This window comes from Tyto alba, unplaced genomic scaffold (genome assembly GCF_018691265.1).
Source record: "Tyto alba isolate M040663 unplaced genomic scaffold, T.alba_DEE_v4.0 Super-Scaffold_21, whole genome shotgun sequence".
NCBI classification, from domain to species: Eukaryota; Metazoa; Chordata; class Aves; order Strigiformes; family Tytonidae; genus Tyto; species Tyto alba.
Genome location: NW_024881295.1, coordinates 1106849 through 1251027, shown reverse-complemented (window position 1 = coordinate 1251027; position 144179 = coordinate 1106849). Strand labels below are relative to the sequence as shown.

Genomic DNA, 144179 nt, shown 5'->3' with positions numbered 1-144179 from the left:
GATATTTTAATGCACTATTTCTTTAATAAGCAATTTAGCAGATGCTGGGATAGCAGCAAGCTGTACATCTCATTCAGACCTGTTATGGATCTAAGCAGTGACTTGATACATGGAAAAGGAAGTAAAGCTTCTGCTGGCTGTTGTGGACTTTTATCCCAGCCTATGGAAACCAGGCAGGGCTAAAATATGACTGGATATCTTTTTTTACACCAGTTCCAAATATACCTCGTGTCTGGGGAGTGATTTATAAAAAGAAAGAGGAAAACATGAGCTGAGTAGGAGAGATCCTAACCAAATGCACTTTTTCAAGCAGTTGAGCATAGTAGTTTCAGCACAAATGACTCTCCCTGAACCATGGAGTATGGTGAGGCCAGACCCACAAAGGAAGGTTTGAAGGCCATCAGTCCTACTGTGGGAGAGATCCCAAAGCTATCACTGCCTGAGACACAAAACACATTGGCTTTCCATTTTGTTAGTGTTAGGGATGGTGACTTGAACTTGCTTCTCTCCTGAGCCCCTGAAAAGAAACCAGATTCTAGGATAAAGGTAAGAGGATGCCCATTAAAAAAAAAAAAAAAAAAAAAAATCTCTGAGGATAAATGCTAATACTAAGATTACCTGTACCACTTCCACAGGTGCTTTTTCAAGCTTTGCAATGTTGAAGAAAAGACCAGCTACATCACCCTCTAAGAAACTGAGTCATAGAAAGGGAAGAGACTCTCAGGGATGCACAGTGACTCAGAATCAGGTCCAAGGAGACATCCCCAGTGCTCAAGGCCAAGCAGATGTTTCCTCCAGAAATACTAAACTTTGACAGACTAGGGTGCTGGGTCCAAAGAAGCAGCACCCCCCAAACCACACCTAACAATTTAAGCTGGACTCAGCCAGTGGGGAACAGGTTCCCAGATCCAGGTGTCAAGGGGAAAACCAGCAGCTGTGTGACTCACTTTATCTGTGGATTCTCTGGGGAAAGCCATAGGTATATCTGGAAATGAGATTCACAAAAGCAGCTCAGCACTTAGAAGAAGTGCAGAGAGGTGGATAGAAGAGGGCATGGCAGAGCAGCCCCTTTGTCAGAGCTAGGCGTTAGGACGACTGCAGCTGTTAAGACAGTGGAAAGAGACTGTATAGATAGGAACAGCCATTCCTCCCAAAGAAAATAGAGCTCCTCATGATTAAATACACAGCCCACTGGCTTCTTTATCTTACCATTTGGCAGACTTTTCAGTTCCATGTACTCTTTGCATTAGAGATTTAAAAACCAAAACAGATATAACATTAGAAAATGAATTCTGCACTCCCTTACAATCTCTCTGCCTGGTATGTCACTACAGCCATTCCCCCAGTTTTCTTTGTCACCCTCCATCTCCTCTCCCCTTCTTCCTACAGTCTTTCCTGAGTCTTTGCATACAACTCAAGGAAAATGAAGTGTAACAATTACTCCACGACATGGCTGATTGTCCCATCTGTCATCATCAGTGCCGAACCAGCCTGACTGCCTGGTCCAGCAGCACCTTGTGTTAGCAGCAGGGAGCAAGCCATAGGCACAAGGCTGTAAACCAAGCCTGATGATAAAATGACAGCTGAACTTTGAAAGATCTAGCTGAATCCTTGTTAGTGTTAGTTGTTTGTTTAACTTGGATAAAAACCCTACCAATTCCCAGATCTCTTTGCAACTGCAGGACTGGGGAAAAAAAAAAAAAAAAAAAGAAAAAAAAAAAAAAAGGCAAGCATGCAAACTTGCAGGCTCAAATTCAAACCTTAGGACCATTCCACTAAGTTCACTTACATTACTCTCTACTCTGCTCTCATGAGACCCCCAGCTGCAGCACTGCACCCACCTCCAGGGCTCCAGTACAAGAAAGATATTGACCTGCCTGAGCAGGTCCAGAGGAGGCCACAAAAATGATCAGAGGGCTGGAACACCTCTGATACGAAGAAAGGCTGAGAGGGTTGGGGTTGTTCAGCCTGGAGAAGAGAAGGCTCTGGGGAGACCTTATAGAGGCCTCTCAATATAAAAAGAGAGCCAGTAAGAAAAATGGAGAGAGGCTTGTTACGAGACCTGTAGTGATGGAACAAGGGGCGACGGTTTAAACTGGAAGAGGGTAGATTTAGATTGGACATAATGAATAAATTCTTTATGATGAAGGTGGTGAGGCGCTGGCCCAGGGTGCCGAGAGCAGCTGTGGCTGCCCCCTCCCTGGGAGGGTTCAAGGCCAGGTTGGACGGGGCTGGGAGCCCCCTGGGCTGGGGGAAGCCCGTGGCAGGGGGGCTGGAACTAGACGATCTTTAAGGTCCCTTCCAACCCAAATCATTCTGATTCTGTGAAGAGCTTGTAGGAATCTATGTTTATAAAGCTGAAGAAGTCAGCTGGTTGATTAAACCACAAGGAAATATATCTTCTATATTCCAGGGGCAGAGTATCAATGACATGTATTGGAAATTACCTTACTCCTGATACAGAGCAGTCAATGTCCTCATTGATTTCATAGGGATAACCTCCATTTTTGGAGGAAAACATAGAATTCAACTACATAATCACACAAAAAGGCCAAGAAAACTGAACAAAAAGCTCACACTGCAGACAAAACCTGATAGATTGCTACTCAATCACCACCCCACAGCTTTGTCTTCCCATTCGTAAACATTTTAAATATCAACAACCCACCATGTACTGCAACCTCCAAAATCCAAATAGGTCATCCCTTAATCAAGATTATCCATTTCAAAAAGGTACAATTTTAGTGTTACCTAGTCACAATTCATCAGGTTTAAAGTCTGTGGAAAGCTAGAGTGTTTGCAACTTTTCTCTGAAATCAGTTTTTTAAACTATTAAAGAGAGACTAGATTTCATATCTCCCACTGAAGAGGAGTACGCTGTGCAAGATGGGTCGTGAACTGTGCTGTACAGCAGCTACATGGCCAGCCAGTCAATAGATGGGTATTGGTTAGTCAGAGAGCAAACAAATAGTTCTCAACCAGACAGAATATGCATTGCCTCTTGCCCTAGCCAGAACTGCAGAAACACAGGAAAATGGGGTTATAAGAGTTAAGAAGCTGGGAATACATGAACAACGCAAACAACAAAGGTTACCGTAAAGGAGAAAGATACAGACAAATAGGATACAAATCCCTAAGTAGTCAAGCTTTCTTAAATTTTGCTGTTTATTTAACAACTTGGCTTAAAAAAAAGCCTTCATAAAGGTCAGTTTAAAGTCATAACAGACACATGATGAGTTCTGAATATCCTTTTAGAATACAGCCAAGTAATTAAAGTAAAAAAATAATAAAGCCCTGTGTATTTCCTACAATGTTGCAAAGGTGGACTACTAAGCAAGTATAAGTCATTAGTGAATGTCCAGAAAACAGTTTACAGAGGTGTTTAGCCAGTTTTTGACAAGAGAGGTCTGTTCATGTTTCCACAGAATATTTTATTTTTTCCTGTTTATTCACCTGGCTCAAAGTAATGACTAGCTTACTCAGACTGAAAGAGCCTTTGGGGACCGCAAAAGCATGGAAATTGCTTTTGCCCTCCATATCTGCAAAGAGGAACTAGTTGTGAGGAACTAAGCTCTATGATTTCTGAAACACCGAGTAACACAGTGACCAGAAAAAAATAATAAAAAAAAAGAATCAATCTGTTAATTATTTTTTTGAGAGATAAATCTTGCTTAGTTTAAATTGAATCCATGTAAATATCAAATATGTTTAGACAAGCTTACTTTCTGTGAATCCAAAACATGTACGGTAGCTTTATTTAATGACAAATTTTAAGTGCTGAGGGATTTGTGCATTAGTTGAATTCCAGCTTCCATGAAGCTATACTAGAATGAATTGAGAAGCAAAACCCGATACTAAACTTGCTATATTCTTGTCATGAAAAACTGATAAACTGCCTCTAAAACATTAACTTGACAGGGCTGATTAAACATGCACATCCATAGCACACATTGCTGGATAGCAAAAATAGGTTTAAAAGGCAACGTAGGCAATATTTGCTCAGTTACTGGTTACCAGCCCAAAAGAAGATGAAATAGCTTAAATAAAGGCTTCATATTTGTTCATTTAAATGTATTTAAATAAACATTTTATAGCACTTCAATTCGCATCAGTTGATCTCAGAACCACTGCAGTTCTGACCCCAGCTCTTTTCCCAGCACAGGGACCTGCTGCTCATCCATCAGCTCAGCTCCTTCTACAACTCCACAGAGTTTTTCTCTTTCCTCCCTACCCTGCTGCTTCACTGCGTGCCGCAGCAAGTTGCACAGGCTGCTGTTGCAGAGCTGATGCTCTGGGCTCAGGAGCACCCCACAGAGCACACAGCCAGCTGGGAGCTGCTTCACCCTTGTGCCTGGCAGATCTTGCTGTTGGGAAACCCTGACGTGACCTACAGCAGCAGGCTCCGACAGGGAGAAAGTGGCCTGGAGCAAACAGAGTCAAAAAAAGAAGGCACTGGAAAGAGAAACCAGCGAGAGGACACTGGTAATGCCCTTGCTGTAGTTCTTCCACTGCTTCAGCAGAGCTCTCTGTGCAATGTAAGCTAGGTATTTCTCATTCTTTACTCCTCTTTCTGCACCTCTCTTACTCCCCCACTCTGCTTCAGTGTAAGACTCATCAATTTACTGAAGCACAGGGAAAACTTGAATTCTGCTGTCAGCAGCAAGGCTTCCACCAGGAGACATGGTGAGAGCCACCAGTGAGGGGCTGGGAGCAGAGTAGAAGGAGAGAGGGATAGAGAAAGAGACCTTCAGACCTCAGGAAAAAAGAGGAAGCGAGAGTCTGGTCAACCAGATCTAATGTTATTTCCTCCTACAGAGTCCTTCCCCAGCCCACCAAGACATGCCTTTCTCAGTTACCCTCTCTAATTCTGAGGTGTCCCTGCATTCAACAGGGTGCAGCCTCCTTTACTTCAGAAGTGAAACTCCATACTTGCAACATCCTTGAGGTCAATGAATTTCTGACCAACCACAGCAAACCTGGCATTCCCATCACCTGGAAAAGCAGCACAGCACATGTTCCGCTGAAAATTCCCCTGTCTGAAACTCTTACCCAGCCCTTCATACTCTACTAGTGCCAGGAAAGATACAGTGAGATCAGACTGCAAGAGGTAAAGCAGCAGAGAAAAGCACTTTGGGATATTTTAAAAATAAGTTCAAAAGTCACAGCAGGTTACTATGCCTGGAAGAAAAGAAGAACCAACAGTGGAAAGGGGTGGAGGGATGCTGCAAAACAGGAGAACAGTTGACTATACCTAAGAATTATCTCCAGGGCTGTCTGGGCTAAGCACAGAGCATGGAAGCTGCAGCAGTCAAGACCAGTTTACCATTACCCAAAGCATCTTGGCTTCAGCCACCACTGCCTCACTCCAACGCGCAGAGGTCTTCCACCCACTATGACCACAGGGTGCTCACAAAGAAGAGGTCCACAGGGTCAATCCTGCCATCCACCCAAACCTCCCACTGTTAGGCACAGGCCAGCACCCAATACAGGCCCCTGGCTTTAAGGTAGCTCTTGGTGGTGCTGTACTACGGCTGCATGCGCAAATAGCTTCTCTGGACTGACTGTCCCCAATTCATACACAGGATCCCCATTTGCAAATTTGTCTTGAAAAGGAAACAGACAGACACAGTTATTCAGACAGAGCTCCATGGTTTCAGGTGCAATGTGCACGCCCTCAGGCATTTGCTGAGTAGCACAAGCATGGCTCGGGCATGACACAGCACCTCTGATGCTGCTGACGTTGCCTTTCGGTGCAGTGGCAGTCCTGTGCTGAGGTGTACAGAGATCAGTTACTCCCCAAAGACCCCAGAGCACTATGAGACTCCAGTACAATACAGATCCTGAAGAAGTCAGACCACACTACCAGAGCATATAAAAGTCTGACATGAAAAGTAAGATTCATTTTGGCCATCTTTAAGCATCTGAGCTTATCCTTTAGGTTCCCTTTACAATTAGTGGGGAGAGACACACACAGAACATTTCTAGGGTAAGATGACTCAAGTCCGAAGATAACCCTCCAGATCCAGCGAGACACACAGCATCCAGTGGTGACTTATCTTTCACCATTAGAGTCGTGGTTTGAGCTCAGAGGGCAACTGAGCACCACACAGCCGCTCATTCCTCCCTTCCTCTCCCAGCAACGAGAGGGGAAAAATAAGCCAGGCTTGGGATTTGAGATAGGATAGGGAGAGGTAAATCACCCATTATGGCCACGGGAAAAAGGCAGACTTGTTGGGGGATGAAAAAAAAGAACGTAGACTTATTACAGACAATAACAACAACACATAACAGAGTAGGACAGTGAGAAGCATTGCCACATCTTGAGAACACCTTCCCCCCACCCCTCCCTTCTTCCCGGGCTCAGCTCTGCTCCCAATATCTCTACTTCCTCCCCCAGCGGCGCAGGGGCAGGGAATGGGGGGTGCAGTCAGTGCTGCCACTTCTTCCATCTTTGGTGGGGGGAGCTTCTGGAACTTGTTCCCCCTGCTCCATCGTGGTCCCCCTCTCACAGGAGACAGTCCTCCACAAACTTTCTCTGACGTGAGTCCCTCCCATGAGCTGCAGCACTTCCTTACACTGCTCCATCATGGGGCACCAACTTTCTCCGACTGGATTCCCTCCCACGGCTGCAGCCCTTCCCGAGCTCCTCCGGCGTGGGACACCACCGCATGCTGCAATCCTCCCAGCGCTGAATTACAGCAGCGGGGGCTGCTTCTTCCCACAAGACCCCGGCCTTCTTCGGGCACAGAACCTTGATCATCAAGGTGAAAAACACAGGCCACAAATCAGCGTCTGCCCCACCGTAGCTCTCCATGGGTGGCAGGGGGGGGCTGCCCTGCCGTCTCCCCACAGGATACAGGGGGGTCTCTGCTCCGGCACACCTCCCCCCTCCTTTCTTCCTCCATTCCTCCACTGACCTTGGTGTTCACGCAGCTGCCCCAACTCCTCCTCACCAGTCCCACTGCCCGTCACCACGTCCCTTCTTAAATACATTATCGCAGAGGCGCAGCTGATGGGCTCGGCCCTGGCCAGAGCCAGGTCTGACTTGGAGCTGAGGGAGCTTTGAGAAGCCTCTCACAGGGGGTCACCCCTATAGCCCCCTCCTCTGCCACCAAAAAACCCCACCACTCACTCAAACCCAGGACAATTAGCTCTACATGGAACACAGAGACTAGTCCAACTACAAATGCATATATTATATGCTTCTAAAATAGGTTAGATCTTTCATCCCTTAACATCTCATATTAATTATATGTTATATGTTATAAAATAATATCCTATAGCATATGCAACAACAGATAAAAATCTTCAGCACACAGGTACAAATTGTTTTCATGCTGACACTCTCAGCTGCTTTGAACTAGGAAGAAATGGTTCCTGAGAGGATTAATGCCTAGATGTCCCTTAGTTATTTTCTTTTCAATTTCTTCCACAGTTTGTGTTATGAAGCATTTTCAGAGGCAGCATACTACCATTGTTACAGACCAGCCAGATCTGAAAAGTCCTACACTCTGCATTCAGCTACATAAGTTACTAGCATACCAATATGAAAATTCAGCAGGCTGGGTTATGGGACACATAACACAAAGATATTAACAACTTCATGGGTACCTATTACTGCAAATGTTCAAGGAAGCAATTTCTTTCTAAACATTGGCAGCCTGAGAAATAGATTCTGGATTTACCCACAGATATGGCTGGAATCCAACAAGACCAGCTTGCTTTTTCAACTACACAGAGCCAATTCTTGTGTGATAAAACTTTAGCAGTCTGTGGATATGATCTGCAGAAAAAAAAGCCTAAGACCACCATGCACAAGTTCAACAAAGAAAATCCTGAGAGGAGACAACTACCCTCAGGGCTAAGCAATTTGTCTTTCCTGCCCACAGAGAAACTGGGACAAGGCTCCAAACAGGCAGAAAACATCTCCAGTGAGATGACTTCTCAAGTCTAGTTCATTCTCTCATGTATTTGTTCCTTCACAAGACAAGAGATGACCCTCCAGTAGATTCCTACTACACAATTCAAAAAAATCCTACTGTCCAGCAGACAGCTTGCCAGCCTGGATATGTCAGCCACTGCCCACTGATGACACACAAAAAAGCTCTACTTCATCCTCTAGTTTGGAGCAGGAATAACGCAAAACAAAGTCATCTCATACTTACCTGCAGCTCCACCTGTGAGTACTAGAAGAAAAAACAAGACAGATTTCTTATTAGCTCCTTGAAACCTTTTTTGCAAAACAGGGGTGGCATAAGGACTGGTTACTGTAGCAATCAAACCCCGATAGTCATGAGGATTCAGCTCACCATTCACAAATCTCGAGAGGATTAAAAACATCCAGTTAATGACCGTTTCCCCTAGATTTGCTGTCACTGCTGTTTATATCCCATCAGCCTGCAGAAGATACCCAACAGCCCCATCAAGATGGTCAGGTCAAACTGCTTTCTTTCCTTTTGCTGGCAGGGACTCCATGGATTTTTGTGCAGATCTCAAACTATTTTCTAGGGACCCACTTGATTTCCTGGAGTGGTTCTTTGGGTCAGAAGGAAGGAGTTGAGTCGGAGTGCAGGAGCCTAAGGTTAGGGGCTGGCAGTCCTTCAAAATCATCCAGCTCCAGGTTAGAATGGGGTCAGAGCTGGGTTATCTCCAGGGGTTCTGTGGAAAGGATCTGAGGCTATACCAGTGTTTGATTATGAATTGCTGCTGCTGCTCAGGAATTCTGGATTTGTAGTTCCTAAAAAATAAAATGCTCAAGGGCAATATCAAAACCAGAGCACTGCACCCCTGTGTAAATCCAATCTAGGTCTCCTGTTTACCTTTCCCCATACTGTCCTCCCCACATTTTTTTTTATATTCCTCACCTTGTCATTCAAAGGGATGAAAATGCTGTTCAGAGTGACAGTCTGAGACTGCACTGCAATGAAAAAAAGCAAACTAAATACTTGTGAGCATAACCTTCAGGCAGAGTCAGCTCATCCCATCCCCAACCCAGCTCAAACTCTAAAATTGGAGGTGCCCTTTCAGGGCATTCACATAGGCATCATGCTTTAGTCCTCAGAAGATCTGAGGGCCTAACAGTGCCTTGAGAATGCAGACTGAGAAGAAATATTAAAAAAGAATATAAGAATACGAGCATAAGAGAAATGCTGAAGGAGGAAAGAAGGTGCATATAGACCCTAAGACATTAATTTTTATTAAAAATCTGAAAGAGATGAGAGACTGGATTGTTTGCAGGAAGCAGCTGAAGTATCCTTTATTTCAAATTACCTTCAAAGCATGGTAATGATTCAACAAATAGTATCAATTTTGTCTTACAAAACACACAGAAGACATGGGGCCTTGCAAAAAGATATTAGTCAAATATTTATTTCCATAATTATATTTTTCCATCTTCATGGGAAAGAATGTGGGTGTGCCATTTTACAATAATTAAAAGTAAGCCATGCCTCCAGTGTAATTGGATTGTTTGTTACTGGAAAAGCTATTCTGAATAGGCCAGGCATTACCAATGCACCAGCCAATGTAAAAAAAACATTTAAAAAAAAAAAATCCCCACCCCAGTGATATACCACTTACAAACAGAAAAGCATAGTTTTCTGGGTTTGATGAAACAAGGAAGATGTCTTTCAGGCCAGGATTATTTGAACAGCTTGGATATAAATAACAAGATGATGGTCTCTGACAGATGACAGAGAGTTGCCAGGTGAGTTTCCACCATTTCTAAAACAGGGAAGGGTGTACCACTGCATCTGGAATCCAGGGCAACAAATATTCAGTAAAATTTTCTTGACCAGTCCTTGCTGGGCTTCATGTGGAGATACCCAGGATGACACTTTGTGGAGGCCACTTAAGACCGGTGATTATAAACCTAACAAGTCTGCATCAGGTTAACTGTCGAGTAAGTTGGTACAACTGGTTTAGAAACAAGCCTGAAGTAACAGTGTAAGTGTGAACTGCAAATCGAGTAGGATTTCTTTACTGAAGTCCAGGGCCAAGGTAATTAATATACCTGTGGGGCAATCGACATCAAAGACTATGTTGTTCTAGCGGGGACATACACTGACCTGCACACTGGAAGGGACATCCCCTCAACCCTCCCCACAGCTTACCTGTACGCATCCTCAGGCTTCCCCTGTTGTCCTGGCACGTAAGTGGGCTAGTCAGGTTACACAAAAGTACTACTCACAATATTCTGGATGAAGACCGCAGTTACTGCATCACTGCCCACGAGGAGGCAGGTGGTCGCAACGTCCTTGATGCCTGTTGCAGGTGGAGGGACTTGGGGACTACAAGAAAATATTCTAGGGTCACTCCTAAGAAATTCTTGTAGGAGAATTGGGCATAGCACTTCAGCCCACATTTAATCAGACAAGTGGTTAGTTTACAAAAGAAAGAAGGGGCTTACTGGTCTGCTTACTGCTAAACAAGTTGCTCCACATGGAAGAGACTGACATTCTTACAACCGCATATGATACTCGTGGAATTTATGCAACTTTATGTAGGTATCCTCAGCACAAGGACATGGAAAGCATTAAGAAGCAGGTAACAGTAGAAGCCAGACCTGTATCCCATGTTGGAATGGGCTGAATAATATTTATTAACAAAACGAGAACCCCTGTTTGGACTTCACCAAGTCAGAGAAACTAGGAGCAAGTGGATCTGACCATTTTCCGGACAGAAAGAGGAAAGAATTCCCAGTCCCCAGATGCTTCCTTTAACATCAAAATGATGAAACACTTGACTTCACTGTTTCTTCCTGCTTGAGAATGCTGGGAACCAGGCAGTCCAAAGAGGAAAGGGAACAGATGAACATAAACATAGTGAATTCTTAAGCATTAGTAATGGGTGCAAGAAATAAACTGCTGCCTTTTACTCTGTCAGCAAATGCCACAGTCCCTGACACTTCAGGGTGTTACTGATTGGGAGATCAGAGAATGAACAAGTGTGAGATAGGAGATCAGCCTCTCTCACCAGTAACTGGAACAGCACAGAGCTGTGTTCTGAACTTCTGCCAAGCACTGCTGTTACCCAGCCTTGTTTTGACAGGTGCTTTGCAATCATATTTCATTTCTTTTCATACATGCAGGATTAGGTACACTCCTCTACCGTAATCCACTACTTGTCATTGTCTAGAATTCTCATTAAATCCCTTGTGGAACGGAGGGAAGGGTTCATGGGCATACAGTTGAGCCTACACGCAGAGGGGAATTTTGGCTGCCACCTCAGAAAAAGGTCTTAAATGGGTGCCCCACTAGCCCTAGTATGAATTAAAATGAACAAGTCCATTAATAATAATGTATCAGCAACATAGCCATTAATATAACTCTTAATAATGTATTAATCCTTAACAGGAACAGCCATGTAATAGACTGATCACCAAATCACACACAGAGATCATGAGTATGTACATACATTCTGCCATTATCAAAACAAGCATCCCATAGCTCCAGGTCACAGTCTTCCAGAATGACCATCAGACCCCATAATTCTGCTCATTCCAGCGCTGATGACAAGGCTTCACACAGGACTGCAAGCAGGCTTCTGATACTGCATGTAATTGCTCTGCAGAACTGCTGCTCTTTCAAAAGGCAACACGGCAGCCCGCTAGCGTGCAGGTTTGTGAAGAGTCTCTTTGACACAGGAATTCAGAGTCAGCACTAATGCATCTCTGCACTCACCTGCAGGGAGCCTGGCATGAGGATGCTTCTCCTGGCAGCCCGTTTGGCCAATGAATGCAACACTTCAAGAACCCCTCCACCACCCCCCCATGGAGCAAAGCCCCAGTTGTAACACCCTGGTATTGAAGGCTGGCATTTGCCTTCACTGCTGAAGCAGCTCCAGCCTCAGCTTTGAGATCCCCACTGGGAAGCTGCAGCACTGGCAAGAGTCTTCTGATGGCCACCGAGCCGCATGCGGTTCTTGCCCTGTGCATCTTGTCTCCACCCTGGGGGTAAGCAGCAGGGCAGAAAGCCCGTGTGACATTCTCTGTAGCCTGGTCATGCTGGCAGCACCACCCACGGGTCTTGGCAAGGTGAGTCAAAACTGACACACAGAGGTTTAACAGCATTAGCGCTTTAAAAAGGGAAGCATCCATGTATAAAGAAAGGAGAGGGAAATTCAGAAGCGAACCGAGTTCTTCACTGAGTGGTAGCCTGGTGTCAAGGTAACCGCAGCAGCTTATCAGGGCCTGGGGGGCACCCACAGCTCTGTCTGTCCCTGGCCAGCCCTCCTGGGGCTCCTTCCACCTGCCCACAGCCCGGGACCCCACATCAGCCTCGCAAGTCCATCAGCCCCTGCCCCAGTGATGCTACAGGACGGGTCTCTAGCTCCCACAGCCCTGCCCTGACATGGCCCCTAGTGACTCCAACCACAGGTTTCTCACCCGAACCCTGGACCTGCCTCGTAATTTCTGAGGTGCCAAAGGGACCCAGCAAGGTTTGTGGACTCCAGCATTAGTATTCGGGAACACAGAGGAAGAGGGCCCAGGGAATTGCCTGGCGTGAGGCATGAAGTGCTTGGGGACCTGCCCTCCGGAGGTACGTGCAGCACACGGTGAGAGGAGCACACATTTGAAGTACCGCTTCTCTCAAAGAGAAGGGACCCTGCTCTTCCCTATGAATGTCAACCAGAAGAGGCCCTTGGCCACTCCCCATGACATCAGGATTGCTCCTCTGTCACCCAGTGACAATGCTGCAGAAACAAGAGTCTCCACAGACATACCATGTCTGTGTCACCCTTCTGCCTGTGCCACCACCCTTCCTCACCACTGTGCCTCCGAGCAGGGAGGACTGGAAAGAGACAGAGGCACTGGGGAGCTGGGTGAGAGGGCAAGAAGCATTCCCAAAGGGCATCTGTCCATATGCCCTATAGTCCTCGGCCTTCTGTGACACTATGGCAATGGCTACCTTGAAGAGAAAAAACAGCAGCAAGTGGAATGAGAGGAAACGGCTTTCAGTGTCTCTCTCCTCTATTTCTACCATCCAAAGAACAGGAAAGAGCATGAAATTGGAGGGGAATATTGTGGCTGCTCAACTAGCTTCATTAAAAGGTTCTCAGAGCACAACACTGCTGCTAGCTTTTCAAAACCCCTGCTACACCCCACCCCCCAAAAGTCACACTGAATCACAAAAATGTCCAGACTCTCCCTCCCTTAGTCCCTTTGGCTCCACTATCCATGGGAAAAACCTCACAACTGGTCCTTCTGGTTCCCTTATCACATTATAACCACCTCCCTATACCCACCAGGCACCTGTCCCATTCCCAACCTCCTCATTGGAAGACAATGCAAGATCACTCAAACCAAGCTGCTGTCCTCCTTCCCTGCCTCTTTCATGTGGTATTCCCCATGCTTTTGATACTTTTGTCATCAGACTCTTTGTCCAACGTCCATCTAAAGCTGTAAAGTAGTTAAGGTAGGAAAAATTCCAAAATCTTACTATGTAGGTGCTCACAGCAGACTAAGCTGTGTCTAAAACTCACCAGCCCAAACTCCATAAAACAGCTTCTGTGCTGTTGCTGCTATTTCCAGTAAGCCTACTGCAGGAGACGGCAGAAAATCACAGTTATCAGATTTGCTGGCTCGTTTATGCAAGATTTAACAGAGAGCTCAAAGGTACTGCATGCCTCACCTATGAAATACATTGTTAAAAGACACACACACGGCAGAAGGCCCTGAGATCTTTCCCAGATATCTTGATTTGAGGGAAATCGGATTGTCACAGGGAAATCAATTTGATCTGAACATACATCTGCAACTTTTCAAGTATGTCAGCTTGATCCCGGTGAAGTTAGGGGACAGTTTGCACTGTTGTTAGTAACGGGTATGTCCTGCATGGTACCTGTGAGACAGACTGACATCTTTTCAGATGGCAATCACTTCAGCAAAGACAGCAAGATAACAGAGGAAAAGAGTAAGATGCCCGCAGTTCAGCAGCTGGATGAACAACTCTTGTAGCCAGAGGAAAGCAGTTACTGGAATAAGGCAGTTCAAAGGGGAGACTGCAAAACAATTTGCAGTGAGTTGAGAGAGAACAATGGGAACAATTCTCCACTCTTCTGAGTGACCTTTTTCTGAAGATTATCTATAGAGTCAAATTTTGAAGGATCTACTGCTTGCTGAGGTTAAGAATTTAAAAGTCAAATGCTGTTTTATTGATGCATGCAGATTAATTCCCATTCAGCTGCAGGATGGGAGGTGTTCAAGTACCCTGGAAGCTCCAGGATTCCAACTGAAGTTGTTCATGTCCCTTGCTTTGCATGCTGAACGTACCTTATGCCTAGACCTATAATTTCTTCCAATTTTTTTTTCCTTAATGCTTCTTGCGTGTTTCCACAGCACTGTAACCATAAACTCCCACTTCTGCAGTTTTCTAGTCACAAACATTTGAAAATGAAGATGTTGTTGGAGTCATTAACCTGGAAGCTCCTCTTTCAACACACTTCATCCACACTTGATGAACAAAGGAATATAATTTTCCAAAATAAGCTCTATTTTTGTTTCAATCAGTCCATACCAGCAAGTTCTGCATTTTCCTGCCCATAGGTATAGGGGAGGTAATTTCTGGGAAGTATCCCAAGCACTGTGGGAAGAATTCAAGAAAGCTCTGAGCCCCACTGCAAGGCTGACAGACACCTGAAGTCCCCACCAGCTGTTGTATGGTCACAGTCACTTGAAGGAAGTAACGCATGATCATGTCAATATGCTCATTTTGAAATAATTATTTCCCCTCCCTGGGCATCTGAAAACACATGCTAGCCTGCCATCACCTGTTTGTCCTTTTTCTTGTAGACAAGCTTACATGGAAAAATGCTTGAGCTCACTTACTAATTTATGACATAACATGATGCAAATCTCATCCCAGATGAAGAAGCAAGAGTTTTCTGCCTCCAATTCACAGACAACTCCTGCTGTTGAAGAGCTCTTACAGTACAACAGGTCAGCCCTGCCAACCTTACTCCTCTGGGCAGTAAGTGACCATTTTCCTGCATGGGCTGCCAAAACCAGGGAAAAAGTGGTTGCCCTGATATCTTATGTCTCCATATATGCTGCAGATTTCACCAAACGTGCACAGAGCCATTAAGCTTACCATGTTCCATACCCTCTCTCTTCCCATCCCTTTCTATGCATGCCCACAAGTTTCTCCTTCCTGTGCTCTTTTGATCGAGAAATACAAGGTTTCCCTTGCTGGGAGGATGTTTAGCTTCACCATAAAGAAAAGTTTAGTTCTGTAGATACTAGTATCAGCTTGGGACACTGCCAGATCACTTGCAATTATGCATGGGATCCAGATAAAGTGGGAGCACAGAGTGCAATTATATTGAATACACCTAGGTGTTTCCCTGACCTGTGGGAATGTACATGATGACTGATCAGGCATAAAGCCTGATAGGAAAGTTTCCCCTATCAAAAAGAAAAGCACCTTGAACCTGCAGGACAAGTCTGTATGTGTTCCACTCTGTGTCACATGGCAACAAAGTTTATAATCTAATTATCCAGTACACAGGCTGTACTGTCATGTGGAGCAATCTGGTACCCAAGGGGAGCTTGGAAACTCTGCTTCTAAACCAGCATCCCAAATGGAAGAATTCCTTTTCCATGATCAAGACACGCAAATTTCAGCTTCCCACTGCTGGCCCTTAGAGGTCTGTGCATTCTGCTGTGGGGATTACTAAAGGTCACTGAAACACAGGGCTGCTGTTAGTGCACATGATGCAATATAAAAATTTTGCATTCTTGTTGGCAAGCTTGCAGGAAGAAAAAACTTTTAAAAATAATTTTTAAAAAGCTTACTAACAGCTATATGAGATTTTCTCTTCACTTGTCAACTACTCCCACCTGATCCTCTCAGCCAAACACAAACTGATGCTCTGAAAATGGTTGTGATCCCTCTTCACTGGCACGTTGTTCCATGCTACTCCCCCCGTGTACATTCTTGGCTCTGCTGTAAAACACCCGGGAAAGTCTCTCCAGCTTAAATGATCTCCTTTGTTTCAACCTGCATGCATGGATGTGGCATCCAGACTCCTAGGGACATTAGAGCTGCTATGAAGCCACATTCTACACTGTAATTTAACTGCTCTGGCAGAATTGCTTGAGGATTCCCAGTTTGAGGTGGGGCTGGACAGTGAGGAACACAGATAAAAGGCAGTCAGAAAGGCCAGAGAGGGGAAGATAAAGATTATGACTATTTACAATACACTTGGCTTTTATTTGCCTTGATATGATTTTACCTTCATAAAACGTGCCTGAGTTTCAAGGAAGGGGAGCAGAATCACAACCTAGACACTATACGAAAGTTGTGAAGATCAAGGCAGTCAGTAGAAAAATGTTTAGAGTGAAACTGGATAAGTAGAGAAGGTAAAGCCCAGGGATGATGGCAAATTCAGGCTGAATATCACTAAATCCTATTTAAGACTTCTTAGCAATAGAAATGCAATAAAAGAATGAGACATTAAGAAACAGCCACCTCATTCTTTGAGAAGTAGACCCTAGACTGAAGATTTTTAAAGATATTTGAGTCAATTTAATCTCTCACACACTTACAGGGGTGAAAACAAAGTCTGTTCTGCTCAAAGAAATGAGCGTGTTTCATGACAGACAGAAGTCCCCAAGCCCACACACGTAGAACAAAACAACATGTTTTGATTACAGAGTAATTATATAGTCTGCTCTTTACAAATCTTTTCCCCTCATCCTCATTTTCTCATTCTCTAATCTGCTTTACCCTTAACCTTGTCTATATTTCCTACCTTCTCTGCCTCCACTTCAGATCTTCTCAGCAGAATGGTGCAAGATCCAATTTCAAGCCCCTCAAGAGTCCGTACATGTTGCTGGCTTGCCACACTTTTGCCAACGATGCACACAAAACCATGTCCAGACTAGAGCTACACCACCAAAAAGCAATACTGAGGTTTCAAGCAGGTCATGATTGCTGTTGCCTTCACCACATGGTACATACTCTTGCCTCTTCCTTAGAGCTGCACCGAGATGGACAAAGTTATCAGCAGAGTTGATGTTAAGTTTAACTAGGTGAATGGATACTCCTAAGGGGTAAGTCTGGCTTTCAACAGAGCATCACTGATGAAGCAGAATTTACTATCTCCAGAGCATGCCTGAGTAAGAGCCTGAGCTGTTCTTAATCTTCTAGAGCATCTTCCCCATACATGACCTAGATGAATATTGCAATTAACTCTAGAGATATGCGAGGAAAGGTTCATAAATGCCCTCTCTAAGGTAGTAGTCCTCTTCCCACCACATCCCTGCCACATCCTCACAGCACTGTACATTGCCAGACTAACAGCTCACGTTGTCCCTGCTACCTGCCTCCCATGTTAACAGGTTAACTAGGGAAGTCTTAGCTTTGGTTACAGACTTCAAAAACCAAGTCCTCCCAAACCAAAGGTGATAACTTGAACATTATTATCTTCCCAAATGCTGGCTTATATGAAACTGTAAGGAAATAGAAGGCGCAGCAAGCTGTTTGACAATGTTTGAATTACGAGTATCAACACTCTCAAGACAGCAGAGAAACCTGACAGGCACAAGGTGGAATAACGTTTCTCACACACTGGGAATCCAAGAACCTCCCCAGAGGATCTGCCTCTTTTTTAAAAGTTCCAGAACTACTGCAAATAATTTCTGGGAACTTGGTGCTAATTTCCCAGGGCTTTCCCGTTACGTGCAGGGATAATTTGGCCCAGGGACAGACCTCGTCTTGCATGTTCAGTCCCCAGAATCTCCAGGTGGTCTTTGCCCTGAAACTGCTCACACCCACTGTAATGGCCACAGGAGAGAGTAGAAAATGTGTGACACCTAAAGATTGGCTACTTGTGTTTAATACCTCCACAAAGTAGGACACCCAAAAAGGGGAGGAAAAAGGAAGGACACACAGACCATTCTCAGAGAGCATTTGTATACACGTACCTGCCATCAGCTGTAAGTAAAAGACATAGAGTATCAGTACTGTAATATTTGTAACTGGCATCATTGTCACCCTTTTGATGTCTAAAAGCTGAATATCCCTAAGGACAAGTAATTTTTTTGAGTATTTTTCCTTCATTCAGAGAATCCAAGATCATTGCTTTTCATTCAAGACTTTGTCTGAAACTAACTATTGATAATTTTACAGTTTCATTTTTGTTAGAACTTAGTAACTACAAAGACATACTCAGATATTGCAGACAACAGCTTTGGAAGACAGACAAATATGAAGGCAAAGCACTTCTTCGCCTCATAGCAAAGTGAGATTGGCTGCAGAAAAGTAATGGTGATGCTGAATCAATTAACAAGACCAAAAGATGCCTTTGAAGGCAGGGAACCACATCGGGTAATAAAAACTAAGGGAGCATTCTACTACAGAAATTTTTACCAGGTTTTTATAATCCTCTTTCTCCTTGTCTACAGCCTAAGCAAAATATCTGGAACCTGGGATTTCCACCCAGAGCAAGCTCCACTAAAATTCTCAAATGTGGATAACCAGGAACCACTGGGCAGTTTGCTCTCCAAGAAACATCTGCTTTCTGGAGTGAAGAAATGTGACTAATATAGTTGTGCCCTACAGGCAAACACGCCCTCTTTACACAAGGGCTGAGTAGTTATTGTTTCAGAATGGATTACCTAGTGAGATCTAGTAATTGTGGCTGCAATTTCTGCTTCTGAGCAAACTTGGGGTTCAGTCTGCATGTATAACCACCATAGGGAGTGTTTACACACATGCAGACCATGCAAAACCTGTACCTTAAATAGGATACTGCAGGACAGAACTGACTTGTGAATCCAGGCAACTAAGCAAAACTGTAGTAAATCTTATTAAAGGTGGTAATTCTCACTATACCAAGCCATTTACAGTTACAGTTAGCAGTCCTGGATGAAATTTTCCGGGGCATACATCTTCCTTACATCAAAATTTTTTGACAGCTTCTGCCAAAAGGAGCACACTTTCCCAAGGATGAAGACAAGGAACTATAATGTTGAATTTTAACATCAAAATTTTCAGGTGATCCTTCCTTATAAGTCACTCACATTGGAACTGCAACTTGGAAACAAACACAGGCTCACAACGTGCTAGATCTTAACAGCTTGCTGAAGCCTCTCTGCTAGTGTTGACAAATCCACCATGTGTACCATCCCTATAAAACAGCTTAGAAAATTCCTTTTTAGTACTCCAAAAGCAAGGATAGATGTAGCTTCAATAGCACGAAGCAAATGCTTGTGCTGAGCAAGGTGTTGGCCATGTCTGCTCTGAATGTTCCCTCACCTCTCTACATCACCACGCAGCTAGTACATGAAAGGCAAATGTCGTACTCAGCTGCAGAAGTGTCAAAAGCACCACTCTGAGACGCACAAAGGGGATTACTGGAGGACAGCCTGCAAGCAGGGATTGCAAATGGCCAGACTAGGCCACGGAACTCAGTAACAACCAGAACCACTGGGACTGAAACTAAAGGGAAAGCAGGGAAACAAATATAAGAGATATATCCAGAAGCCAAGAAAGGGAAAACCATTCAAAGGTGGGGAACAAGGTAGGTTACGAGGGAGCACTCAGCCCAGAAACGAGTGGGAACAGGAAAATGATCACTCTAAGAGGAATTGCCTGAATGTTCAGCTACTACTTCATAAGCATCTGCAGATGCACAGGAGTCCCACACATAGTAGCTTGGAAAGATTTCTGCAGGTGTCTGCACACAATACACGCGAGTCTACTACTCCCAAGCAATAAGGAATAGAATAACCCCTTCTGTCTTAATTTCTTATTTCTCTAGAATCTTTATGCTAAAATAACAGTCTGAGAACAAGGAGATGTACCATGGGATCTTCACTTGCTGAAAAACAGTAAGAGATCAATGAGTCTTGGAGGACAGTAACAACCTTTTTTTCTGTAGATCCCACCTACGGTAATGAGCTAAACAGCCTGGTCTTGACAGTGGACTGAGTTGGGAGTTCATCTGAATACCACCCTCCATACAACTAGCTGGTAAAAGTTTGCAGCAGCTCTTTAAACTGATTTGGGGGCCATGCTGTGGAAGATTCAGCTTGTTTAGAGCATGGGACATTCCAACTGGATGTGCAACCCGTTTTGTTAGCCTCTAATGCAAATTTTCTATGCTGTCAAAAGAAGGCATAAACAAGGAAGTTGCTAGGGGATCTCATTCTGCTTCAGTCTTTGGGTTTAGAATATCTATTTACATTGATGGGAAGTTTTGTTTCATTTCAGGATGATTAGGCTCATTAGGAAAAAAAAAAATCAAATCACCTTAAAAACAAAGGCATTCCTAAGTCCTGATCATCATGGTAGTACCATTTTTTTAGATAAATGTGGGATGATGTTTCATGGCTCTGAATGGAGTACTTTAACTGGAAAGACTGACATGTAGCTTATCTCTGTAAGCTGAAATAACAGCCACTAAAAAGTCACCTTCATTGGTAAATAATACACTGAAGAAGAAAACAGTGGTTTAAGTCATGGTTTTGTCAAGTGTTGAAAGACCTGAAGTCCTACAGTGATGAAATCTTCCTGGCTAGACAGTATTCGGTCTGAGAAACTGAACTCGTACTGTATTGGCAAGCGGCAGGCAGGTATTGCTGTCGAATGTACCTCTCTCCTACTATAAAATAGGTTCTAACAATGACAAAACACTCCAGAGTAACTATGAGACACTTTATTTTCAGCATTAAAAAAAAATAATTCCACTTAACAGCGTAAGTTGTGGCACAGAAAAGCTTTGCAGCCGTGTTCTCTAGGTATCTGTAAAACAATCTGTTTCTGTAGATGTTGTTCAGATATGCTCCACAACCTCAGCCGAGGAATATCCATCCTGATGGTACAGTAATTCTAAATTTTGCAACATACCATCATTTGGGATAGTAGTACTGATTTCTGGTGACTGTGTAGACAAAGAATGTAGAAACCTGATCTACCAGGGTTAAACTGAAACTAATACCATTATCCGAGCACTGCCCTGTCTACTCTTTCCCTGAACTCCACGAATACTGAAAGATAGTGTGTACCAGCTGAGGAAACCTCTGAAGTATTTGCTATCAATATTGAACTATTCTGCTCCTGAGAACAAAAGGAAGAGAGTCTGCATTGTCTTTGGTCACAGGGAGGTCCACCTTAGAGACAGATATCTATGGAATGCTAGGGGTACTACAGGTAGCATTAGGATCCACTTTGAAAACCATCTTAAATTAATCTCAGGCTGTGCTATTGCTGAATTAAATAGAATCAACCCTTTCAACAGAGAGATGGTCTTCAATAGCCTTAAGCTGATGATCAAAATACACCTGCAGAGATCATTTGTGGGAAACACAGGCTCTCTTGCTCAGATGGTCTGCCAACTGCTTGCCCTCCCTGCAGAGAAGCATAGCCAGTGAATTTACTTGATTTATGATGTTCAATTCTCAAGACACGTTAGCTTCCTAACATAAATGGTTTCACTCCCCTTGCTTGCTTATCCTGTTAAGATAGTCCAGGCTCCGACACAAAATGTTTCTTTTCCAAATCCAAGACACATACAACTGTCATGACAGCTTTCAGACCTCAAACACCTATGCGAAGTCTGAAATTTGTTTTTGATCATACTCCATGTATCAGAAAATGATGTGACTGGGGGATTCACAGGATCTAGCACTCTTCCTAGGTAAACATCTTTCTGTTCTTTCCACCACAGAAAGGATAAGAAAGATTTCCAGACTCTTATCAGCAGACTAACACTGTTAATATTCTGACTTCACTAACATCTAAAACTGTCTGAAGCACGATCAAGCAAACTGTTGTAAATATGCAAGCTGCTAGATATCCCAAAGGACTGCTGTTTTCATTTCTGATAAACCTGGATCAGTTTGCAAGTTCTATTATCTGAAATCTTCCGGATGGCTGAGAGAAGGAAGGATCCTTATGATTCTGAAATCCAAGACCCCAAGGTCTTGAAGGGATTGTCTCTACAGTCTCTTCTCCCTAGAGCACAAGTGACAAGAAAAGTCACAGTGATTGCTCATTCAAGGACCTGGTTCATCCAATGAGTATGCACCATTTCTGATACCACCTCCCCGTTCTTAATTCAGAAAGCTTTCTATCGCTTTTTTGGCCATTAACTAGCAATAGATGACGTGGAGATGACTCTAATGGAAAAGGCAAAAGGAAATCTCCCACGAGCAATCAAGCCAAAGAGCCAACCTCCACACAGGTAATCAGCAAGCATGCAGCAACAAATGCAATATTCATTACACTGAAGGGATCTTGACTCTCCAACCTATTATGGACATTTTAAGAGGATTTCAGAAAAATTAATTTCACCACTCACACCAAGAAAGTATCGTCACCCTAGCACACAGAGTCAGAACTCCTCGTTTCCTTTTTCTCTGGCTCGAAGTCTTACACTTCCTCTCTCTATGCAGTTGTAAATTCAACAGAAAGCCTTCCACAAGTCTTGCCCACCCCGCTTGCCTATACCTTGATGCTACAGGCACTATAAAGAGTAAGAAATAGTGACGAAGGTTCTTAGCACCTTGAAGGGGAGTAACAACATTTCTTCTTCCTCCACCATCAGGCAACTTTGAAACGAGAGGCTGAGGCTACCACACTTAGTGCCAAGTTTAGTGTTGCTGAGCCACACAAGGGACTGTTGGCAAATCTTATACTCTAGTCCTGTTAACACAGACACCAGTTGTGAAGGTCCTGGACAGAAATACACCATGTCCACATTGTGGAACCAGGATAGGAAAAACATCGGGATTGACTGAACATCTAAGGAGAGTGCATGGGAGGAGAAAGATCTTGTTTCAGTGTGTTGCATGTGGAAGGACAAGTGAGAAACATCACAGTATTGCTTGCCACATCCCTAAATGTAAGGGAGCTATGGAAGCAACCCCACTAGAAGGATTGAAGTGGGAGGAATGTGGGAGAGTGTTTGAAACAAAAGTCAGCCTGGGTCAACATAAACACTTGGCTCACCCTGTCACTAGGAACACTGAGCAAATTCTGGCCACACGTCCTAAGGAGACTTCCACAACAGGGGTACATCAGAAGTATTGGACAGAAGAGGAGGTCGAGATATTGCAAAGGTTGGAGAAGCAGTATCAAGTGAGTAGAAACACCAATAACCTGATTGCGGAGGAAGTGCCGTTTAAGACAGCTAAGCAGATAGGTGGCAAAAGAAGAATGTTTAATAGAAGTCCAGTTAAGAAAAGGGAAGAAGATCCAAGAATGGAATAAACATCTAGAAGAAGGGGAACATCCAGTAAGCATTGAACCCCAAAGAGATGGGGGACTGAGTTCCCATTATCGAAGGATGATTTTAGACTAGGTAATATCTAAAAAGCTGTCCATTTTTCATGGAACATTCGAGAAGGTGATCGAAGATGAAAACATTTTGTCACCATTGACTGATGAAGCGATTGAGGACTGCTATGCATGCCTGTTCATGAGGTACACCGAGCTGCGAGCGAGTCAAGGACGGAAACACCAAAAGGCCCACAAGGCACGTCCTTCGGAACCACAAAGGCATGCCCTATCACTCCACAGCAAAGGGGGTTCGTAGGGTCTGCTGGATGTGTGGAAAATTTGAAATTATTACAACTGCTAATTTGGAATGCTAAGAAGGAGAAGCAACCCCTGGGGGTGATTTTTGTCAATCTAGCCAAGGCCTTCGATGTAGTGAGTTATATTACCACAGTGTTAAAGCAAAAGGGTGTAGACAATCATATAATTACTTTAATTTCCAACTTGTATAATAATATCAATACTCATACTGACATGAAGTCTGAGCAGTTGGATCCCATCAGGATTCAGATATAATGTCTCCTATTTTGTTTAACTTACCTGTTGACTCTCTACTGCGTATGTTGGAGGAGGAGGGGAGCGGGTACCAAAATTATTCGACAAATGTAACATCTACGGCTTTTGCAGATGACCTGGTATTGTTAAGTGGATCTCGGGAAGGAATGCAGAGGAATATTGAAATTGTTGAGGCTTTTTGTGATCTGACAGGTTTCAAAACACAGGGAGAAAAGTTCCATGGCTTTTACATACAGCTGACTAAAGACTTGTATACGATCAATAATTGTCCTGCACGCACCATTAAAGGCACCCCCCTCAACAAGATTGAACCTGGTAGTTCAGAGAAATATCTAGGTTTAAAAATTGACCCATGGATTGGAATAACCAAACCCGAACTACAAAAGATCAGCTACATTGGACAGGGCAGCCTCCTTTAAAACCAATGCAGAAAGTAGACAGCTTCAAAGGTTACACCATTCTGCACTTGACCTATTTGGTGGACCAGGCAGATGTTAGAGCCATGGACCTTGAGACATTAGACTTGACAATTATAATTGCTGTAAAGGAACAGGTACACTTATCACCAAGTACTTGTGATGTCATCCTATACTCTAGCATGCAGGATGGCAGTCCAGGGCTCACCAGGCTTTCAGGATTAATTCCCAGTGTGCAGGCCCAAAGACTGCACAGGTCTGCGCAGTGTTTGAATGAAGTAATTAAGGCTACTGTACGTAGAGAAGGTGTGCAGAAAGAGTATAAAAAATTGTAGTTGGCTGCAGGAGGAAAGAAGAAAAATATTCCAGCTATATGGGACCTGAATACAATTGTGGTGAGAGTGGAAGTGTTAGACTGGGAAGAACAAGGTTCAGAATGGGAAAGGTTCGTTCCTAAAATCCTATTTCCAAAACCTAGTGATTGGGGTAAACAGGAACTTATAAGTTGCACCAAGTTGGCTTTCCAGGGCCGTGGGATTCCTAACTTTGAGAGGGGCAAGTCCAGTAACAACTGGTTGGAACAATACAGAGGCATTCCTCAGAGAAAAATTGTCACCACTTTATAACTAAGAGCCAATGTCTACCCAACAAGGGAATTTCTATCAAGGGATAAACAAGGGACACAAATTAGATTGTGTCATCATTGTGGTGTGGAAACTGGAAGCTGTTCACACATTATTGGTTATTGCCCTGCAGTGCAAGATGCTAGAATAAAAAGACATCATCAAATATGTGAATTATTGATAGAAGAAGCAAAGAAAAAATAATAGCTTGTATTCCAAGAACCATTGACAAAAGACAAGAAAAATGATTTACAAAGACCTGATTTGGTATTTGTAAAAGAGGAAACAGCAATTGTAGTAGATGTTACCATTAGATATGAATGTAAAGCAACATCTTTGGGTGATGCAGCAAAAGAGAAAATTAAGAAATACCAGCATTTGAAAGATCAAACTCAAGAACTGACTAATGCTACAATTATTAAATATTGGGGGTTTCCATCAGGGGCATGTGGTAAGTGGTACCAAGGTAATTACAAACTGTTGACAGAATTGGGACTCCCTCACTCCCGACAGGAAAAGGTGGCATGGCATCTATCAAACTGTGCATTCTTTTCTTCTATTGACATTATTCATATGTTTAGTAGTAAAGTAAGAACTGCAGTGAAATCATAGCTATCATTTTGTGCTGTATTGTATTGTATGACTGTAATATGAATTGTAATGGCTTTTGTAATGAATTACCCCCAAAAAAGTTTGCCCTACCCATCAACCATGGGGTAAAGCTAACCCAGTCTTACGAGTAAGATCCAAGAGTTAGGCCCCGGGGAAAAGATTAGGAGCATTGAAAATCTATTATAATATGCAGGGATACATCTTGTTCTTTTATGACACATCTTTAAACTGGAAATTGACATTTATTATTGAATTGGACTAACATTTACCAGTTTGGACTGAGGTGGACAGGCCACCTTTACTTAACTCGGAAAAGAAACGTACATATAATTACATGCATCTGATAGTCCTATTAGGACAGATATCAAGATGCTCAACACAGCATGTACTGTTCATAACGTAACTTTAGGTGACAAGCACAGGCTTTCATCCCCTTAACTTCACCCCCTTGAACATCTCAGACATTAGGCATGACTCTTCCAGAGCCTCTGCTAGATGAAATTGAATAGTCTAAATCGAAGTCAAACACACAAATTGAATAAATCTTTTAGCATGGAAGCTGTAAAGGCTTAAACCTGGAGACTATACTTAAAACTGCTATGGTATTCGAGAAGTTTTGAAAAAGCTTTGTACAGATTTTTGCAGCTACACGTTTCCTCTTCTGAGTACAGTACAATCATGTGAAGAAAAGCAACAGCTTTTAAATTTGCATGTGCAAAGCAACTCGAAGAACTACTGCGACTATAGGCATGAAAAAATAAATAATAAAAACAAGGTAGGGAAAAAGTAAATTTAAAAATTTCTTGTGAGCAACTTGAAAAAAGATTTATGTGGCCTATCCAAACTACATAATCTAACAATTTCATATGGGGGGCATCATGGTTATTCACTATTGCTACTTGTAAGGAAGATCTGAAGTACAGGTTTAGCTTCTACTCATGTAAATATACATACATGTGCATTAACTACATTTGAGTTTCAGGAAGTCAGTACTGTTACTGACTTTCAAATCTATACACCTCAGTTTCTAAATGACTCAAGGCCTTAGTTTTCTGGTTTGGTTTGGTTTGTTTTTTTTTTTTTTTTAATCTATAGCAGTTTTACAAATGGAAACTGGTAAAGTGGACTTAAAACCAGTGCTACTTGTGATTTTTTTTTTTAATCTTAACACACAATGCAACCAATGTTCAGATGAATTTTATACATTTTCATGTAACTTAGATTAGCTAATCCTGCCAGACAGCAATATCAATTTTCAAAAATATTACTTTGAGCATTACTAAAGTATTACTAATTACCCTAGATGAATAAAAATAGGAGACTCTGAAAACAGTCATTTTGCCTCTTCAGTCTAACTCCGCCTCCCCAAAAAAAGGTAGCATGCCTATCACACTCAGAAAAATGGTCAAGTCATTCTAGTCCAATGCTTTATGTAAAGCAGAGCCAGCTTTACATCTAGACTGGGTCACTCATTAGCACTGTTGCTGTTCCTTTCTTATTTTTATTAATAGGCTGTATATGATCATTGAAGAAGACAGTTTAAATGTTTCTTGGGATTACAAGGATGCAGTAGCTTTGGAAGCTTGATTTTGAGGAGAAAAAATAAAGTCAGCAGTATTAACTACATGCCAGCAGAGGGAAACACAGCCTCAAGAAAACTAACTCTCTCAGAGCTGTTTTTTACCCATCACATCCATTGAAACTGTCTGATTTGCCCAGGCCAAAATTAAACCAAGTGAGATGTGGCAGGAAATGTTGTCTTGTGTCTTATATTTACTATGTACACAGACAGAAATAAGCAAAAGTGATGTCTGCTTTGAGGTGTATCTGTTAATGTACGACTCATACATCTTGGGCTTGTAAGTGTTGTGTTTCCCACTCTCCATGAAGTTAATGGGTCCAAAGTGCTCTTGGCAAAATATGATCCAAATCCAGCACAGTTAGAAATGACTTCTGGATGTTGGAATTCCCATGCTTCACTGTGGAAGACGTCATTCAAACACCAGTCCCTGCAGCACTAGGTGCTCATAACAAAACCATTCCTGGAAGAGAAACAGAATGAAGAGGCACGATCAGCCAGCTCTAAGAGCACTTCTCACACAGCGGTTCAATGCATCTGTCCCAAACACCGATGGCCCACAGCCTTTCTACACAAAAGAGAAGTGCAGTATTAGGCTAGGTTTTATCAGAAGTTCAACTACAGGGGAGCTTTGCTGCCTTAAGGAGGTGTGCTCAGATAGCATGTGTCGAAAACATTGGGAGGGCTTCCAAAACTAATGGGGAAGGTAGGAATTGTAGACAAAGCTTCCAAGAGTGGGACTGCACACAGACATGAATTTCACCTCTCTGAAAGCCCTTCACCACTCTGGGCTCACATCATCTGCTTCCAAAACCCTCCAAACCAGCCTGTTTCTCCTACTCGCTGTTCTACCTTCTAAGGGTTACATCTGTTAAAGGACACTTATGAAAACATGTAATTAAAAGATGCTGAACTCCTCCAGGCAACCAAAGCAAACACACATGCTATGACCTGCTTACCAGCTCTATACAAACAAAACAATGCACCATAGTGTGCTCCACTCCAAGGGACACTTAATGCAGTGTATTAAACATCAGTCATCTGGGCTAAGGGAGAGATGGAAAATTAAAAGTTGATGGCTATGACGACTAATTTTGTAAGTTTTGGCTGCCTTAAGAACACATTCTTTTCTTTCCCTCCCCCATGTTCCAAGTCAGATACAGCCTCATCCTAGAAGTTTTGCTCACCTCCTTTTTTCTCTGAAGTCAGGAGGCACTGATGAAATGAAGCACTCAAATCAATTCCCATGGAGCATCACAAATGCATCTCCCTGACTCTGAAGAGCTCAGTGCCATTGCACAGTGCCACATGACTTTGAGTGCTGGTCATCAAAACTGGGTCTGCAAAGCATCCTTTATATTAAATTCCTGTGACTGCATCTTCACTTTTGTTGCTGGCATATGCAGCTGCATGCAGCTCGCTGGGAGTTTCCTATGTGACAAAGAAAACACTGGCAGCTGAGCCTGGGAAGGTGGGTCACCACTACCCTTCCTGTCAGAATGCAGGCTAGGAAATACATTAGCTGCTCAGGAACAGACATCTAAAGTTTCTATCTGCAAATGCAGTATCACTCTGGCAGTAATTCCGTACATGAAGGTGAAAACCAGGATACATGCATAGTATAGTAGCCAGCCAACGTACTTAGTAGTTTTTCATCTCTTTCCAGCCAATGGACCCTACAGCAGAATGAGTAGCTGTGTCTGCATCACAAATGTGTTACAACTACTAATTACTGATATGCTGTCTCCCTGTCTCCTTCCACCTTGTCATCTGCTTTGACTGTATGCCTTCCAGAGTCGGCTCATCTTTTATACAGTCTAGAGTAACACACATTCAATGCTGCTTTCATCTCAAAAAAGTAACTAAACCTCCAAGGAAACATAGCTAACTCAGCTGGTGTAAAAATCAGCAGGAGCTCTGTGTCAGTGAAGACGCAAAACAGTCTTGCACAGAGACATTAACCACAGTCCGTTAAAACTGAGGAGAAAAATATAATTCAGTGCTCCTCCCACAAACCTTTTAGGGAAGGTGACAGACACACAGATTTTTTTAAATTAATGGCCAGTCTTGTAATAAGTGCCACAAGACCTTAGTTCGGCTGGAAAAAAGGAACCTGTAACAGGTAAGAACTGTTGACTGTTGAAATTAAAAGCAAAAAAGGCACCTACCAAATTACTCTGCAAAATGGTCTCTCAGGAGAGCAATGGGAAGAACAGAGTTTAGAAGAGAAAGCATCTTTAGGAGCCCCTCTTACCCTTCTGCTACTATGTCATCAATACACCAGTCAGCTGCACCTAACCAAGGCCATACTCCCTTAACATCTCCCATTCAAGCAAACCAATTTAATGTGAAAGCTCATGAAATCAGAACCAGTGGCGTTATAAGAGAAAGTTACACACACGCCTCCAACAAAACCTGGAACCTTAGATACTGAAAATACTCTTTCTTCCATTCCCTCTATCAGTCCTCTTCTCCCATTTCAGGGTTTGCTTGTTCCAGAGTGAAGTCTCATAACTGGGCTGCAATTTTGCATTTCCATTCCCCTGCTCACAAATTCAACTGTTTTCAAAGTATGTGAGCTATTAGTAAGATTGGGTTAAGATGAAAGCTCACCCATTCAAGCCATTAAAGGATTCAAGCTGAAGAGAATGCTTTGAATGATTTTGTGCAGTTCTTCCCTTGGAGTCTTACCTTGCAAATAGGACCACAGAAAGCTATATGGTGTGACGTTACAGGGAAGACTAAGGAAATACTCTTCCCTACAACACAGCACTGGCCACAAGGCTGGAAAGAAGGGACTAGAAAACTATACAGGTTGCTCCTTTATTTCTCCAAAAGCCCACACTCCCCACCCTGCCTCTCCCCCACCACAGATGTGACCACTGGTCAATTAGTGACCTATCACAACTGGAAGGGATTCTGCCCCTTCCTTCCCTGCTCCCTCCTGTCTCAATTTCACACTCTTACGGAGACAAGCCCTGTCACCACCAAGCAGCTGAACATGGATGCGTACCAGAGATGCTAGAAAGCAACATCCCATTCCTTTCTCTTGGAAGCTCATCGTTTTATCCTTCTGTATCACTTTGTCCTGGATCTTAAGGGCTGTGGGGAAGAAGCAGCAAGTAATACCACAGACAGCTCTGACAGCTTCTGTATGCTTTCTCTAGGATGATGGGCAGAACTAGAAGGATTTTTTCCTTCATTAGAAATCTTCAGAAGCAGTGTCACGAGAAAATCAAATAATTCTTTAATGAAAATGCTGAAGAAAAATACTGAGCAGTTGTAACTCCATCTCTGATAGAAACTCTTCCTAGTGTGTTTCACATGATTTTAGAGCCCAGTATTATCCATCTCCCTTCCATAAACTGGGAGAGTAGATCCAAAGCAGATGAGGACAAACATGCAGGTGACCAAAGAACCTGACTGAATCTCCGTACCAGGCATGTGCAGAGCAAGAAAGAGGACAGCAGTACTGACACAGTAATCACTGATCTCACCAACTGGCAGGGAGAAGTGCTGTTTATCCCAACCACTGAAGCATGCCAATGTCCAAGATAAAGTGCGTAAGCCAGAAACAGCGCAGGGCTTAGCTTAGTAGCCTGTGCTTTGCTTACTAGCCTGTGCACCAACAGCTAAATTATGGTGGGGGGGCGAAAGAAGCACAGTGCAGTAGCCTCTCCCCCATGGATTCCACCCTTGAGGCTTTTTGAGACAACTTCATCACTGCATTGCATGTTCTCCTTTCTCAACAACATTACCATCTCAGCAGAGGAAGCCCTTCAAAGTAGCATGTCTGGAAAAACACTGGAAGTGATGACAGCACGGGATGAGAGAGTCACAGAGAGGATGATGTGATGTCTGGTTCCAAGATGATACCTAGATCCTGCAGACCACCTAGAGGTAAACAAACAGTGAAAAACCAAGCTGTTCGGACAGGGAAAGAAAGGGTTGGAGAAGCAACCAAGGTGCTATGGCAAAAAATACTAAAAGTGACCCAGAAAAATAAAAAAGACAGTGGTCAAAACACAGCTGTCTGCTTACATCATGCACAACTGGGAATGCAGGCCAGCCAAGTTACAGAGGTTTTCCAGATATCATACTAAACAAAATTTCAACCCCTCTCCCAGTTTGGCCTTAATACAAATATACTCCACCCCAAGATCCCATTATACAAAGCAAAACCGAGTGTTACAAGTATTCCATTTCTGCAGCCAGCAAAAAAGCACAATTCCAATTAAGAGGAAATGTAGAAGTGCAAAAGGATCTGTTTATACCAGGTTTCCCTAATCATCACAGCACAGGTCAGCATTATCACTACAGACCTAATATTACTATGTTTTCACTGTACTGTACAAATAACAGTATAAAAATATTGTATTATGAATATCCATTTAGTATTTATTGATACCCTGTATTCATATTCAAGGGGCAAATTCAAAGGAACAAAAGACAAAGGAAAGTAAAACTCACAAGTGTTACTAACACATTCTTGACCTCAGCTCTTGAATTGGAGCTTTTAACTGAGGTACATGAGGAGATGGATTGCAAGGAGACCAATCCCTCTCAAGGATAGCTAAATAAGTGCAACAGCAAGGGACCTATTGATCTTCTCAGTATTGCAATTTGGAGACTCTCACTCACTGAGACACTACAGTGAAACTAGACATCTCTATTTTCATTAACTTCTTTTAATTTTTATTTAACTTCTGATGCATTTTGAGCTGTTAAAAAATAAATGCGTTGCAACAAAACCTGTCTTTCTCTCTGTAAAAAAAGAAAACACACTTGTAGGGTAATTCACATAAACATCAAAGAACAGTTATCTATAATAGGCACTGAGTAAGAAATACTCTTAAGCTACTATGAGTGTGCATGGGACAATGACAAGTAGGGCCAGTGGTTAAGAGCAGAAAAAACAGCAGGGGCTTTTCCTATCACAAGAAGGCAGGAGCATTTGGAAGCAAAAAATACCCAAACAAACAAAATGGAAAAAAAAAACCAAAACAAACAAACAAACAAAAAAAAAAAAAACCACAACAAACATTCTGTACTATGAAGGCAGGAGGAGCAAGAGGAACAAATCTGTGAACTTGAGGCTGTAGAACAGGGAGAACACTGCTGAACATCTGCAGAGAATGTAAGAGAACTGAAATACAGATAAGGGCTTGGAACTAGCTTAGCAAGGTGGGATATATGAAACTATGAAGGAACTTATAAGGTTCTCAGCTGGTCTACTTTTATTACATTAAATATTAAGGAAAATGACAGAAAAGCACTTATGGAAGTATTAGCACAAGCATCAGCATACTCCTAAGCACTGAGATAAAATGGCCACAAGTCTGCAGAGGCAGCCATTTAATCTGCTTCGAGGCAGGGTGCAACCAGAGGCGTGGTTTGACACTCACATTTGCAAACCACCAAACCACAAACTGCAGCTACTGGAGGAAAGGCATCGCTGCACAGTACCAGTCACACTCCTAGTTTCCACCAACTTGTAAATAACTATAACAAGCATACAGAAAATAGGAATGAAAATATCTATACTACACAATCTTCTTCAATAGCAGCCCTCACTCTTCAACAGGTTTCAGAAAACAAGTTCCTATACTGTTTGTTATAGTATTAGAGAATGTAGAACCTACTATCCTAGAAGACATGCCCCAGTTCCAAGAATTGCAAAGCTGAGCCATCAGAATTGTTTACAGCTTTAGAGGCGATGTCTGAGCTCGACTCTGCACAATAGCATTGAATATCTCCTCCCTCTCTGACCCAAATACCTCTCTAGAAACATCTGAACATTTTTGCTTTTCTCATTGCTACATTAGAGGTTCAGTCATCACGTAGACGACTGCTATGTAAGGGTTTATAAAAATAAAACAATTGCCTCACTCTTGCTAATAAACTCTTGGCCTAAAAAGCACCTTGAAACCAATTCCTTCATTCATCTTCTAACCTAAGGGCACTTTCTGCACAAAGTGTATTAAACTAATTTTACCCAAACTGTGCTAGCTTTCAGCCTGATGTGATGTAATCTAACTTAAAAATATGTTCAAGCTTTAAAGTCCAAGGGGATACTACCCTTTTATTGCCTTAAGCTCCCTCTTGCAATTGCCAGTTAGCTAAAGGTTTTACATTTGATTCCATTTTACACTTCAATTTCACCAAATCTGTTTTAAAATTCAATTTGGTCAAGCTTTATAATACATTATCACAGCCCTCTGAAATATTTAGCCTGGATTTCAAGGACAGAACGAAAAGATTACAAAGAAACTGAACATTCTACCTTGTCAAGAATAAGAGGTGTTTACTGATAATGTACCAACTCAGGATCTTGCGTCCCTTTTTGCTTCACTTTTATAATATAAATTTCAAATAGGCAGATTGTCACATAACATTACTATATGTCTAGCTCTTTACAGTGTCTCACTAACAACGAACCAAAAGAGCTATGTGCCAGATCTATAACCTGTGGTTTTAAAGATTATCTCTCTTCAGAAACAGTGTACAGTAAGAATTTACACAACCATCTCTGTAATAAGCCCTGCCCCTGTGGCCTCAGTATCCAGAGGTACATTATCTAATGTTTAAAGAATCTCTGACAGGTTAACAGAACTGCAGTTCTGCTTCTCTTTAGCAGTGACCAAAACTATCAGTACAGCATGATCAGTATAATATGATTTTCCTTTTAAAATTCAAGACTTGTATTCTCAATAACTTAGGTGAACTCATAACATAACTGATAAAACCAAAGGCATGATACTGAGGTTTCCAAGGCATTCAGGAAGCTTATTCATGTCAATATAAAGCATTTTTGAACTCTTAGGAATTAAATCACTGAAGAAAAAAAGGTTAATATAATGAAGAACATTCAACTGGTTTTACTTTTCTGGCTCAGCTGTATTAAAGCTGCAAGATCAATAGACTTCTGAAGTTAGACAGCACCTCAAGAAAGGGGAGCTGGTGCAGAAGATACCAAAAAGAACCTCACACTCTCATGATTTAGAGTTCAACTCTTTTATTCACTTCTCCATGTTAGTAGGACACTGATTGTTATGACTGTAAACCCCAAGTGTGGACATCGCCGCATTCCACATTGCTGCTGGTCCATCCTTCCTTCCCTTCATTGTGAAGGGGCATTACCAAGAGGTAAGTGTCCCCATAAGAGGGAAGAGAAGACCTCCTGCTGGTGTAGGAAAACCTAGAGAAACAAACCATTGAAGAAGTTAGTCGTTTTCCCCAAAATAATATCAGAAATTCAAGCAGACATCATAAAAAAAAAAAAATAAAAAACTCTGTAACTGGCATCTATCTGGCTTCCTTGATATCTGCATTACAGATGCTCCCAGGACTGAGCCATGGGTACTAACCTCCTCTTCCGACCTTGGAAGAGGCCTTTCCTGGTCAAGGAGTAAGATGCAGCAAAGGCTGTGTTCTAAAGGTAAAATCTAGTTCCTGTTACCTTTCCTGTGGGTAGAGGAGTTCAATCTCTGCAACTGTTGATCCAGCATCTTTCACAAGCATTACATTCCTGTGGAAATATTTCACGTGGAGGAAGAATTATGTAAAAGTTTAGCAAAGTCACACTGCAGCCTCTTTCTGCCTAGCTCTCTCGCTGATAAAGCTTCAGTATTTGCCATCCAGTAAACAAACATTTCCATTCGGGCATTTACAAGCATTCCTACATCACATTACATTTGTGCTACTCCTCCCATACACTGTTGTAAAGATGGGGAAAGAGAGTAGCCATATCATATGTATTGCTTCTGTTGATCTTGTGTTTGTTAGATGGATGGGAAAATATACAAGCATACCAGGTTTCCTCCTAAAACTCACAAAAGACTACACAAGTTTCAGGCTTAATACACAATACCACAGAACAGACAAAATCCCAGGGATAAATACTAGCAGACAGTGATTTGCACAGTAGTAGTGAGGAAGAGAAACTGCACATGCACCCTTGGGTAAACCACACTACTGGTAAAAACTAGATAGGAAATATTTACAATTGCACAGTCAATTTGACATTTTCATTCCTCATCACGGTAAAACTGAAACAGTCATCTCGACTCCTGGCCTCCCACTACATTGACAAGACAGAGTTGAAAGTATACCTGTGCATATGGCTACTGCTTAGTCTTCTCTCTGCTTCGTGGCACCTTCCTGCTTAGTCCACATAACACTGGGTACAGTTGTCACCTCTCCAGCTCCTTTCTCCAAAAAATGTAAGTATTTTACGACACAGATAAACTAAGCATCAAGGAAGCTCAGTAGTATCACTGCTTCCACCATAAACAGGAAATCTGCATAGAAAAAATGTATGACTGCCCAAAGTGGTAGCAACAACTGGGTTACTGGCTAATATAATATGGATTTTGCCTCCCTCTCTAACAACAAATGCTATTTTGTACAAGAAGGATCAACCCAATAAATTCTGGAAATTAACATATATCCATGAAAATTTATGAATGTGATAAATTATTTTTTTCTGATTACAATATTTTTTTTCAATAAAACACATCCAATGACCTTTAATAAAACTCCATTTCTTTTCCATTCTTGTAGTATGAAGTACCTCAGTTATACTGCAATTTGTCCAAGGCAAAAATTCGGTCCTGATTTGGAAAACTGTATATATCATATTACATTAAACCACAGATTAACATAATACAGTACCTATACTTGGGAAAAGACAAAGTATTACATAAGGGAAATTTTTACATTCACTGCTGATCAAAAGCATCTACACTTTCTAGTGACAGCTACACAGGATACTATTGACAAAGACTTCTGCTACTACTGCATGTATCACAATAAAAATACACAGCCCAGCAAAACCTATGTTAGACTTTAACTCTCTGTCTTCATCTGGTCAAGACCCAGATTAGCACATCTGACCGCTCCTGGTTAGAGAGAATTCCATGTCTGTTCCCCCTGTTCAACTGACATCAGCCCTAGGCACCAGAGACATTTCAGCAGCCAGTACTTTTTAAATGATACCTGTATAGAAGCACATCAAAGAGTTCTGAAAGCAAAAAGAAATGGCAACAGAAGATGTAATTCAATGTACACAACACTTTCAAATCATTCTGATATTTCTTGATATTCCTCCCAGATATTTCTTTGTCACCTCTTACTAAAAGATAGACCAAAAAGCAACAGCACCAAGTACTCAACTGACACCAGACTTTGGATATAACTAGTCGTGTAGTTCCTACGCATTTTGACAGCTTCCCTTAACCATTCTACTTCCTACTGAAATGGACAACAGAATGGCATATTTAACTCCCCAAACACATTTCCTCCCTTCCGAACAAACAAAAATGTATTCCACTAAGACAGGGTACTATATGCACTTACAGATAGCAAACTGCCTGCAAATAAAAAAGCGCATTTAGCAGACATGTAGCAATTCACATAAATGTTTTATGAGCCCCTCCCACATACACACTTGGCAGAGCTTAATACGCTGACATATTACTATGCAGACTCTGTATATTCTAGTAATATTTGTACTCTTTCTAAATGGAACAAAAGGAGGATGCAGAAATACCTTAAAAATGCCTTGCCTGAGTACGGTGTAAATGTCCATAATCCACTTGTCAGTCAGTGTGAGGAACTTATCTATTCTTCCTTTCACATACATACCACCTCTTGCCTGCCCATGGAATTCTATGGTAAGAATGAAAAATATTCTGCCTTCTTGAAAAGTCTACCACATCAAAGTTGCAGAACAGAATGCTTTGCTATGTCACACCTAGTAGAAAAAAAAAATACCCTTTTGTATTGATAGCCACATGTGAAAACATTGAGGATCTGGGAGTGTACTCTAAATACCTGCACATTTTATATCCAAAAATTCTTTCCTGAACAGTTCACTAACTCACCTAGAATGGTCCCCTATGTTCATTAAAGAGACTTACACACATTTCTATGCCTCTCTCCCTAACTATGCTGAAAAACAAAAAGTTATAGGTGTATCTGGGCAAATAAGCCCATGCTCGGGGCCAGATGACCACCATTGTTCCCAAGTATTACTGTCACCTAAACTCAGTGAAGTAACACTTTTAATCCACATCCTAGTAGACAAGTACTACAGTTAGTTTCCATATCAACAGTTCTATATACACTTCCAGCTCTCCTCCTTGATACCTGATCCTCAAGGGCTAGTATGCCTAGCATATATTATGTACTGAAAGCCTGGTGAGATCCCTCCTTACAACAAAAAAAGGGGAATGCTCAAGATCAGCAAAAGCTGTTTTACTGCCTCATCTCCCTCTTTGCTGACAGACTGACATATGCTTCAGACTCCTTTGCCTCTACTACCAGAATTCACTTTCTCTCTTTCACCTCTCCAATTGACTGGATTTAAAAAACTTTCTCAATGAGCTTCATCTCACACACAGACTTTGCTCATCATTATATTTAATAGAACTCTTCAGATCTCCATTCAAAGTATTTCTTACTTTGCAGTAACTCAGTTCTGGGATTTCCAGTCTGTGGTTAACATAATACTTTTAAAGGCTGTATGAAAAGTGAGAAGCTACTGAGAAAAGCACACCAGTTGTTCATAGTCCTAAGTGATACCTGATACGCAGTAGCAACTAGTTGCCTGAATATCAAAAACTCAGATCCAGCTTAGTTCCCTTTGGTAAGCATTGTTCCAATTTTTAGTGTGACCACCCCAGATAACAACAGGAAACAGAACTTGGAATTTACCAACTAATACTTAGCTGTAAGTGAACTAGTAACATTTATGAAAGTACAAAAGCTACTGCCATGTTCTGCATATTGGTATATATTCTGACCACATGTTTTTTACCCCACTTGGACATGTTTCTCCGCATTTTCAGCTGATCCAGATTCAAACCTCCCCTATGACAGACCATTCATCAATGCTTCCATATCCTGCTCTTGTCTCCTCTTTTACTTTCTTTTCAGAAAGAGAAGTCACCCTACTAGAGGTCAGCATTTTAATCTCTGGTAGGAGACTTACTTAAAATGGAGGTATTGTTATGATGGAATATACTAATGATGTGTACAACTAGAATTCTTTGATGATGTCTAGATCAGTGTTCTCCAAAGCAGAGTTCACGTTCCCCAGGGGGGTAGGCAAGACAATTCAAAATGCTGCAGGAAGAATGTATATTTTGCACCATTAATACACACAATGAAATAAATGTTTAAAAGAGTGTTCATTTCATCTTTATCTCATCCTTTTTTAATTTCCATTTCTGTGTATGTTTTATAATGTACATGGTAGTACATGTATGTAACATAAATAAACATAGATTGGGCTGCATGCTCAAAATGTTTTTTACTGGTAGGGATGTGCAATCAAAAGCTTTTAAAGACCATTGGTCTAGATAACTGAAGAGGTGTTTGAATCTACTAGCTGTTAGCCATTAAGTCAGAAACATATAGCTTATATATCTTATATATCATTTCCCACTTTCTCCCACTTTCAAAGAGGAGTTTAACTGCTGGTGCCTTGAATATTTTTTCTCTCTTGAGATATATGAAGTCTCCATGAAGAACACTGTCCTTTAGTACCATGACATTCCTAAGGCATCTATCATTTAATCTAAACAGTGTTCTACAAATACCATTACACAGTAATTAATATCTATGTAAGATTCACAGAAGAGAATAATGGATTTGGGTTTTGGCTTTTCCAGCTTCAGAGCTATTACTCAACATTTCCAAGTTTTTTTACTTTGTTACTGTATCAATGTCTTATCTCCTCCTTACATAGAAATCTTTTAACATATAGATACAAATTTTTCTTACATGTTATGTAGAGACATTTGAGCATGTCAATTATTAAGAAGGTCTTAAATCCTTTTCATTATACTGTAATGGGCTAATGACTGATACAAATCTAAGAAGCAATTTATCTTCTGTACTTACCAGCTTGGATTTCCAACTATGACTAGTTAAACTAATCAAAAAAAGGCCAGGACTCAGAAACAGAGGGGAAAGTCTCAAAGAAGCTTTTTATATATTGGAAAATTTATAACAGAATTTTGAAAAATTCATCTAGATTCATCTGAATAAATGTGCACCACTGCGCCCCACCAGACAAAATTAGAGTGATTTAAGGATACAATTTAGACTTAATGCCAAACATACTTATTTGTTAGAGGTAAATCCCTGCTATTGTCCCTAAGTGTCAAGTAGCCATCATGTACCACATGAAAATTCTGAGGTTTTTAAAGCATCATTACAGCATGAAGCTGGTTCCTTATTATATGCATTTGCAAACTATGGTTCTTGCACAGAAAGAATGCATGTTGACAACACTAGGATAGAAGTTCTTTACACCCAAAGGGGTACAATGCTTTAGATTCAAAGAAACCAACATTTCACATGAAATGTTAATATATGTATACACACATGTAATTTTGGTTATCACCAAGTAGCATTGTAATAAAATACTCAAGAACATTTCAAGAAGAGACCTATATGTACAAGAAGTACATAAGAGAATCATCCCACAGGTAGCATTAGATAGCAGATGGGCAAAAAATGAAGTAGCAAAAAAAGCTGATAGTCTCAGCCCATGAAGTTGACCACTGGCTGACAGTAAGGATGCTTTCTACCTTCATAAAATAAAATTACATCAGTAAAGATTGTAGAATCTTCCTCATTTATTACTTGGGGTTTAGACCAGGTTAAAACAAACATGTCACCAATGGCATAACCATGAACGATTTTCCTGTGGGGCAGAGAAATGGATGGACTAGATAAATTCCTTCCAGCTTTATTTTGCAGTACTCTTAAGATGTGGCAGTTTTGGTGAAGTTCAATTTTTTTTAAGGCATACACTGTGCCTTATAGAGACAGTGGGGAAACTGGAATGTTGAATCAAAGATCGGAATCAGGACATCAGGTAACCAAACACCAAATGAGACAGATCAATGTGACTACTGTACTACAGCTAGTCTTTTGATGGTTAGAATTCTGGAAATTAGACTCACCATTCAAAGGGACAGTTCAGGGACTCTGCCTCTCCATCGTTCCCCTTACTTCAGTTAATATTTTTCAATCCATTTCTCCCAGTACTGGAGGTTTCTCAGGTCACAGTCATGAGTTTCTTCTGCTGCTGCTGCTGCCACCTACCAGTTTTATTACTCTGTTGCAGCAGAAGGGCATACAGAAGAAGTTCTTGTTCAGCATGGACATAATCATCATCCTTTGTCTAAGATGTCATGGCTTATTCAAGTTCTACAACATTTCCCCATACACTAGGTAAAGCACTGGGCACAACCAAAATCAATACAAGGGCTTGAAAGTCATTCCATAAACGTAAGGAACATGATCTGTAAAACCATATTTCAAGCAACATTAAATATTAAGACATTAACTTCTGCAGAATGCAGTAAATTTTGATCACTGCAAAGAACTAGTACTGTCTGTCTTTCAAGAAAATCTTCATGTAACATATATATATATATATATATATATATATATATATATAAAATCAGGTTAGAAATGCAAAACTGTGAGCCAACATGAATTTGTTCAACAAATTTGAAGAACAGAAATTATTTTTTTAGACATTGTTACAAACCCACAAATCTCTCCCCCAAAAAGACACCCAACCACATGCCTGAAAGTGTTACACCCGTGTCCTATAGCAGCTGATGCACAAAAATATACACAAATAAAGGAATAGGCCTGCCCAGTGCTGAGACGCAAGAAGTGGGTGTGTCTGAAAGGAAAAAGCATTGGAAACATAAGTATAACAGGTCTGTAAAATTATCTTGCAAGTAAAATTAAAGACACAAATTATACACTCAATTATACCAGTGAAAGTGGATATCACTCCACTGACTTTCACAGAGCGATTCCAGCTTTATTTCAGTGTAATTGAGAGCAAAATTTGGCTCTAAAATTATTCCCTCCCACCTTAATTTGGAGCTGCAATTTTTGGTATTGCTGAGAAATTTGCCTTGTTTCAGGAAAAAATAAATTGAGAATACGAAAAGTAGACTATTTTATGATGATATAGAAGAGTTATTAATGTACACAGAAAAAAGTCTGAAACAAGTGCTAATTTTTTACAGATGTCATGGGAAATAAAATAATGCATCAGGAAATTTGGAAGCCTGTCTGAAGGCTCACGTTCTTCCACTTTGAATGGCGTTCCAATTGTCTGATATTTACCTCTGAATAAAATACAGATTTTCCTCCTTAGATGAAGTAAAAAAATTACTAAGTTCCCAGCACTTTTAAGTGGTTTGAGATTAAGGGAAGGAGTCACCAGAGAAGGATAAAGTGTACAAATACTTAGATATAGCTGTAATGGCAACATAAAATGCACCATCCCATCATCCACATACAGGAATAATCAGCCTCGCAGTCTTTTTCTTTAAACACACATATTCTCCCATCTGTCCTCTTTACAGGATCTTGCTCTAATGAGTTTTAACAGATTTAATTTAACATTCTTAGTAGTGGTTTTTCATACCTTTCAACTCATGATTGATGCACTTATACTTTACGTTCACCTGGCAAATGGAAAGCATCATACTTTCAAAAACCTAAGCTAAAATAGTACACTGGAAAGCAAACTACCTTGAAGTGATAAAGAGGAGGTGGAATTAACATATTCCAAAACTACCCCTCATATACTTACATGAGGGGACTCACTTTTGTCTCACCTGAGTAAAGTAAAGGACAATGACAGTTTTCTTAAAGGTTAACAGGTATAAGGAAGGGAAATAAAGAAGTAGGATTTTCTCTAAATATCACTGTTAAAGAAATTATTCAAGGAGTTTCATCAAAATGAACTGATGAAAAGAAAGGAAGGCACACAAGTTAGCAAACTTATGAAGGCTACAGTAAGAGCAGAAAAGAGTCAATTTACCTGACAACAGGTCGGTTTTGGATGTCACCAAACTGCTGCATTTACCATTTTACCCGCTTGCATTACTGGGGGGAAAAGTTTAGGAAGGAACATTCTCAAGGACTTTTCATAAGTTCTCACTCTTGCCATCGGAAAGGGGAGAAGGGAAGGTTTTCTCTGGATTGTTTGACTTTTTTGGCTCCTGAAAAGTTTTGCAAAGAACAGTAACAAAGTGTGAACTGTTAGAACACATTTCTGCAAAAGAAGGGAGAATAAGTCACATAAAATAGAGCAACAAAACCCACCCAAAATCCGAGTATCTAATTTGTGTCATCGGTTTAAACAAATAAACGAAACAAAAAAACTTTTCAACTCAAATTGGAAATATGTGAGGCTTGGAGACTTCCAACAGCAGGCCAAGATCCAACCATCAGAATGCCCCAAAAGTCACCCTCAAAGGTTAAGAAAGACTTAAAGAAATAAAACAAAGGGAAAGGCAGCAAACATCTGGTTATAAATCCTGCAGTGTTCAGTTTAAAACAATTCCTAGAGCAGTGAAAAACTTAAAAATGAAAAGAGACCGTAGCAACAGAAGTTACCTGTCCGAGCACCTACTATTCCATAGAGAGGAGTGGGTCGTGTGTCTCACACCAGCCATAAAGCCCATAAACCTTCTCAAAAAGAGTGAGCCATGAGAAAGACACTGTACATGCAATTTGTTTTCAAAGTCTCTCTAAGCCCTTAAGGTCCCTTATGTATTTAACTGACGGATTTTTGCAATAAGGGGGAGAAAAGATTTAGCAAACGTCACTGGTTTCATTTGTTGGATTTTGAAGTCCAATATAACATCTGAAGTAGTATCTCCTTTGCGTCTCGCATACACAGATGTTCCAGAGGTTATTTCCTGAGTAAGTATCACACATGAAAGATAGCACACGGAGTGGGAGAAAATGCTCCAAGAGTGACCATCAGCTCAGAACAAAAACGTTAACAGTCCACATAGGCATCAAGTACTGACATTGTGTTACGGATAAGGTGTTGGAACATTCCAAGAAAAGATTTTATAAAACATGTTAAAGCATTAAATACAAGGCTTAAGATACAATCCGTACATTGACATAGGAAGACATCAGTTATAAACATGGTAAATTGAACAGAAGAAAATCTCCAGTGTTACAAAGAACAAAGCTTCATCAAATGTAATTTAAGAAACTTCTTGCAAACAAGAATTTCTAACTGGCTTTTTCAAACATTCAAATATATAAAAATAGTTCTGTTACCATTAGCTGTATTAGCACTATTGTAATCCAGCACTACATTGACTGTTTTTTTCAGCACGTGCTTCCAAACCCAGATATGGAGGCAGTGTTAGTGCAACTGTATGAAAGTTTAGCATGTGTTTTCAGCATATGGAACTGAAGGAAATACGGTGTATAAAGCTGGCATCTGTGAAGTTCACCTTCAATGGGAAACACTGCCTGGGTACAACAGGCTAGATCTGTTGGCGGTTTTTCCCTTTAAATAAAAATAAGACACCCCCTCACACCCCCAACCCATTCTCTGGATTTCACTCCTTCAGAAGCCATGGATAAGTAGGGTGTAAATACATAAGACAGGTGTGCCCATTTGTACCAATGAAGCCTCAAGCAAGGGTTTCATGTCATATCAATACCCAGTGTCCAAACAAATGTACATGATGTCTCAAACCCCGTCTCCCTCCCTGACCACTATGCATAGACATATCTCCAAACTAGCAATGGAAGCACCAAGCACAGAGGAGCACTTTATCCCAAGGGAGCCAAACCGTTAATCTCTCAATCCACTGTTCATCTTTCAAAAAAATCCTATGTCTACTTCACAAATTTCACTACTGTGAGGTGTAACCTGGACATTCTGAAAGGGTGATAAAAATGTAAAGTTCCTGTGAGCCACAACATACTATGGAGACTCAAAAAACAGTCCAGAACGTTCTTTTACCAGCTCTTTCCTCTAAAAGATGTGTCCTGTGATAGAAATACAGAGGTCCCACTATACCAACTAACACATTTACTCCCTGATGTTATCACACATGTGCTCAACATGTGCCACAGCTGAAAAGGGAAGGATTGACCCTATCAGACTCTCATGGAGTGCTGGCATCTACCAGTAAAAAGAAAAAGGAAAATAAAATATAAATAAAATAAACCATAAAAACATCAAAAAAAAAACCCAAAACACCACACACCACCACCCAAATTCCCCTTAGAAAAACAAAAAAAGGGAGAAGAGCCTCTGGAAGAGAGAGTTTACTGCTTAGTGACTAGAAAATCAGGTTTCTTTTATGTTTTGTGATTCTGCAACTCTTCATGGAAGTTAAAGACCTTCACATTCTTCAGGTATAACCTGTGTGCTTGAAGGCTCAGGAGGAAAGATTTGAAAATACCTTTACTGCTCAAGTTCCTTCTGTTGCTGGACCAGCTGGTCCACTCTGCTGCTTAACACCAACAGTCAACCTTTCACTTGATTTTAATAATAATATTTAATTCTACAAAAAAAAAAAAAGCCATTTTATTACATTCCTTTCAAAATAATTAAAAAAAAAAAAAAACAAAAAAAAACCAAACTGTACAAAGAAGCATGATCAAACCTCCATAAAGCAGGTTAATACTGTTCTGTTTATTGCCTCTTGAAGACTCTCTGCATAGTGTCCGTGAGTTGTGTTTAAGGTCCAAGTGAAGATAAAACAGCAGAGCAGCAGAGAGGTGAGGAAGGGCCACAGAGGTGGGCAGTGCAGAGCCTCAGAGGGTACATGGGACATGCTCCATTAAAGTATCCAGAAAACAGCAGCATTGCACACACACAACCCCCCTCCAAACAAACCCTATTTTCACAAGATTATTTTTCAACTGTAAACATTTTACTTTTTGTTTTTTAAAAAAAAAAAAAAGAGGTGTTATTTATATATATATATATATATATATACACACACATACACACACACATATATACATATATATATATATAGCTCCAGGGCTTTATGAACCCAGAGAATGAGAAAGGAATGAAAAGGGAGGAGGGAGAAGGAAGAAGAAAAGGAGGGGGAATATAAGGACTGAAAACTGGATTCAGTAGCTGTTTTGGTTATCTGTTTTCCAAAACAGCTCAAGGCTAATGAGAAAATGCACAACCAGAAGGATTAAGGAAAATCAGGCAGCCTGGAAAAAAATCAGGAGCTAAAGAGCCAAAACCAAAAAAGAAATAAAGCAAAGTAAATGCACACACACAAACACACACGGGTGTGTGCACTCACACCACACACAGGTAAGGGTCCAGGATCGATTCGTTAATTGTTTGTGGACCTAGGTTGTATATTTTATTATCTTTTTTTAATTCTGACTGAGCTCTCTTTTTTTGTCCTTCTTTTTTCCTTTTTTTTTTTTTTTTATATTATTATTTTTCATTTTTAAATCAGCTGCATGTTTCCCAAAGCTAAGAATTGAGTATTTCTCCCCAGTCATACTCTTTGGATTTCTGCCAACATCAGCTTTTATGTTCAGTGGGGAAAAAGTAAGCCTGGTAAGTATTGTATGAACTGCAGCTTTATTCTAAAGTACCTCTAGATGTCTAATCACTTTTAACCAACTTTTCCCACCTCCATACCTTACCACATTTCCCCCTCAAAAAAAGCACAAAATAAAAACAAGAAAAAAACCCACCCCACCAATGTACAGGCTTTTAACTCAGTGTTTTCTTAACAAACAGTCTGCAGTGTTTTCACTTTGGCCACTGTTAAAGATGCAGGCATAGAGAAGGGAGTGTTGGACTAGCATGTATTAAAGAAAAAGGAACAGTAACATTGCAGATCTCTCTCAAAAAGACTAAAACACTAACAAATACAAGTCGATGCACGTTTGCTTTAAACTAGTGTAATTCTTTTTCACATTGGATTAAACATTATTTTGTATACCAAACACTACAGTGCTGTTTATCTCTTTCAATCATGCAAAAAATAGTTAAAACGTGCCACTTTTGCCACAAATAGAGTATGACCAATTCCCCTACATACCTTCCAAAAATGAGGATTTGAAATGAGAAAAAAAACACGTACTAAAATCCTCCTTCAAAAGCTTTATAAATAAACATAGATATAAAGCTGCCAATTAATACCAAGATGGCACAAATTACAGATTTATACAGAAAGCTCACGTTAAGTCAACTGACACTTCTCTTAGCCTCATCATTTGAAAGGCCATATCCTGCAAGGTCAGAAAGTGATGAGTTTACAAGTATCCTCAACTTACAGCTTCCATCTACAAGAGTAGGAACAGTAGGTGTCCAGGAACTTTGAAATACCTGGTATTTAACACCTTCAACTCACACCGAGAATTTGAGGCACATGGCAATTTACAGGATCAAGCTTTACGGAGGTAGAAGAGACTTAACTGGTGCAGTAATTCACATAAGTTTCTAGAGAGCTGACAGACAGCTTTCTGAAAATCTTCAAGTGTGAATTGTGCTTCAATGCTTGCCTGTGAACACACATGAACTGCAATACATCTGGGGACCAAAGTGGCATCCAAATATAATTCCCACTTAGGTTGTAAACTGCGCACCTTCATTAGAAAACTGATGCTGAAGAGTGAAAACAATTTTATGTTCTGCAAAAAAGTAGGGGCAGCAATCACAGCACATATGCCTTTTACTCTTGCTCTCTTGATTAACACCCCCCTCCCTCCCCGTCTCCTCATTCCTCTGAGCTTCTCTGATAAACAGCATTGCAAGTTGGTTTAAAAAAAAAAAAAAATTTACAAGAGAGAGTTCTGTTGGTCATCTATTTACATGTGGCATCACTCCACAAGAAGTTTGATCTCATTGGCTAATAGCTGGTTCATGTTGAACAGAGCCCCCGGGAGCTTGGTGAGCAACTCTCTCTCCGTGGTCTCAGGGTCGCTGTCGACAGAGCTGGAGCTAGCACTCATATTGTCGACAGCGGCACTAGCTGGAGGGCCCAGCTCTGGCTCGCTAGTCTCGCTTGCCGTGGACACCACAGAGAGCAAGGACATGCGCCGCGTCAAGCGACCGGGGGTAAGGAGAGAAGCGGCATAGTCCGCTATGATACCAGCTACATCTAGATTACAAGCCTTGTCAAAGGCAATGAAACCTACATTTGCATTGGCCTCGCAGACGTAGAATGAACCGTCGTCCTTCATCAGCAGGTCAATCCCGCACACGTCCATCCCCAGGATGTTTGACACTTGGACTGCCAACTGCTTGCCTTGTTCACTCAGTGAGCACATCATCCCTACACCACCTGGAAGAAGGGAAAAAAAAAACCTGCCGTCTGTAGTCTGGTCACAGGTGACTGACATCCTTCTCAACTGGCTGGTGCTTTTTGGTTGGGAAGCCCCAAAGCAAGCCTGCAAGCATACTGCTGGTGACTCAGAAAACCACCTCCTTTCCACAGTGACGGCTAAGGAACTTGAAGTCACAGCAGGACTCCTAAAGGCTATGACTTGTTTAAAAAACAGTTAAGTGTTGACTTCTTAGTTAAGAAGGATATCACACGTTTTTATGATCCTAGGATATTAAAAAGACAACCTAACAAACGACCCTTGCTCCTTCTAAGGTAGAGGCTTTCCATACATATTTGTAGGCTATCACAAGAAATCTTCCAGCAAAATTAAACCAAGTGTTCCTGATTAGACTACACCTGTAACAGACATAATTGAGGGCAACTGGGATTAAGACATTATCATCTATGCTCATGTCCCTCTCAGCTTGCTACGTTGGTTACTTTCTCTAAAGCAAGAATTAGGAAGCATTTGTGGCTGAACCGCAGCTGGTGCAGTTCACAGTCCATCATGCAAGTATTAACTGACTCAGACTTCATCTATCGCAACACTTAAATTTTAAAAAAAGCAGGCACTATGAAAGAAAAGAACATTTAGCAGAAAAATCCTTCAGGCTATATTTCTTCAGCATCAAGTAGCAACTAAAACCTCTCATGCATTTTGGACATTTTGACTAAAACTGTACTACACATGAACACATTTTACCCCATGCCTGCTCCCGTTCAGTACAGTTTCAGCCAGGCAACCTCAACACTTCTTCCTCCTTCTACCATCAGAAAACCCCATCCTACACCCAAAGCAATGCAGAAACTCAGTTCTGAATATGCTGCAATCAGTGCAATAACCTTCCTCTTCCTCCCAAACATGGTATTTGTGGGAAAAGGTTGCAGGGAGGATCCTGACAGACTTCAGGCAGCATAGCAGCTTCACAATGCAATCCAACTCTTTATTGCCTTCAACATTTTCCTCCCTTAACACTCTCTTCTACCCTCTTGCCAACTGGCTGTCTCCTTCACCTTCCTCAGTCTTGTCTTCTGTCTTCCTTCTCTTCCTGTTCCTCTTAAAAGGATGACATGAATGATAACGTGGCATTAGCATGACACTGCCACTACCTCATCAGTTGTTCCATTTGTGTTCCTAGAACTTTCCCCTTCTTTTCATCCATCCTATCCAGCTAATACTTTGGGCAGAGATTGTCTCTCCTGTGTTTGCTCAACACATATCTCATTTAATCCTCAATCTTGTGCTTCCTATGTAAACCCCAACAGTAAACACAATTAATAGAAAATAAAACCTGCAACTTATTTCAGATGGGTTTGTGATTTTTCAGCTGGATTGAAAAATTCTGATCAAAACTATGAACAATGCTTTTCCTACCAAGTGAGCAGTTACTCTGCATCCTCCCATCTGTTGAGCAGCGGAGCATGGTGCCCACCACACGGCCTCCTACTACGATGACACGTACATCCTTGCCATGGGACTCTTTCACGTATTTTTGGAATAAGTAAGGGGCATCATGACGGATCAAATGGCTTAGGTCTGCCAAATGGTGCTTGTCTCGTGCCAGGAACACAGCTTTACCTGTATGAAGAAAAGAACATTGGAAGATTGGACAAAGCTACCAATATGAGCTGTACCAATGATTCAGTACATAAAACTCTGACTAGTATGCTATCCATTCTCACAGGCCCCTTCTGTAGCTTATACCCATTTACAAATTCTTCTATGGACATCAGTGTTCCACTGCTTCAGTCCTTCTAAGTGTTCAAGTACTGACAGAGTTGAGGAGCCAAATGAGGAGTGTAAAAAAGAAAAAGAAAAGAAAACAGCTTCAGATAAAGGAGGCACTGTTGTAATTTCAACTGTTTTCGGTGTGAGTCCTTAATGAGATAAAAAAGGAAGAAATACTGAAAGAGCAGATGACATTTAATTAATGGCACAGTTTTGTTCATGCAAGAGGACTGGACTCACAGCCTATTGCTTTGACACAAGGGAACAGTGACATGAAACTGTTCAACACCAGGCAGCTAAGAACTCTGAAGTCGCTAGTGTGCGACTGCAGAACCAACCACTTCCCTTGTGGGAAGCTGCTGAGAGCTGCTCTTCTCAGTACTTACAAGAGCTCACAACTCCAGAATAAGGCTTTGCAGTGGAACAACTACATTCAGAAGAGAACACTAGGCTCCACAGTATTCGAGATAATTTAGCAGAAGATTCCACAGGACATAAAATGAATGGAATGTACTAAAATTAAAAAAAAAAAAAAAAAAAAACCAAACCTCTTTATAAACCACTAGCTTTTCTGCAAGCAAACATCTCACAGATTTGGGGGGTTTAACCTAAACATGTCATTTCATTCCCCTTAATTTCTAGAGCACACCAAAGACTTCTTTGTTCTGTTCCAATTTTAATACTGATGAAAGTCGCTCCTGAAACAGGCTCTACCACTTTCCATCTCATTTCTAGTCTCACAAGATGGCATCCCTTTCCATCTTCAGCTACATTTTCCAACTCCACTTCCCCTTCCTTAAGGACTCTTTTATGTGTCATTAGATTTATGTTTCCCAATAAGGCTGCACATTTTTTTTTTTTGTGGCAGAATTGTCACTCAATTATGTTATAATGTTAAACAGAATATAAAAATCAATTGATAAACTGGCTATCTTAACTAAGGTAACAGAAATGCAGCAGTAGCAGAACTAGGAGAAATAACATGTGAAGAATTCCAGCAAGTGCTCCAAAGCCCAAGTGGGGCAGCCTCTGATTTGTCAGGATTTAAGGTCTCCGTAACTCAGAACACTGATTTAGGAACATGGAATTTCTCATCACAGAGTATCAGAATGTAGGCTTAAAAATCATGACAAGAAAGCAAAAACTTCCATGTGCTTTCTCCCATTCCCAAATTTAGCTCCCCTACAGGCACTTAATCCAATCGTATTCCTAAAATGGGATAAGAAGAATGATGCCTTGGAGGGGAACTACTTAGTTCTTGCGAATTACGCAGCATCATGACATCTTGGCAAAAATAAGACTGGCACATTTGCTGCAGCAGCAAACTACATAGAAATTTGGCCTAGAAGAGTATGACTTTTATTCATCAGCCAGTACCTATTACCATGTTTGCCTGGTTTTGTTTATTTTTTTTTTTAATACAATTTGCAAATGGCTGCTCTACAGTTAATTCAAAAAAGTTTTCCCAACTATCTTAGTGTGAAAGAATATCTACTGTGCATAAATTTGCATTAAAATGCCTGGAATTTAAAGTGCTCCAAAGCAAAATTTGTAAACAGATTTACATGAATCCTGACTAAAAAAAAGAGAAGAAAGTCAATAGCTGCAAATTCTATAATTATTTAGTGGATCTTAACAAGAGGCAGTGCCAAGTCAAATCCACTGTCTCAGATACTCCACAGTTATCAAGTTCAGCTTTCTGCAAAGTCAAACTCCAACTCGGCTTCATAGCTCCACAAGCACTTTAAAACCATATAAACAGGTATTACTGCCAACAGAATCAGGTCTGCTCTTTCTCTGCCCCAGCCTTCTGTTCTCACTCTTCCATTACATCAACACAAGCATTTGTGCAAGTAAATGACAATTCATGTAAGGAATTAATCCAAGTAAAAATAATCCATCTAGATTCATCCAACATCAGTTCCTGAATCCATTTACTACATGGCTACAGAAACACACACAGTAGCAGAAGAGATGTACCAGAGCAGCACAGAGCGGGAACAAACTGAGAGACAGTAATAGGAAAAAGGGGTGTCTCTTTGTTATGCTTTTGTCTAAGGTAACTGCTGGCTTATGTGCTTAAACTTCAGTTTCAGGCTCTTTTTACTTCCAGTATTTATTAAATTGGTTTTAAAGTAAATTTAAAACAGTGCAACCGCCTGTGCAAATAACCTCTGAAATTGATTTTAAACCTGGTTTCCTTTAGTAGATCACTAACATTAAATGAAATTGATGCATTGTTTCATATTCAACACATAAAACAAAAGACTCATAACAATTTAATCTGAACCTGCTGTATTATCACCAGTAGTGCCAGAGATATATTTCTGAAAAACAAAGATCCAGTTTGACAAATGATACGTGAGATTTTACTCAAATCAGAACCTAAATTATAGACAAGGTAGAAAGTAGAAAAGAAGTCAAATTAAGACTGAATGAACTAAGATTTTATTTCTTATGCCTATGTAGAAACATCCCTAAAATCCATGTAGGCTTCTCTCTACTTCCCTAAGGCCAGACCTTCCATCATTCCAGTTCAAAGCTTTCCCTGCAGAAGTCACCAATGCACCAAAATTTTGAACACCTATTCCCCCCTGCAAGACTAGGGTCTACTAAAACTGCTTCCCAGTGTTGCAGCCTATTCAACGTTCAGAAGTCCAGGGGTAGTAGAATTTAGATGTACCGCAAAGAAGTCAAACACCTATTAGAAGACCTTCTTAACTGTTGTCCCTTGACGAGACACAATCTTAAAGAGTGCTGCTCAGAATACTCCTTGCCCTCACCCCTGACCTCACACCCACCTCGGTGACCCCGCGTGTTCTTCACCACCATAGGGAACTCCAGCACTTCCGCCTCATCAATCATTTTGGCAAAATTCTCATGACCACCTGGCAAAAAGAAAACCAACAACATTATGTGCCACCAATCTGGTGTGGCCAAATTGGGGATGTAATTGCCACACGTTCTTCCCACCCCTACATCTTAGATAATGCAGAAAAACTATCAGCTAAGAGGAACATGGTCATGGAGCATCATCAGACTTTGGAAGCGTTTGCGATCTGTGAGATACTAACTCCTACTTCCTTTGAAATGGAAGACACAAGTGGACAAAGGCCTCTTGATCACAACCCCAAAAGGCTCAATCCAATCTTCCAAATCTGAATGCCCCAATTCTACCATCTTGTTCCAGTTTATCTATTTTACTTTATCAACTCCCACCTTTTCAAATGTCTAGCAGGGAAACAGCACAGACGTAACACCAGTAACAGTTCCATCCAAACTACTAACCAGGAAAGCAACATGTAATACAAAGACAAGGCATAATCAAGAGAACAGCAAAAATCCAGGTCTTGTCACTCCACCTCCCCTCTTTCCAAGACTTAAGTCTCCTGCATTTCATTCTCCCTATTTCCTGAAGTAGTACTTCAACCTTTTCGTCTCATTGCATCTGTAAGGACCTTAGAGAGTAGCTTTTAATGACCATTCACATGATTATGGTTCATACTTCAAGGCTATTTGAGTTCAGTTCAATTCACAGAAGGCTGACCACAGCACAAGAAATACAGAAGAGAAAGTCAGCAGACAAGGGGATGAGATTCCTCTAACAGTATGTGCAGTAAAGCACAGAAGTCAAGCCAAGACACTGGTCACAAAGCCAGCAGCAGCCATCACTACCCTGCCATGGATTTTAATGCTTGTCATGGAGTAGCAGCACATCCGCGTTTTTCTTGGCAAAGCCAGCTCTCACTGATAACTTGATACTTGTGTTAAAAAAAAAAAAAAAAGGTCATACTTCTGTCAAGTTCCAGAGACAGGCATTAAAAGAAGTGGCAGGGAGTTATGAACAGAGATGTTCTGCAATTACCCCATCATTTGTAGTCCCCTTCCCCTCGAAAAAAAATTAAAAACTCATTCCTTTCTCAAAGAGCTAGAGCAACCACACCTAGAAAGACATAGCATGTTTCTTCTCAAATGTGTTTTCAGAGTTAATTGATGGAAACAGCAATTCATAATAATTGATGGAAACCCATGTTTGTGTTTTTGTCAAGTTCCCCTTACAAAAGCCTACTGGTGCAACCACACAAAGGGGAAGAAAGAAATGCTATTTCCCAAGAAGAAAAGGAAGGTTGATAATATCTTCAATTCTTTAATATATTGTAATTAAAATCAGAAACAGCACCAGAGTAACTCAAATGGTTCCTCTAATCTAGTACTCTGTCAGGAACCACAGACTCCAGCAACAGACACAAGAAACATTAATAATTAACTGTTCTTGTGGGAAACATAAGTTGAACACTATGGCCTGTAGTCTTTTTGTCCTTTCACAGTAATGGATATATTTGCAGACATTTTAATTCATATAGAAGTTTAATCTACTTTCAGATTTTATCAAAGTCTGTATCTTTGTAGTATCCTATGACATTTGGTTCCCCAAGTTCTTGTCTGTTGTTTCAGGCAACTGGAAAAGAGTTCATAACATTTTAGTAATAACAGCCAAAGTTAGTTGCTTGGGAGGCTGAGGTACAGTTAAAGTACTCCTCCCAAGGCATCACAGCTAATCAACAAAGCCAAAACCAGAATTTGAGTGTTGTGACTTTTTCTGGTTACTGAACACTTATCTGTGGAACTAGCCTCATGCTACTTAATTCTATGGATTTCCAAAACTTGACTGGTATCTTTTGCACTGCAAAAGCATAAATTATGGTAGGCAACCATGCTACCCCTTTGATCCAAAAGCCTTACCATATGAAAAAGTGTCTGGAAGAGGCACACCATGACCAGCAAGTTCTTGAAACGTCCAGAACTTGTTGACACAGTTGAGGATGGCTTGGGGACGATTCATCAATCGACAGCCCATCTTCTCTAGGTGGCGAAGGACTGTGATATCACTGTCACTCTGGACCCAAGGTGTTGGCACACGCACAACCACTACTTGCGGGTAAGCAGTAATGAGCTCCCCGTTCACCCGGAGACCTGAGGAAGGAAGAAAAAAAACATCCCAGTCAACTGCAAGGTCTTCAGGAGAAGGTAAACAGGCAAAGAAATACTGCACTATATGTGATCACACCAGTGGTACCAGACTTCCAACAGTGAGTGTTAAAACAGTACAAGTCTCCCTAAAATGCATCTTGTCAGTTGTGCTGTTTCATACATGTCACTCTTAACCCACTTAAAACTAGGAAAAGGCAAAGAACAGACGGTATTAGGGCACACAATCTTGGGCTCCTTCCCAGGGTGAAGGACTTTTTTTATAGGTTGACAAGTCATCCTTTCTATGGGTGTCAGCTACACACTACATTCACGTCAGTAGTATGTAGCTCAGGAGGTTCCCACCTCCCACCACTTGTCCTTGCCTACAGGATACAGTTCCTACCTTTCCCAGTCCCAGATGCATTGATCCCTCTGTTTGTGGCATCACGTTACACAACATATTGCCAAAGTAACAGAGATTAGTATGACCCTTACAAAAAACCAAACCAGCAGTATTTTTAACACAGATAATTTAAATCATCTGATTTATACTAAGTAAATACTTGGAAATAATTATATCAGCTAACAGAGCAGCACCTTGTGACATTAAGGCAGGAACTAGGAGAGCCAGCTTTGCCACCAAGACCAATGTATTACACTTAATCATGACCTATAGTTTTACAGACTATGTCTCTGAAAGGCAGACTGCAGGAATGGTAGTATGATAGGATTAGACAGGAAGGCATCAAAGTCAATGAAAACAGTCTGGCGGCATATGAGGATGGGAAAAGACAAATAGAATTTGATATTCACATTATTTGCTTTATGATCCAAGTAAAACTTTCTGACTTTGGATAAAATACACAGCACACACTGCTGTCACCTTAAGGATTAAAAAAGAAAGAAGATGAGTTGAGAAATCACAGTGCATCTACATCTCTGTGGCTATGGAAGGCCAGCTGTAACCATTCAGATCTAGCCCACGTTAACTACCTGATCAGCTCTATTCCAAAGATGTTACTTTTCAAATGCTGACTTGCGTCTACTCAACCTGAAGACACATATTGCCAGGCCATGTATTTAACTTCATAGTGCATTTGAATTAATGAGGGGAGGGGGGGGCGGGGTGAAGAGAGGGTATTCCCCTCTCCACTTCCCATTTTCTTTTCTTCTCCCAACCAGGATGCATTGTAGAGTTTGTCTTAAATATAATGAAGCAACTTAACTAACTAACAAAATGGAAATAGAATTACGCTGCCCAGTCCTAAGGTAGACACAGAACCACACTCTGGAAAGGCCAAAACAGAGCCATATCCCATACAAATCCCTTCCTCCAATCCCCATTGCCACAAGTGCACAGAGTTGAGAAAAATAAGCAGACGGCCGCTGTGGCTGCTCACCTCATTAGCACCAAGCACTGCCGCATTGCAGCTGACATGACTTGCGTCTTTAAGCAAGCAGGCTTCACGCACACACACACACTCTATTTTATAGAGGCATCTCAAGCAAGAGTAAAAACAAGACTCTGCTAAAAACCTAAGCAGATGTGAACATCAGGAAGTGGACTACTATCTCCTTTATCTAGAAAAGGAGTACAGATTCAGCAAGCAAAAGATATTTAACTTGTGAGTCAGATTCCACCTTACACATGTATTTTCATTTAGGTACATGCCCAATTACACCCACTTTTTGCCACTGTAACTGCATGCACGTCCTGATCCACATGCAAGCTGTATAACAATCATTTTAAAAAGAACTGCATTTTCTACAGAGCCCCAAAATTGCCACTGTATCTTTGCTGTGAATCAAAACTATGTAGTTTTCTAATTCATGATCTCTCGGAGTCTGTTTTGTTGTTTCACTTTAAAGTCACACCACATGCTGAAGTTTTGCACCATGGAGTCGGAAGAAGAAAAACAGCAATTTAAGGAGATGTATATGCCTCACCTGGAACTCTTGTGAATACCTGCATTATATTTGACTATCAGACATGTAAATTCAGCCAGGCCACCATCCCCCCCTGGAGTGACTTTGTAAGTACAATGATGTTATCAACAGAACAATCTGAGCTTTTTGTTCCAGATTCAGTCATTTTTCTCTGGTCTGGATACTGTTCTCAGCAGAAAAAAAAAAAAAAAAAAAAATCTCTCCCTTCATAGAAGACAGTTTACAAACAAAGAGAAGAGCTACTCAATGAAATGTATAATTTGATTCACTACTACTGACATGCGCCACAAAAATTAGCTGCAGTCTCCCAGCAACACAGTGCTGCAAACAGAAGCAGCTTTATTACAGTAGAAAGGAGAGCCAGATTCTGCCATTTTGGAACAAGCTTGTGTTCAGCATTCCATCCGACACCCAGCAGTTAACAATCAGGCTAACAGTCATTATTGCTGAGTGGGCTGATAAAATAGTATTTATTCACTATGATGTGTTAAAAGCAGTAACACAGAAGATATTAATGCATACAATTAATTTATTTTCCAAAGAACCAATTAATGAATGCAAAGAGGGAGAAAGGAAAAAAGATATGTTACTTAGAGAGTGGTTAAGAAGTAATCAAACTTTTTTTTGAAAATGGAGATGAAGTCTTTCCTTTGCAGTAGTAGTACCATCCTGGTCCCAGAACAGTAGTAGCCAGTTACATTCACAGCTGCCTGTGGACAACAAACCAGCCTCACAAACATATAGAAGGCAGATGTTCAGATCATACAGAAGTACCTTGACAAATAACAAGTTGGTCCATTTGTTGTCACGGGCATCCACTGAGAAAGCCATTGCAGACATGGAAAACGGACAGCTATACAGTCCTTTGAAGTACCAATACTGAGAGCCAGGAAAGGGAGACTTCATGTTTATCTAATACTACGAACTTTACCAACATATAAAAACCATTTTACCAGTGCCTGGGGAACAATTTCTTAGGTTATCATAAAACGTTTGGGTATTCTTTTGCCCTACACGACAAAGACTCCTGAGTTGGAATATCACACTATAAAAACATATATAAATCATAAATCCTGCACTTGAACATGTCCTGTTCTTTCACTCAGTACCAGCTTTATTTATTCTCTGCAAGATGGAACTCTACAAAATGGAATATGGTAGACATTTAACATTACACACCAAACATCACAGTATTCAGATGGTAGTGCAAAAGGAGTATTGGAAATGCGAATAATAATCACCTGGGACTGAATCTGACCAGTGACACTACGTCCCTCAAATAAAGCTGAAAAGACCCAAGTTTATCTCAAAAACAGCTCAAAACTGAGTGGGTAAACACATGATTCCTGACCAGTTGTCCCAACTGGTCCTGCTGCTTTTCATTCCCGAAGAACAGCAGTGAGCTTAAAGTGCAAAGTAGCTGGTCTCTGCTGAAAAGTCTTATTTTGACCCAAACAGATTGGAAGCCGTCACATGAACCCATAAGGTCAACAGAAAGTGGATACAACATTAAACTCAAGTGAAGAGAGAAGAAAGAGGCAGAAACTTCTACCACTGTTACCAGTGAGATCAGAAGACGTATCTATACCCTAAGAAAGTTCTCAAGACAGTACCATCTAACATGGTAGCGCCTATTTGCAGAACAAGACACTCAGGATGACAGCTGCCTCTCGACAACCTGATTTCACACAGTTTTAGGGCGGATGCACGTGCTTTGGACGGAACACAGAATTCTGCAACTTCCTAGCCCCCATTCACGCATGAGGGTTTGTTTTTTCTCTAGTACCTTCTGTCTTCTTCCCTAGGACAAATTTGTCTCACAATCACAATTTCTCAGTAAAAAAGCCTCACTCATGAGAGAGTTATCATTTAGGTGGCACACATTACAAATTAAATGCCTCAAAATGCAAACATACAAACCAATCTGAGTTATCCTGACTTAACAAGTTGCTGCCCATCAGCTAAGACTCCTAAACTATGTGTTTGTTACCACCTTACTGCAAAATACAAGGCAAAATGCTTGACCTTAAGGCTCAGTGAAGGGATTCTACAATGAGTCTCGTTACACAAGTGGGACAAGCTAAGTGCCCAAATCCAAGCGTTGTAACAATATCACATACAGCCTACAAGGCAAACACACTTCTGCAATCAGTCACTACCACAGCCAGAGTATGTAAATTCTTAAACTGCAGCCTCACACCTTTTGCAATCCATAAGCACTAGTGCTTCATCTACCCAGTTATCTTATTTTCTTGTGCTTTAGAAACTCGAAGAAGCACTCTGCATTGAGGGCATTATCGATGGCTAAAAAGGATCAAGTTTTCAAGAAACCGTATGCAGCTTCTGAACATCTTAATTCACACCCAAGCAGCATTTTAAACTGCAACACATTCTTGAAACTCATTCCATTGAATCATTCCAATCTGTACAAGAATCAGTTCATCAGCAGATTAGTAACTACAGCAATGCAATATCTCATGTCCAGTTTGCACGTTACAAACAAATGAACTTTCAACTGAAACAATGCAAATGTTTTCACAGAAGGAACATAGTTTCAGGAGATACATTTAAAATCTCAAAGATTTGCAAGGACATCAAAAATAATTACAGAGCTTTTATAGCTCTCATTATAGCAAACATCAGGCATTTTTAACAAAAAATAAATCTCAGTAATATCAAATAAATTTATAAAAGTATTTTCATTCTAAGTTATAATTTTGGAAAACATTAAAACTGAGTGACCAAGACCATAGACATAGTACTTCCAAGTACTTAGGACTCAAATTCAGGTCTTCAAATACAGCATGTGACCATAAGAACCACAGCCAAGTTCTTCAATAAAATGGTATGATGCAAAGCTAAATGCTCAAAGTATTTAATATGCAATCAGAAGGAGAACTGGGTAGGCTTACATGTAAATCAAATTACTGATATCAAGCTTCTATTTTTATATTGTATGAATCATCGGTATTAATTGATAGACTGTAATAGATGAAAAGGCTGAGGTAGCTGGCAATGTCAGGAGCTCTGGCCTGGGGAAGAAATGCAAAGGACACTGACATAAAAGTAATGAACAAGAAACTTTCTCAGGGAGAAATACTATATTTATGTTTACTTCTATATGTACATTAGAAAAACCTACATCAGTAAGTAGGCTTCCATGATGAAAACCAGCAAGCCTTTCAACCTGTACCTGAAGACTGATAACTGCCTTGACACCAGTGGAAGTTTATGACCTATCATATTATATTTCTGACCAAATGGATCAAAAGAGCAGGAATGATACACAAAAGCTGGGTTTGCAGCAGTTCCCTATGCAGTATTGCCATGAATCCAGAAACATAGAACATTCCAGTCATTAACCTGTCTTCTTTCAAACTGACTTCCAAATGTATGCATTTCACAGAATTTTTCTGAGAACTGTGTGACCATGCAAAGTGACCGAACGTGACAAGAAAGTTAAGTTATTCTTTGTAGAGCATGGATAGCTATGAAAGGAATCCTTACCTCTGCGACCACAGCTGCCACAAGCAACCACTTCTCAGAAGAAGAATCTAACTTCAGCAACTGACTCTGTCTCTGGTAAAACCCCTAATAAATCCCAACTGCTTTGAAATATATAAGTAAAACTAAGCAGGAAAAAAGTGTTTCAGTATTCAGACATATTCAGTATGTGGAATATACTTCTAACAGGCATACCATACAAGTAGAATAATGCATGGTCATCATGCATGCAGCATTCAAAAAACACAGAAAATTTAATTCAAATTTTCGAAAGCACTAAACATATACCAGCTCCCATCACGTTCCCAACAGGAATTAACAGGGACTGAGAACTTCTAAAAATATTACCCAGATTTCGCCTCAGAGATCTGTATGCTATCCTGAAAGTCTCCAGCTCTCTCAACTTCGTTATACCAATTTATTCATCCATCCATCCATGGAGTTGCTAACGTTTCCCAAATGAACAGTCACTCAGCAAGCAGGCTCTAATGAATTCAACCTACTCTGCTGGGAAAACCAGGCTAACCTTCCATCACACAACCCCTTCCTCGTATTTTGAGGACATCATATTCTGCTACCTGCTTTTCCCAATTAATTGGTTGTTCTAACAAAAATCACTGATTTTTTTTTTTTTCTACAAACCTAGACTCACTCCTGTGCTCAAAACAGTGCATTACTATTTCTGGTTCATTCTTCCTCCCGATATCGGTCAGCCACAAGATGCTGCATAATATTTGTGTTAAAGTTCTAAAGCGTCTAATAATTACTTACAGTTTACTTGCAGGGAATTAAATGTGTTACATCCTAATTGCCATATAAAAGCAAGTTTAAAGCTCAAAAGGGAAATGCCCCAAACTTTAACAGCAGATTACTGGCGATAACAAGATGTGTTCCCTCACTAAATAGAACTAGATCTCTAAAATTTTTAAAATCAGCATACTTTGAACATACATTCTGTCAAGAGAGTGGCAGAATCTAGGAATAATTAACAAAAGTAGAATTAACATTAGTAAAATACTATTGTATACCTCAAAAGCCTGCTGCAAAATACTAATTATCGTTACATATCTACCTATCTATCAAACAAATGTAAGCAACATGAATGTCCACAAATTGGGTGATATGTAGTGAAGTATACCACTTTAAACACAATTTTATTTAAACTAGAACGTAACCTTTGAAGAGCAGCTAACATGCTGAATTTTTACAAATCCACCAATGTATTAACACCAAACTAAACCTCCCCCTTGGGAGCTGCACAGGCATTTTCTCCTCTGCATCTCTTACCACCTGACAGCCACAGTTTATTAGTTTGAGCACTACGTTGCAACAATTTCTCCAAAAGTTCACTGTCATGTAAAAGATCCTTTGATATCTAGTATTACCAAGCTGTTTTTCACTCTATTGTACACAGAAACAGACTCCTACAGTAGTTCTGTGCTGGGCATTTTAAGTTCACATTCTCTCCCTTCCTATCCTACTTACTAGTTTTTCAAACCAAATTAGCAAGTGCTGGCATTTAACCCTATGGGTTCAACATGACCTCAATCTCCTTCTCCACACAAACTTAACCAAAACGGCTTTCTCGCCGAGGTACACTTCCACAGCACAGCAGTTCAAATGAAATCACACACAGCAGAGACAAAACTGATCCCTCTAGAACTGTTCTACACCATTCTAGTCTGAAACAGAGAAAAAGAAGAGCAACTTCAGCTTCAATTCATAAATTCCTAACAAAAGCATTGTGAAAACTTTCACAACAGGCCACGGGCTGCAGGTCCAAACAGAAAGCAAGCGGGCACTGGCCTTAAACCAGCTCTACTTCATGCCCCTTTCTGGGCTCGGCAGACCTCTTCCCCTCCCCAGGAAGAACTGGGAACCACTGTTGGAAATGCATAAGCTACTGAAAATGGTGAATAACTTGGGAAGGACAACGATGCTCAAACTGATTATGGCCACTCTGGATTCGGGGTTCTTTTCAGGCACAAGGGGGAACCAGACCAGATGCCTATATGCCTACCTCACTAAATCGACAGTAAGCAGACTGATTATGGCTAGGTCTGTTTCTGAGCTACATTTCTAGTCACGAGACACTTTGCTTCTAATCCCAAACCACAAGCACTTCTTCAGAGTCATGCATAAATGTGAACTGACCCAAATATAAAAATATATGTAAAAGGTATATTACAAATACAGTTTCATTCTAGACCACCATCTTGCTCTGAGAACTGATTTTATGCTAGGTAAACCTATACTGAAATCACGTTAAAGCCTCTGCTACCATTATTATATGTATATAAACACTCTCATAATTAAGAAACTTTACATCACTAACAAAAAAAATAAATTTCCAGAGACTACTTAGACATTCAAACAAGTATAGAAGGAAATATACCATATTTTAGCCCTATTTCCAAACACGGATGCTTTACTGGTATAGCTGTTAAAATGCATTTTAAATGGCACATTGCAAAAAAATGTAAATAAAAATGCCACAATAGGGGAATCAAAATATTCATTAGACAGAACAGTCTTGGAAAATGTGATTTCAAACACCTTGAAGACTCAGTTTCTGCTTTTCCCACTGAGTTTATTTAAAGTTCTCATTACACATCTGCTTTTCTAATTTGATCCTGGGCAAAGTTAGAAAATTTAAAATATTTTCCAGAGCATAAACTCAAAGAAAAAATATTCAGGGTGAGATCCATTTAAATGTTCTGAAATTAAAAATGAAGTGTAGCTGTTGATTAAAGTTTTAAATTATTTGAATTATAACAAAGCAAGCTCAAGCTAATGACTCTGAGTTCAAGGGAGGTAGTTCTGACTTGAATGTTACGAAAAGGTCCCCCGGTTGCTATAGAAGTATATGCATGCACACAGGCTATACAGCCACTGCATAAGCAGTGATTAAATTGTCTTTTGTCTATTAGATTTCCCATCAAAGCTCTCTAGGAATGTAACAATTCTTCATATCAAGAGAAAGCTCAGGCTCACAAACAGGATTTACGTATCTTGCCCTCACTCACTATGTGCCTTTAAAATGCATTTCTAGCAACTGCACTACAAATTCCTTTTTGTTTTTACATGTGAAAAAACAAAGAATTTTGGGTTTCATGATCAATTTAAGCTGATCTGATCTAAACCAGAGCTGACATACATGGGGACACAGTCTTGTCTTTTATCACACTTTTAATGTCTTGTAGCATTGTGATCCCACCATCTCTCCTTTGTCCAGTTGCTAGTGACCGAGAGGAAGTCAATTTGGGGGGGGGGGGGTGGGGGGGTGGTGAGGGACAGTATTAGCTTTTCAGTTTACCATAGCTTTGCAGTTGTTAATAACATTGTGGAAAAGCAAGGCATGATGAGAGGGAGAACACCACTGCTACTTTTAGCAATAGAAATGCATTAAATCAGCATAAGCCAAAAAAAAGTGAAACTTATCGCAAGGTATTTGAGAGAACCAACTTATCACTGACACCAAAGGTGGCCATACAGTCCTTTGCTCCATTTCTGGCACTTGTCTCATCCTCAGTGAGTTAGGTCAGACAGCTAGCATTTGCAGAGCACCACTCAGGGGTTTCTGCACTCAGTTACTTACCTGAGACGTTTGTGAGACAAGACCTCAGTCAAGCAGATCCCATACTGCAAGAGCAGAGTGGGTGTGCACAGACAAGGAGAGGTGAGGAGTTAGACAGACTGCCTTTTGGGCAGTGAAAGTCCAAGCAGCTCGAACATCTTCCAAACCACCACACTCAGACACAAACACTGAAAATCAGTGCAAGTCAGCACTGCCACCAACAGAAACAATCCTCTTTTGCTACTGCAAAGAGCAATTTGCTTCTAAATCCCACAGTGCCTCTCCACTTCACCTGCAAGAGCATTTGCACACCTACACGATGACCTGAATCTACAGGACAGAGCAGACAGCACAAAGACAAAGACGTGTAGGTAAGAAAAATAGGGAAGGCTTTCTTCTACTTCTTTCAGTGTCAGTGTAATCCTAAAATCTTTCAGATGATTTCTAAAGTAGACTAGGATTTAAGAGATTATTATCTGGATTAGCAACAACAGGTTCATCAGCCATTGCTACTACCAAGCTTACTGCAGCATGCTTAAAGCAACTTTAGCTTTCTTGAAGAAATCTCAGTCAAAAAGAAGAAAAAACCAAGACAGTCTAACCTTAGTAAGAAGAAAAAAAAATAAAATAAAATTTAAAAAGAATAAAAAAAAATTAAAGGCTTTTGGTTAACTTTTAGCTATTGGCTTCTTCCCTAAAAGGAAGGAAAAAAGAAGAGAACTACAAATGCAAGATACAAAAAGGTTAACAGGGGAAAAGCACATTTAAGAAACTCTCTATGAAAGGAAGCTCTCAAAATTAATATAGAAGAGGTTCTAACACAGGACTTTTCCTATTTGCTTTACCAGCTTCTTGTGTTCTTCTCATCAGTGACCAATGGTGTTAAAGGCTGCAAAGTAATTCCAACTTTTAAACTCAAAAGTTTGCTGGGAAAAAGGGTTTGGGTCATTTCATGCTATATTTAACCTGGTTCAACATGCTGCAGCAAAAAGAAGCCATCTCATCTCCTGTACCCCCATACTCCTAATTCTCACCTTGCACCAGACCTAGGGATCATACAACCATATAGGAAGTCAGATTAGCTTGCTGCTCTGAGAGGAGGGGAGGGAGGGGGAAAAAAAAAAAAAAAAAAAAAAAAAGAGGTAAGAAGAAAACCAGTTGTTATTCTTGCATTTGATAACTAGGTAACTCAGCTCACCGAGTAGTCGTGAAATCATTAGACTACAAGGGAAGCAATAGGAACGCTTAATGTTTGAGGGGACAGAAGGACCATTTGTTTCAGCAATGGTCTGCATTTATGTTAGGAAGCATTTTATCATGTTGTCTACTTAACACTGCAGTTGAAGAATTAAGACCTGAGTTTGCATTGTCATTCACAAAAAGTGTTCCTATTCTGCTCCTCGTACTCACAGTCTCCTCACACTGCTCCTTCCTTTGTGTTAGCAGCAATGTTCATGTGGCTGTAAAGTGAATCAGATGGGGCAATTACTCTGAAGTAATACCAACCAGAACCACTTTTTTTTTTTTGCTTTACCCAGAGCAATTTCTAAATTTGGTTTGTTACAGAGCCATTAAAAAAAAGTTTGAGCCAAGTGGGGATCTAGTGTGACAACTGAGCAGATACCTGTCTGTATCTACTGAGAATACATATCATGCAGAGCAGTATATCACTGAATAAGACTTGTCAGGAACCAACAAAAAGCACTGAGAATGGTCAGGAATGAATACAGCCCTATGTTTAAGGATTTCAATTATTTATTTATTTACAGAAGACACTGTACTACTTCCTTTAGATTATGTTTTATCTTTTGCATTATGATTTTTCAGTAATTTGTTTAGAAAGATACTCTGATAATCTTCAGTGAATGCCAAATTAGAATGATATCCTGACAACTGAACATTGCACGAACCAAAGATGTGTTGATACGTCTCTCATATCTAGTACTAACAAGTAGGGAAAACCCGAAACGCACACTGAAAACCAGAGCATTTCAAAATGGTACCAAAACTATTTCAAAGTTAGTATTTATGATTTGTATACAATTGTAATGATCTTAGAAACTCAATGTTTTAATCATCTGTTGAATACTCTGAAAACACAGATTAACACTCCCAAATGAAAAGCCAGTATCATATTAATACGTCAAAGGCAGCATGAACGAGGTCTAAGAAAAAAGTAGAGATGAGAAAAAGTGAAAGTCATCTATCTAGAAAACAGAGATGTCACTGGAATAGACCATGCAAAGCTTAGCCAGCAGTGAAGAACTGAAACTTTGAGGTTGCTTACTTGAGATCTGAACTAAAAGCTATCCTCTTCCCCCTATTTACCTGTCTCCCGCTTATCTGACCTGCTTTAATGGACAAAAACAGCAGAGACCTAACCCAACCAAACACCTGTGAGTTACAGTCACCAGAGCTAAGATAAAAGTGCACACACAGGAAACAAAACAAGAGAAACATGCTCTATCATCAAAAGAAGATATTCCTATACCCATCTCCCTACTGCTAGCACTTAGTTTTGGTACCCAGATGCTTGCACCACAGGCCACCTCAACAAACCAGAATGTCAGAAAATTGACAGGTGGAAACAGGTGGGGGTTTTCAGTGAACTTAATTAGCTTGTGATTAGAAGATGAGGGGAAATGCCTGCACGACGAAGAAATGGCATAACTGAGAACAGGGGTGACAGAGGGAAAGATGGGCCCCCCCCATTTTGGAAGCCTAGAGCTGTGAATTTAGCAAGGCCTTATGATGAAACCTTCACCTAAAGCCACTGATCAACACAGACCACATTTCAAAAGCAAAAACAAGACATCTGTTTATAATCCAGACATGATCTTTTAGTTTCTATGTGGCTGTAGGTGAAACCTCTTGTATCTCATTAGGATTTTTGAACAATGGTTCTCACTAGATCTCAGAACATTCCTGGGTCAAATAAGCATGCTTTACAGTGTTTTAAAAGTCTGAAGTGTCCTGAAATGACAGAACACCCACTTGCAGCAGATACCTGTCCTTTTACATCCTCTCTCCAGAGCCCACCAACATCAAGAGCCTTAGAAATAACAAGGTCTGGAATCCCCCGAACCTCAAATGCTTAAAGTCATAAGCATTACACAATCCCATCTTAAAATGCAAGTCTTAAATGTTACAGGACAAGAAGAGAGACTAAATATATGTAAACTAACCTTACTGCAAATTCAATCCACTCTTAGCAGTCCGTCTGCTCCATGTTTTAAATGTCCAATTTCTGTTCATTTTAAATAGCAGGTAAAGAAAAAAGTTAAGGACATTTGAAGAAAATGGATAATTTAAAAGGTCTTTCCAAAAGCAAAAAGAAATCCAGAGGAAGAATTCAAGTAGCCCAGAATGGCAGAGGGTTCTCCTTCCCTCTGAGATTAATCTAAAATTTTCCCTGCAATGTCAAAAATCTGCTAAATACCTTTAAAATGCACAACTTATGCACCTCATCTCTCTGATACCAAGCAATACCTTCTTTCATCCCAGAAATTCACCCTTTTATTACTTAAGCAAACTGCGGAATGGAGAAGCATCCCATATGAGTTTTCAATTCATAACAAAGACATGTATCCTTCATACCTGTCTCTCATAACAGACAAGACATCTACAGAAAAGACACTTCTACACTGTCAGACACTTTCAGTAAATAATATCCAACTACCTGCCCTTTCCAAGTCTTTCTAAACATATTTAACTGAGCCTGAATGGAAAGATCCCCTCAGCTTACTGTTTTGACCTGCCATTGCAGTCTAGGGACTTTCTAGTCAAAATTGCATTAAACTTATAAATTGGAGGCACTGATTTTGGAGACAAATGTGTTCTTCTTAAAGGCAGGAATTTAACTGTGATATTTCAGGACAGTGTTGAGTTAAAACTGATTCTAAAGCTCGCAGAGATAACATCAACTCCCATCTCCAGGGAGATCCTGTGTCTTTTTGTTGGTGGTAGTATGTCAGAGAAAAATCTTGATTTACTCAGACACACACTATACAACAGTATCAGGTCTCTTCATGAGTACACTATTTTCCCACACCACACACACAGAAAAAAAGTTCTAGATAAAAAGATCTAACCCAAAATTTCTTACTTTTGACAGACATTAACATAAAACCATACACAAAAAGCTAGAGAAGGAAGACTTCAGTATTTCCCCTGTAAGCTTGCTCACTGGCCTTGTTGCCTCTTCCCAGCTTTAGAGGGATAAAACTACCACTGCAGTAGCTGCACATGTGCTCCATGCCCATATGGTAATGAAAATACAAGTATAACACCACAGTATTATTTCTCACCTGTTCTGGATGCAGAAGCTTCCACCTAGTGCCAAAAAGATGTTAACTAATTAAGACACTTGCTTAGCATGTTCCCTAATGAAGACACTCCACACAATCTGTAATTATCTTCTTAAAAGAAAATGCTCCTCAGAATTGCACAGGTAATTACTGGTCCTTACAACTAGACCAGTCAAATAAAGAAATCATGCAGTGGTAGTATGGTACTCACAGACAGCACACTAAAGCAAGCTGAAGAGACATCCCCCACTGTCAGTTTGTTTCGACCTTTGAAGGCAATACATTTAAGAGATTAGTTATTTTACCACTAATCTCTAGATTGTAAATGTAGTCCTGCGTTTACCAATCCCAACAAACTGATAAATATCTTTGTATGCGTTTACTCTGTACTACAAGATCTAAAGCTCTCTTTGTCTTATATTTTCCAAAATAAGCATCTGTCCCATTTACAAAGAAACCAAAAGGACTAAGGGGCTACTGATGTCATCACAAATCAATGGCAAAGATGGGAAAGAGAAACTTTTTTACCAGCAACAGGTATGAGAAATCTCCTTAGCTCATTTATCCCACACCTCGATAGATTGCTCTAAGAATCTCCTTTCAATATTTGCAGATTACATATTTCTTCAAGTTCTTCCACTTTACAGCAACACAATCATGGAAATCACTACCAAAGGCCACTCTTGATCCGTGCTCAATAACAGAAGTTTAATTTATATTCATCCCTAGACTATGCCTCTAACAATTTAAAGATTAAAAATTCTTAGAGCACAAAGTTTAACTGTATACTATGCACCTTGGAAGACACAAGCAAGGAAGGGGAAGAAATAAGCACCTCTTCAGGAATCCCTGTGTTTGGACAAAACTCTCCCATAAGGTTGTGGTTCTAAGACAATTTAAGCCATTCTGTTGCTGCAACAGTTTTACTCTCCAGAACCACAAAATCCTACAGTGGCACATAGAACCACCCACCCCTTATCACTAGGTACTAGTGCTCATCAAACCCACTGGTGAGCAAGTAAGCTTCCTACACAAGCAAGAAACCATTCTGTTCTTTTGTGGAATTCGATTTTAGCAGGCATCACAAGCTGAACCAACTCACTGTAGGATCTGATCAATCCAGGTGTCAACTACAACAGAGGAGGCTGGATCATAGCAATGACAGCAATGGTCTGAATTGTCTAAAGTGAGATTTTTTTTTTTTTGCTTCTTACATTTACAACTCTGGTCACTATGCTAGCCCAGCTTCCAACCGTGTAAAAACCAACCTGTTAGACTGATTTAACTTTCTCCAGCTCTTGCTCCCCTGTCCTATGCAGGTAATACATTCTCCAGTGGCTCCCACTCCGCCAGGTAAGAAAAATTTGCAGCAAAATTGCTATAATGGCTCAGCCACCAGCCTTGTTTGAGCGTGACAAACAATTGCAAGCATTAAGACATGCAGTTTACACATACAGCATCCCTTCTGCCTGCAGCCACAGCCCTTATTCACCTCAAAGCATCCACAAAGGGCATGCACTTTCAGGATCCTGCCTCACCTTTAGTCCCAAGCATGTAAGGAGGAGTGTAAAGAACCATTTCAGTCTTAGGCCAGAATGATCCTGGGAAGATTGACAGAAAAACAAAAGAAAGCAGGATATGAACATGCAACAACTTCCACTCATTATTAAGTATCTTCTCTCTACCTTTCTACCTACACTTACACCACAACTCCACCTTGTGATCTCTCCTTGTTGGCAGCTAGATAGTTCACGTGCCTGGAGTACTGCAGTGAATAAATAAAGACTCTTTCAGAAGGACAGACTGTGAAAGAGAGGAGAAAGCTTTGTGCTCCACACAAAGGAGTGTATCACATAACTGCAGCTTTGCTTTGGAGTGCACAGAGCTAGTCACAGAAACTAGCAACAAATACAACTTGCAAACAAAATTGTGACCATATATTTGGATTTTTTTTCCCCCTCCATGAGGGTGGTCAAACTTTGTGACAGATTGCCCTGAGATGTTGTGGAGGCTTCTTCCTTGGAGATACTCAAAACCCAACTGGACATATCCCAAGCAATCTCATCTAACTACAGAGCTGGCTCTTGCTTTCAAGTTGGCCACTTTGAACAGAAGGCGACTTTTAAAGGTCCCTTCCAATCTCAATTATTCTATGATTTTCTGTAGCATTCTCCTGCAGTATGCCTCTTATATGGCTACAACAGAAGGATGCATGCTCCATAATGCACTTTTTCACAGCTTAAACTATATTTGTGGATTCACTGGGAAATGTCCTTTCTTGATTTTGCACAATCAAGATCATCTGACAAGTTTTTAGAGTCATTAAAAAAATAAAAATAAAGTTCTTTGTGCTGAAAGTGGAAAGTACCTCTATAGGTTTGACAGCTGGGGGTAGAACCACAGTCTCACTCCCTGACCACAATGAAACTTGGAAAGAGATTTAAGAAGAAATTCAGTATATGGTAAATGCAAACCCTGTCTAGAAAGCAAAGTATCAAAGGGGGAAAAAAGTTGTGAAGCTTTTATTGTTAAGCTATAAACAGACAACTGTAAACAGATCTTGTTTACCACCATGCCATCCTCCTGGCTGAAGCAGATGTACGTGTAGAAAGTTGTCAGGGGCACAAAGCGTAGTCCCCTTTAGGTCCTGAGTTGAGTTTAAACCTAGTTTTGTGGAACAAGTGAGATCTACTCCAAACTTTTAAAGAATTTTAAAGGTACAACTACCAAAACTCTGTCTCACTGGGAATAAGCAGAGATGGATTTCAACCCAGGCAAAGGAAAGCTAAACCTTTAATCTGAATCTACAGGATATTCACAAATATCATCTGAGTCAGGGGAACAGGGACACATAGTAACACTAGCAGGAGAACTTGATATGGCCTCTTTTGCTATTAATAAAAACCTTCTTCACTGAGAAGGAAAAGGCATGATAAAGGAATGAAAGCCACACCTCAACAACATGAAGAGTAAAATTTGGATGTCTCTGTTTTCCAGAACAGGGAGCTAAAAGATACATGTGGTTAGTGCAGGAAATCCTGGAACTCCTAAAAAATCATTTCAAGTTCATAACAACTGACTGCCTCTACCATGGCAGGCTCAGTCTGGTTCACTAGTGTTCCCTTCCTGCTTCATATTAAGTAAAAGCTCAACTCAAAGCACAGCATCCTGCCTGGCCACAGAACTAAGAATGTAGCTCACCCTGTGGGTCTGTTCCTTGTCCAGGAACAGAAGGTCTAATACGTCTTGTTGTTATCCAAAAGTAACATATTGCTTTTATGTATATATATGAAGATGTTCTTAACCATGAAAAACAGCCTGCAAGGCACCTCATAAAATATGAAATATAAACACTGAAAGCAGTGCTGTCAAAAGAACCCAAACAAAAAGAATTCCAGGAATGGAATAAGCTATTTTCCAAAGCAACTTAGAAGTAGAATAACAATGGGGTCATGCCAATTTACATATTCATGAAACAAGTATGAGGGAGAACAAGACATAAGCACAACAACTCCAGGTATTTAGGTGGGTAAAATAATTCCTCAGTCTCACTGACAGGATTCATATATGTATCTTGAATGTAAATATATCCATGGACTAGTATTCAAAGACAGAGTATTGGGTTACCTAAGTACTTGGTTATCACTGCATCACTCCTGTTTTTCCTGACATCTGCGTTTTCCAGAGCATCCAGCACAGTCCCTGTGTGACTGCACATACATTATTTACAAAGAATGTGTGCATACAATATTACATTAAAAAGCTACATTAAGAGAAAACTATTGAAGCCACAGTCAAGCACATAAAGGTTAGAAAAAGCCACAACTAAGGATATGTCTGTAGCATTGATCTGCAAGCCCACCCACATACTGTCTTCAATTACACAAACAAACATTATTTTTCCCCACTGTATTTATCTAATGTGCACAGGAGGTAGAGCACTCAATAAGCAGCTACTCAGCACTGTACTTTTATATTGTTCAGTGTGTAGTCCATGGATTGGTGTACTGAAATCCTTGCTTGAAATATACCACTACTAATTTCTTCTTGAGTTTTACTTATTGTGCTTATCACAGTAACACCTAGGTGCTTCACAATCTTAATTTATTTTGTCAGTGACACAAGAAACCAGTGAGCATTCTACTCGTTTCCCATATGGGGAAGGGAAACCCAGAGATAAGCGTTAAAGAAGGAATTATAGATGCCACATTTGGGAGACCATGATTTCTCAGTTGCTGATACTGCTCTGATTGATTTTATTTGTGGACACAAGTATTCAGCACTTTCACAAAGCTGATCCTAGTATCCATAGTTTGGGCACTCAGAAAACGCAAAAACATGCAATTAGAGGCAATTTCTGAGCAGTCCAATTTGAATCACCAGACTAGCACTTTTCTTCCAGCAATGTTCTGCTTCAATTGTCACAAATTCCTGTAACCACAAAGAAGGCATCCTACAAATTGTCCTCTCCTTCACTACACTACAAGTTACATTTCCAGAGCAAAACACCCTGTACTTTAAGGAGGCTGATGAAAAGTAGAATGTGATCAAGTAATTTAAAATGTAGTATCTGAAAACAAATAGACAACAAAGGAATAAAAAAATGCAAATTTGTTTTTGTCTATTTCTAATTTTGGGGTACTTGCTGTTGCTACTCGCATTAGTATTTGATCTTCATATTTGCAGCTGATTGAAAGCAAACTTCATCACTTGGCATCTAAGTAACACATGCATGACACTGGTAGAACAGCGCGTGAGGGTTAGAACAGTTTTATCTACCACAGAAACCTCTGACACTTGCACTGACAGCTATGTGTCAGCAGCACTGCGTCATCAGCCTCTATGTAGACAACTACTTAAGGCAAATGGGCTCCACTGCCACCAAATATTTGTGTAACCAACTGGCAGAGGAATGTTTCTCTGCAGGAGAGAAAAGCTCTGGAAGGCTTGATTACACTCCAGGTACTAGTAGTCAGCAACTGCTGAATGCAGCTTGCTTTGACCCAATTTTTCACTCCCCACTCACCCCCAGATTCATCCTTCTAGATGTAACACCTATGCTTCCACTTCCTTTCTGTTCCATCTTCATTCTGTTCTCACGATAGTTCCAGTTAATTTCCAAAATACAGATTTCTCCTACTGTCAAGTCGTTTCTTTGCCTGCAATTTTGAATACCGCTCTAACCACCCAGGTTTGGAGGCCTTGCCTCCAAACTTGTCTTCCATTTGAAGCTTCTTGTTCAGTTTGCACCTCTTCCCAGGGAAGGTTCAACACACAACCCATGTTCCCACTGGTTTCCAGCTCCAAATTCCTTCTTGAGGGAAGCAATTTCCTACCTAGAAAGACTTTCGCTGCATTCACTTCCTGTTACCGTTGCTTGTTCCATCGTGTTTGCAAAGCATACTGCCTTCACACCAGATTTTTCCCCACAGACACCAGAAGCAAACCAATTTCACTCTTCTCATCCCCAATGCATCTGAACTGAGTGATTTACTCCATTCAGTATCAGTGAGAGGAGGTAGAGCCAACATGACAGAATATCCCCATTTTAAGCGGTGTGCTCAGACCAAACTGCAGCCCATCCCACAGCAGACAAGGCCACAACACCAGAAGTCCTTTGTTTGCATAATACAGGGGTAAGTTTCAAACAGTTTAGCTGTGATGCTTAAACAACCCTCTAAGATGCTTAACAGACTATTTTTTGAATGGGTAACAATTTGGGACAAATTTCTGTCTACTTTCACAGGTATAACACACAAATGCCACTTCAGCCAAATTGAGTTCCTGTTCCAAGCTAGTTCTTCCAAAACCATCCTTACAATTTAGGGAAAAATAGAAAAAAGTATTCTTTTTCCCTTGAAGTGCCCTCCTTCCATTGAATCACTTTGTAGAAAATTTCCAAAACTTCCTCAAAAAGACATTTAAGACTTAAGGGGCAGGGAGATATTAGTAAGGAAGGACAAATTATTAGCAATAGAAATCTGGTTTATAAGGGAAAGTTTTGGTCCATTGTAATGTTAAGACGGGTGATATGAGACCCATCTGCAGTATCAAAAAACACCTCATATAATGTTTCATCAGATACAGTATATTGCTTAAGAACAGAATCAGTACTAAAACCCAAGATTTCCTCACCCAAAGTAAGCAAAGTACCAGTTTTGTACCAGTGTCACCTGCCTGGCCAACAGATGAAATCATGCTTTTGTTTTGTTTCAGGTGTAAGAGAAAGCAAGCAATACACTCTTCTTACTAGAAAGCATAGAAGGCGGCCCTACAGATTAGGACGTCTCATCCATTTACCATCTTGAGTGTCTGAACTTACACTCTTAAATAAATCCTGACTTTCACAGGAAGAAAACATAATGTCAGCACATCAGCAATTTCAGCAGTTAGGTCACCCATTCAAATGTCATAGGAAATAATGAGCAAATTAAGTTAGAAACACTGGTCTCAGTACATAGAAGCAAGCAATCTAGTCATAGGCATAAATCGAGTCTTCTACTTACTATGGTGCCTTAGACAAATCTCTTAACTTTCCTATATATTGTTTCTGCATTGGTAAACATGGTAAACCATTGCACTCATACTATTATAAGAATATAAGCATATTTCTGAGGATTTAATCTATGCTTTCAAAAAGCCCTAAAATTTTCAGATTAATATTATTTGGGGACTACTGAATAAAGAGTTATAAAACTGAAAAAAAAATCTGTGATCTCAATCTCCAAAAACTATCTACTACTGATAGACGACACTCTGCTGTATTGAAACAACATATACATTTATGTTCCATCATGATATATGGTACTCTCACTTCATAAAATACTGTTTGAGCAAATGGTCCCAATATAACAAAAACAAACTAACAAAAACACTAAAGGCCACAATTCCCTTGAGTGCCAAATTTAATTTGTTCTAATCTATTTAAATAATGTTTCTACCAAAAATTAAATCCTCAATTGGGTGATCTAAGCAGCCTCAAGAACTAATTCAAAAATGAAGTCAGTAATTTTCATTGGGAGTAGGGGAAAGCAAGATCATCGATTCATTAATTCAAGACCTTCACTGTACTATTTGGAGCATAAAAAGAAACTTGAAAGGAGCAGCTTGATTTCTCACACTAGGTTCACAAAGGGATTTTGGTACTTTTCACAGGAAGCATTTGGTGGTCGTGGAGGTAAGTCTTATCCCTCATTGTTCAAGGACAGTTACTTGCATATAGAATCCAAATATTGACACAGTCATTAGGCTACAGTGTCCTCCTAAGTTGGTCTCTCCCTGTTCCTATCAATCTGTTTTGTGTGACATAAAGCAAATAGCTACCAGATCAAAGGTGAAAATACTACATCTCTAAGGTCAGGGCATGAACCTGTGAAGAAATACACTTGTATTCTGCTACCTCCTCCACCCAAGACAGAAGTTGTAAGAGAAGTCTCTTACACCTAGGCAAATGCCCCGAACTCCATATCCTATATGCTGCCAGCTCTTCTCTCCATGTTACGGATCAGTAAAGTCCTGAGAAGGCTCAATGGAGATGGGCAAGGGCAATGTGCTTGGGAAGCTCTGGAAGCACGTGGGAAGTGAGTGACCACACCTGTGTCAAAGAAAGCTGACCTTATGCCAAAGGGGACCGGTAGGTGGATGTTAAAATAAAGGGCTGTAACAGTTAGGGGGATTGGCTGACTCTCAGCTGAGTGTATCAACTGGTGTAAATGTTTGCCCAGGAGAGCAGCAAGAGCATGAATGTCTTCCTGAGATAACTAGACCATCACGTACAGGGCTCAGCCCAACCTAGAGTATAAAAACTGAATGATTACTCAAATTAGCTTTGAAGAGAGCAGTGGGCTTGAGCTGGCTTAAACCCTCTTATGCCTTCCCAGTGACTGGTAATGCCCAGCGCTGAGATGGGGAGCATATCAGAGAGACCTGTAATGAGAATCACGTTTGCATTGTGACACAGCAATTCTGCCTACACTATTACTCCTGTTCCTAAACTACTTCTCAAGCAAATAGGTTTATATTCTTAACAACTAAAGGGAACACTTATACAGCTTTTTTAAAACAACTTCCTCTTCTGTCCTTGCAAAAACTTAATTAAAAAGAAATCCCCCCCCCAGAAGTTCCACAGCATTGTACCAACACAACAGGCTAGATACCTACAGGACACTTTCAAATCAAGTTCTTTGAACTCAAGGGAGATATTTATTGATCTTCTGACTGCTATGGTTCCCTAACAGATCTGATTCTTCTTTAGACAGAAGTGCCAAGAAACAGGATTTGATAGCATGGATTTTGAGCATATTACTTCAGTGATGTTACATTACAACTATTACTGAAAACAAAATCATCTACCCTATTTACTGTGTCAGTGCAGCCCACCCTCCTTCTCAGCTAAAAAAATCCAGGAGAGAACACTAGTGTATTTATTCTTTTTACCTCACACCTTGCCAAAATTGATCAAATCACTAGTCTGTCTCTTCCAATATCTGTTCTTCCACTATGCTAGTACTGGGCATGTTCAATTCTCCTTCTACCTATATCATGCAATGGGCACGCATGAAACAGAGAGAACTGTTTTCACATTAAGCACACTGTGCAAGTATTCCTCTGGATTACTTTTTCACTTCATCTTAGGAAGAAGCACATTCCACTCCACTTTGGAAGCCAAATTCTTCACTGAAGATAAATAAATAAATAAATAGAGACGCATGACTTCTCACAATAAAAAAAAGAAATTCCAGATGTTACTTGCAGATGTGTCAAGATGAGTAACAAGCACTGCAAGACAGTCCCCAGTTCAATACTTGCACTATATGGAAATACAGAACAAGAACGCTTTCCTGTATGATAGAAAAAGCCTCCTATCAGTTAAAGCAGTTAAGCAGGTAAAATAATTTTAACAGGGTTTTTCTGACAACATGAACAAAATAATACCTTTGTTTTCAGGTATTCTGCTCATGTTTTCTGAGCACATGTAACACATTCTGCTTACCAAAGCTTGCTTAAACTTTTGATAATTCCAAAGGCATTTCAAAAACCCATATCACACTTTTAATCCTAAAATGGACTGGACCTTTAAACAGATATAGAAAGCATGTAAGCTCTTCCATTCGAAGAGCAATCATTAAAAGGACACCATCACAGATTTTTGTGACATTGTAAATGTTAATTATTTACAATACAAGGAAATAAAAAATGAGTGATAGTTTCATTAGTGGCCCCCTTTTTTCTTTGGTTCTCCTTTTTACTCCGGTCTTTTCATGCAGCAAAGGGCAGATATAAAAGGGAAGTATAATTCTTGAAACTGGTGTTTCACCACATTTTATATACAGAGTTTATAAGAATAAGAAAACAAAGGGACTTGTCCATGGCCACTGGCACTCCTAGAAGTCCTTATCAGCTAAAATACAGGTCTGCACACTGGAAGACCCATCTCAACATTGAACAAAATTCAGCAGTACCAGTATCTCTCGTATTCACAGTCACTGAGGATCAGCCACCAACCCATCATTCACAAATAGGTAACAACCAGACTTTGAGAAAAGGTGGAGAAAACCAAAGCTACTGTCATTATTTAAAGAACAGGTCATACAGTCCTTCTCTGATCACAAATCCAGTAAAGCAATCACAGTTGTCAGTTTTGTAAGGTAAGTTTTTCACATCAATACTTGTGGTATCTCCTAATCTCACACCCCAACACACACACTTTGCCCTCCTGACAGAAGTGCTGCAGCACACTACTGTTTGTGCAGTCATGTTACCACCTGACTCGGAGGACTGATGCAGCATTAAAAAGCATATTCCATAAACGAGAGTCTGATTTGGTTTAAAACTATACCAGTAGGCAGAGCTGGTTCACAATGCAACTGCTCAGACACAGAATGATTTTGAAAAGATCAAATTCATTGTTAGCCTTTGTCATTTAGCATCAGCCTGAGATAACAGGCAATCATTAATATAAGAATAGTAATCCCTGATAGCAAGGAAGAAAACTGCAAGGATACACAGGGTCACAGAATATAAATCCTTTCTTCCTAGATGCATCATATGGGAAGTTGTGCTTGGTGTCACGGTTCTGAAAGAAAACAATTTTCTTGGGCTCCTAAAATATGTGGCAGCTGTTGAAATGCACTGTTTTTAAAATATACGATAACAAAGCAAACGTTTGAATTGCCTTTTTTTTTCTACTAGAGATGTGTTTGTCCAAAGTATCTGCTGTTGGGGTGGTCACATAGTTACCCACCTCTAAACAAAGCTACCATTCCAGAATCCCATCTATATAGTTCATAATTGCTACTAGTAATGCTTATAGCTTCATAAGGTTTAACAACAATCAGACTGGCAAGTAATCGGTTTCCACAGTGAAAGAAGTGGTTCTGAGCCCAGAACTTTCAACAACACAAAATTCACTTCACGTCTAACCACTTTCCAGTCCTCTGTACACAATGCAGTTTCTTCTCCAGCTCTCAATATTGAGTTACAAACCAATTTCCCAACTCTGCAGAGGAAGCAATGGCTGCTCTGACTTATTAGTAGCAGGAAACAGGCCAACTCTGCAGTGTTCAACAAGGCACCTTGCCAAGGCCACTTGCCTCTGCTCCCTCACTCCCAGAGACACTGCTGCACACCGCAGGGAAAGTTCTTACAGTAAGGTGTGCTGCTGAACTAACAAGTGCCCGGGGACTGCTGAAACAGCAGGAAGGGGAGGAGATTATGTTTTCTATTGTGTGAGAGAAGAGAGTCTCTAGGTGACTTAAAGAAGATTCAAAAATATTCCAGTTTTGGTATTTTGAAATAGCAACTGTTTTGTAGATGTAAAAGCCCTCTCTTATCATTGATCTAGATGATAGTGCTTTTCTTACCATTACACAGAAACCACATGAATTTTTATTCAACCTAACCCCTTTTTCCCCAGCTTTCTATACTTTACAGAAATCCTTCAACTGTCCCAATTCCTCCATGTTTATTTCCAATGCTACCTAACCCAGTGGGGGGGGGGGAGGAGGGGAATCAAAGATCACAATTATTTCTTACTCCTTCAAACCAAATCAGAAATGAAGGGCAGGTCATATGAAACAAAACCAGATTTTACAAGATTAAAGCTTAAATGAAATAGTAACTAATATTGCAAATTTCAGGCCCACACAGGAAACCTAGATGCCTAAACTAGCACACCAGCAACATTTACCAAGTTACAAGAATCTATCTTCTAAATACTTCCCCTGCAGAACAAATGAAGAGATCGGTTCCCAGATGTCATCCGACTTTGGAAAAGCCAGCTGACTATGCACAATACACTACTGTTTAAGAACAGATAACTATTATGTCCTTTTTATTCCTCACCTAGGCTGATCACTTGCTTTTACATTCCCAAAAGAAAAGTCAAGGAAGTCTTGGGAAAAGTTCACACTTTGTTTTTGCTTTAGGACACTCCAATTCTATTCACTCCAGAATCTCTAATAGTTGAAAGTTCACAAAAGCAACCTTCCTTAAAACTATCTTCCTTCACAGGACATTGTAAAAAAATATGGAAATTCTAAAAACCTACAGTAAAGGAACTGGTAAATGGCTAGCTCAGTGTTTTCCAACTTCTGCTGTTCTGGCAGCAAAGAACTGTAAATGAAGATAATTTTGTATCTAATTTTAACAAAGGAAAGATCCAAGTTTCCCTAATGCATTCTTCACCAAAAGTTTTTTGACTGTTTCCCTCCAGGTATGGTGAGTAGTCTGTGCGGAAAGTTACTGCTACGTCCTAGACAGGGGTGAGAAGAAAAAGAGTGTTCTTTTTAGAAAGAGGAGACAAACAATGTATTATCTTTTGCCTCTTGGATGCCAAGTCTCATAGCACACTTATTCCCTACGGCCTTCCTCCACCTACACCCCCATCCCACTCCACACACTCTGGTTCACAAGGTTTAATTTGTCTAGTTTTCAAATTCCCCAAGGCTGTTATATCACCGTGCTATCAAACTCAGACAAATAGCTTAAAATTACACATTTTAACAGGACTCACTGTTAAGACTTCAGATGTGTGTCTGAAAACATAATGCCGAGTTTTGTTAAATTACCTGCTATATGTTTCAAATGAATATAGGACTTGCCAAGCTAGATTAGGCAACTAGCCATTTAGTTTTGTAATCCAGTGCCTTCCTTACAGCAGTAAATACCAGATGCTTCAAAGAAACACACGCAAAAAAATCATAAGGCTGACACTATAAAGTGTCCCAACCATAAGAAAAATCCTGTTTTAAAGAATGCCTTGAAGCTACAACCAGATCAACATAAATAGAAGCCATTCCCTAAAAGAGCAACCTCATTTTCCCCTGCCCTCCTGTACCAGAGCTAGCAATTGTGTGAACACAAAGTGGGTTAATGCAGCAAGCTATTCCAAAAGAAAATTGTTAATTATTTGGGCAGAGTTAGTGTTCCATTGGATTAGCCAACTCAACTCACACAAATGCCAGATCCTTCAAGCAAGCAGAGAACATGGTCAACCTTTTTTTGAATTAGATTAGCATGAAAGCAATCCAAGAGAGACATAAATCCTTATACAAGGTAAGCAACAACAGCAAGGCTGGAAAGGGACAAGAAGAATATGGCTGCTCCATTCTACAGTAGATCATACTAGACTGGTTTAGCTTTAAGAATTTAACTCTTAAGAAACTCTGGCTACAGACACATCACAGCTTGAGTCGGTTTAAATCAGAACAGCTGCAATACCACCCTCGACTTTTTTTCCATACATGCATTCCTGTCTATTCCTGTGCACCAATGTTGTGCATGTCTGATTCAGTAACCATTTCAGCAGGTTCAGCCCACCAAAGAAGCAGAAAAATACTTATTGGTTTATGAAAATGGATTTTTCCACCTCTTTTAACTCCGTTTTTTCCCTTGGAGATCTAGAGTACTACTGCCAGTGTGCAAAGGAAACAGAAATGCCCAGCTCAGGTAAGCAGGCACTTATCCAAATAAGGCATGAACAGCAGTTACTTTCAAAAACTCTTTGTTGAACTTAAACTATTTCCAAAATAGTTTAAGCATAAATCAGTTTAAAAGTTTCCTTCTAAACTTAAAGGAAGAATTTTAATTCTACATCTCATAACTTGCATTTACAGTCATTTCTGGACTCACACTGTGTTGATGCACTTAACGTGGACCTTGAGCTGCATGCAGGCTCACTGTGTGGCCAGTAACACTGGGGCTGTGGGGAGTGCCTGGGATGCTGGGTCATCCCAAGTTTCAGCTGCGGAAGAAAAGGCACCAGCAGGCACTGCTGGGTCTACAGTGACAGCTTGCCTGGAAATCCAGCCACGCTTCCCATCCAGCCCTGAAGTACAGCAGAGCAATGCCCCAGAGAGTTACTACTGCAGTGTCCACTGACTGAAACAACCCCACCTCTCCCCCTCCCTTTGGCCACACCAGGTACACAGCAAATCTTATGATTCTCTGACATACACGGATTCTGTAAGACTCTCCATGTCATAGAAGTTTTCCACATCTGCCTTTGGCTGTGGGCTTCAGTGATATTTTCATCAATGTGCTCTACTGTCAAGGTACACACCATGTAACTGGTAGCAGGGCATATTTTCAGTTTTGGGACTTATCCCGCTGTTCTGCTCTATTTTCCTAAGTTTAGAAGAGTCTTTTCCACCCTATATCTGTGAGGTAAATAATTTCAAGCTTTTTTGATTTCTGAAGCCTTCAGCCATGTTCAATCAGCAAGTCCACAAAGAAGTATCACTGATTATTGTCACCTACAGAAATACCACATATTTAAAATTTTAAATAGCATCCTGTAATTTCCAACTTGACTTTGTAAAGTTAACATTCTTTTAACAATTTAAGAAATTGTCTAGGTTTTTTAAAGGACAAAAAAAAAGCTCTAATCACAAGTGTGAATATGTGAAAAATTCTTTCTTATTCCGATATCATGTATTATCATTGGCGTTTGAGCCCTGTATTGCTTTCAACACAAATAACAGTAGAACTGGAAGAAAAAGCACATTATTATCCACTGAAGATACATTCTCTTCATCAACTCCTTTATGTTGTACAAATTTTTACTCCACCTGGACCCCTCACACAACAGTAGGTAACAGGGTACAGAATGCATTACCTCCTGGATTCTGTTCCAAGACACTTTTTCCTAGACCAACTGAGGATTTTAACAAGAAGAATGAAACACAAAACTTTTGCTTGTGTCCTCCACCAGAAATCTATATCAAAACGTGGGCAATTACCAGGAAAAAGAAAACCAGAAAATTAACAGGGAAGATTTTTCATCTCTCTCCAAGAGAAAGAATTGTTTGATATAAGAAAACTACCACACATACTCCCCCTACCCAGACCCACCTTCTTCCCCCCCCCCCCCCCCCCCCCCCCCCCCCAAAAATCTTAATTAGCCAGTCCAGATTATTTATAAGGAAATTTCCATCTGCAATCTGTCAGAATTTTTACCTCCCTCCTTTTCAAAAGGTCAGTTATTTACATAGTTTCGAAATAACACTTTATATGAAAATAATTTCTTTTTTTTTCTTTTTCTTTCTAGTCATTTCCTTAATTTTTCTCATTCTTGTACCGCACATTCCTCAGTATTAGTTTTCCAACTTGCATACTTTATCTTTTCTTCTTGCAATAGATGCAGCATTAGGAGACATTGAATCGAAGAGAGCAAAAAGGCCCACTATTCATCCTTGCCATATTTAATTCCCCAAAAACAGGCAGAAGACAGGAAAGAAAACATCACCAAGAAATAAAAACAATACTGAAATGCTGAAGAACCAATTATGCATCTTGGCGGCTGCAGCTGCAGTCCAGGATGGCTGCCTTTGTAGAACATGCTGTCCAAAGGACAGCATGCTCGGAGTACAGCGTTCAGACTTTCTGGCAAGAAGTTGCCTTGAAGACATCCTATAGAATTTCATGCTACAATAAGGTACAAATTCCAACCAAAGTTCTTCCCCAGAGTCAGTTTTCACATTTCCCTCCTACAGAGATTCCCCAATAAGGAACAAGGTATAAGATCCCATGGCAGCCCCTTCTTCAGGGCTGTATTTTTATATGTTCTTCTCACACAAAATTATCCTAATACAACTCTCAGAAATTTAATTCTTCCTTGGTTCTCCAGTGATTTTTTTTTTTTAACTGATATATGGGGAAGAAAAATAGAAGAAGTAAAAGTACAAAACAACACTGCAGACCCCTTCCCTTAGGAAATTAAAATTTAGAAGTTGGGGAAAAAATACTGTAATAGTGTTACACAGCTTGACATCGGTGGTATTAATATTCTTCCTATAACATAAGCTTACTATCTACAGAATCATTTTACTTAACATTTCTAACACACCTTCACATCTCGCTTTTCCTTTTTATTCAGCACAGGGAAAAAAAAATAGGAAAACAGAACAAAAATCTTACAACGATCTTAAACCACTAAGTTGTAGTAATAGTTCAAATTATTCTGATGCACATACTTTGTTTTTCAGCCCCATTCTTTTTCGGCATATATGCAACTACATATCGGTACAGCAACATTCTTTAGTAATGTCACATCATTACCTCTAGCTCCACGACAATTTGTACTGTCCACTGGAAAGTCCTTTTAGTTTACTTCAAATGTGTTTGCTGTCTTGGAGTTAGAACACAAACAGAAAAAAATAGTCTGCCTGAAACTCTTAAATGTGACCCATAAACTTCAAGTACCTACGCAAAACTGAACATCTGTAATTTCTTCTTAATTCAGAGGTCCTATAGTCTTTATCCGGGAATCAACAAACTAAAGCAACCTTCCTCTCTGTTCTACAGAGGGAAGGCAAGAATAGTTCTAATGCAAATTAGAAAAGTTAAGAAGTATATTTGATTATCACAATAAATGCTAAACAACACGTTATCATGTACATCTGCATGATTTAGATGATGTATGGTTGTCTGGTACACATGGAATTCATTATTAAAGAGTACAGATGCTCCATTTTACAATCTTTTTCCAAGTACCCTTTCAGCACATTCCCAGGCTTAGCTCATTCTCACCAAGGTTTCCATCCTCAATGGTCAGCACCACTTCATCCATCACCAAGGCCCGGAAATCTAGCTCCTCCTCACAGCACTTGGCCTTCAGCGCTCTCAGGATCTCCTGCTGAGGGTAGTCTTCTCTGATGCGACGGTCTGTTAAGAACCACAGCCTGGCAGCAACTGAACTGCACATCTTGGGCTTGTCTTGCAACCTTCAAGGTTTCCTTTCAATGGAACTTCTAGATGGTGGAGAAGACGAGACTCTGTTAGAGTACATAGGCTCCTATCTTCACACTCCCCACTGTACCAAGTCCTACGCCCTTTGCACAAGCCAGTCCTTCTCAGTGGAGTGCAACTTCCAACCTCCGAGTGGGAAAATAATGTCTATGCCTAATCTGCAACAGAAGTAACAACAACAGAAACAAATCCATTTACATTCAATGGAATGTAAGCGCAAAAATCAGGTCTTGGTCCTCATCCTAGTTTCATTCACAAGAAGGACACATGACGTAACTACTGGCACTCGTAGCAGCATCCCCTTTCCTTGACAGTACTAAGAGGCATGCCAGGGACTGAAAACATTCTGAATGGCCCTCTCTGAAGGCGAGAATTTCAACTTCGTGATTGAGATAATAGGAACAGACCTGATGTATCCCCTTCCACCATATATGGAAGATAAGTGTGGCAAATTCTTTATGTTAAAAAAGCAGTCCAGAAGAAAGGAAGAAATTAATTAGAACAGAATTTTCCACACAAGTATTTCAAGAATGATTTGCTCTTACAAATTCTTCACATCGACTGTGAAATATATTATTATCTAGAACATTTTAATGGAAAAACCAATGGAGCAAGGAGCATCAACAAAATGTTAATATTGAACACTAGTACATGTAACCTAAAGCAAAATCAAGGTTTGAATCTCAGTGTTAGCCATTTCTTGTGCCAATTTTTTTTTTTTAAATCAACTTCATACATAAGCAACACTAATTAATTCTGCACCAAAACCAGAGAAAAAAAAGTTCAAATTGAAGAATTTCAGTGGTGTTAGAAATGATAACAAGGTACTGTTCCCATTGCTCTGAGTACAGAGGACTTGGACTATTTTTGACTGTGTACTAAAATATTTAAAAAGCTGTAAAACAATTACAGGTACATTAATGGACTACTCATTTACATTCAAAAAAAAAAAAAAAGAAGCAGCATGGTGTAGGAAGAAAGAATTCTGAAGAAAAAGACAGCTGTTTTCTGTGACACATTTTAAGCTTTCATATTAAAATGAAGAGGTAGAAAGAATTGTTTTCACCAATACAGCTTACATGAGTTACAAACAGAATTGAACTCTGGTATAGAAACAGGACTTTCTCCTCGCAGTCCTAATGACAGCACATGGTGTTAGCAGAAAACGTGAATGCAGAAAAACCACAGGTATACAACTGCTTTCATTTAATATTACAAAGATTTTTAGTTTCTGCAGCAGGTCTTGGGACAAAAGGATCGTATTGCTACAGCCATAAGAACAAGCTGATTTTTTTTTTTTAATTAAAACCAAGTTTTTTCTATTATTACAGCTTTTTCTTAAAAAGAAGATAAAATTTTAAGTGGCCATTTTTATCCCTGGTACTGAGAACCATAATGACAACAAGCAAAGACTGTGACTTTTTTCCATTGTTTTGGTAAATGAGGAGCAACAATAAAGCCAAAGGAATAAATTTCTTCATACTAACAGACTGAAAGAAAGCAACAGCTAGGGAAAGGCAACCACAGATGCAGACTGCAGTGAAGATGCTCAAGGTAAAGCAGGAAAAGTCATGTTCACTCCCCGCAGGAAAATGGGTAAGGGAGGTTGTAAAGAATATCTTCTGATGTCTCAAAGAACACCTTTTTCTTCAAAGCAGCTGAAAATTAAAAGGGCAAGATGAGGCTTGGGCTTGCAAAGGCCAACAGTTCAGATCCTGACCCACTTTTGGCTCTATCAACAATGGATTTATCTCCATGGTAGTTTACAGAAAACTTCCTGGGACAACCTCCTCAGCTGAGAACTGGGACAAGCTATATTTCTCAGAAATGGCACTGATACAGCACAGTTCAGAAGGCTTCTTGCCAATTCACCTTTATTTCTGCTATCTGCATGAATGGACTGGACAGACCAAACAGCCCCACCTACTGCCTCTCTTTTGAAAAGGCTACCCCTTTTGGTAGAGCCCCTATCTCATTTTAAAAAAGAGCTATAGAACAATAAGTACATAAAAAAAATATTAGTCAGTCTTTGTCATAATTAAAAAAAAAAAAAAGAAAAAGAAAAAAATAATAAATCGGAAGCCATTAGAGATTTTCATCCTGTCTGGGTTTTGTGGTGGAGTTTTACTTGGGTTTTAGGGTTTTGGTTTGTTTTTTTTTCTTGTTGTTTTTTTTTCTCCCCCCCTCAGTACTTCAGTACTGGCTCTAACACTGGTGCGAAGAAACAAGTATTTTCTCTCCAGGAGCCTTCTCTCCAGTTGTGCTCGCTACTAACCCTTGATTCCTTGGCCAAGAGGGATCTGCTTCCATTTTTCTCAAATCTCTTTTCTACATGGCCCCACCTTCACCCCCTTAAATCTGCAGAGACTGTGCCATCATCTCTCCCTGACTGTCATTTCAGCACTTTGGTTCTTAAAAAACAGCAAAGGGTTGAAGACAAAAGGAGAAAAAAGTATATACTTTTCTTTCCCCCATCTTTCTCCTATTTTTGAAAGGAGCTAAATCATCATCAACAAAAGCCATCCAGAGATCTCAATTTGTACATTAAACCAGCAGGCATATAAAAATGCCTTTGGTATGGGTATTTTTCTCCCTATGTTTCATTTCCTCTAAATCTTAAAAGTTTTATATATGTATATACAAAGGCTCACATCTCATCATGAGGCAGGCTCAAGTCTGCATGCAAAGATTAAGAAATTCACTTTAGATCAAGCTACAAGCCAATGGCAGAGGCAGAAACTAGTAATCCTATCAGTTCCTTGACCTCCAACTCAATTCCACATGTTTTTACCATGTGGAGAAATATGCTTTTCACACTAACATTATGCTCCTAAAAATAGAATCTACTTATCAGTTTCAGCCTCTCCTTATAATCTCTATTTTGATCGTGTAAGAAGTCTCACGGAACACAAAACCTGCAATTTACCCTATTAACCCAAACATCCTAACAATCCCTCCCACATTCTCAAGAAAATGGTCTGTAGGAGGAAAGCTTGCCTTGCAGTCAGATGCACAAGAGCCTTAAGATCTCAAGTTGGATATGACTTCCAAAATTTTTCCCTGAAAACCAACTCCACCTATTTCAATCTAAAAGACCTAGATAATGTCGGGTGTGCATGGAATACTTTCTGATCCGTGAGAGCACCTACTGCAAAGTAAGTGTAGTATATATAAGGGGAAAAGCAGATGTTTAGATGTCTTCAAGATGATCAGCTGAAATGCAGTTTTCACTCAAAGCGACTATGATCAGTGTAAGTACAATCTTTCAATAACTATTTCATAGGTTTATGAAATGAAAGGGAAAAAAAAATCATTATAAACTTAACTGCATAAAACAGATGGGGAGAGATAAGAGGCTGTCATCAAAGTAAAAGTTTTATGATAAAAATCAAACTCACACCAGCCAAGCTGACACTGCTGCACCTGCTTCAGAAAGACGCTGTGTGGAACAGATTCTTAGCAATTCAGAGGGAATGGAACGTTCACCTCAACTTTGAGCTGCGGCATCCCTGTATTGCTTAAACTAGGCTTTATTCTGGTATTCATACGGCAACTTACTTCCCATCACATGCAAACGTAATTCATCCTGCATGCCCTGAAACTGTAATATACCTTCAGCAGCTGTTCTGACAAAAGCATTCACTGTGCTACTTTTCTGCTTTACACATATGCAAATATGTTAACATAACATGAAATTCAGCCGATCAGATCAGCTGTCTAGAGCGATCTGGAAATCTCCTCTGAAGACGCTGCTTTTCCCTTGAAGGGATCTTCTCTTCGCAGACAGAGCCTTAGAGACCTCCCTCCAGGAATGGGAGATGGGTGTCGTTGTCCATTTACTCCTTGTCCTGTCTTGAACACCCAAAAGCAGGAGAAAAATAGGCTAGACTTTTTTTCTTTTTCATCATAATGTATTCTTCCTTAAACTGAAGAAACCAACCAGTAGTTAGGAGATACTAACTCATTTATGAATTCTCGATAAATGCGTAACATAAAAGATACCTAGTACACAAAAAGATTGTTCCATATCCCTTCTGTTCAGAATGCAACTACTCAGTGCCTTTGTAAATTAAAAAGACTAGGCTGTTTCTTCCCTATGGGAATGACAAATGAAATCCCAGATGTTTTGCAGCATTAGGAATCAATGTGATCTAGCTATCTCAACTGCTCAGCTTGTGATCTGATGTTGTAGCACACTGCTACTGACTACAGTGCGATCTGAGAAACAACTCAGTAGACAATTATTACCAGCAGCCCCTCCCAGAACCACCTCTTTTTTAGACCTTGGCTCAGACTCTCTGCCTCAGCTACAACGCTATGCAGCTAACACAACTCCATGTATTTCAGCAGTTCATAGAGAGGTAAAACCTAATCCTAGTTTTAGCATACCTCTAGCTATGTTTAATCCCTACAGCTCAGATAATGATAATAAAAATCTCATGGAAGTGAGAAAGAAAAAGCAAAGAGACTGACAGCCATGACTGTCATGGGAAATGGAAAGCTAGGAAAAATACAGCTCCAAGCACTCACCTCACTACGAGTAACACTGCACCTTTGCATTTATCATTAATATATATCCTTTAATACTTGTTTCCAGAGCGGTGCTTGTTACCCAAGTTGGAAAAGGTATTTTGCTTTCCTATTTATCATAAATTAGCTAAGGCTTGAAACCAAGTACCTACTTCCAATAAACCAATTGTCTCTACCATTACAGCAGTTTCTAGAATGCTATTTTGGAGGACACACCTCAAGATACTGAAGACCTAAGAACAGTTGGCAGATGCTTATAAGTTATCTCCTTCAGGAGATACCTCCAGGCAGGTCTGAATTAGAAAGTCAATCTTAGGCAGCAGACTGGTTAAACAGCTAACGAAGGGTCATCCAGCATGTGACCCCAGCCTATGATCCATCATATGCTGTCATGGAAGTCTCTGTCTCATCTGGATGAGAAGAGAGCAGTATTTAAAACATCTCAGAAATACATCTTTCTAAGTCACAGGGAAACAAGGTCTGAAAACAGTTTGCAGCTGTTTCAAGTATAAAGCACAGTTAATTTTTGCCCCCACAAAGATAACAGAATTATGATCATCTAAAGAAAACCTTAAGGAAATATGTATGGATGATTAATATAACCCATGGTGATATATACAGAGATAAAAACTGACATCTTGAACCACTTGTTAAGCTTGATTTAGAAAAATAAATCCAAGATAAATCAATTAATTCCTGACACTGCTGCTTCATGGCGATGCTTAAGGACAAGCTCAAAAAAAAAATTCCTCTCTTACCTATCAGAGACTAGTTTTCCTAAGACTGTCACGTAACTGTTTGAGTATCTTTGGAAAGAACACATTTTTAAAAATTGAAGAATCTGAAAAATTAAAATATTTTTAAACTGCATTTTATGTAATACACTGAGCAGCTGCAGCACAATCTGTCCAGTGCTGCTGCATTATCATCCGCCCTGTACACATGCATCATAGATTTTAAAGTCACTGCAGGCAGGTGAACCCCAAGCACACCTCTTTGAAAGCATATCACAGTATTCATCTCCTTCTGCCTGTGAGATTTGTAGACTGCAACAGTCAAAGGATATGGGAATATATTAATTGTTCCCATTCATTCCCAGTACAACCCTCCACCCCTGCAAGACAGGCAACTGCACTCCCTGAGATGGCTTTCATCTGTTTGTCCCCACCTTTGCACTGAGTGATGTAAAGATGCTAGCAGCAATCCTTCCAGGCACAATTGTCTCTAAAAGGCTGACATCCACACACACCCCTACCCCCGTCTTTCCTCCTCTACGTTCATACTTGCAAGTAGGTGGTCACACTCCTCATTTGCACACCCGTTCCTGATCTTCAGTGAATAATCCATTCTCTTCCCTCTCTGCAACACTAGCCAAATACTGGTCTGCATCAGCTACCCATTCACTTTGGTCTTCATGATTTTTTCCTACAACAGTCTCTCTGCTTTTTCACGCCCCTCCACTCCGCCTGTGTGGGCACACACACCCGCCCGTGCGAATAAAACACACATTTCCTCCCACTTGAGCCGCTTTTCTGGAGAGAGGTCCTTCCACCTCTGCCCAGGTTCCCCTGCAATGTGGTACAATACCCCCCCTTTCCTCCCCAGTCCGTGTGTACACAGCCAGTTTTCCCTCCCCCCTTCCCCCACCCCACTGTCTCTGTGCATGCCTCTCCCAGCGCCTGGAGTGGGGGAAGGGAAACATGCACTGTATGAATGAATCGGCTGGAGAGACTTACCAGAAATTTGGTGAGGAAGGAGTGGAAGACGAAAAAGACACCGAAAACGGGTGCTTCCTTCGGCGCGACAAGTGCTGCTTCGGTTCTGGGTCCCTTAACGAGGTCACGTGTCTCACTAGGTACCCCCTTTTTCTGGATCCTCTACTAACCAAAAAGGGTGGCAAGGAAGTCTCCTGGATGCCTCTATGCACTGCGCTCCAAAGGAAGGAAGGGTACTACTGAAGCTCCCAAAGCAAGCAAGGGAGGATGATGATGATGATAATGTTCTCCTGGTCCTATAATGGGCAATGTCTAGCAGATGACTCAGGGACCAAGGTAGATTTCTGAGGGGGAAAAGGGGGAGTAAATGACTGTTAAAATAATTTGCACATTATCCTCCCCTACGGGGGAGGACGGATGGGAAGGACGGATGGGAAGGAGGAAGATGAGTACTGGTGAAGAGCTGTAGCTTTCTATGTAAAATAGACGCAATCCTTGTGTCTCTACTTCCTCAGAACTAAACCACTAAATGACTCTGAAGTCACCAACACCTAGGGAGAAAAAAAAAAAAAAAAGGAGAAACATCCCTATTAGATATAAACAAACACATAAAGGTATCCAACAAACTAAATCCCAACAGAAGGTACCGTACAATACTGTAAGTAAAACCAAAAGAAAAAGATGGGATGAATACAATCAGGGGAAGTGTGCAACCTTAAATAATTTACAAAAATACACAACCACAGAAAGCCATTCTAAGGGGTGGGGGGTGGGGGGGGAAGGCAAAAAACCCACCCAGGTTAAGCAGTTTGTTCCTTTACTGAACAATGTGCATTCAAATGAAAGATAAATCTGTATCTGTACATGAACATAATAATAAATTAAGTTTTAAAATCTACAAAAACTGTTCCTATTTATTTGTGCAAGTCTTTGAACCCCTCCCCCCACAATAACATTTAGAATTCTGATGAGAAGACTGAAGAAAAGTGTGTTTCAGGTCAGAATCATATATTCCTATGCATTAGACCCCACTCTGTCAAACAAAATAAACAGTCGTTTATAAACGGCGACCAAAAAAAAACCCAAAATAACATGCCTAGAGGATGCTTGCTTAAATGATGGAGTTAAAGATTAACAGTTGCACGCTTTGAAAACGGAGCCCCTGATACACCCTAGGTAGTTAAGTCACCAACGTGAAATCAGCTCTTCAAACATCAGAAAACAAAAGGGACGAAACCTAGTTGAAAGGTTTCCTTGTAAGCCCGAAAGACACGCACACACAACCCTACATCACGTGAAAAACTGCCCCCCCAGCTCACGCGCCGGGGAGCGGGTTTTCACCCCGTTTTAGCGGCTCCTGCCACCCGCGAACGGGGGCCGCGCACGCCCGGGTGCGTGGGCAAGGCGGGAGGCAGCCCCCCCGCCACGCGCACGCCGCGCTAAACCCGCGCGCGACCCACCTCCCGCAAGCACCGGGCGCGGAGCCTCCCACGCGCCCCCCCCCCCACGCCCCGCCGGCACCACGAGCGGCCGCGGCCGCCACCCACCTGGGTGCCCCGGCTGGGCGGCCCGCGCGGGCGCGGCGGGAAGGCGCCGGCAGCTTGGAGCGCCGCTGCCCCGCTCCGTGCGCCGGAACGTACAACCACCATGGGCGCAGCACGGCGGCGGGACGGGACGGCTGAGGGGACGGTCCCAACCCCCTCACCCCACCCGCCACCCCCCACCACCCCCCCGGGCACGGCGGACCCCACCCCCGGGCTCGCACCCGCTCAGCCCGACATCTCACCCGCCCTGGGCACCGCCGAGCCCGAGCCTGAGGGGACCCGCGGGGGTCCGCGCGCGCCCTGACGGCGGTTCTCCCCCCCCCCCCCCCGCCCGCCCCCTCAGGCACCGGGCCTAGGAAGGGAAGCCGCGGGGCGAAGAAGGCTCCGGGGAGACTCGCCCCTTCCTCCCCGCCGGCGGCGGTCGCTCGGCGGCGCGGTCCTAAAGGGGAGCGGGAGACGAGACGAGACGCGACGCGACGCACCGCGACACGACACGACACGACACGACGCTCCGCTTCCCCCCCCCCCCCGCTTTCCCCTCTTCGGTGTCACTCCTCCCCGCGGCTGGGGCGAGGAGGCCGGCTGTTCCCTGCACCGAGACCCCCGCCCCCCGCGGCCGCCGCTCCAGCCACAGCGCCGCCGCCGCCGCCGCCGCCTCCTCCCGCGCTCGCTCCCGCCGCCTGACTGAAGCGCCGGCGGCGCCAACGGGCGAGCGGGGCTGGCACCCGCTGGGGGAGGGGGCGCGAGGCGGGGCACCCGGCTCCGGGGTGGGGTGGGGCGGGCGCGCGCGCGCGGGGGCGGCGGCGGCGGCGGCGCGCTCCCGCGCGGGGGCGTGGCGGCCGAACCGAACCGAACCGAACCGAACCGAACCGAACCGAACCGAACCGAAGCGCTGGCTGCCAGGCGCCGGGCCGCGGCATTACCCGCACGCTGTAGGCCGCGCCGGTGTAAGGGCTGACACCTCCTGCTCGCCTCTGCTCTCCCCCATCCGCCCCAGCCGGGGGTTTGGTCAGTCCCTCCCTCCTCGCCGTGGCAGACCCCGGCCCGGACCCCAGCCTGCTCAGCAGCCAGCGGCACGGCTCCGGCGTGCCCGCCCGGCTCCTCCTGCAGCCGTGCCGGGCTCTGAAGGGGAGTGCGCTCCACCTTCCCGCTGCTGGCTGCCCGCTCGCCCGTTGCGGACGCCATCCCACTGCCACGGGTGACCGGCTACAACCTGCGGCACTCGCTGCTGCTGGAGGCACGTGGCATGCAAAACCTCTGTCCTTCGTGTGACAGATGAAGGTGTGACGTGTGTCCTGCCACCCGTGTCTGACGCACCCAGTGTGCAGCCAGGGCTGCATCGCCCCTCTAAAATAACAACCGTTGGCAATGAATGTGACACGTCCCGCGTATTCACCAACACGTGTACCCGTTGCGTATCCGTTTCTGTGGCACACCTACTCGTGTTTCTGTCCTGTGCAACCTTCTCCTTCATCAACCTTTGTAACCTCTAAGATACACCCTTCTGCGCCTCAGGGGAACGCGTCTCTTCCTCAGCAATGTGCCACATCTCCAGCTTTGCAAATGGGGGACGTACCCACCCACTTGGTCATGTCTGATCCCCCCAAGCACCCGTCCTGCCACAAACATAACCATCCAACACGCTTTCTTCTGCCTTTCAAGCATCTGGTGGTTCCATCCTAACCGTCTTCATGCTCCCACCTGAGTGACAGCCACTTCACGCACCCCTTGCCTCCCCCATGTAGTTCACCTACACACGGCACATCCAGATGCATTTCAGACAGGCTCTGAAAGAGGCAGTTGCAGGATAAAGTTGTGCCATCTAAACCTTTCACCCAGTACCCTCAACGTTTAACTGACACAATGAGAGTGATCTCCACAGCGGTAACCTATCTATTACAAGACAGAATGCCCTAAAATCTGCTGCAATGTTTATTCATTCCTACTGCGAGTGATGTACCGTACTATCATTTGCTCCACCTTCTGCAAAATCAGAGCCAAGGGTTAAAATGCTCACAGTGCAAATACCACCGAGCATTTCTAAGACTGACTTTACTGAAGGGTATGTACGTTTGTTCATTCGGTTCCACAAACGTCTGGGTCCTGCTCCCTAAACCTCAGGTGTGATTCAGACACCTCTTCTGAAAACTATCTGCCTCATGAGGCAAGACTACCTCACAGATGATGTCAGTGGCCAAGATTCCCATTTACCCAGACATCATCTGATGCTCTCCTGCCTGCTTGTGTTGCTCGCCAAAACTTATGGCTTCCTATGGCTGCAAGCCAGAGCCCACTTCTGGATTCCAGGTTCCCATCTGCCCGACTCTGTACAACAGTATAGGGAAAAATACACTACCACTTGCTTAAATGCCAACTGAAAGTACAACATGAGAGCAGGAGGCAATCGTAGGCAAGTCCCAGCAGGGTGGATAAATAAATAAATAAATTACACCAAAATGCTGGGCAGTATTTTTGTTACTTTGATGGTAACACAATAATACCTTGACAGAATTACTACGTTCTAAGACTTCTGGAATACAGTTCCCACATGCACCAAGTTCAAACTTCCAAAAGTTGTAATTTCGGGTTGTAAGGTACATGGGTTTGTTCACAGAGGGAATTTAATAACAGAAAGCTACTGTGGTATCACTGCTCTGCTGAAGATGTGTGCAACCACTGCACATCATCTAGCATGCATACGTATTTCAGGGCAAGAATTCTTCGGGATTTATGTATGCTGTTTTTAAGATAGTATAAAACAAAGAAAATGTTCACATTAGGATTTACATAGCCACAACTACAGTGATATAGTAACAGCAGATTTTTTTTTTCTTTTATATTTCCATAAGTAGATAAGCTGTAAGGCAGGTGCCTCTACTTCCCAAACATGGTTAGCAGTTTGTGGAAAGAAAAGAACTGCACATCTGGGAAATTCGGCAATGTAGATTTTTGGCCATACAAATATGTGTTAGGTTAAGACGACAGCTGAGAGGAGGCCATTCTACAAGTACAGGGAAGACACTCGGCTTGTTGATAGTAAGATACTTGATCTGTATCTCAAACCATTTGGGATATTTCAGCTGGGTCTTACAATTATCGGCAACAATTTATTCCACCAACTACCATTTGCCTTCCTAGCTCTCCCAGATGCAAAACATAGTCTTGTATCCCTTTTATTATGGTTTGTTGAGCTGCTGGACTTGTAGCATGTTGAATTTCAGCACAAACAAACTCTGAGTATTCAAGTGAGAGCAATGATGGGAGTCAGTTGAAAGATCAGGTTCGATAACCTGTATCTCTAAAACAATTTCCCACCATCTAGAGACTTAAGTCAGTTTGGAGATAGTCCTGAAAGTCTTTTGGTATTTCTTAGAAAGGTGAGGCAGGAGAAAGCGTCAATTTATTGATCAGGCCACGCCCACGCAGGATGTGCCCACTGCTGCAGAAGCTTTTGAGTTCTTTTTAAAGAGTTGTCAATGCAGCTGAGTCAGATGTAGTCGTTATACTTCCTTAGAATTAGGCAGTACTATTTTTTTTCTTTTTTTCTGTTCTTTTTTTGCCAGTGAAGGTGAGGTCCCCTCCCTGTCACCTATAAATCTAGTCTCAGGGCAAAACTCTCACTATCTGATAGAGCAAGAATATTGGCTAGTGCCTTCCGTGTCAATGGTCCCGAGTACCAAGTTTCACCCTTTAGGAAAGAAATATAATTGTAGTGTCAGCAAAGAATGGACACCTCTGAACACTAAATATTGCTGGCACCTCTCTTCTGAGATTTTTCCCATGCGCTCTGAAATGCATAACGTAAGGACTGGTCCAAAGCCTTAATGTATGCAAAATCTGATTTCATGGTTGATTCCGTGAAACATCTTTTGTCACCAAGTCCACTAAAAATGCAAACCAGCCATTTAGTCGTGAAGCTGAAGTCTGCAGGACATTATTCCGTTACTCACATCGGAAAGCTTCATATACTGTGTCTGGTTGATGTATGAGCTTGTGATGGAAAGGAGGTGGCAAGTCCAGTCTGCAAATGTTGCTAAGCCTAATTATTTATACCAATTTGCCCGCGTGCTGCCCATGCCTGCAGTCGCTACTCATTCGGTCAGCTAAGTCTCACAGCAATGATTCTGCTTCCCACTTGAATGACTGAATAACGAATAAAAAATACAAGGCAAGGTAAATGCCTGTGTTCACACATGAATGCTTGGGTTCGCATATGAACACAGATGGTGCCACGGAGGGAAACAATTTCTGGATTGTGCTTCAACGAGAAAATGGCCATATAATTCTTGTTTCACACTACGTAAAATAAGGACTATGCAAAATGGTGTGAAATCATCGTTAATTTCATACCGCTTCAGTTTCTCACTAGTTCTGTTATACTAATTCCCATTCCGAATAAAACTACCGTGAGAGAGCAGAAAATGGAGAAATTACTGCTCACACAAAGGGCTCCCCGCTCCGGGGGGCTGCGGGAAGCCCCAGGTTTCACCGACTCATCCCCAGAGGCATTTCCACCCAGGCCCACGCGCGTCTCCGGTCTCAGCACCCAGCCGCTCCGGGCTCGGCCCGCGGAGGCCGTGACGTCCCGGCACCGCACGTCACCGCTCCGGACACACGACGCCCGAGCTCGCGCGCGGCTCCTGCACACGCTCCCGGCTCCGAGCGCTCCGTCACACCGGCACCCCGCTGCCCGCCCACTGCTGCACCCGAATCATCCCCGTCCACGGCTGCCCCCACCCCCCCCCACCCCACCCCACCCCCCCCTCCAAAAAGGGCTTCCCGCGCACGGGACGCCCCTGACACCCCCCCCCACGTACGGCTCCACGCCCTGCTGCGCCCGGCACCAGCTGGCGAGCGGCTTCTCGGCCCCTGCGGCGCTCCCCCCGCGGGTGGCTGCCCGCTGCTGCCGGCACGGGCAGGCCGAGGGACGGCGGCGGGGCGGCGGCGGGGGCGGCTGAGCAACCCGGCGCGGGAGGGCGCAGCGCCCCCCGCCGCCCACCCGCACGTGCGGCGCGGGGCACAGGCGCCCCCCGCGCCCGCGGGAAGGGCGCATGCGCGGGCGCGCGGCGGGGGCCGTGGCGCTCGGCGCTGCCGGCGGCGGCCTGCGCCCGGCGGCGGCCGGCTGGAACCGGCGGCGGGGGGGGGGGGGGGGGGGCTGCTCTCTGCAGGCAGCCTGCCCGCGCCCCGCCGCCATCCCACCCGCGGCAGCGCCGGCCGGGCTCGGGCGGTGCCCGGAGGCGGAGGACCCGGGATGGCGGGAGAGGAGCTGGTCGCTCCGCTCGGTCCCGGGTGGCCTGCACACACACACACACACCCCCCCCCTCAGTGACGGAGAACCGTCCTGCCGTGGGGGCGCGGTCCTGGCGGGGGGAGGGAGGGCACGAGCGTCCCCTTCCTACGCCGGGCGGTGGGAAGGGGGCGAGCTGGCTGCTAGGGCAGACAATAATTCTTCTGGTGTGAATACTGGGACGAAATAAAATGAGAGCGGTCGGTGCAGGTGGTGGAGTGGGAGTGGGAACCCCCTTGTTCCCAACACTCGAAGTAAGGGCTGCAAAGGCGAATGGCACGACCCTACCAGAAGGAAGGGGCTCGCAGGGGCGCGGCGGGACTTTTCCTGCCAGACGGCGACCATTTGGGGACATAAGGGAGGAGAGCACAAATCTCACTGAATAGGCAACTTTGGAGAAGGTCAGAGCCTTCTGCTATCCTTATTCTGGGCATAGTTTGAGAACTGAGAGCCACGAGCTCAGGCGGGCAGAGTTAGAAACAAAGGGATGGATGAATAGCAGCTGGTAGGCTTCAAAGGCTGGTATGTAACCAGCAGCTCCCGGTTCCAGAGGACAGGAGTGCATTTCTCCCGGCTAAGTTGCAGTTGTTCTACAGGGAACAGTATCGAGGAGCTGGACAAAAGGAAAAATGTGCTTTTGATGGAGACAGTACTTTGTAAGGAAAACGCTTCGTTCTCTCTGTATCTCCCTTCTGCTTCTTTTTGTTTGCCTGGCCCCTTCTCCAGCTGTTTTTCCCACTCCGCATTTTTCCTTTACCATCTTGAGAAAGTTCCTTTCTCTTTTCCGTCTGCTTGCTTTTGTTTCCTGTTCCTTTCCCTCTTTTTGACTCCTGTTCTGCCCTTTTCTGTCTGTTTCTCCATTGTCTTTTGATGAATGCTGTTGCAGTGATGACTTAGGATTTCAGTGCCTGTTGGGAAGGATCTGATGCAACCACGGGGTTGCTATACCTTGCAGGCACTTTGCTGCATAAAGATTGATAAACATCTGCCCTGTGAGCTAAAGAGCTGCAGAGGACAGGTTAAACGTTCCCGAGTTTCTCCCAGCCGTGTTGGTGTTTTCGTCCAGTGCCCGGCAATTCTGTGCCCAGAGCTGATGAGACGATGTTGCAGGGAATCTGTTTTTTAAGACTTACCTCCTCCGTGGGAAGCGGTTTCTTCGTCTAACTCTGATGCTCCCTCCCGCCGCCAGCAAGCGTGGCTACAGACCCACCGCCCGCTCGCCTGCCTGAAACCCGGGGAGGAGATTTAAGGGGCGGGCGCCTGCGTCTGCAATTCGGGTCTCCCCACGCGGGGTCCGGCGCCGTGACGGGAGCGGCGCTCGGGGGGGCTCCCCGCGGGGCAAGGGGACCGTTCCCCCTCCCTCCTCCTGTGGCTGGGTGCGAAGGGAGGAGGGGTATGGAGGTGCCTTGCGGGGCGGCCAGAACTAGGTCAGCGGAGCTGGAAACTGCAGCTGGTGCAGTGTGATGGGGGGGGGGGGGGGGGGGGGGGGTGTGGAATGCCAGCGATAGCCAGAGGGCTGTGAGTGAGCGGAGCCGTGCTGGGTGGAAATGGGGGGGGGGGGGAGGTCTCTCTGAGAAGTTGCAGGGGCGGGACAGCCTCCTGCAAGCTGATCTCATGGCTACCGGGGCACCCGCGCCCCATCCTCCCCCCAGCCCCTCACCGTGCGCTGGGGCCCCGGGCGTGCGGAGCGCTGTGCTGGCATCGCGCTTGGCCGTGAGGGGAATAAACCCGGGGATGGGGAGGAGGAGGTCCGCAAGGGGGGAGAGGGAGATGGAGGGAGGGTGGAAGATAATGCTGGAAGGCGGATTGAGAGAAAGATATGGAGAAAGGAGGCTGGATGGAAACAGAGAAATGGAGAAAAATCTGGGCAATGAATAAGGAACAGATGGAGAAATATATATTATTTAAAAAAAAAAAAAAAAAAAAAAAAGGAAGACTAGAAGCATGAAAGGCAACAAGCAATGACAACTGATGTTTCAGCACTTGTGATTTGTGCACTGGGGAGGTCATCTGCATTGCTCACAATGCCCAGGCAAAAGGATGCATCCCAATTGCCAAAATTCGTAAGGCAGTAAAGCTGCTGCAGCCAGGCTCTGCCAACATGCTCACCATCACTAGCAGCTTCAGTGGTACAGGTGTACCCTGCTGCTGTCCTAAGGTCATACTGTTGTCACCCTTCGGGAGTGCAACTAAAGCACAGTTCAGTACGCTTTGCAGTGTGCCTTCTTTGACCTTTCGAGTGTTTCTACATCTCCACTATTGCCTCCTCAGCTACAGCTCCAAAGTTCAGATCGCAAGAGCTGTTGTATTTTGTTGTTGCTGCACCACCTTACTTTCTCTCCCTCCTCCCTTTCCCTATTGTTTTTCCATCTTCGCTGCCGTCCTCCCCTGCCCGCCCCCGCTGCCGTGGGCCTCCCCCAGACCTGGGCTCCCCAGTACACTCGGGAACACCTGCCCGCTCAGCCATGCCCCCCCCCCCCCCTTTCCCCACGTCCCACTCCCCTCTCCTCCGCAGCCCCACGACCCGTCCCGTCCTGACGTGTCTCCTCCCGCCCTTCCTCATCCCCTCCCGCCCCTCCTCATCCCCCCCCGCCCGCAGTGCTCCCAGCCCTCGCTGCAGTGCGATCCATCACTTCCAGCCGAGGTCCTCACGCCAGGGGAGGGGGAAGCCCGGCTCCCTGGGAGGCTGGGGGTGGGCAGGGAGCGCAACTGCCTCCTCCTTTGCTAACGAGGGAGAAGAGCTCACAGAATACAGAGCCTTCTGGAATGGAAACCTCCCGTCCGCTCCCAGCTATTTTATTCATTCATTTACTTATTTAGTCCCTTTGTTTTCAAAGAAGAAAAAAAAAAAAAATGTTTCTGCCAACATTCCAGTGAAGGTGACTGAAAGGAAACCAGGGAGACAGAGAGAAAGCCAGAGTCAGAAAAGCTTGTGCAGAGGGAGAAACCGGGAGAATGAGTGAGGGGGGGAGGGGGGGGGGGGGCGGGGGGAGAGGGGGGAAGGGAGGGAGGAGGGGAGAAATTAAAAAAGGCATATACAGAAGAAGAGAGAAATAGAGGAAAAAATACAGAAAAAAGAGAAGGAGGGGGAAAAATATTAGATGCAAGAAAAAGAAAACATATTAAAAAACCCCAAGAATTAAATCAGAGACAAACCCGAGATGGCAGGCGTGGCAAGAGAACTCAAAGAGGATACAATAAATAGCCAGAAGAGCCTTGCTAAAGAGGCTAGGTTAATATGATGAAATTAAATCCAGATATTTAAACAAGCAAACCCATCATGCTTTGATTTGAATGCAAATATTCTGTACAGCTGCATGCAAATGAAATTCCAGTGTGTTTTTATTCTAAGAACAATTACAAACAAGGAAATAATGGGTGAATAGTTGAAGTCTTTTTTCATAAAAAGATACATATCAGGGCAGCTGCATTGATGGACAGAGGCAAGAAATTATTAGAATAATATCAAATTAGGTTTTTCAGCTACCAGTGTTGTTGCTCTTTTGGAGGGATCTTGTAAAGGTGGTGTTTATGCTGATGCAGAATGGTCTACGTTTGGTGCTGTTTTCATCTCTAAAACTGAGGTGAGCTAAATCAGTGCAGGCCCTTTATGTGTATACATATCACATTAGGAGAGATTTTCATTAACATCACTTGCTTTGGTTTCAGTCTACCATCAAGTCAGAAGAGCAACCGTACATGGTGAAGGTCAGTAGAAAATTCAAGTGATCTGGCTGGCCAGCTGTAGCTACAGGATAGACAGTGATTTATATCAATGCAGTTGCAGCAGTGCCCAAAATCTTTGTTCAAATTCCTCTAATATCCACTGTAGAATAAAACATAAACAAGTATCTAAGAGATAAGCCAGCCTTCACAGTCCCTGTGAAGGTATAGGAAATGGTGGGATGAAAACCTGAACGGTGGTGCTTCCTAATTTTCCCCACAATATAAACTCTTACCAATTTGTCTGCTACCATGTAGCATCGTTTGCATTTTTTCTGCTCAGTGCAATTGGTGTGCTCCTTTCTTACATCTTTTCTGAAGCAGGGTAAGTGCTGTCAGTGGCTGACACTGAGAAGGACTTTAACAGCTTGCATATTTTGGATGTGGCCAATTTAAAAAAAGGCCTTGAAAACACATCTTTTTCTAAATGTTACAGAATTTAAAGTAAATCACTTTTAAAGTTGCCACTTCTGCCCCCTTCCCTAATTATGTTTAAAAGCTTACAAGGTATACTATTTTAAAATATAATATAATTATAATATTATAGATAATATAATAAATATAATATATAATATAATATAATATAATATACTAATAATATACTAGAATATAATATAAAATAATATGATATAAATAATACGATATAAATAATATAATATAATATAATATAATATAATATAATATAATATAATATAATATAATATAATATAATATAATATAATATAATATAATATAATATAATATAATATAATTAATATAATATTTTGTTGCTATTCCTGCTCCAGGTCTCTCTGTGCACATGAAACATCCTCTCTATGCATGCACCTGTACATCTACCTCCCTCTGATGCCAGTTTTAACTGACGGAGCGTGTCCCATTCAGGCACTGCAAGCTGCCCCAATTTCATCACATCTTGTAATATCCAGTGCTCTCTGTAGCCCTACTACTGGACTCGCAAGGTTGTGTGAGGATCTCAGAGCGATGTACACCTCAGTGCTGCAATGCTGAATGCCAGAGTAGCCCCTTCAGGGTGTGATTTTTGAAGCTGATCTGCTTGGGGTGGGGAGGACTAGGGGGCACCACTCCTGGGTTTGGACTGTTAGGGTAGGCAAAGCCACCAAAATCTGTTCCACCTTGGAGGACTACTAAAAGACAGCAAAATGGTACAAAAGGCTGGACCTCAAGTGAGAGAGGTACTGTATTTGGAAAGCTCAGCTGTGACTTGATCTCCACCAGACCAGCTCTGCTGAAGCCCTCTGCATAGGTGTAAGACACCCCTCTGCTTCCTAGCAGTGACTTCTTTAGCCATCCCTGGTTACTGCTCCAACGCGCGATCGCCACACTGCGACAGAAGGATTAATCCTGCTGATTTTGCTCCAAGGTTTGTGATGCCCAGGGGTTTGTAGTGTCCAGAAGAGATGGGAGAAGGGAAGGAGGAATCTACCTGGTGTTTAACTCATGGCCACAGCCTCATCCATATGGAAAACTCACACCAGTTGAATTAAAGGTAGTGTTTCTATGTGGTCCAAAGTCTATGGACACATGTAACCGGGCTTGCAGGGAGGGATTTACATGTTCATTAAGCCTAAAGTGTTACCTGTCTCCCTGAGAGAGTGGTCTTGGAAAAAGTGCCCTGAGAGAAGCCGTATTTGAGCTCAGCTGCTTGGAGAAAGGGGAGTGACAAGGGACATGAGAAACAGCCAGGAAGAATTAGCCCTAAGACAGTACAAAGAACCATAAAGGAAGGATATTTGTGATAGGAAGAACTACAGAAAGAGCAGAGAAGGAAGGTCCTGACAACTTCTCGCTGTAGCCTTCCCGGCCATGAGAAGCCTGAAGCATGTGGCCAACTCGCCAATCAAAGAGCCAAAGAGCTCACTGACTGCCTGGTTTTGTGCTCAGTTCTTCACAAATGTTGAACTGATTTGAAGGACCTGAGGAAGTATTAATTAGAGTTTCATGGGCTCCCTTAGGGTATTTTGTAACTGCAAGATTGCCCGCCTTCTAAGAACTGGCTTGTTGATTTGGAAATAAAAGGGTGAAGGATTCCTTATTATTTTAGATGGAACAACAGAAAGCATGATCATCAGTCAAAAAGAGGTGGATCGTGTCCAGGTTCCTGTACTTTGCAGTGTTCACACTTACACAGTGGGTTGGATACAGTCAGATGTGAACCTCCCAAAACTGAAGACAGATGGATCAGGCCTTGATCTCATGTCCCTTCCCACTGACAACCCCAGCAACACCAGTGGAACAGCCGCAGGATAGTGTCAGACTTCAGGTGTTAATGGAGCCCGTCGGCAGTGTGGGTCTCAAGAAAATTGATTTCAGCCCCACTTCACATGACCAGTAGTACTGTATTATTGACACGGTACATTCAAACACCTTACAGCAGTTCACTAATTTCTTATCACTCAGATGTAACTTCATGCCCAGTTACCATGAGGATATGTGAAGGCCAGGGAAACAAAGAGAGAGAGGGAGGCATTTAGATGCCTCTCCAGGACCATTAAAAATAGTATGTCCCATGATCACTTACCTGTCTGCTGAAATGTAGTAATCTCTGGGGTGAAGTGCACCAGGAGATTTTAATTTGCAGGAAGGCTGATTTTGTGTGTCATCCAAAATGCCACGCTACCATCACTATAACATCCCTGGTAACATAATGGGATCAGTACCGACTTGGAAGGAATATAACTTTTTGCTGAATCACTCACTGCTTCTGATGTTAGGTAAACACCTACAGGCACTGGGGTCAGCACAGATGAAGGAAATATATGTATGGAGCTGTTTCCTATATGAATCACCCATGCTATTTACTGCAGTGCAGTTCTCTCTCACACCGTACTGTGGCACCAATACCTGACTTTTTAGAGGGAAGAGTTCTTCACCTTGAGTTATCTGTTGCAGATGTCCCCAAAATGCCCTGTGCTGGAGAAGGACAGCTGCATGCAAAGCAGAAGACAGCAACGTGAATAAGAAGGGAAGATGCAGAAGCGTGTTAATTACTCGTATCTCCCAGCCGTGAGGGTTGTCCAACTATCTTTGTCAATGTCACGGTGCAAGGATGGGGAAAAAAAAATAACAAGATTCTTTTCTGTCCCAAAACGGTTAAACAGTTGCAGATCCAGTAGAGTGACGAGCAGGAGAGCTGAGAGGAGAGCCTTCATACCAGACCGAGGGCTGCAGCCACGGAGTCCGATCTCTTGAGGAATAATAGGCTTGCACTGCAAGAGGGGCAATGGGGCTTCGCATGCCGGTGGGCTGCAGCTCCCTCCGGTGTCCGCAGCGAGCAAGAGCAGCAGGATACCTCCAGTTACTTCACTGCCGTTTGTCTGGTGTATAAAAACACTTGACCCGCTTCCCCGACAGCGATTCCACCGCCAGGAGCATCCCCCCCATCTGCACCAAGCTCTCCAAACGGAGGGGTGCTGCTAGCACAAGCGGTCTACCCTCACTGAGCATCTGTGGGAGGGCACAGTCTTCCAGTTTGAAAAAAGGATTTAAAGCTCCAAAGCAATCCGAAGAAACCTTGCCCAGCACTAGAGGTGAATCAATCCTGTGCTCTGTGGGAGATGGTGGTAACATCAACACATTGCTAGACCGAAACATTTGGCATCAATTAAAGTTTCTAAATAAATGTGTTCAGAACATACAAGTTCTTCAAGATATTTTAGTTATCCAGTTAAGCAGTAACAGAGGCTTGAATGGCAATACAGAGGCACAGAGGAAAAAAACAAACCAAACTGTGTGGAAAGGTGTAGCCCAAAACATGCTGCTATATGGATGTCCAGAAAAGGCCAAGGATCTGAGAGGATTCCTCAAACCAGTGTGCAGTTATAACTTCCATCACTTTCTTTTGGTTGTTTAATCACCTTTTGAGTGTCTCTGGTGGAGTGAGTTTTAGCCAGTCCCTGAAAGTGGGAATGGTGGTGTCTCACTCCAGTGAAACAGGGTGATGGTGCTTGGGTCCACAGGGCTGCCTAGGTGAGTAGGAAAATGCCTAGCTTTCCCCAGCTCCTCTACCCCTCTTCTCATACTTCCCACCCCCCATGAGTCTTGGGAGGACCAGAAAAAAGAAGGAGCAGTAATTCTATCTGACCTCTTGAGCACTGCCACAACCAACGCTCAGGCACTATTAAGGAAGGAGCGGTGGCTTCAGTTACATCACAGGTGAGTAGCACTCTTCTGAGACTCTTGTGGCAGCAAGGACATTGCAAGGATTTCCTTAGTAACTGTGTACAAGGCATTATAGGATTTTATTCCTCGTCAGCAATTTGTTGAGAACGAGGATTACCTAGCTGCCATAAGATTAGCCATAGGGGACACAGCTTTCCCCTACAGAGTTTCTAGCTTTTATTGCTGTATGAGGGGGGGAGCTCAGGTCATTTCTTAGCTTTCTCCTTGGCTTCACGACTGGGATTGGGCCTTGGAGCTCATACAAGGGGCATCGTGTAGCCAGTGCCTCCTCAGACCCTTGGGTGGAATTCCAGAAGCAGCAATGTGAAAATAAGTCTCCGAGAAAGCAACAGGAGACGGGAATCCTGGGGCTGGTGGAGGGAGGGTGAGGGGAGAGCGGCTACTCCTGGGGATTCCAGGGGCTTGCCCCTCCCTCGCTTACAAAATGCAGCGCGCTTGGAGGCACAAAGGAGCCCGAAGGATGGCAGCGAGTGTCAGATCTCCTTCTTCCTCTTCCTTCCTCAGTTTATGTCTCTCCCATTTTCCTACTTTTTTTTTTTTTTATTTTGGCACACATTTTCCCTGTTCCCCCCCCCCCCCCCGCGACTTTTCTCAGACTGGCCAGAACGGCAACAGCGTTGCAGAACTGACCCCCGTTCCCGTTCCGCCCCCCCCCCCCCCCCCCGCACACCACTCCGGTCCCGGGGGGGGGGGGGGGGGGGGGCTGATCCCCATCCCGCCGGGAGGTTCCAGCCGCCCGCCCGGGCGAGGGGCAGCGCGCGGTGATGTCATCGCTGTTGCTGCCAGCCGATTGGCTGGCTGCCGGCCTGCCATCTGCCCGCGGGGCGCCGGTGCCCCCCCCCCCCCCCCCCCGCTTCCCCCCCCCCCCCCCCGGCGCTTTCCCGCCGAGGCTCCGTGGCGGCTGGGGGAGCATCGCTTGCGGGGCGTGCCGGGTGGGCCGCGTGTCCGGAGCGCGGCAGCCTGGGGGGGGACCGGGGGGGGGTGGGTGTGTGTGGGGGGGTGTTGAGGGGAGAGCTCGTCCCGGCACCGTGGCAAGCCGAGCACGTCGTTTAGGCAAACCCAGACGTGCGCCCCGCAGAGTGTCCGTGTGCGAGAGGGCGGAGGGGCGAACAGGAAAACGGGACGACCAAGGGACCGGGGTGGAAAGAGGCAGCAGCTGAGTGGGGAAACGCGGCTGGGTGTAGCGGCGTCCGGGGAAGAGGGGCCGCGTGGGAGGGCAAGCTGAAACGGGACACGATGTGTAATGGAGACACGAGAATCCGTCCCCGGTGCTGGGCCGTCCTGGGGGAATGGGAGGAGCGGGCTCCCTTCGGAGGATAATAAACTCTGGAATGAGGGTGTGGGCTGCTGCGCCTCTCCCCTTCCCCCCCCCTCATTCCACATGCATGATGACACCACGTCCCACCATCTCGCTGGCTTCTTTTTCTTTCTCTCTTTTTTTTTTTTTTTTTTTTCTCTCTTTCCCCAAAAATCGTATTTTGAGGACAACCAAAAGTAGAACGTGTTCTGGGTGTGGCTGCATGTGATTTACCCAATAGCCAAAGTGGGGGGAACCGCTGAAGGAGAAGGACAGAGCGTCTGCTGCTGAAGGGAGCGGAGACAGAGGGCTGCAGTAAGTGATGGGGACCCTACCTCTTCTCTCAGTGCTCCTCAAGTTCATTTAAAAGTAGAAGAGAGTGGAGGGAGATAACGAGGGGAAACTTTTCTTTGCATGCTGGGGATGTGTGTGTAGGAGGGCTTAGCCACCTGGATGAGAAAAGGGATGGAGACTGGAGAAAGGAGGCGGAAAAAGAAAGCAAGCAGATGGAGTAATATGTTCGGTCCAAAATGTTTCAGAAACACCTGGAAAACTGGCCATATTAGGAGACAGACAGGTGGGAGGGAGGCTGGGAAGACTAAATGGTCTTGAGAGGGAAAAGGAGGCAGCAAGCAAAGAGCTTCTGTGCTATAGGGGAGGGTATCCCTGTTCCTGCCTTAGCTTCCCTCTGACGCCTCTTTCCTCCACGCCACAGGGATGAAGACCTCTGGAGCCTGTGTACTGTTGTGTCTCTTAGCACTGTCCCTGTCCCCAGCTGGTAAGTCCTAATGTCAGGGAGAGGATTTCTTCTCCATCCCATCCCCATGGAGTTTCCTATGCAGACTAATGTGCAATGACCTAAGGAGACAGACAGAGACATGTAGATGGAGAGTGAAGGGGGGGGGAGCGAACAGGAAAAGCAAGGTTGTTATAGAGGTGTAAGGAGAAATTTAGGAACTGGTGACTGGTTCCCAGATGTGTCCACTGTCCATTAAGTACTGGGAGTGGCAAGAGACAGTGGTCCACAGCCTCCACTGGAGGGATGTTTGGATAAGCAAAACAGCCAGGTCAAGTTGTGAAAGAGGGTTAGCTGTGCTCTGTATTTACTATAGACTGCTGTACCACCTCTGCACAATCTGCAGAGCATTTCCCAGTGTTCCACAAAACTTGTCTGTCATAGCTGTGAAGTATTTGCTGTCACTAGTGGTTCCTGCTGGAATGACCTCACTCCAGGTAACTCAGCTACTGGGAGGTCTTGTAGTTTTTGGTATAGCTGATTTGAGAAACATAACCTCTGTAGTTCAAATCACTCTCTGCTTTTGTTGTTGTTCTGTTTCATAGCTCCACATCTTTGCTTGAAGTTACTTTGGAAAAAATTCAGTTAGGTTCAAATTTGTTTAAAAAAAAAAACAAAACAAAACAAAAAGCAGCAAAACAAGAGGGCAGCATCAGACATTCTAGTCAGAAGACTCAGAACAGGCAGCAAAAGATTAATTCCAGTGAATGGAGAAAGCTTCACCCAGGAAAGACTGCATGTAGGAGACAGATGACTACACCTATCTAACCCAATCTTCTCAGTCTTCCTCTCATGCTGAAACTTGATTCTCCTCCCAATACCACTTTTTCCTGTGAAGGTGCACAGCAGAGGTCATGTTTGTTACTATAAATCAGTGAGGCATCCAAGAGAGGAGTTTGTATGTGGCCTATAGAGGAAAAAAAAAAAAAAAAGGCTGCCGTTTTTATGATGCATGAAGGAGGCCTGAGAAGAATATTTCTTACTTTTGTGTATTTTGTTTTAGCATTTCTGTGGGGTTTTTTTGTTGTTGTTTTAATATGGAAAACAACAGGAATTGCTAACTGGTCTGTCATTGTCTTTTTCAGTTTTAGGTGAGCTACAGATTCAGTGAATTAGGGTTCTAGTTCTGTCAGACCTCCAGGATGAATTTATTGCAACTTGGACAACACAGTACAATTTATAAAGCATATGAATTGGGTACCATAGCAAATATAAATTCAAGTGATTGAAAATCTGATAAGAAAATTGCCTCTTTTGTCTCCTCATACACAGAGGTTTCACTCAACTTGTGTTTAGAATTGTTTTAGAATTGGACCAGTTTTCTAGTTATCTCCTAGGGAGGGAAAAAAAAAAAAAAAAAAAAAAAGCTTGTAAGAGCTGACTTTTCAATGTTAGAAAAAGGAGGAAAGCCTCCCCTCTTTTTCCATATGACTCCTGTTTCAAATCTGGCACTGCTGGCCCTTGCAATGGTTTCAGAATTTGTGTCCTTCCTTTTGTATCAGAAACAATCAGAAAGTGTTCAATATATTTTTTCCTCTTGTAGTTGTTACCGTTAAGAGATTAGCCAGAACAGGGAAAGTTTGGGGCTGCACTACATTGTTCACTTAAGCTGTGATACGTGTCTGGCTCTCCCTGGGTCAGCCACCAGCAGCTGCACCCTTGCTGGCAGCTGGGTGGGGAACGGAATAGCGGGGCCCGGTGACTCCTGTAACGCTGCGAAGCAGGATTATATAGAGCTCCCAAGAGTCCCTCTGCAGCCTTCGAGTAACTGCTCTTGGAATGAGGAAGAATTAAGACAGAAGCTCCAGACCTGAGAGTTTTTACCCATGCAGCGCTCCCATCACCAGAAAGCTGAAGGCTGAGTTCCTATGACGTAGCAGGGTGTACTAGTTTTTGGGCTGGTCTTGCACACATCCCTGCAGTGCCCCAGATCGCTGTGTTTTTCCTGCCAACTCCTTCCTTCATCCCACCCCAGTTTTGCAGAGACATTTCCCTCCTCTGTGGCTAGCAGGAAATATTTTCGTATTCCTGGCTGCTGTAGGAAGCAGCTCTCTCAGACTTTATATCTGGACAAACGAAGAGTTGCTCAGATTCAATTTCTCCTCTTCTGCACAGCACGCACAGGCAAGCCTTCACTGTTCTCCCTCTCCAGTGCGCCCAAGGGCTGAGAGAGGAAAGATCTGCTCTGTGCTCCATAGCCAGGCAGGGTGAGGGACCAGATAATTATTTGCCTGAGGAGCTACAAGATCTTCAATCGGTTTCTTACTGTGCTGATGACTCAATCTGTGACCCCAAGCAAATAATTTTCATGACTCAGTTTCCTCTTACAAAAAGGGGATAGGGATTTTGACCAGCCTCCAGAGCAGGGAGGCAACATGCAATTTGTTTTCAAAATGTATCAACTGGGGCTTCAGAAATGTGAAGTCCAGTAGCAGATGTGGATGTATTTACTATCTCGTCCCTGTGCCTAGCCTTTGACCCTGGTGGAAGAAGCAAGGATGGGATCAGGACTCACTGTGTGCACAAGTCTTCAAAGAACAAACCCAGCCATCAGTGGAGGCTGAGAGGAGAGCTTTTCTCCTTTCAGCAGAGGGCAGTGGTGTCTCCTGGACAGATAGGCCTCTCATAAAAATTTCACAAAGCCTGCAGAGTATAGAAATCCCTCTCTCTGTCCTTTTTTCATGCCGCTCTCTTCTCTTGCAGACTGGTTTCCGTGGGTGGTCAATGGGCAAGAACCAGAAAGTGCAACTGGTAAGTATTACAGGCATGTTATGTGCTAAAGGCTGCTCATGTAACCCAGTTGTCCCAGGCAGTTACAGCCAGCTTAACTGCAGATGCTGTTCTTTGTTTCCTTGCTGCTAATATTGTGAGCTTGCCTTTCAGTGAAGATTAAACAAGCCCTCCAAGACAACCTGCTAAGTGTTGTGTCTTCTTTACAAATAATTCACTGGTGTTGGGGTCCTGAACACTTAGCTGAAGTGCATGAAGTTATGTTCACAGTCAAGGGAGTGGGAGATCCACAGGAGCTGATAACTCTTCAGGGAACTCTAATGCTGCTCAGGAAAATCCCAAGGAAAAGGATGCACAAGTGGGATGGTGCTTTAGCAGTGAAGCCACTGAGAAGGGGTGTTGACTGGTCTTCATACTGGCCATGTTGTTGGAGGTGAATTGCTCTCACCCTCTGGACCTTTTTACATTTTTGTGACACGATAAGCTAAAACAAACGTATGTTTGCATCACACTTCAGCACCCAGAAGGACCCCAAGGGTCTGCCTATTCTTCACACTGAAGCCCCTGGCTAAGCCATCAGACATGTCCCAGCTCTGATGTCATGTGCAATATCTGGGGCTTCCCAGAATGCTATTCAGAAGCCAGTCCAAAATGTGTCGACCCAGCTTCCCTTTCCTTCACACTTTATCCCTCCATCGCACCTACTCCAGCTCTGCCATCAGTTGCCTTTCAAATAAACTCATCTGCTGATGAATTTCTGCAGTCAAGGTTGGGTTATGGAGCTGCCTCCCTCCTTCTCTGCAGCGGGTGCCTCAGCTGTCTGTCCTACTGCTGTGGGAGCCATCAGCGCCTTCATTTCAGATGTCTGTCTTTTCCATCAAGATGCCCACAGTTGCCATATCTGAGAAGTCAGAATATGAATCCAGAGTTCAGTAAGAGTTAATGCAATATACATCAAGAAATCCAGTCCCAGGGCAGTCATTGAAAGGGGGGATGGATATGGATGGAATGGGGGTACTGTGTTTGTTTATGTGTTTACTGGATTGGATCCTACTATTTCATGTGCTTACCATGACGGCCAAGGTAATTCCAGCTAGCTATGGCTAGCTCTGCAACGGGCCACAAAGTAAAAACAAGCTCTCTCAAGGACCTTCTCTCTTTTTCAGGTGAAGTTAGCACCGGCTCTCTTATCAGCACCTCTGGTAAGCTCCTATCTCTTAGCAACTTCAGACTTCTTTTCCCCTTTTCACCTTTACTCCTGCCTACATAGTCCCAGAAATTACTCATTATGCTCAGAAACTCCTCTTCCCCACTTTTGACATATAGCAGTGCTCTTCCAGTGTTTAGGGATGTCTGGGAGTCCTTTCTGTGCTCTGTGCAGGGAGATGAATTTGGGACGGCTTAATGGCCTGTTGTCCAAGGAATTGCCAATCTCACCTGGTGTACCAGGGCTTTCTGAAGCTGTTTGCACTGAAGGAAGCCATGAAATCTGAAGCTCATGCAGCCTGGGCTTGCAGAGAAGGTTGCGGGAAGGAAGAGACTAAATGACGAGGAAGATAAATTGGTCGGGTTCATAAGTTAACTGGACAGCACTGGGACACAGGTTGTGCCCGTATCTGCTGACATCTAGCGATCATGCTCAGGAGGCAGAAATGGCAAAAAACCCAAAAGACGGGAGTAAAGCAAACTCTGAGCAGTGGTGGGATGGGGAGGTGGAAATACTGTTACTTTAGTTCTGTCTTTCCTGCCATGCCTGCAGCGAGATTGCTGGGGAGCAGCAAAATGTATGTGAAAGATTGGGTAGATGGAGGGCAGTTGAAGATGGGCACCTGTAGCATGCAGTGTGCCTCCTTAGAGAGTCAAGTCTCGGTATGGAGGTAACTCAGGGGAAGGACATAGAGCTGATGGGAGTGTAGGCATTTACAAGATAGTCTAATCCTGCTGGATTCACAATGGGGAATGGAAGAGAGGGCCAGAGGCTCAAGAAGGAGCCTCCCAACTTTTTCCGTAAGAGTCCTGTTTCGAATCTGGCACCATCGGCCTCAGCAATCGTTTCTCTCTCTGCTGGGGCAGTCTCTCAAACACATCCCTCAGAGGTGGGGGGAACCGGGCAGAGCAGGGGAGAGGGAGAACACATCTGGTCGATGATATGGTTCAAAAGACAAAGGAAGAGGCAGCAGCACTTGGCTGTTGCCGGGGAGTGTGCTGTGTGTGTAGGAGAGCTCATCTGAGAGTGGTGTCCCGTTCTCCAGGCCAGAAGTTCCATGGTCTCTCCTCTGTCCTGTGACTCTGCTTATCAGCTGGTTAGAGTATTGTGGGTCAAGCTGACCAGCTGTCATGGGACAACACTGGAGGAGAGAAGTGGAAGCACAATATTGTATATGCAAGGTGCATGATCTTGCTGGTGGGGATGGGAGGTGAAAGCAACCCATGTCAGTCTCATGTTCACTGTGTGAGACCTGACAGTCTGTGGGAGGGTAGATAAGACTCGGTGTCCAGACCAGACTGTCTGTGGCTAACCTACATCGAAATCTGAAAAGACTAAATGTGAAGCCTTTACAGCAGACTTCAGCTTCAAAATTCTTATTGTTGAGGGATCAAGAAGAAACTCTTCACAAAGGACATGCCGTAGGACCCATCTATGCTCTACAGCATCCCATCAGCTCTAGGACACTCAGAATATTTGCAGGGAAATCCTGCAGTTACTGTGACAAATCTGATAACAACATCGCAATCAGCGTTGTCGATGAACCAGATGCTGGGTGACTACTGCTGAGGAGTGGTGAGCCATCAGCAGAACTGTGGGCGAGGGAAAGAGGCTGAAAGCTCAAATTAAGATCTCTCAGAACATCTTCTCTTTTTCCAGCTGCAGCTGTCACACCACCTGTGCTTCTTAGTCCTGGTGAGTTTATTCTCAGTTCACAGCTAAATGTTGTGGACCCCCCTTCCCTCTCCTTGCTCAGCCCCTTGCACACCTAGAATCCTGCCTTCCCTCACTGCCCCTAATCGCATCCCTGATGCCCAGAAGACTCCTTCTGTCCATGCTCGTGTGTTTTGTCTGTGCTTCTGGCTGACACTATGGCACGTGAACAGAAATCCTCTATAACTGTTGATGAAAACTTGTGCCTGGCAGTCCTCTGAGTTCCTTTCCAGTTTGTCACTGGATAAATAATAAAATGTACTGGTTTACTGTGGTACAGTGGGAACAACAAACCAACCACCTTTTGACCCCTTGTCATGGACATTAATTAACCAGCAGTCTGGGGATACTGTTCCTTAAAGGAGTCACTGTTCCTTGGTAAAAGGCAGTCACAGGCTCCTTTGCTTAGATGGATGGCAATTACATCAACTAAATAAATTTACCTGACCTTTTGGATTATAAGTCAAGATGCCCTTACAGTGTAATTTTGAGCAGTAGTGGTAATGCTTTATGGTAAAGCTTGGACAGATTCTTAGCATTGTTGACTGGGTAGATGGCACTAGATTCATATTGTATTTGTACCTTCTCTTACGGTTTCACGTCAGTAACAATACTAGAAGTTATAATGGTGGGATCCTGAAAGAGCTTTCCAGGTTTTTTTCTGTTGTTTTTTTTTTTTTTGTTTGTTTGTTTGTTTTTTGTGTAAGCTGATGTCTAGGAAAATCACACTAACTTTGCTACCCTCTGTCTTCCAGTTCAGTCTGACAGCGAAACTACAACAGCTTCATCAGGTATGTTTAAGTTTGCTGCCTGCACCCCACTCCCAGACCCACTTTCACCGACCCTGTTAACTCTTCAGGCAGGTGCTGGCTGGGCACTGAGCTTTGTTTCCTGGAAAATTCCCTTCACCCTGTTCCTTGAGTTAGAAGTACTGGAGAATGACGGTAGTGGAAGCTGAAGACTTCCCCTGGATGGCCTGCCTGGGAGGGGAGGAACTGACAGATCACCAAACCAGATACACTGGGTCAATATTCTGTCATGGTTAGTGGCCAAGACCATTTTCAGAAGGAAATGCAAGAAAACCCATCATAGTTAGCTACGGGGTTGATTGTCCAGAAAAGAAAGAAACTATATTCTTATCCTGAAGTGTGAGATTGCAGATCTATTAGAAACACATCTTAAAACGTGCAACTACAATTTACATTTTGTTTATTTGTGTCTGTCCCCTTTACAGCATGTGCCTTCTGTATTGAGGATTCCCAATGGGCTTGTTTTGCATTTCGCTCAACTTTCCGGTACTTTTGTCTTATGAGGCAAGGGGATCAGAAGTGTCTGCCTTGACTTCCTCTTCTCTCAGCCATCCCCCATCTCTCACAAGAGAGTGGAAAATAGAGGGTAGGGGCCTTTCCTAGAAGCCTGGAGGACAGTAGCTAGCGATGAGGTTATATGTGTGCCAGAATGAGTGCACCTGCCAATGATGCTGGATTGTACCCATGTGTGTGTGTGTTTTCCCAGATTGTCGTGAAGAAAAGTTCCCTTGCACACGCCTCTACTCTGTTCACAAACCAGTGAAGCAATGTATCAGCTACCTCTGTGTTACAAGGTAAGAAACCAGCAATCCCTAAGAAAAGCCCTAAAAATCCCCAGAAACAACATGTCCAGTTCAGAAGTTGTTTCCTTTGAAGACTAGAGGTTTCATCGAGGAACCAGTTGATGAGATGAATCCTGTCCTTAGAGTGTCCTTTTAGGGAGATTAATTAAAAGGGCACAATAACTATTATCTGTGTAGCACTAAGGAGCTGTAATGTGCCCTATATTGTAATAATTTTTAAGTTATTTGGCCAGTTCATGAAGTCTTGACAAAGGTTACTTTCCTATTGACAGCAGCCTTATTCTACACTAGCTAATCCTAAAAATTTAGTATTTGCCTCATCAACAGTGAATATACATGTTTATTGCCTGTATCCCTTTTTTGTTTCTTTGGGTCCCTGTGCCTTTCACTGCTGTCCTTGGCGTGTTCCTGGTGATCCTTCAGTGTGCGTCGCATGTACATAATAAACAAGGAGGTGTGCTCTCGCATTGTCTGCAAGGAGAATGAGGTCATGCAAGGTGAGTGATAGCACAAGATAGCCTAGAAGAAGAGTTGCAGCCATCTGATAGAGTCTCCAAGCTAACTAATCACCCAGCCCCAATCCATATGTAGTTTGGGGGAACTCTGATGCAATGCAGCCTTGCATCCAGTACGCGTGCCATGAAAAACACTGGGAAGTACTACCAAGAAGTATGAGAGCTCTACCTTCCTGAATCTTGATCACACGCTACTAGACCCAAACACACCCTTACTCAAAGTTGCATTCCTTTGAGGTTAAAGAGTAACTCTCATTATTTCTATTCATTAATAGAAACAGGATCCAGTCTAGATTTCTTTTGCAGTCTTTGTGGCAGCAAAATATGAGTGATTTTAATATGTATTGTACATGAATAAAACCAGAGGGAAATTAATGAAAGCCTAAGGACTTGTTCACTTGCCTCATATATCCAAGGATTCAGCAGTTCCAACAGTTTTTGTTGATGCAGTGAAGGATGTACCTCTGGTGATGAAGGATTTGAAGGAAGCTTTGATTATCTGTCAACCTGTGTGTGTCTGCTATGTCTTCAGATGAGATCTGTCGCCAGCTGGCTGGCCTTCCTTCTCGACGTCTCCGCCGATCTGGGCAACCGCTGCCTCTCCCTTGCAGACAACTCCTGGAGCAGCAGCGCAGAAGGCCTGATGCTCTGTGAGCTACCAACAGTAGGAGAGAAAAAGGAAGGGAAAGAAGAGAAATCATCATCCACTATCTACAGCCCAAGACAAGTCCTTCTTTTTTGTGATTTCCCCACCGTTTCCTTGCTTGTCTGCCTTCCCCCACATCCTCTTCTTCAGGTGCTGCAGTACACAGAGTCCTCTCTCTGCTAGTCTGTCATGGTGGCTGTTGTCATCTTCTGAATCTGTTGCTGAGGATATGGGATGCTCCCCTCTTTTTTCCCAAACTGTTTGAGAGGCCACCAACTGCTCATTTCCCAGAGGTCCTTATAAATGTCCTGCATCTTCTCTTACTTTGCCCCTGAAGAGACAGACATGGGAACAAGATTTAGTCGTCTCTAGTGGTACAGATGCCCTAAACTGCGTCATAGGTGGAAGAGTGCAAACCTTTTTATGCCCTAGGACTCCTGGCCTAGGTTTCTTGCATGGCATCAGTATGATGTAGTCAGCCTGAGCCTCTCCGGTCCTCCCGAGCCAGTGAGTTTGCTGTGTCATAGCACAGCCTGCTCCTGTGTCTGCTGGCCTCAGAAAAGTGACAGAACTGAGAGATGAGCTGTCCTCAACCCAAGGCAAACCTCATTGTCCCTGTATGTCAGCAGATCATTTATAACTACCTCTGGGAAGTTCTTTGTCTCAAGCCCATTGCCTCCCTCACACACAACTGCTACCAAAAAGAAGAATTCTGGATTTAGTATGGCATTATATTTTTCTCAAGATTATGTTGGAACAGACTGCTGCCTCTTCCTCTCCCTCGTCTCCTCTCCCTCATTCTGTTGCTCCCACTGAAGAAATCTCTTGATGCCCATTCCAGGCAAGTTCCAGGGAGCAGTCAGTATGGCTGTCACAACTCCTAAGCCCAAGAGAACCAATGAAGAACCTGTGTGTCCTTGCAGTACTGGGAACTTGCAATGAATTAGCTTGTCCTAGTGACCTGTTCTGGCCTGGCTACCTCCGCACTCTCCAGTTGCTGAGCCTCCTTTCAATATCTCCACTTGAGTTTCTACATCCTGACCTGAGAGATGCTGCATAAAGCAGAAAGGAGTCACAAATTGGCATGGGGTGTGGGAGAATAATCGCTATCGGGGAACCCTGGGTTTTCCTGCAGGTTCTCTGGCTGTGCTGGCACAGAGCCAGGTGCTGGTGTGGAGGTAAATGTATCTGCAGGTATGAGCACTTATAGAGGCAGGCCAACCTGGGGAAAAGAATTCGCTCTAGTAGCACTGGATGTCCGTGGTCTGCTCGAGAACTTAGTTTTACAGATACAGGGAGAACATTTCCAGGTGTGTGGGCAGTTTTCACTATAAGACTGGGTAGGGTAAATGGGGAAAAGATGTCTGAAGTATATTAATCACTCTGTGTGATTCTTAGTGGCATGATTGTGTGGGGCACTGGAGATGAGCTGCTTAGCAGACTTCAGCAGATCAGCAAGACTCTGTTTCTAAGATCTCTGAAGTGTTGTTCCCAATTAACAGAAAGCCAGTTTGACAGAGTAGGCATTCACCCCTGCCACACAATATACTCTGCTGCTGAACTGAGTACTGTTTGGCCTTGCAGGAGCACTGGTCTGCTGCACAGAGCCAGGGTCAGACAATATAGGGGACAGTGCTGCACAGAGGCAGACATGTCCAAAAAAAAGAGAGCAGAGCAGGGTATGATCCTCTCCCCAGGACTCAGATTTCTGCTATATGCAGCAAAAAGCTGGTTACATCCTTTGTGTAGGGGAAGACCTCCTGTGCAGACACAGCTTTATTCCATATAAGGTCAAAATTAGCCATATATGGGCTAAATCTCTCTATATTAACCTAGTATACAGGAGAAAGAATTCCAAGTTATGCGTTGACTGGAATTTTATCCTCTACGTAGGGGCATCGCACCCCTACACAGAGGATGATGCTCCTCTTGGGTACTCAAGGCTCATGAGACTAGGGATGGAGGAGGAATTTCTCTGTATTGAGAATGTGCACGTTTCCGTAGAGAGGAGGGCACTGAGAGCTTGATCTCAAAGACATTCAAGCCACTGGCAGCCACTGACTTCTATGCTGGGATGCCTGTGGAATTTTCCTATGTGGAGAAAGGTAGGATGGAACTGCGATGTTAGAGGGAGCTCTCAGAAATTGGACTAGGCCAAGTCTCCACTCTGTATTTAGAGTTGAATGTAAACTGATAGAGATAGAGATATATAACTGTATAACATAGCTACTGTACAGTATATAGAGATTTAACATTCATACAGTTTGGGGAATGGTTAGAAGCCTTTCTGTTGCTTGCTTTCAGCAGGAACAGGAAGAGGTGCTCCTTTCCAGTAGAATACTATTTTAATGCTAGAGTCCATATAATGCACACAAAAATATTAAACAAAAATTTTTTTCCTGTTATTCTTGGCAACTCTCATGTGTTTGGGTTTATTTGTCTCTAGCTGTATTTCCTCCAGATTTGTGGGCAGATTTGACTCCAGCCCGAGTCTGTCATTTGGACCTTTTTGCTCCCTGCTAGCCCAGTCCTCCGCTACCACCCTCCCTTAAGTCACAAATCACAGATCTTCCTGGGAGGTCATTACTTTTTCTGGAGATACAGAAAATTATCTTCACCATTTTTTTTCCCATGGATAGCTGTGCTAGATTTTCCTCACAATCGATAGCTGCTGAGAACAGAGATAACACCTCCCAGCCCATGAGATCTGTGCTGAGAACACATCTTTTCACTGTGCATGTTTCATGACTTGCTCATGGAGAATTATCATCTCCAAGTAAAATGGTAAGGTGGCTGAAATAAGAGAAGAGCTGTGATAAATCATCTCATAAGCAAAGAAGAATTTGTTCACTAAAGGCGTTTAACTCAGTAATGGGAATAACTGAAAGACTGCATTAAAAATTACACATCTAAGCCAAGAGTATTAAGAAAGTTTCTCTTTCATTGAATTTTTGACTTTTGCATAGTTTCATTAGGCACTGACTGTACATCATATTTTGGTCAAAAAGATGGAGCACTGGGCGCATGGGCGACTCTAGGCAGTGTCTTCATGTGCAAGCAGTCAAGTCTGCATTTAGATGGTATTCCTAGAACAAAAGTGGCTGTGGCCCAAAATACCCATTAAACTGCCTCTGACAGCATTCCATCGTTCTTCAGGACTAAACCACACAATGCAGGTTATTGCACAGCACTATTCCCTAGAATCAATGCTCCTTCCTAGCTAATGCTGTGGTGGCCCTGTCTCAGACTGTTATAATGAAAACAGCCTCAGCCCTAGTGACTGTAGATGTTTCTCCCATCTACACAGGCCCAACCCTACTCTGGGTCAAGCTCTTGGCCTTTGCATTGTCCCTCTATTGGCATGTTCTACCATCTGTGTGAGCAGAGTACAATATATGCCATCGACTTTTTCTAATTCAGTTTATTCTTCCCTTTTCTTACAGTATTGGAGTCTGCAGACAGACTTCCCCATCTTCATTAGCCTTTATCCCATACACAGATTTATCTCCCCTGCCATTCCAACCTGAATTGTCATGGTGCTGTGGTGCTGGTCTCTGAATGTTGCCTTCTCTTGTAAGCTGGGGAAATGGTTTTATATATATCTCTAGCCAGGTCTGTTTCTCACAAAGCTGGACTAGCCACAAAGAAAGCTGACAGAATCCCATTTTAGACACGCGATCAAGAGTTTGTGGCTGATTTTCATAAACTCTTCTGACCTGGAGTTAGAGTTAGATGGCCTGCAGTCACTTCCCACACAATGGTGCATCTTGCTCATTTTGCTGTCATGTCTCCTGAGTACCAATCAGTGTTGCAAGTTTTGATGGCTGCTGTTTCAAGGCCAGGGCTCTGATGCCTGATCCCCAGCTTGAAGCAGTACCTCACTTTGCTGGGCATAGGGAGCTGGAGCTCCCTGCAAGGGAAGCTGGTCACACTGAGAGCTTTCTGCAGCACCTGGAAAGCAAGGGTTGTTCCACCTTCCCGTCTCTCCTTCTCCTCTTTGTTCTCTGCCTCTATTTCCCTTATCGCTTCTCTTTCTTCTGTGTTCCTATGTTCATCTTGGAGCAAGAAACCTGGCAAGGAGGGCAGTGGGGCTGAAGTGGGGTGCTCAGTGAGGTGACACATGGCATTACCAAGTGGGGCTGGAGGCAGTTCTTGGCCCGTGTCTGCTCTCCTTTTCTCTCGCCCTCCAGCTCTCACATGCTGTGGCTCCCTCAGCAGCCAAGCTCAGGATTTTCTGAAGAGAAGAACATAGCGGTGAGAGCAGGGAGGGGAAAAAGGCACCTCAGGTCAGTTTGTGCACTGTGGGAACAGCAGCTGCATGTCTTGAGGTGGCAGTACCTCGTTGCAGAAACAAGTGAGAGGGCAGTGCTATGGGAAAGCCTGGGGAGGCTGTTGGAAGCAGCTGCCGTGTCACCTGGAAGCTCCATGTTGCCTGGATCTTGTCCACCAGAGCACACAGCATGAACAAAACGTGTTGTCATCAGACCTCTCAGCTTTGGAGGGATTCCTCAAGAGCACACAGTTGGCTGGGGTGTGGGCTTGTCCTTCACAGAGGGGAGAGATGCCGTCAACCCATCTGAAAAGAGCACCTCTTTTACGTAAAGAATAGCTAGGTTGAAACCAAAAGGAATTTTATAAAGTTTAACTTTTATATACAAATTGCTGGGTTTTTTAAAAAAAAAAAAAAGAAGATTTTAAAGGTGCATGATCCCATAACATTTACTCCTGGCACCACATGGTCTGACATTGTTTGTCCACAGAAAATCTGAATTCCATTTCTGGATCTCCTCTTCACCTCCTGCTCTCTGACCTTCAGCATATTGCTTTGTCTCATTCTGTTCCCTGCCATCCTCAGCCCTTGTACACAGCAAGCTAGAATAAACTCCCACAAAATAGAGAGCTGGATTTTAGTCCATTCAAAAAAAAACTACAAAAAAAGGTGTGTGAAACATCATGAATGAATTTGATTGCCTACTTTTGTTATTAATGTAAATGATTTTTTGAAATAAAAATGTTTTCAATAATATAAATTATATCAGTTGAAATGCAAATTGCATGTACTTGTTGCTACTATGTTGAAGTATATAAAAATAATGAATTGCTGAAAGTCATCAGCAGAGCAAAGCTTCATTTAATGAATAAATCCTCTTTCAGAATGCTTTTTTGGGCATTTTAGTAAGATTGCATTTTCCATACAAATACAGCTTGTCACAGATTAGATATTAACTAAAAAAAGTAATAAATAAACATAGGTCATTCAATGTGTCTAAATAATAAATAAAGTGAGAATACACCTGCTTAGATATAAGAATTAATGTACCTGAAGCTGTTCATTTTTTTAAATAAATGTCCTTATTGAGTTTACACCTTCCCAGTTAAGATCATGGATAAAATTATGTTGAAATTTAGCAAGTGGATCTAACTTCAAAGCTAATCAGATTGCTCAGAGCCTTGTCCGGCTGAATTTTGAAAATGTCAGCAAGGATGGAGAATCCGCAACCTGTTCCAATGCTGCACCACACTTAAGATGGAGAATATGCCTCTGTGCAAACACAGGTAGCATGGGGAATAAACAAGAGGAGCTAGAGATGCATGCACACCTGCAGGGCTACGATCTTACTGAAATCATAGAGACATGGTAGGATGGCTCCTATGACTGGAGTGTTGGACTGGAAGGACACAGGCTCTTTCGGAAGGACAGGCAGGAGAGATGGGGAGAGGGGGAGTATTTCCCTCTATGTCAATGACCAGCTAGAGTGCGTGGAGCTCTGCCTGGGGTTGGAAGAAGAGCTAAGTGGGAGGTTATGGGTCAGAATTAAAGGAAAGGCAAGTACAATAAAAGTTATAGTGTGTGTCTGCTACAGGCCACCTGAGCAGATAAACTGAGCGGATTAGGCCCTCTATAGACAGACAAGAGCAGCCTCACATTCACAAGCCCTGGTTCTCATGGGGGGCTTCAGCCACCCCAATATCTGTTGGAAGGACAACAGTGCAGTGCATAAGCAATCCATAAGGTTCCTGAAATGCATTAATGATAACTTCCTTGTCAAAGTGGTGGAGAAGCCAACAAAGACAGCTGCTGTGGTGGACCTTGTTCTCACCAACGAGGAGGGGCTAGTGGGGACTGTGAAACTCAAGAGTAGACTTGGCTGCAGTGACCATGAAATGGCGGAGTTCACGATCCTTAAGACAATGAGAACAGAGCGTAGCAGATATGCTACCCTGGATTTTAGGTGAGCAGACTTTGGCCTCTCTTCAGGGATCTGAGGGAATTTGTGGATGAAGTGGCTAAGCCACTACCCATCATACCTGAGAAGTTGTGACAGTCCAGTGAAGTTTCCGCTGACTGGAAAAATGTGGTGAAAACCCCACATTTTTAAAAAGGGAAATAAAGAGGACTCAGGGAACTCTAGACCAGTCAGTGTCATCTCTGTGCCTGGCAAGATCAAAGAGCAGATCCTCCTGGAAAATATGCTGGGGCACATGGGAAATAAGGATGTGATTGGTGACAGCCAACATGGCTTCACTAAGGGCAAATTGTGCCTGACAAATTTGCTGGCCTTCTACAATGGGCTTACAGCATTGGTGGTTAAGGGAAAAGCAACTGATGTCATCTGCCTGGATTTGTGCAAAGCATCTGACACTGTCCTACATGACACCCTTGTCTCTAAATTGGAGAGACATGGATTTAAATGATGGACCACTCAGTGGATAAGGAATTGGATGGATGGTCGCACTCAAAGAAGTGCGGTCAAAGGCTTGATGTCCAAGTGGAGAGTGGTGGCAAGTGGCATTCCTCAGGGGTCAGTATTGGTACCAGGTGCTATTCAACATCTTTGTTGGTGATATGGACAGTGGGATTGAGTGCACCCTCAGCAAGTCTGCCCACGACACCAAGCTGTGTGGTGCTGTCAACATGCTGGAGGGAAGGGAGGCCATCCGTAGGAACTTGGACAGCCTTGAGAGGTGGGTCCATACAAACGTCATGAAATTCAACAAGGCCAAGTGCAAGATCCTGCACATGTGTCGAGGAAATCCCATTCACAAATACACACTGAGTCATGAGTGGATTGGGAGAAGCCCTGTGGAGAAGGACTTGGGAGTATTAGTGGATGGAAAACTAACTGTGAGTCCACAGTGTGTGCTCACAGCCCAGAAAGCCAACCGTATCCTGAGCTGCATCAAGAGAATTGTGGCCAGCAGGTCAAGGGAAGGGATTCTCCCCCTCTACTCTGTTCTCATGAGATCCTCCTGCAGTGCTGTGTCCAGCTGTGGAGCCCCCAACATAAGAAGGACACAGACTTGCTCGAGTGGGTCCAGAGGAGGCCACGAAGATGATCAGGGGGCTGGAGCACCTCCCTTATGAGGACAGACTGAGTTGGGGTTGTTCAGCCTGGAGAAGAGAAGGCTTCAGGGAGACCTCACAGCGGCCTTCCAGTACTTAAAGGGGGCTACAGGGAAGACGGGGAGGGACTCTTTAACAGGGAGTGTAGTGAGAGGTGTGGCAGGTGCACCCACCCACTGTAATTGTGGCTCCCTGGCTGTTGGAGCTTCCCTGTGCCCTTGTTCTCAGGGCTTTACAGCAGTTGGGGTCTTTGGCCAATTGGGGCTGGTATTGACCACAGGTCAGATTCGGCCTGGGTATCAATGGAGTCCCGGGGGGAGGGTATCAATGGAGACCCGGGGGGAGGGTATCAATGGAGACCCTGGGGGAGGGTATCAATGGAGACCCTGGGGGAGGGTATCAATGGAGTCCCGGGGGGGAGGGTATCAATGGAGTCCTGGGGGGAGGGTATCAATGGGGACCCTGGGGGAGGGTATCAATGGATTCCCGGGGGGGAGGGTATCAATGGAGTCCCGGGGGGAGGGTATCGATGGAGACCCGCGGGGAGGGTATCAATGGAGTCCCTGGGGGGAGCCATTTGGAGCTCGTCCCGCCCGGAGCAGCGTGCTGCAGGGAAGGGCTCTCCCCTTGGGTTGGGACGCTGCCCACAGAGACTCCTCGGGGTTCCTATGGGTTGGGACGCTGCCCTGAGATGTTCCTCGAGGTTGAGAGCCCTCACCTTTTACTAGGTGAGTGATTGAGCGGTTTGGGTTGTCGTTAAACCCCTGGTTGGTGTTTCGGGTTGTTGTTAAACCTTAGACGTTTGTGTGGTGACAGTTTGTTCTCCTGTTACAGACATTGGAACCTGCTGTTTGTGTGTTTGCAGACTGTGGATTAATTGTGTACAAAAAAAATAAATTTTGCTTTTTTATTGTTAATTGGTTTGGGAGTTTCCGCAACAATAGGACAAGAGGTAATGGCTTTAAACCAAAAGAGGGTAGCCTTAGATTAGATATAAGGAAGAAATGATTTACAGTGAGGGTGTTGAAACGCTGGCCCAGGGTGCCCAGAGCAGCTGTGGCTGCCCCCTCCCTGGAAGGGTTCAAGGTCAGGTTGGACGGGGCTGGGAGCACCCTGGGCTGGGGGAAGGGGGCCCTGCCCGGGGCAGGGGGGCAGGAACTAGATGGTCTTTAAGGTCCCCTCCAACCCAAACCATTCTAAGTATCTATGATTCTATGAATATTTCCCTGATGTCAGATTAGAAATTCCTTTGTTATAGCTTTAATCTGCTGCCTCTATTCTTTTTCCTGTGTACCTCTGAGCAGACCCTTTCTCCATCTTCCCTAGAATACTGCTGCAGACAATTGAAGAAAATAACAAGAAGAAATATTTTATTCATACAAAACCTGAATTTTATGGCAATACAAGGAATTTTAAATATTATAATACAAGGAATTTTAATTATTACAATTAATTATCTTCCCTTGGGGAAACTGTGTTTAAAAATGCAAAACATGATGAAAACCAGTGGTTCAATTACAGGATTTGCACTCTGTGTCACTGAAGCAGGACACTTTGTCTGTGCTCATATAGCATATACTTCTTGTGCATTACCTTCTCAGCCTGAGGCCACTGAAGATTTTGCTGCCTTGGGTTTGGTAGCCTCAGATTTCAATGTTTTGTCCTTACTTGGATCTTTGCATTTTTTGGTCTGTCAGTTTTCATAGTCTCTAAGGTCTTGATTGCTTTCTTGGCCGTGATGGCTGCCAGTTTCTTGGCTTTCCTTGGGATTTCCTACACAGCCACAGCTAATCTGGGCTTCTTGTCAGTTCCAGTCGAGGGTCAGGTGGTTCCTGTTTTTTTCTGCCTTCTTGGCACTTTCCTCTTAGTTTGATGAGTTTAAAGGAATTAGAAGTACCAAGTCCTCTTGTGCTGCCCTTGTCCAGGCTCCTGAGCCCTGACTTGGTGTAGCTGTTGTCCTTCTGTACTACATAGACTTTAGTTCCCTTTCAGAGTGGTGAGAGAAATTTCTTCTGTGCTTCTTGGAAACAGTCATAACTAGCTCTTCCTGGAGACCAGGGGCTTGCAGGATTTGGATCCTCCTGACACCTTCTCCGGCTTCTTAGACAGTGTCTTAGGGGCTGGAGCAGCAGTGGCACATGCAGCAGCAGCAGTTGCTTCAACCATGATAGGCAGCACAGCTTACCAACGTGACATCTTGACCAAGGTTTTGGTTTCACACCAATGCACGTGTCAGCATGACACCTCTTGTACTGGGTGCCTTCTACCTACAAAGCCTCTCCATGTTGAAGACATTCCTGTGGGGCTCACTGCTCTGACTGTTCCCTTGTAGCACCAAAGTTAGATGGTATTAGAACACACCCACCAGAAAATCCTTACACGTCACTATGTCTCTTGTCTGGTACCCCAATAGCACGGATCAGCTGGAGTAAGCTGCATTGGCCATTATTATAGATTAACAAATAAAACCTGTTTTTTTCTACAGCCTAGACTTAGTCTCCAGCCTGGTCCTTGCTGTGGAAGGAGTCAAAAGAAGTTCTTTTCTGCCTGCTGAAGTGTGAATGCAGTCATTTCTGAGACTCTCCACACCATGGTCACAAGTAATTTTCTTATTACATCATTTCTCTTGCTCCATCAGCTGGAATCTTTGTAATTTCCCTTTGGTTTAGTTTAGGAAAGGCATCTGAACTCTTCATATTCCCTGCAAGCCTCTTTGCCATTTCTGTTCCATGAGAGTCCCCAGGGGTACCGCTTCAGGGTACATTTTTGCCTCTCCAATCTGTGAGCTTTTTTGGTCTTGTCACCAGTTTTCCAGATCAGGATGTGACCAAGCTAGCCACCTTAAAGTAAATGTGCCTGTGCCCTACCCTACCTGTACCTGCACAGATATTATAGACAAGATGAGTGGACGTGGTGTCCCCTCAGTGAGTACAGCTTGGGCAAAGGGAAATTAACTGGTTGTGTATGTGAATGCAAGAGCTGTATATTTTAGTGAGATATAGTTGTTTTGGGACCACATCTGAGTGGGAAGCAGAAGCAATGCTACAAGCATTGTCTAAGCCCAATGGGCATCAGTGAATTAAAAGTTCTGATAATAATAGTTCAGAATCAGTAGTTTCCCATGGTCTTTGCTTCCTCTTCAGATTCTTCCTCTTCTTTCTCTCCTCTGCTTTCTAGGAGCTTCCACCAATCTTTTCATCCAAGAGGAAGCCATGTTTTTAGATGGAACATGAAAGGGTATTTTTAAACTCTATTAAATTAGCTGGGATGTTCTCAGACTCTTGGATACCCTCCCCTAACTGGACAGCTAGCTCAAGTGTGTCACAACTCTGACCTCACTGCTTACAGCAGAAATTTGGGAGTCTCCCATGTGGTCATGGCTAAAGAAATAACCAATGTCCACAGTCAGCACAGCCAGGTATGGCAGTGCACTAGCGATGAAGTAAAACAGCAGAGGTATCACAGCAAAGATGGAGATGCTTATCGCGCAATGAGAATCACTTTTCAATCCCCTTCTCCCTCTCTTCACTGGCCTAAGGATCATCTCCCAAGAGGATCCGGGTTTGGGGGGAAGACCCTAATTCTACTTTCTGACACTTTGACATTAGGGAGTAGAGGTTAGTGGTGGCATCCCTTAAACCTTCTGGATGTGGCCAATTATAAGAGCACAAGAGCAGCTCTGAACTCCGGGGTGGGGAGGAAGACAAGAAGTAGCAAGGCTATCTTGAATCTTCTCAAAATGCTTGCTTTATTGATAAGAAAACTTTGAAAGATGTAAGAGCACTGCTCATGAAGACCTCCACCCAACAATACAACTGCGGGGAACTCAACACACGACCACAAGCCAAAGACCATGCAACATGCTGCTCTTTAGCGAGCTCCCAAGCACTTTTGTCCCAGCCCTTCCAGAAAGCCACTTCTCCAAAAACAACAGGGGAATTAAAATCAGGATTTATCACCCAGGCCCCAGGTGCAAGCTCATTTTGCACCGAGTAGCACGAGCTGCAGCAACTGCACAAACAGGAGCTAATAACAGGCAACTTTGGTCTGTGAAACCATAACCACAGCTAGAAGGTGAGTCTCATTGTGAAAAACTGTGGTGCAAAACCGAGTTTCTCCCCATGATGAGCAGATGATTGCAGAGATACAGAGCCAGTAACTTCCATTAAGGAGGGGGAAGATGTGGTTGGGAGCAGGGGCTGGGGTGCCCAGACCAGAGGGCTGAGCTGTAGGAGAATGGAGTAACACTGGAATGCAGCCTGTGCCTCCCTGTGCAAAAGGAGGGTGCTCTCCAGGTCTGTGCAGCATGGAGTCAGAAGCCAAGTCAGAAGGGCAGGGCGTGCTGGAGGCTGGAGCTGCATGCATTGCTACGGGGAGCAGCAAGGTGCAAGCAGCTCTGGTGGGTACTTTCCCAGCCCCAGCTCTCAGCATTCTGCTTTGATTGAAGACTCTGTGTTTTTCTTAGTGTAAGTGACACAAACATGTCACAGCCTCAAGCTGGAGAAGACATTTGAGAATGTTCAGTGCAAGTACTTGGACTTTGGTCACATTTCTTACCTGCATTCATGATGGGGAAGCCATTCACTAGGTCTCCATCTCCTTAACCCAGCCCAGCCCTTTTCCTCCCTTCCTGCTGGTGGTCTCAGCAGATGTCAGTCACTCAGAGCAAGGAATGGAACTGTTGCTGCCTAGAGACACAGTGGGGTGAATTAATACAGGTGGCGACAGAAAAAATTGTGGGGTCACAGAGGCAGGATCAAGGGTCGTTAGTTCCTTTAAGGAGACCCAGTCTGGACTAGCAGAAATCTGCAGTGCAGGAATGAAAGGCACTCACAGAACTGTGGTTGAAAAGTATGTACTCAATTCAATAGTTTCACCCTAATTTGCCTCATCCTCCAGCAACAAAACAAGCTCAACAGTGGAACAAAAATAAACCATGAGTCAAGTCTCCAGGTAAAGACTTTGCAGTGCAAACCTGGAAAGCCAAATTACTAGTAAAATGCATAATAACGTATAATCTTATTGCACACCCAGCAACAAGATGCCCGCAATTGTGCATCAGTGGCATCACCTACAATCCTTCGGCATGCAGCAGTGCACAGCACAGGGGCACAGGTTTCATAAACCCACCCTCCCAGTGGCACTCCCACACTGTCTGAACTGTTGCCTTCGTTCCTTTCTCCTTCCCCCTAATGACCTGGGATCCCTGCTCTCATCTAACTTAGATACGGCCTCAGTGACATTCACCCCACAGTGCTTTAGATTTGCATTTGCAACCCCCCCCTACCACACGCTGCCCTCCTGGTGATGTCCACCTCGAGGATACACATCCTCGCAGCTTTCACATACCTCCGTGGTGCTGCATATCCCACACCAGGAAAGGCAGTGCTTTGTCATGAAACTGCTGAAACCTCCCCAGGCAATAACATGTCACAGCTGTGTCACAAGATGAGTTGGCAGCTCTAGGGACAAGGTCCTTTGCCCCATGTCCTAGACAGCAAGCCGCCTCTACTTCTAGTACAGATTTTTTTTACACTCAGGACGGGAATAATGGGAGTGGTCTGCCTGGCAGATGTGCCTGAGCAAATGCGTTACCTATGTGTTGGGTCTGTTGTTCAAAATAAGGTGATGAATCTTTGTGGAATGATCACAGAATATAAAGTAATGTGCATATAATAATTGCGCACTTTAATATATGCTTATGCTTATATTAAATAAGCATATTACATTATATGCGCTTATAACAAATAAACACATCAGCTTATTTATTTGCCTGTGTCTGACTGCAAGGAACTCTACCTTTCCCCCTGCTCAAGGTCCCCGTGCAAGTCAGTGTCTGTGGTACATCAGCACTTGTTGAGCAGAGAAAGTTTTTTCTGCTTGAGGTTTTCGCTTGAGGCGAGGGGAAGCAGGTGTCTGCGTTTCTTGTGTTCAGCGTAAGAACCAACCAACTGGTGATGTTGGCGCTTGTTTCAAAATGTGATTTCTGAGCAAAGGGTGAATGGAAAAAATAAATATGTATTTATATCAGTACACACCAACACATGACTTCCTGTTGACTAAACAAGCAACCTCTCCTCTGCTTTGGTGCTAGGTAATTACTTTTAATTATTCACCACATCTTTTGGTCTCTGATTTCTTAGCAGTTTGCTTTCTGAATCTTTAGTAACAGTAATGGTGATATTCCTCTTCCTGCCCTACACTGCTCTTCAGCCTGCTGTTATTTGCTGTTCTCACTTCAAGACAGGGAATAGAGCCCCGAGCACAAGAAACCTGAAGGGCTGCTAGGACATCCTTCTGTGATCCTGATAAGCTGGAGAAGTGTCTTTTTCTAGATAACACTCCAAACACACCAGCACAGAGACCCTTCCTACCCTTCCCCACTAGCCTTTAACTGATCTGGACTTTGATTAGAAACAGAGATGGAGTCATCTTCAGTAAAACCGTTTTTCTCTCCCACCCTCAGTCCCTTCTTCAGATACGTTTGCATTGAGCAGAAAGGAAGGAAAACCAGACTGGTCAGCATCTCTTCTCATGTGTTTTAGCTCCCAGCCAAAAGGGTCCCACCATATGTTAAAGATTTGGCAATTTACAGCCAGGGAGGAAGCTGGACTAGCAGTTAGATCAGGCATCAGCAACACTTCCGTGGTTTTCCAAACTATTTTTTTTTAACCAGAGCACAGCTGACATCTGCTAATGAACAAGATCTTGCCTTGGCAAGAGACTGCAGCTCCTGCTTTAGGCAGAACTGCATAGGAGCTGAGGGTCCCTCTTGAGATGTCGTCCTAGGCTTGCTGTGAGACACTAAAACATCCACACTGACAGGTTTCTGCTCTGGGGATTAGAGCTAGAGGCAGAGAATTGCTGCCACTGACTTTGTGCCCTCACACTTCCAGCGTGAGGGAAGTTACTGGTCTAAATGAAGGGCAATAGAAAGCCTACATCAATATTTAGACTTGAGAACCCTGTCAAAGAGTGACATAAGTATACTTCATCTGTTCATTTATTTGTTCTTTCTTTTTTATCTCTGTGGAAAGCAAAGAGGGTTTCAACATTTAAGAAAAAGAACTGATGCTTTAAACATGGACAGATGAATTCCAATTACAGGCGGAACCAGAGAAAGGATCTAGTTAAATGTTTTATGAGACTTGACATGTTAAACCTTTGACAAAACCATAACACAAAAACTTAATTTATGGGGAAGACCAGGCTGGTCATGAAGATATTTTTTGACTCCTTTCAGAGCTTTTGGCTATGGAGATTAGGAGCCAGGACAAGAATAAAGCTGAAGGTACCTTAATTTATCTGATGAAGCACAAAGAGTTATGATATCTAAGAATCAGATTTCCCAGGGTGTGTTGCTTTTCTTTTTTTTTTTTTTTTTATGTCCTGTGTAAAAAACATCCTCCTGCATTATTGAAATAAAAAGCTAGTATGAAAGGGGGACAAAATTACTCTTGGTCTGACCTAGATTTGTTAAAAAGTGCTGCTAGGACAAAGGCTGAAAGGGGATGGCTGTTTAATTAGGAGTGTCCTCTTTGACTCTGTTAGGTAGGACAAGGATTCGCAAGCATTGCAGGCTCTTCTAGCTTTGGTCAAACACTAGGACCCAGATCCTCCAAGAGGATAATTGCCACAACTCTTGAGACCAGTGCAGCTGCCAAAATATGGATTCATTGAGTGTGTGCCCAACACAGACATTTCACAAGGAGGACAGTGCAGCCCAGGACCTTCCAGAAGTGCTTCTCCTTTTCCTGAAGCGTGCTGTGCCAGCCGCTCTCAAAGACAAGTACTCTCAAAGTTCTGGGCTGGAGAGTCATCTGCTCTGTTCTGGCAACTCATCTCTCCTTTTCATGTTTTTGCATATACTGGTTTCACACCGTCCTAGCATGCTGAAAGCCAGTAAAATTAATAAGGAAAGTAAATCAAGCAGAGAAAAAACGAAGAACTACCCTAGCGTGAGGTAAACAAAAGCCCTGTTTCTCAGCTGTAGCGCTGACTGTGCCCCACTTGAGGAAGGCATGGAGCAGAATATCCCCTACCTGCCTCCTCAGCACCCTGCCCGGCCAAAGCTGCTGCCCCATCGCTTGACTGTGATCCCACGCAGGGGACGGGTGCCTGGGCAGGGGCTGCGGGGCCGTGCGGGAGCAGGGCCCGGGGCGGCACAGAGCCGTGCTGGCCGGGCGAAGCGTGCGTGCCCCGAGGGTGAACCCGGGCGTGACAGTGTACAGCCACGTGCCCGTGGGGTGCAGCCGTGGGACGGACGGGGGGCCCGGGCAGCCAGCCTGCCGCGGGCAGATCACAGCACCAGTCCCACCAGGATCAGGCCCCTAAGTCACTCCCCACCGGTTCTTTGCGTACAGCTTTGCAGTGCAGGTTTGCCACTGACCCAGGCGTGTTGACATGGCTCAGGTGCCCATGGCCACGTTCAGGTGCCAAAGCAGGGCCAGCTGCTCCCTATCAAACCCCAGGCTCTCTCTGGAGCTGAGTTTCTCTTTGGCTTCCATGTTGCCCCATGCTGCCAAATAGCTGCTGGGCCTCTCAGGGGGACATGGAGGAGGTGGGGGAAGCCTGACAACAGTTTGATGTTCCCTGAGCACCTTCCAGCCAGGCTGTGCAGAGCTTCCTCTGTGGTGGGGCAGGGCAAGGTCACCATCTTCACTGCACAGCTGCATGACCCAAGGCCCAGAGGGATAGTGTGGTTTTGCCCACATTCTTGTTAGTGGTACACGAGCTCCCAGGCTCCCCTCTAGCCACTAGACAATGCTTCCTGCCTCATTATGTCATTGATATTAATTCAGAATAATTTTGCAGGCAGGGAGGGCCCAATGGGGAGTGCAGCGGGGGGAGGCAACCAATGAGTGCTGAGCATCTTTCAGAACTGATGGCCCTTTGCATCTCAACCCTTTGCTCTTCAGACCCTGCAGCTCCAGAGACCTTTCTAACTCCTCCCTCAACCACACCCCAGTGAAACTCAGCAAGGGGTAGATAGGGGTGAATGGGGAGGGGACATACGGGGCAGTCCTCATTTCTGTACATCAAGTCAGAGGGCTGCACAGACGGAGCCACCGAGACAACCTCCCTGCAATCCCATCACCTGAAAGAGACCCTGGAAGTCATGGACAGGTAAAATGAGTGCTTCCTCCAGTTTCTTGCTCACACAAAAAATGAGGATCCTTCTCTTAGCATTAACCTGCTCTCCATTTGGTGTTTACTGTCCCTTTCCCTTTCCCCCTCTGACTCAGTGATCTAACTCCCCACCCCATCCTGCTCTTGCACCTCGCATCTCTGTGTCTCTGTCATTCTTTCTCTTTGACTGTCTGCCACCCTGTACTCTTTTCCCTTTCTCTCATTTCTCTTTCTTGTGACTATTCTCTATTCATTTTCATTCTTTTTCTTTTCTAGAAACAAAAAAAAAAGATAACAGAACGATGAACATTCAGATGCTATCCACCACTTAAGCACCTCAGTTCCTGCCCACTCTTTTCTCCTTATGCACCTATTCTTTCTCTTGCACCAGATACCTGTCTTACTCTGTTTCTGCTGCTCACACCCTTGTGCTCATAAGCACAGACTGTTCCAGCATTAGATTCCTCTACTTGCGCTGCAATTACTCTGTGAGCTAATTATCACTAATCACTCTCCACAATTGCATATCATTCACACACTCAGGGGCCTTCACTCTGATTTGAGGACTGGCTTCATGAATCTTTATTTGAGAAGGTCTCTGTTCAGTCTGCTTCTTCAGTGACTGGGCATCTGCATCTTAGATGCTTTCCCTTGCGCTATGCTATAGCTCTGCACCTTAGATGCTTTCCCTTGAGCTATGCTATAGCCATAGGAGTTGTGCATGTATCCAGCAGTTTGTACCTAACTGCACATCTGTTCAGTTCCTCCCCGCAAAATCTGTTCGTTCATTATTATTCTTCTTGTACCAGTCACATTCTGAAATCTTCCTTAGCAAAAATCCCTGTGACAGCAAAATCCAGAGAGAAGGTAAAATGGGAACTGGTGTTGATGAACATTCCTAGTTGAACAAATGGTTTCTGTGGTTCAAAATTGTCTTCGCTTTGTTCTGACACTGAAAAATAACCCAAGTGATCATCACTTTATTTTTCTGGGGTTTGGGGTCATTTCTTTTTCTTCACCTTTATTTGCATCCACATGCTGCTCCACAGGGGCAAAACCAGAGAATAGAGAAAATGGGAAGTCATGAGAAAAGGGACAGTTAGAACAGTCAGAAGCATTTTGAAAGCAAATGGTTTTGCCCAAAATTTCACACACACACACACACACACACACACAAAAAAAAAAAAAAAAAAAAAAGAGAGAGAGAGAAAAAGGAAAGCCTGTTTTCCTAAAGTTTTTGATGTGTTGAAAAGCTTTTTTCCATGTGGGCTTTGATGAAACATCAACATAATTGTCATTGGTTTTCATCCTGATTATATGGTTCTTCAACAAGCAATTGCGTTCTTCACAACTCCTCTGATCTGTTTCTGCTGTTGTATCACACACCAAGTAATAGCTTCACAAACCTCTGGACTGTCATACTTGCTCATTTTGTGCAATTTCCTGGGATATCATGTCTGAACAGCCTGAAGATCTGTCATAGAAGGGGTGTCCCCTCTCCAGCACTTCCATTATGGAGGAGAGTCTTTTCCACCTCCTTACAATAACATACATCTAAGGAGGAGAAGCCTGAGTTGAAGCTCTGGTTGACAGTTTTTTGAGGGGACCAACGTGTGTGTGTGTGTGTTAGGGAATATACACACATGTTCATAAGTACTTGTACAAAGGCAGGGAAATAGGTTGGTGTGAAGTGGGGCATCTCTAAGTGTGAGGAATAAATCAAAACTGATGATGAACATATAATAGGTATGGGAATCACACACCCAACATGGAAGGGGTGATGAAATGCAGTGGGATCAGTTTGTGCTCTACTCCTGATGCAACCTGCAAACCCAGCAGAGCAGGACTGTGGGTGGCAGTGCTTACAAGACGGACCTCCAAGAACTGCCTGAGACTGTTTTGGGGCTGAATAAAATGCTTAGTAGAGATGCTTTGCCCTCTGAGTGTGTGCAGGACTGCAGAGTATTGTCTTCCCTATGGACTTTCTCCTAGCAGGTGACATGCCACAACTCCTACGTGAGCTACTTCTCTAGGAGAGTGGCATAACTGAGAATGTGTGTGCTCACTCTTTCTGTGTGAGCAGGACAGGTATTTTTGCACTGCAGGCTGAGAGTGACATGACAGGAAAGAGGGTGTGTGCAGGTGGCTTGCCTATCTGTGGGACAATCAGGGTAGCAGAAGTGCTGGAGGGAAGGATGTGCCTCTGGCCATGCACTGTGTGAGGTGCAATAGGGACTACTACAGAAGAGCAAAGCATGTGTAACAAAAGGCAAGAGGATGTTCATGAGTATGACTGAGTGCTCGTGGTGCAGAGGCCACGTGCAAGGGTGGACAGGAGCTCCTGGAGGAGCAGAGACAGTGTCGCGTTAGATGGAAAGTGCTCTGCAGCGCTCAGGCTTTATGGTGACACTGACAAATAGATGAAGGGTGTTTGTATGAGAAACTTTTCCTTGCTTAGGCTCTCGGATTCAAATCAGATTTAAATTCCTAACAGTCCCAAATTCCCCTTCCCTACACCTCACTGGAGACCCCCTGGAAAACCCAGCTCGGTATCACTTAAACTGACCCCCATCTCCCTGCTGAACATCAATCTATCGGAGGGAAAATATGATAAAGGACATGATTATTTTTAACCCATTCACTTCTGTTTTGCATTGCTGTGGGGGAGGTGAGTATCTCACCTCAGTGAACACAGATGTTCTCAGCTGCCTATGTACCTCCACTTGGCAGGGAGGCTGTTAGATACGGCTCATGATTACCTTAACCTCCCTGTGCTCCTGCTGCCTCTCCCCCAGCAGGATCACTGGGCAGGAGAACAGGACCCTGCCAATCTCGGTGTTTGTCTAAAGTGGGAGTGGTACTTGTGTCTGGAGAGGTGTCAGCGTGCCTACCCCATTACATGTTCTGTCAGCTAATGTATGACCCCTAGCCCTGCACACTTTCAATCGTGCTCTTCCTCTGGGCAGCGCTGGGAAGAAACTCTATCCAGTCTTCTCTAAAGAGGCTCTAATTGGATCCAACCCTTGCCCCAGGGCTTTTCAGGGTTTCATACAGCAGAAATAGTATTTCTTGATGACTGAACTCCAGACCCTCTCATCTTCCCAGGTCTTCTCAGACACCTTCATCCTTCTCCCTCATTGGTGTCCATCATTTGGATATTTTCAGATATTTTCACAGTCTATGCAACCATACTTGCTGTTTGAGTAATCACTACTAATTCATTTACTGTTTCCACTCACAAAGTCACCTGCTTCATCCCCACAGTCAAGCATGCACCCTTTCCCTCACACATTTCATGCAAATTATTGATGCTCTTCTTGTACTGAGAGGCCTGGACATATGGAGTATATTTTTGGTGCTGAGCCCTCAACAAAGACATGGCCAACTGCTGGCTCCAGGGTGGGGTTAATGTAAATTATCTCTTGTCTTCTCCTGCAGCCTCCTGATGAAGAGAAAACTCTTCCTCTACAACTTCAAGAACCTGCGCTGGGCCAAGGGCCGGCGTGAAACCTACCTCTGCTATGTTGTAAAGCGCCGTGACAGTGCTACGTCGTGCTCGCTGGACTTTGGATACCTGCGCAATAAGGTACGGGGATACCCTGGCATCCTGTTCTCGTATCCATTCAGAGGTGCATGCAGCTCCAGTTTGCCTGGCAGCAGGGAAAAGAGGGCTGTGACAGCAACGCAGGGACTGGCACATGTGCCCATGAGTATGGACACTGCACTGGTACACACTATTTGGGAGATGCAGCCTCCAGGTAAACCTGTACTTTATGCTACTCCCAACTGTGTTACCAGCAAGACATCCATACTCTCTGCTGCTTTACCAGTCTACCTACTTATCTGCTTAGCTCACACCCATTCCTCTTGTACATCCCTACACATCAGTGCACTCCTGTGCTTTCCTAGCCAGCCTTCCACTTGACTACCACTATGCTTTCTCTCTCTGTGCACTGACCCTGGGACATACTCCCCACCTTGTTTTTCCTCCTCTCACACACCATCCAGCTCATACCTCCCTCCTCATCCCTTTTACACCTTGCTCTCCCCATCCCTGCCTCTCACTGTGCCCCTCTCCCTCTCTCACAAGATGGGCTGTCACGTGGAGGTGCTCTTCCTGCGCTACATCTCAGCCTGGGACCTGGACCCAGGCCGCTGCTATCGTATCACCTGGTTCACCTCCTGGAGCCCCTGTTATGACTGTGCCCGGCACGTGGCCGACTTCCTGCGCGCCTACCCCAACCTGACCCTCCGCATCTTCACCGCCCGCCTCTACTTCTGTGAGGACCGCAAGGCAGAGCCTGAGGGGCTGAGGCGCCTGCACAGGGCAGGGGCCCAAATTGCCATCATGACCTTCAAAGGTGAGATGTGCAGGCAAGAAAGAGATGACAGAAAGCTATGGGGGGTTAGGAAGACCCAGGAGGGTGGGAGAAGCTAGGACAAGGAACCAGGGAAGGTGTTGGCAGGGTGTGATGATTTAGTGCTCCTAGGAGAGGTCAGTGTCCTCTGGGGCAATCTTGAGCACTCTGTAACTCCCCTGTGCCTTGCACAGATTACTTCTACTGCTGGAACACGTTTGTGGAGAACAGGGAAAAGACATTCAAAGCCTGGGAAGGGCTGCATGAAAACTCTGTCCATCTGTCCAGGAAACTTCGACGGATCCTCCTGGTGAGGGCCAATTCTCCTTCTCCCTCTGGTGCCTCTTCCCCTCAGCTTCTTCCTCTCTTCCTCACTATAGTTCCTCTCTAGTCTTGCTGCCCATCTCTGTCTTCTGCCATTCCATTCATTCCTGTGTCTTTACCTTCCATGTCCCTCATGACTATCCTCCAACTTCCTTCATATGTCCTCATTCTGTTCCCCTTCTTCCACCTCTCATCCTGTCTCATGCCATTCTTTCTTCCTTTCCCATCTTCACAGGTTCCTGCTTACTTGACAACTAACCTATCATTTATATTTTGTCCTGCAGCCACTGTACGAAGTAGATGATTTACGAGATGCCTTTAAAACTCTGGGACTCTAAAGTGAAAGTCATCAGCAATCAGAAGACTTCACAAACAATTGTTTGATTTCCAACTCTCTCCCTTACAACAGATCTTTCTCTTCTACCCTCTCTACATCTCTCTTCTCTGTGTCTAGAGATAAGACTATCCTTACTTTTTCATTTCCAAGGAGAAATAGGCTGATCTTCTGAAGACACATTGCCCAGACTCACACGTCATCCATTGCTAGCTGGTAATAACCAGGACTGCAGTGACATTGCCAGAGAGTGATTTGACCTCCCTCAGTCCCTGCACAGCTAATTCAGGTGGTCCACTAAATGGAGTTCTGGGTTTATCCTTGCCCAGGTGGGAGCAGACAGCCTGCAAAGTCTTTTGTGTGACAGTGTTCTCACTGACACTGCACTGATCTTCACATTTCATGAGGGCTGAAGGGAGCTCTCTTGGTTCTTAGGACTGCACTACACTGAGCTGCTCTGTGTCCTCCCTTATGAAATGGTTTATTTGTCCTTCTGGATGTGGGTAGGAGGTTGAAAACCATCACCACTTAAGTAGTATAGCCTATGTCCTAACAGCAAAATTGACCAGTTATTGGAAAGCTTGACTGAGAGTATTGAAGTGAGTCCCAGACAGCCCAGGTAGCTTAGCTTGAAAACCTCACTGGAAGCCAGAAGGTCTTCTAAGTGGAATGTGTGCAGGCACAGGCCCTGTAGTGCCTCTTGCCCAGAAACGAGGGAGCTTCAGTAGCTATGGGTCTAGGTTTTGTGCCCTAGGAGAGGTTGAAACTAAACAATGAAAGCAGAAGACTTTCTGGTCAACAGTTTCAAGTGCAAGCTGCAATTCTGGGTGTCCAGCAAAACATTTGCCATGTGGAAGTAGTCCACTCAACTCCTGTTAACTATGTTGAGAGCCATGGCAGCTCAGGGTCAGTACTGATCAGTGTGTGGACCCCCCACCCAGCCAGGAAAGGAGCCACTTGCAATGTTTTTCCAGAATACATCTACTGGAAAACACACTTAATTTCCACATTGTATTGTCCCTCAGACTTAATTTCTCATCCATGTAGGTTGAGGCTGTGGCATTTTAGATGATGTTTTGGCATCCACATCAGTTACCATCTGTTTCTTCACATACCTCAGGGAGGATACCACAGCTCTCACTACTGGAGTACTTTTCATCCACTGAGCATTTCCTCCCAGATCAGACCTGCAATATCCTCCCTCCTTAGCCAACTATCTTCTGTTGGAGGCACCTTAACAGTCCAACAGTCTTCTGTTTTTTTCAGGCCTTTTACTGCCCATATTATGGCCAGATATGGTTAGTTGGTGACTGGACTGAGAGCTTACCAGAAAAAAAAAACACCTGCCATGAGCAAAGCTATACAGCCTGTAGATAGATCTCTTTACAGACGATAGCTGGGTGCAAAATCAAAGCATCCTCCTGCCTGGCAATCACTGTGTTTCTACTGGGGGACCCCATTAGCACCTGATTCTGTGGACACAGTCTTTACCAAGTTGAATACACGGGTTCATAGTACAGTACAGACCTACTCAGCACCATCTTCCCACTACCTAAATTACAGATGGATTGTCCTCTGTAGTCTAACCTCTCGAGGCTTTGCTAGGGTAAATGTGTCCCACATTCTGGGGGTGGTCTGTCATTTCCTTCATGGTGGCTGCAAGTTTTCTGCTCCATCTTGTTCCTCTTTCTGGGTAAGGCTGGAGGCTCCTGTGTTACTCCCCAAAACACCTTCCCTGGTGATAGGCCAGCCACAGGAGGACAGCAGAGCCCTACTCCCACAGTTCCTCCTGCTAGGAGAGGTCACAAGTGGGTGCATCACAGGCTTCCTACAACTTCAGGCTCCTGAGGCACTCTCAGTCTGAGGAATTTTGACCAGGAATAGCAATGAGAGTACTTTGCAAAGCATTAATTTGCAAGTATGGTGTTGTATTTTTGTTTGTTACAGTGGATACTATTTATATAAATAAAGATCTTACAAATGAGCATCTGGTTTTGTCACTATTTTGGTACCATGTAGGTGATGGAAGTAAAAGTTGTCAAAGAGGTTTGACGTGTCATCTATCCTTTCTGATTTCTGAAGAGACAATCTGACACTATCCTACTGAACTGTCTTTATCCTTTTCACTTCTAACTTTGAAGTTGTTGAGAGTGTCACCCAGCAGATCAAGGCAGATAAAGTGTTCAGGCAATAGGTACCTTGGAAATATTACAAAAACCTGTGATATAAATGTTAAAGTTGTTCGGGATGCTTCCTTCATTGATTGTGAAGCCTATTGTCCCCATTCATGACTCATAATTGACCAAAGTGGACACAGAAGTGCTGAGTCAACGTACTTCACAAAACAAGGAGAAGCAGAGATGGAAAATCGATCTCTGTCTTCCAATTTTTGGTATTGACCTGTACAACACCATTGTCCTTCTCAGTGAAATTGTTGGAGAGCTACTAGAAAAAGTAGAATTTTCTAAAAAAGCAGCTGAGACACTGGCCTTTGCTTAAATGCTGACAAACACTGAGTTGAAGATACTTGTTGAAGCATGACAATTGCTGAAATTATACAGTAGGAGAATAAATGCAATGAGTAAATGCAAAGAAACATGCACTGCATTCAGAATACATTCTAGGTTGCTGCTTCTGAATCTAAAGCAGACTAAATTAAGAGGGGACTGTTTAACTAGTCCATGTGATTTAGCTACAGGAATTTAGCTCTTATGTTACAGAGATTCTTTTTAACCACACTTTATCTGTTCTCAAATACCAATTAATATTATTTGTTTCAAGGTATTCTTTGGATTGGCATTAATTCAATCTCAAATGCATTAGACGTCTCTGCCAGGAATAACTCCCTGGACGATGACTGTTATGTAGTAACATTACTTTTTCAACATATGATTTTTTTTACTTGCTTTGTAGACTGTGTATATAGGGAACATTTCACTACTGCTTATACTCAAATACCACTTATGTTTACAGATTATCCTTTACAGAGATAGTGGCTGTGCTATTCTAGGCGTCCCTTTCCTGGGAAGGAGCAAACCCCTCAAGGGAACTGGGATCCCATTGCCTGAGCTGAGGGAACCAGGGCCTTGTGGTTTCTGGGAGGGTGCTTCCTCCTGAGACTGTGGGGAAGAGCCAGAGCAGGGGCCTATTGTGCTAGCTGAAAACCCCAATTGTGGGTCTGACGTCCCACAATTTGCAGCACTGAGCAAGGCATGGGTGCATCTGAATAGCCGTACAGCTGCCGCCCCCAGCCTCGCTTCCCGTGAGCTCGCCCACCTTCGTGTTCTCTTGTTACTCGCACCCTAAAGACTACAGCCACAATTAAGGATAGGATACAAAAGATTTCCCAGCAAATCTGACACAAATCTGGGCTTTTACCAGGCCTGCCCCCATGTCTGGGTGTGTGATGTTTTGGGTGCTTTTTGCATGCTCAAGCTGTACATACCATTACTGTAAGCACACCTTCACAAGGCCCAGGGGGCTGCTGAGAAACCATCCTGCCCATGGGCTGGAGGTACCTTCTTCATCCTCCCTGAACCTCATCCTGCGCGTCCCCGCACATAGCCACCTGTGTGTGACCTGTTGGCAATTGGACCCTCGGGAAGCATCCAGTCTTACAACAACTGACATGGGCTTTATCATCCTGGGGGCCGGGATACAGAGACCACCCACTCTGCGAAAGCTCCAACTCTGCAGAAGAGTGAGGTACGGGATCGGTCTTTGATAATGGAGTAAACAGGATAAACAGGGAATGTGATAATTATTGGTACTGAATGAAACACTGGACATGGCTGCCATCTCCTGGTGCGTGGGGGTGTCTGGCACCCTTTATGAGGGTGTTGGCTGGAGGGACGTTATTCTTTGCCGCAAATGGCTCCCAGAGACCGGCTCTCAACAACCCCCAGAACATGCCCATTGAACTGCAGGACACTGACATCATTCCCACAGCTGCACACAGCATTACTCCAGGTCCGTACACAGCGTCCTTGGACATCACATTGCAATAATAAGAAACAGATTACCATTTAACAATGCAAAGACACGCTCCAAGCCCTTGCAAATACAAGGGGGATTTTCAAAGCGTGTCTTCCCTCCAACCCCCACTTGCTCTCTCTCTCTCCCTCTCCCACATGCTGGTTCTTGGAAACCAGGACAGAAAGGGGCTTCAGGGTCATGGAGTCCACTCCCCTGCTACTTGCCCCTTCAGTGGCTTTTAGCCTAGAGGTATTTGTGTCCAACGTTGTCGTCTAGATTGAGAAGGTTTTTTTCTCCCCTCCCTGGTGCTGACCTTTTGATGTCTCTATGAGCAGAAATTTTGTTATTTAGTCACATATGTATTAAATGCTCGCAGCAATGGAAATTAGATTTGGTTCACAGAAGAAACGTGGAGTGGCTTGGCACAGAAGAGACCACTTGTTCTGACAACACCAGCAGTGATAAGCAGAGCCTCTGAAGGGGAAGGAGAAGCTGGGTTGCTGCAAGAGCGGAGGTCAGAGCAGAAGTATAGGTGCCAAAGTGTGGCAAATATTTTGAAAGTTGACTTTGACTTTTAAATCTCTCATACACTTTTGTGATAGGCAGGTTTCCCTTCAGACTTCCAAACCTGCATCACATATAACTAAAGCACCATTGTTGTCGCTGCTGTTGTCATTATTATTAAGTATATCAGTTGAAGGACTGATGTGACTTTTGAATGTGTGGGGCTAATTTTGAGAGAGGTAATGTTCCTGCCTACAAGGGGACTGTCTCCTCACATGGCTGAGTGCACCCAAGTTCCAGAGCAGGAAGAATATTGATGTGTCCATGTTATTAGGTCACAGTTAAGAACTATCCTACTCTACACGCTGCAACAATGTTTTTAACGGTCCAGAGGGACAGAAGATGAGGGTAGACCAGCTCTCTTCTGTGGTTACTTCTATAGGCTAGCAGTGTAGTAGACCTACCTCTGGGCCCTTACACACCAGTGGGAGCACAGCAGAGATACAGCAAATTGCAAGTTTACTTTGGCAGCTAAAACTGGTGTAAAAAACTTCAATGGGCTGACTTGAAACTGGCAAGCTTCCAAATGGACTAGAGAAAGTTTGTCCTCCCATCTTCAGTGGGAAAGGGCTGAGCCTTCCATGAAGAATCATGCACACTGGTTAATTCATAAAAATGAGTACATGCACTTCAGTTAATCCAGGCACATCTCTGCAGCTGAATGACTTGGTAATGCCCAGAGCTGACATTTGTGGTAGCAGAACTGTGACCTGTGACAGGGATGGGGATGGCAGAGACCTCTGCCTCCTTACACCCTGGTGCTCAGCTGTACCAAGCGGCCATCTCCAGCCAGATGTGACTGGGGGAGGTGAGGGCACCAGCCTGTGGCAGTGTTCTCTTCAGAGTCCAGACACTACTAGGAGTATAGCACCATCTCTCACACTGCCTTGTTCATCATTTTGGCTTTATCAAGTGTCCTCTTGCTCCTTTAGAGATAGTCCTACACATTGCAGGACCAGCACCACTGCAAAGTTCTTGCTTAATGGACTAGGGTTGCTGCTGAGCAAATGGGAACATCTGTGGTTCACCCCTCTGACCCAGAGTCACTTGTACTGAGTCAAGGCCACAGGACTCTGATCACACTCCAGCTGGAGCTGTTACAGCCTCCATAAAATGCTGTCTCTGCTTTCAGCTGTCTCCAAGATTCTGCTTCATTTCTTCTCCCAGAACAGCAGTGTAACTGCTTATGCTTCAGAAAGGGCTATTGAATATTCAGAAACTGTATTTGACCTAGGAGGAGCTGAAGAGAGCTGGAGCCTAGGAGTGTGTAAGGCAAGAAGTATTACATCTTCTCACTTTGTTCTTGTCGTGGTTTGAACCTGGTCAGCAGCCAAATACCATGCAGCAGTTCACTCACCCTCCCCCACCTGGGAATGGGGGAGGGAATTGGAGGGGTAAAGGGAGACTCACAGGTTGAGATAAAAACAGTTTAATAATGGTAATAAAATAAAACAGTAACAATAATAGAAAGTATAAATGGGCAATGCACAATGATATTGCTCACCACCCGCTGACCGATACCCAGCCTGTTCCTGGCTAGCGATCCCAAAATACCAAGATCCCACAATCGCAAGGCCAGAAATGAGAGAGAGCCCCTTCCCAGCTATCCCTCCTCTATATAGTGAGCATGGCGTTACATGATATGGAATATTTCATTGGCCAATTTGGGTCTGGTGCTCTGGCCATGTTCTCTTCTACCTAAGCACTCTTCTAGCTACTAAGAAGAAACATTAACTCTATTCCAGCCCAAACCAGGACAGTTCTTCTCTAGTATTTTACTTTCAGGAATCCATTGTTGCTGTGTTTCTCTTTTGGAACATCTAACAAGACTGATTAACCTTTCTGAGAAGGAGAAACAAACAAACAAGAAGTTGAACAGAAAACCAGATAATTACAGGAAACAACAAATGAAAACATTTGTTTTGGTAGTAAGAGTCAGATAGCCAATACTGTAAGTGTAGGGAGCTGAGAAGGGGCATAAACCAGCACATGCCTATGCAAGCACCTGCTGCTCCCTGAAGTGGACACTTGCCAATATTACTTTGAGATAGGACAATGGAAGAGGACTAGGCCCAACAGCTTCTAGGACATGCCCAAAACTCATGAAGTTGCATACCTGTTTCATATTCTTCATAGTGTTGACCTATTGTTATTAATCCGCAAGGTATTCCTTACAACCTGAAGAGAATCACACCTACTGCATTCCCTGTCTGAGAGCCACACTGGGTAATGCTGCAGAGACACATGTTAAATGAAATTGAGGTGCCTGGTGGGATCTATTTTTTTTCCTCCTTCATCGATCATTTTGTCCTCTGTTGTTCTGCTGTATCTCCTGACTTCTCCCTTGCTTTTCACCCTTGGCCACCACCACACCCTCACCAAGGTTCTCTGACCTGGGGCTAAACAGATGAGTATAAGCTGGAGTTCAAAGCAAAAATAGAGTACTTCTTGATGAGCTAGTAATAACCCCTCTGTCCTGTAGTAAAGACACTGTTCTCTACCTTGCCTGCAGGAAAACTATTTCATGGCAATAGTTCACTAAGAAGGACCTTGGACTGCCAGGAACAAAGGTGGAGGATTCTCAGCAGGGTCTGTACTCACCCTCAGATGATACTGCAGGAAAAAGCAATTAATTTGGAGCAAGTCACCATACTGCTGATTAAGATCAACTTTGAGCTGATACATTCCTTACTGGACTACCGGTCCTTTCTCATGTAGAACAATGTGGTTGACACAGCCCTAACTTCTGGACCGTCTAATCCCCTCTACCTAGTGTTACTTCAAGAAGGCTTCTGTTCTCTTTCTTGGGTCTTCTCAAACAAATTCTCTCCCATCAAACCCACCCTTCTCTCCTAATTCAAATTCACATCTTGTTTAATGTCCAGGCAATGACATCATCCTACTCCAAAGACTTGGGCAATCCAATCTGCCATGTTCCTCCAGAGAGTTGGAGTTTTAAGTACACTGAGCTCCAACCTTTCCAAGGTGAAAGTCTGACTGCATATTTATTCTAAGGTACAGAAACATAGTGACACCTGCCAGCATTATTAGATTATTTTCTGTGAACTAACAATGTATCAGTAATTTTCACACTGCTATGGGTAAAGCATTCTCTGTGCTATGCTAAGCTGTGAGCAAGAATCT

At 43.3% G+C, this 144179-nt stretch overlaps 3 protein-coding genes across 11 annotated transcripts; 2 read left to right on the top strand and 1 right to left on the bottom strand.

The window, feature by feature from the left end:
• Positions 1-26510: 26510 nt before the first annotated feature.
• RIMKLB (ribosomal modification protein rimK like family member B) lies at positions 26511-97995 on the bottom strand. Of its 9 annotated transcripts, none has more exons than XR_006165541.1 (13): positions 91284-91430; positions 89758-90287; positions 83273-83493; positions 68782-68844; positions 53681-53911; positions 51739-51825; positions 48584-48787; positions 47021-47166; positions 41898-42078; positions 40006-40160; positions 35140-38155; positions 34488-34556; positions 34027-34226 (listed from the first exon to the last, which is right to left on the bottom strand). XR_006165541.1 is itself a non-coding variant. In XM_042795305.1 (9 exons), the coding sequence occupies exons 3-9, from the start codon at positions 83445-83447 to the stop codon at positions 27441-27443; spliced, it is 957 nt and encodes a 318-aa protein (XP_042651239.1). In that variant the 5' UTR covers positions 83448-83493; positions 89758-90287; positions 91284-91430; the 3' UTR covers positions 26511-27440. The 9 variants fall into 9 exon arrangements, 6 of the variants coding, with proteins under 6 accessions (XP_042651239.1, XP_032839703.1, XP_032839698.1 ...); XR_006165542.1 differs by having other exon boundaries at positions 35140-35328; XR_006165543.1 differs by lacking the exon at positions 35140-38155.
• A 7485-nt stretch (positions 97996-105480) lies between these two features.
• MFAP5 (microfibril associated protein 5) lies at positions 105481-120032 on the top strand. The gene is made up of 9 exons (XM_032984148.2): positions 105481-106102; positions 106503-106565; positions 109287-109334; positions 110480-110515; positions 112180-112215; positions 112989-113024; positions 113749-113836; positions 114269-114342; positions 114893-120032. The coding sequence occupies exons 2-9, from the start codon at positions 106505-106507 to the stop codon at positions 115012-115014; spliced, it is 501 nt and encodes a 166-aa protein (XP_032840039.1). The 5' UTR covers positions 105481-106102; positions 106503-106504; the 3' UTR covers positions 115015-120032.
• Positions 120033-131274: 11242 nt separating this feature from the next.
• AICDA (activation induced cytidine deaminase) lies at positions 131275-138545 on the top strand. Its single transcript, XM_009973429.3, has 5 exons — positions 131275-131477; positions 134919-135066; positions 135571-135841; positions 136033-136148; positions 136447-138545. Exons 1-5 carry the CDS (start codon positions 131350-131352, stop codon positions 136498-136500), a joined length of 717 nt encoding a protein of 238 aa, XP_009971731.3. The 5' UTR covers positions 131275-131349; the 3' UTR covers positions 136501-138545.
• The last annotated feature ends 5634 nt before the right edge of the window (positions 138546-144179 follow it).

Coding starts and splice junctions, on each gene's coding strand:
- AICDA (XM_009973429.3), top strand. CDS start 131,350: ATGGGGAGGGGACATACGGGGCAGTCCTCATTTCTGTACATCAAGTCA. Junction 135,067..135,570: donor TTGGATACCTGCGCAATAAG/GTACGGGGATAC, acceptor CTCTCTCACAAG/ATGGGCTGTCACGTGGAGGT. Junction 136,149..136,446: donor AACTTCGACGGATCCTCCTG/GTGAGGGCCAAT, acceptor TTTGTCCTGCAG/CCACTGTACGAAGTAGATGA.
- MFAP5 (XM_032984148.2), top strand. CDS start 106,505: ATGAAGACCTCTGGAGCCTGTGTACTGTTGTGTCTCTTAGCACTGTCC. Junction 110,516..112,179: donor CTCTCTTATCAGCACCTCTG/GTAAGCTCCTAT, acceptor CTCTTTTTCCAG/CTGCAGCTGTCACACCACCT. Junction 113,025..113,748: donor AACTACAACAGCTTCATCAG/GTATGTTTAAGT, acceptor GTGTTTTCCCAG/ATTGTCGTGAAGAAAAGTTC.
- RIMKLB (XM_032983812.2), bottom strand. CDS start 83,447: ATGTGCAGTTCAGTTGCTGCCAGGCTGTGGTTCTTAACAGACCGTCGC. Junction 51,826..53,680: donor TCCAGACACTTTTTCATATG/GTAAGGCTTTTG, acceptor TCTTTTTGCCAG/GTGGTCATGAGAATTTTGCC. Junction 47,167..48,583: donor GCAGAGTAACTGCTCACTTG/GTAGGAAAAGCA, acceptor CCCTTCTTCCAG/GTGGTGTAGGGATGATGTGC.